This window comes from Eulemur rufifrons, chromosome 10 (assembly GCF_041146395.1).
Source record: "Eulemur rufifrons isolate Redbay chromosome 10, OSU_ERuf_1, whole genome shotgun sequence".
NCBI lineage: Eukaryota > Metazoa > Chordata > Mammalia > Primates > Lemuridae > Eulemur > Eulemur rufifrons.
Genome location: NC_090992.1, coordinates 2,500,962 through 2,645,140, shown reverse-complemented (window position 1 = coordinate 2,645,140; position 144,179 = coordinate 2,500,962). Strand labels below are relative to the sequence as shown.

The window sequence follows — 144,179 nt, the reverse complement described above, 5'->3', positions numbered from 1 at the left end:
GCCCGTCTGCAGGAAGCCCTCTCTGGTTGGGAAGTTCCTTTGCCACCTTCTCATTTCTGAGACTTTCACGGGCTGAGGCCCATTTAGTCTACAGCACAGTGCCCAGGTGGGCATCTCTCTCTCTCTCTCTCTCTCTCTCTCTATTTCTTTCTTTTTTGGTAACAGGTTGAAATTTTTATTTTATTTCAAAATAATGAATAAACCGAGGCATAGTCCTGGCCATGCACCACTTCTGCGGGGCTTGTGAAATGACAGAAACAGTTCCAGGAGGGCTCCAGTCAGACCCAGGATGACACCAACCACACTGGTGCCAGGTGGCCAAATTTTAACCTGTCCCCTTCCGCCTCGTCCCTGCCCCATGCCAAGCCCAGGGCCAGGGAGTGAGGGGCCGGACTCAGGCATTTCCGAATTCCCTCTGCACCGTCCTTGCCAGGCTTGTCCCCCATGCTTGGCTGTCGCCATGACAGGCGCTCAGAGGCAGAGCCAGCCAGCAGCAGCCCCGACAGCGAGAGGAGCTGTCTTGCTCTGGGCCACAGTGCATCTCTCAGGAGTCCCCTCCCGCCACTCTGAGCCCCGTGGAGCCCACCTGGCCCTGCCCGTGACTAGGGCTGCGCTGGAGCACGACCCAGGGACCGGCAAAGGACTCCCTGACCTGACATCTCTCTTACCCACCTGCCACATGCCAGAAATTCCACATTAGCAAGTCCAAGTCCGATATCCTCCCCAGATAAGGGCAAATGCCCCAAGGGAAGGCTCTCTGCCATGAGTAGTGGGCACAGACTTGCTTCTGAGAGCCTGGCAGCCTCGTGACGTCCCACTCAAGTCCAGGAGACTTGCGACCCAAGGACGGGCAGGGCTGAAGAAGACAGGGCTATTCCGCAGAGCTTTGTGCAGAGGCAGCAGGTGGGGGGGGGGATGGGAGGCGGCCCTGCTGGCCCAGCCCTGCCCCGGGGACAGGCACTCAGGCCCCAGAACGTGCCCTAAGCTCAGCCTCTCCCTCTCCCTCCCACCCCGCTCAGCCCAGCGGCTTCCCCGGCTGGAAAACCGGCCCCTCCGCACACTCCTGGCCGCTGGGCTGTTAGTGACCTTTGGACCAGGGAAGTTCTGGGGCCTCCTGGGCCCACACCCAGGCAGCACTCACAAGGGGGCAGGGCGAGGCCAGAGCTGTCACTCCCGGCCAGGAGCAGTCCCAGTGTCCCGACCAGCCAGTCCTGTTCTGCCCTCTCCTGTGGAGAGGAGCTGGGGACGGGGCCAGGGCCAGAGCTGGGGGCAGGGAGGAGGGCAGGGCCAGACCTGGCCGGAGGCTCTGCGCTGCCACTCGCCGGACCCCCCTGTGCCCACGGAGCTGTGCGCTGAGCGGCTCCTCCTTTCCTGCCAGAGAGCCCGGGGGTAGGATGGGGAGGTGTGCTCACCACAGACCCTGAGGGTCCCGAAAAGACTCGTTTAGGAGGCTGAGTCAGCCGCGTCTACTAAGGAACTATTTCAGGGCTGCAATAGTCAAATCTAGCTCGGGGCTGCCCCAGTAGCCAGATAATGGAGCCAAATGTCTACAAGTTCGACTTGGCTCCTCCATCTGCAGACCCGGGTGGGGGCAGGAGGCGGCCTCAGGCCCCACCTTCACCCCAAGGCACCGGTCCACGCCTACCCCTGGTGGGTCTTTGGGCCAATGAAGCCTCTGAAGCCCCCGCCCTCATCAGGTCCAGCTGGTGCCCACACAGCAGACAGGAATAAGATGCTTTTAAAGTTAAGAGCTTCCTGGAGAATTGCAGGTGCCCAGAGAGGGTAAAGAACGTCCAGGAGTTTGCCCAAGGCTGGCTTGGGACCTGCTGCTCCCATGACGGAAGGCACTTCTAGGCATGGCCTCAGCCTAGCTGGGGGTCCTGGCAGTGGCCTGGGTGGCTGGGCTGGCCTCTCCCCAGAACTGTCTGCCGGTTATGTGACCGAGGACAGCAAGTCGGGCAGTCCCCACCCCAGGAAACATAGCCTGTCAGTGGCCTTACCGGCCCCCCACAGGCTTGTCCTCTGCTGAGGGTATTCATACCCTGCCAAGCTCTTACTGTCCCCTCCCTCGAGGGGGAACAGGAGGCCATGCATGGTGCAGCATGGGGCTTGTGGTCCACACCCCAAACCCTGAGCATGGCACCCGTGCTGGGGTGGGGAGGGACACACAGAGACACCCAGGGGGCACCTTGGGGCAGGGCTGGCTGCCTTTGCTCAGCCCTGCTCTGCAGCAAAATCCCACTATCTGTCCAGTTTCCTCCTCAGGCCCTTGGAGGCCATCTGGAGAATGTGTTGAGCATGGCCCCTTGTCTGGGGACATGGTCCCCAAGCCCAGCAAACCCCAGACTTGGTAGTGGTCTCTGGGTGTCATTGTGCAGCACCAGGAAGGAAGGACACTTTCCTTACCCCCCACCCTGACTCCCATGGGAAGCTCCTCCCGCCGCTGCTACCTGGGGCTTCCTGAGCCCTCACCCTCAGAGCTACCGTCGGCAGGAGTTAATGCCAATTCTACCACTTGGTAGCTGTCTGACCCCGGGCAAAGTACTTAACCTCTCTAGGCCTCATTTGCCCGACTTATAAAACGGAATGAAGATAATCCTTATCTTAAAGAGTCAGTGGGAGGATCAGGTGAGATCACCCGGAGCAGGCACGCAGCGAGCGTTTAGTGAACAGCAGGTTGTGTGATTATCATCGTGGTCTGTGGGATCCCTCTTTAGCCTGGTCCTCCTCTTCTGCCCTCCATCCCCCTTCCATCCCCCTTCTCCTCCATCCCCCTAAATCCAGACTTGTCATTGTCCTAAAGCCTCTGCGGCCACAAGTGGGGTGGCTGGCCCGGTCCTGCTCCCAGGCAAGGGACAGGCGGGGACGTGTGTCTGAGCGTCCTGCATCCCCGGTAACCAAGCTGAGTCCTCTGGAACCCGGCTCCTCGCACTTTGGTCATCAGTCATTCTCTTAATCCAAGGGGATTTCAAGAGCCGGCATTTCTGTGGTAGAAACCAAAGCCAAGAAACAGCAGGGTGAGGGAGTCACTGCAGGCCACACAGCAAGTGCAGGTCACAGCTGGGTGAGGGCCGAGGTCAACCTGCCATCCAGCTCTCCCCCTCTCCTGACTCAACAGCCGCATGTTCTCAGAAGCCTCCCTGGAAGCCCTGCTCAGAGCCTGCCTGTTCAGAGAAAGCAGCAAACCCAGCGCGGAGCCGCCCCTGGGCCCAAGCCTGAGCTCCCTGGGCAGACCCACAGGATGACGAGACGTTACCGGAGCTGATGATTCAACTTCCTGCCTTTTGAGAGCGCCGAGACCACAGAGGTTTTCTTGCTTGGAGGAGGGGGCATCTCCCTGCGGAGGGCCAGCCCCAAGGGACAAGGCCCTGCTACAAGCCGCAGAGACAAGGTGGTGCAGGGGCAGGCCCTAAGGGTCCACAGAAGAAGCCCCGACCAGCTGTCCCTGAAGACTGTCCCTCTCTGGGTTAATGATTACTGCCCAGGTGACCAGCTACCCTGGTTTGCCTGGGACTGTCCTGGTTTTAGCACCAAAATTCCTAAATCCTAGAAAACCCTCAGTCCTGGGCAAACCGGGACAGTTGTTCACTATTGCCACACACATGGTAGGACATGACTTACAGCCTCAGTGACTCTGGGGAGTCTGGGCCCCAGCACGGCACATTCTAGAATAGAGAACTGGCCAACTCCGGCCTGAAGGCCAGCGCTGGCTCACTGCCCGTTTTTGTGCAGCCCATGAGCTAAGAATAGTTTTTACATTTTTAATGGTTGAAAACAAAATTACAGGAGAATAATGCTTCATGACATGGAAAAATTATATGAAATTCAAATTTTAGTGCCCGTAAGTAAAGGAACAGGACCATGCCCGTTCATTTACATATGGTCTCTGGCTACTTCCACGCGACAAGGCAGAGCTGAGAGGCTGCAGCAGAGATTCTGTGGACCTGCAGACGGCACAGCCAAAAAGATTGACTGTCTGACCCTCGGCAGAACCAGTCTGGTGATCCCTATTCTAGAGGCAGGCAATGGGTAGGGGGCTGCAAATGGACAGTGACGCTTTTGAGAAGAAATTTAGAACTGGAGAAGGAGAGAAAGATTAGAGGAGTAGGCACGATAGCACAGCCCTAATCCAAGATCCAGCAGGGCAAGGCACCCTTGTCGCCTAAGACTCAGTTTGCCCATCTGTGCAGTGGGGTGAAGGCAGAGCAGTAGGAAGGCATCTGCTTCCCTCTGGCTTCCACTGCCAGTCTGCCAAGCTGGCGCTGTCCTCCTCTCCTGTAACTCAGCCACACACCAGGGACTTCCATGTGACCAGGGCAGGTCCCGCCGCCTCCTAACCCTGAGGCTTCTCTGGCTTTAAGGCAGACCCAGGTCCTGCTCCCAGGAATGGGAACTTCATTCCATGCAGACTTTCAGCAAGTGTCAGGAAAGTCCTGCGTGCGAGGCCCTCTCGGCCGGCTAACGTTGCCATGGTCCAGCGAATTCCTCTCTTCCTTGCATCCAGACGTTCGGAGTGGGGAGCTCTGACCCCTGAGAGAAGGCACAGGTGAGCTATCGGCTCCAGCCTCCCCAGCCCCCTTAGGTGCTCATCACTGGAAACTTCTCAAGCGCCAAGCCACGCCCTCAGTGCTGCTGGGCTGAGCCATGGCGGGGGTGGTTTGACAAGCTTGGAGAGCTCGGACAATGCAGAAAGACTCCGGGAAAACTGGGACCCAACTCTGCGTCTCTGCCCACCACCCAGCCCCTGCCCTGGCCCTACGATAAGACGCGCTCTCCTTTTCATTCCGGAAGGCTAAGGAAGGGGCTTATCTGGGCAGCGTGAGGTTCTGGGAAGGCTCGTGAGGAGCCGGCCTCAGCTCGGCATGGACAGCGGCCTGTCTGGTCGGCGCAGGCCTCCTGTGCGCCTCGGACCCCCCCTGCTCCCTCCTGGGGACATTCGCCCACTGGGCTGCCTCCCGCTTTTCCTGTGTCACAGCAGCTCCTGATGCCAGGAAGGATCATAGCAGACCCAGGGTTGGTTCCTGCAGCTCTTCGTAGACAGCAAACGGGCTCGGCCGAATCTCCCCACCGGCCCCCGTCCCAGCCACGTGATCAGGTTGTTTCCAGGCTTCACGTCCCCAGACTGGCTCCTGTGGGCTTGTTCCTGAGACGTGGTGCGGCTGGGCAATGGTGCCACCGTCCTCTCATCCAGAGACCTGGCGTCTGGGTTGCTGCTGAGTAACACTGGCCGTGTATTCTCGTTTGTAAAATGGGACAAAGTGGGAGGCTTGCTCTACCATGGGGCGCTGAAGAGCTATGGTACCCGAGAGCAGGCCCTCTGCTGACGTCATCGTGGACACCCCTGGGGAGTTGGCTCCAGGCTGCTGCTTTGGCAGGGTGTGTGAGAGAGAATCCATTAGACCTTTTTTAGCTGCAAGTGATATAAAGCTCATCTAGACTGGCTTAAGCAAAAGAGATATGTTTGTTTGTTTGTTTTGTTTACATAATGGGAGAATTCAGAGGGTTCAGGCACAGCTTGATCCAGGGGCTCAAAAACGTCACTGGACTAGGTCATTCTCTGTTTCTGCTTCCGTCAGACGTGGCCCTGTTCTCAAGCTCTGTGGTGGCAAGACAGCGGCCAGCAGCTCCAGGCTGATACCCTCCCATCTCCAAGTCCAGGTGAAAGGAAAACGTCTTTTTCTGGCCACTCAAATACCTGGTATTAGCTCTGCTTGGACCTCATGGCGTGACTCGGGTCCCACGCCCACGCCTAAGCCAAGCACGCTGAAGTCTGCAGGTGCATAATGCACCGTGCCAGCCTTACTCGGCCAGGCCTGGTTCCAGGTGACTCTTACTCCGGGGAGTTAACTGCACCTGAAGTGCGCGAGCTGAAAATGACAAGAGGAGTAGTTTCCCAGGTGAAAATGGGGTGCTATTTCCAGCAGAGGGGGAATGATACTGAACCGGAAACGACAGCAGTTATCAACAGGGAACCGTCGAGCACGGGCAGGATTCCTGTGGCCTGGGCCTGCATGAGACACGGCTGCACTGACGCAGCCCCAGACACAGCGAGCGTGCGAGACACCACCCAACTGCAAGAACGTGCCGGCTTGTCTCAGAAGCCCCCAGATATTGCCCAGCCCTCTTGGACCTGGTGTTTCCTAGCTAATCACCATGTAATGTGGGTACCCTGAGTCCACAGGGGTCACCACCCCTTCCCTGGAACAGGGCTCCTCTGGCCCGGGCCTCCTTACTCCCTGATGTACTGTGCTGTCTTTGAGGGCAGGACAACCGTCTCCTCTCCAGATCTACAGACATTGTTATAGAATGAATAAGATAATCACTGGCGAGTGTGTAGAGCTGGATGTTTTCGAACCTCTTTATTATCTGTTTCTTATCTGAGTCTTTGTTTTTCCTCCTGGCTACCCGGGATCTGAGCCCTCTTCCTGATGGGAACCCACCCTCGCTGCGGGACAGAGCCCGCTTCCCACGACAGAGGCTGAAAGTGCCACGTGTGTACGTTTCCCAGCCTCCTGGGCAAGGGCACATGACCTAGGCTCTGACCGTCACGCACACAGGCGCCCAGCTGACCAGGAGCTAGGAGCCCAAGGAAGCAGAGACCACAGAGAGTTCTCCTCGGTGGTTGCCACGGGCGCAGTAGGCTGGCATCCTCAGGGGGGTGGAGCTGTTGGCACCTGCAGAGTCTGGTGCATGGTGGTGGCTGTGGCAGTGATGGCAGCAAGGTCCTGACTGAGCCAGCTCTGCAGTGTGCTCTGGGGCCTTCCTCGTGGCAGCGTAGGCTCTGGGTCTGCTTCTCTGCTCTGTCCAGAGAGTCTCTGAGTCGCTCAATATCCTTATTAGTTTTCTGCTTAAGTCAACTTTGTTAATACGCTGAAGAGTCATTTTGTGTTACTTGCAGCTAGAAATCCTTGAGGTAGGAGAACTGGATAATCCCCCTTTTCCCCAGAGAGATAAATTGAAGCTCAGGGCCCGGCCCAAGCCCGTGCAATGTGAGAGTTCCTGAGTTGAGACCAGACCCGTGGACTAGGTAGGACAGACCCGCAGCTGGCAGCTGGGAGCCCAGGCAAGGAAGAGCCCCCTCACAAGTAGAGCTGCCCCACCAGGCAGGAAGCCCCCTGTTACTGGAGGTGTGCAGGCAGATCCGGGAGATTTCAGGGGGAGGCCACGCAGGGTAACCCCAGTCCTCGTGGATGACACGTCATCATGTGCCCGGCCCAGGTTACTCTTGGTGAACACAGGGGTGTTAAGATGAAAACACAGCTCTGGTATTGCAACTTCGAGTTCCGACAATCTCTTTAACAGCTGGCCTGTCCCTGGCCTGTGACACAACTGCTGCCAGTCCTGTGTCCCAGAGCAAAGTCCTGGCATTTACTGGCCTCCGTCACTTTAATGAAAAAGCCCCTACACCAAACAAACACAAGCACAGACATTTGCAACTAATTATGGTATTGCTGATCAGTCAAATTTCATTGCAAATTGCATGTTGAAATTGATAGTGGGCTAGTCATGAATAAACCGGTTGTCTGGAAAAGTGACACGGGCACACAGGACTGGATTAATAATTCAATTTAGACTGAGCCAGACACTCTGAAGAAGAGGAAAAAGCAGATTAGCATTGCCTCCAGATTGCTTGTTTACCGGGGTCCCTCCTGCCAACGTGCCTGGCTTCGCAGGGAAGCCCAGCCTGCTTTGGGGCCCTCCCACTCCGGGAGACCGCAGGGCGCTGAGTGCTCCAGGCTTTCCTTCTCGGTTTGTGAAATTGCAGCTTTGAGCCCTGTGGGGAGGGGAGGGCCGCCCTCCGTCCCGTCCGCTGCTGAGAAGTCCACTGAGAATGCTTCCTGGCGGACAGACACCCCCTGCCGCGGCACACAGCACTCCCAGCCTCCTGTCTGTGGCTCCTGGGGTTGGGGGACGTAACCCAGCTTGAGAGCCCGGGTGGGCTCCCCGGGTCAAGTCTGGCTCCAGAAGAGCGAGCCCGGAGAAGGCGGGCGAGCAGCCAGAGTGGGCTTACAAAGTCCCCCACTTGGCCTTTTTCCCCAGTGGGGTCCCGGAGAGCTGCAAAGTCCAGAGGAGAGGCAATCCCAGCTTGCTGTGGAGGCCACAGGATGGCTGGACAATGTCCTCGGGATTGGGCCTTCAGTAACATCCTCTCGGATGTGTCACTGTGTCCCTTCACCTACAGAGGAAGGCAGGAAGGAGACACAGAGCAGGAACCTGTATACCTGTGAGGTGCGGAGATGCAGCCACAGTGACCACCCCTGGCCTGGCCAGGAGTGCTGCCCCGAGCCGGCTCCACCAGCCCACCACGTCCACTGGCCACTGCCCTCGCTCCACAGGCCTGTGCAGAGGCTAGGTCTTGACTTTTGTCCTCTAGATTGGGGGTCCAAACTCAAATGTCTGCAGGAGAAGCAGGCCAGCTCTGGACAGGGGAGAGTTGGCAAGCTGAGCCTGATTGGAAGGGGGCGGCCACCACTCGGCTTCAGGAGGCTGCCTAGAGACAATAGGAGCTGGCATGCAGACGGACGCTTAGGCCAGGGACATAAGGATATATAATAATATCTATTATTATACTAATAAACGTGGAAGTCATCGGCAACTAAATTGTGTTTAAAGCCAGGACCCTGGAGGAGATTATCGAGAGAGCAGGTGTAGACCAGAGGAGGTCCAAGCCTTGGAGCTGAGATACCAGCAAAGGAGACAGAAGGGAGGCAGCCAGACAGGTGGGCTCAACACCACGGACGGCCCCTGGCGAGGGCCGTTTGCTGTGGCGCTGGGGCTGAAGACTGATGGGGGCGGCGGGGACAGGAGGGGAGGAAAGGACACGAAGGCAGCAAAGAGTCAACTCCTTCCAGGAGCTGTGCTGTGAAGAGGAGCGGAGAAACAAGGTGAGAGTGTGAGGGGGACATCAGGTCAGGAGGAGCGATTTCTTTAAGAGAGAAAACTCGCAGCTTTTCTTGTGTGCTGGTGGAATAATCCTGGAGGGAGCAATGTTGGTGCTGCGGGTGAGAAGGGGGCTCGGTGTTGGCGTGAAGCCCTTGAGTGGGTGGGAGGGGGTGACATCTGGTGCACAGAAAGGGGTGCCCCGAAATAGGAGCGGCCGGCGGCCGTATTAGTGGGCTGGAAGGCGGAGGGGACGGGCACAGATGCGGGTGGGCGGGGAGCGGTGCTGGGGCCCCTGGAGCTTCCCTGCTGAGGGCTTCTATTTCCTGAGCACAGTCAGGAGAGGCTGTCAGCTGAGCGTGAGGTGGAAGAGGAGGTGTGAAGCAGCCGTCTGGGAGAGGGCGTGGAATCGGCTTGGGGACACAGCGTGATTGCTGGGCAGCTTTTAGGTCTCACTGGGGAGGGTTGTGGTCATTCATTTAAAGTGAGACGGGTCAGCGGGTTATGGGATTTTCTTCGGTCCTGGGCAGCCTGTGGGTGCACACGTGTAGGGGGTTGGGGCTGAATTTAACCAGGGTGGGTGGTGATACTATAGCTGGGGGCGGGTATAACGCTGGATCCCGAACTCCAGGCTGGGGAAGGAGGGAGCGGGCGTCTAGGGGAGTGGGGGGTAATGAATATCTGCTTGGGTCAGTGGGTTCCAGGAGGAATTGTCACATTGGGGGTACTGGGGGGAGCCAGACGGGGAGAAAGGCAGTGTCTGTGGGTGAGCGGGACGCAGGAGACTGAGACGATGGAGGGACCACACTGACGATGATGAGGAGCTGGGTTTGGCTACGGGAGCAGGAGGCTGAGCTGCTGGGAAGCCAAGATCGTGAAGGGGAGGCCGGGCCGGGAGGCCGGCTCATCCACATGGACGCTGTCATCCAACACTGCAGCAGGGGTGGTGTGCAGAGCGTCCTGGGGTCAGAAGCCAACATGGTCAAGGAATGAGGGCAGTGACCCGGGACTCTCTAGAGGACTGCACAAAGGAGGAGTCACGGGTGGTCTTGTGTGATGACGTGGCATCCAGACATGGGTGTTTCTGAAGACGGCAGACTGCCTCCAATGCCACTGAGGAGCAAATGACCTGCCCCTGGACCCAGGGACACAAGGACCACAAGAGGGAAGACAGCCGCCTCCTGAGAGGCTGCAGAGGAGGCGGAGCCCACGCAGGAGAGGCGGTTTCCATCAGAGCAAGAAAGGGAAGGGGACGTTCAGAAACGAGTTGGGAACATGGGGCCACAGCCTGTGCTCCAGAGTCCCGTGAAAGATTCTGGAAACGGGGTGGGTGGGAGACAAGTCAGAGGGGGAAATACGGCGTCTTGTGGAGCTTAGAGTCCGGGGTGAGGGACGCCTCCTGTGGGGACTGATCTGAACGGGGACAAAGGCCTGACGACAGCGGTCCTGAGGGCCAGGCTGGGCAGGTGCAGGAGACGGCTCCACCGCCCGGGGAGGGGCGGCCTGCCCAGAGCAGGAGGGGCTCCAGCTCCCTCTTTACACCCAGGTGGGATATTAATCAGAGCTCTCGTCACAGAACTGATACCACACCGCAGACACATCAGGGAAAGAGAACTGCCCAGAAATACACTCATATATGGCATAATAAATCTATATGTAATAAACTTGGCCCTCAAACCAGTAGGGAGAAGAAGGCTGATGTGTGGTTTTTTTTTTTGTTTTTTTTTTTTTTTTTTTGGAGGGGAAGGACGATTGGTTAACCAATTGGGACAAAATAATCCAGATCTTTACCTCAGATCTCATACTAAATAAATTCAGCTGCATTAAAAAGCTAGTGTATAAAATGTGGTATTGGTATAAAGACAGAACTAGACTCACACAGGCACAGTGAATTGATTTTCAACAAACGCTGCCAAGACAATCCAATGGGGAATGAACAACCTTTCCAGCAAATGGTGCCAGGACAACTAGGTAGCTGTGTGCAACGTAATGAACTTTGACTCTTCTACCACATACAAACATTAACTCAATATGGATCATAGACCTGTATGCAGGAGCTAAAACTATCAAACTTCTAGAAGAAAACATAGCAGAAAATTTTAGTGATCTTCGGTTTGGCAAAGACTTCTTAAATAGGATACAAAGAGCACAAATTATAGAAATTGATAAATTAGGCTTCATCACAATTAAAAACTGTTACACTGTTACGAAGGCAAGTCAGCTGGGTGCAGTGGGTCACGCCTGAAATCCCAGTGCTTTGGGAGGCTGAGCTGGGAGGATCGCTTGAGGCCAGGACTTTGAGACCAGCCTCAGCAACATAGCGAGATTCCCTTTTCTACAAAAAAATTAAAAATTAGCCGGGTGTGGTGGCACGTGCCTGTAGTCCCAGCTACTCGGAAGGCTGAGGCAGAAGGATTGCTTGGGTGTGAAGTCGTATTGAGCTATGATTGTGCCACTGCACTGCAGCCTGGGCAGCAGAATGAGACCCTGTCTCTAAAAAAAAGGAAAAAGAAAAAGAAAAGCAAGCCACAGATTGGGAAAAAATATTTGCAAAAGATATATCTTAAAACTCAACAATAAGATAAACAACCCAATTAAAAAACAGGAAAAGACTTGAATAGACACTTCACCAAAGAAATATATTTACATAGCAAATAAACACATAAGAAGATGCTCAACATAATTTGTCATTAGAGAAATACAAATTAAAACTGCAGGCCCACTAGAAGGACTAGAGTTTAAAACGACCGACCAAATCAAGTATTGGCAAGGATGGTGCAAAGTCGGGGGAGGATGCAACCGGAACTCCCTCCTGTACTGCTGATGGGAATGCAAAATGGAACAACCACTTTGGAAAACACTTTGATCATTTCTTGAAAAAGATAAACACATACCTATAATATGACCCAACCATTCCATTCTTAGATATTCACCAAAGAGAACTGAAAGTATATATCCACACAAAGACTTGTACACAATGTCCACAGTAGCTTTATTTATGATCGCCCAAAACTAGAATTAATCCAAATGTCCATCAACAGGCAAGTGGATAAATAAATTATGGAATGAACTGTTGTTATAAGCAACAACATAGATAAATCTCAAAATAATGAGTACATACTATATAATTCCATTTATATACAGTTTGAGGCGGGAGGATCGCTTGAGCTCAGGAGTTTGAGACCAGCCTGAGCAAGGGCAAGACCCTGTCTCTACTAAAAATAGAAAAACTTAGCCGGCCATGGTGGCGTATGCCTGTAGTCCCAGCTACTTGGGAGGCTGAGGCCGGAGGATCGATCGCTTGAGCCTAGGAGTCTGAGGTTGCTGTGAGCTAGGCTGACGCCTCCGCACTCTAGTCCAGGCAACAGAGCAAGACTCTGTCAAAAAAAAATTTTATACACACACACACACACACACACACAGAGAGTTCTAGAAAAAAGCAGACCAAGCAGATCAGTGGGCACAAGAAGACACTGGGGGATTATGAGTATGTTGTATGAACACAGCAGAGTTTAACCTTTTTTTAATTGATAGACATTTGGCCCTGGTGATAGACACAAAGATGTGTCACCCACATCCCTCTTCAGGAAAGGATTTGCTGTCCAGTTGCAGGGAGTGTGATCAGCAGAAACCTCCAGCTGACAGCTTCTTCAGGGTCGCCTGAAGGCAGGCTGCAGAGAGCTGCCTTAGCCAAAGGCATCCCCTTCCCAGAGCAGTTTGCACCCCGTGACTAAGCCAAGCAAGGGCGTGGAAGCTGGGCCGTTTTCATCCAACATGGGATAATTCAGATGCACAGTATTTGCGCCAGAGTTCCCTGCCAGGTTGGCTCAGGCTTCATCAGGCTGCATCGCTGTTTAACTTCTTCTGCTCAGTCCTGCGTCTTCTTTTTTCATCCATGTCGATCCCTAATAGCTATCTTGCACCCCAAACTCTATCTCAGCACATGTCTCGGGAACCTGACCCATGACAGGCTTGCTCCAATGCTCCCATGAACATTCTCGTCTGTATTTTCTGACGTATATGAACATTCTTTTCTGTAGGATAGTTATTTGCCTAAGGGTAGGATGGCTGGGTCATAGAGTAAGTTATTTTCAGCTTAATTGGAGAATGCTGAACCATTTTCCAAAGTGGTTGTACAAGTTTGTGTAAATTTATATGGATGAGTGTTTTTGCTAAGACTGGGCATTGTCAGACTTTTAAATTTTAGTCAATTTGGTAAATGTGTAGTGGTAGCACATTGTGGTTTTAATCTGCCTTTCCCTGATGACCAAAGAAGATCACTTTTTCATGCTACTGACTTTTGAGTTTCTTCTTTTGCAAAGTTCCTATGTTTTGCCCATTTTTCTAATGGATTGCCTGTCTTTTATCATTAATGCATATGAATTCTGTGTATATTCTTGATACAAACCCTTTGGCAGCTTTGTCCGCTGCGTTATCCTCTGCTACTCTGTAGCTGGCCTTTTCCCTCTTAATGTCATCTTTTGATTAACAGATATTCTTAATTTTATCCATCTTTCCTTTGTGATATTGCTTTTTGTACCTTATTTAAGAAAATTTTTCTTACTAAAGATTATGAAGATATTATTCTACATTATTATTTTAAACCTTTACTACAATTCTGTCCTTTATATACAGCGCCATATGCCACTGGAGTTGATTTTGAAGTACGGTGTATTTACTCTTGTCCCCTGTGGGTACCCAATGTCCCAACAAAGTGGATTGAGAGTCTGTCTTTTTGCCACTCCATCACACATCAGTGTCTGTATGTGTGCAGGTCTGTTTCTGTAATCGCATCTCTTCTCGAACTAATTGTCTATCCACGAATCAATGCTACCCTCTCTTAATTACAATAGCTTTATAGGAATTCTGTAGAGCAGTTCCTTTAACCTCATTCTTCCTCCAGAGTGACTTGGCTATTCTTGGCCTTTTGCATGTCCATATAAATTTAAAAATCATTTTGTCAAGTTCCACAAAAAATCCAGATGAGTTTTTATTAGAAATTGCATTGAATCTGTAGATCACTTTGGGAAGAACTGACAATCTTTGTAATATTGAATTTTCCAAACAATGACCATGTATTTCTCCATTTACTAAGACCTTCTTTAATTTCTGTCAATAACACTTTAAATTTTTCTGCATTGGAAACTTACTCAACTTTTATTAGATTTATTCCTAGTAATTTGGTATTTTTAAATATTATACATGATATCCTTTTAAAATATAATTTTCTCTATGTTGCTGTTAAATACATAGATTTTTGTATATTGATTTTTTGAAGCCCAGGAAACTTGATGAATTATGGATTAATTCCAATTATCTGTAGATTTTAAAAAATTTCCTCTGTATATAATCATAACATCTATATATAATGGCAGTTTTGTTTCTTCCTTTTACAATCTGTATTCTTTTTCTTTCTTCCCTATGCTGGCCAGAAATTCCAGTAAAATGTTGACTAAAAGTGGCAGTAACAGATATCTTTGTTTTGTTCCAATTTTCAAAGGGAAAACTTTCAATGTTTCACCACTAAGTATGATGCTTGCCTTAGTTATTTTTTAAAAACAGCCTTTATAAGATTAAGGAAGTTTCTTTCCATCTCTAGTTTGGCAAATTTTTTTTTTAAATTCATTCTAAGGCAGGGAGTGGTGGCTCAGCCACTGAATATAAAACTGGAGCTCAGGTGAGAAGTTGGGCTAAGGGTATCAACTGGGACTCATCAGCACATGGATGGGACTAGATCAGATCACTTAGAAGAGGAGAGACAGAGGCTGGGTGCAGCGGCTCATGCCTGTAATCCTAGCATTCTGGGAGGCTAGGTGAGAGGATTGCTTGAGGCCAGGAGTTCGAGACCAGCCTATGCAAGAGTGAGACCCTGTCTCTACAAAAAACAGAAGAATTAGCCAGGCTTGGCGGTATGTGCCTGTAGTCCCAGCTACTCAGGAGGCTGAGGCAGGAAAATCCCTTGAGCCCAGGAGTTGGAAGTTGCAATGAACTATGATGACACCACTGCACCCTAGCCCAGGTGACAGAGTGAGACTCTGTCTCAAAGAAAAACAATTATTCATTTCTTTTAATTAAATTGATGTTGAATTTTATCAAGTGTTTTTTCTGCATCCATTGAGATAACCGTATAATTTTTCTCCTTTAATCTGTTAATGTGATAAATGATATTAAGTGGTGTGTTAATGTTAAACCTTGCATGCCTAGGATTAAATATAACTTGGTGGTCATACGTACTATCCTTTTTTTATGTTGCTAAATTTTGTTTAACAATACATTGTTTAGGGTTTTTATCCCTATGTTCATAGTGAGATTGGCCTTTAATTTTCCCATACTGACCTTGTCAGATTTGGGGATCAGGTCATGTTAGCTCCATAAAGTAAGTTGAAGAGCATAACTTTGTTTCTTTAGGAGCAGAAACTTCTAAACTTCTAGAAGAGTTTGTGTATGATTAGAATTATTTTTTTCCTTGTGTGTTCAATATAATTCACAGGTAAAGCTATCTAAGTTTGGAGTTTTCTTTGTGGGAAGATTTCTCTCTCTCTCTTTTTAATAGACAGGGTCTAGGGTCTTGCTATGTCTGCCAGGCCGGAGTGCAGTGGTCTTGTCACTGCTCACTGCAGCCTCCAACTCCTGGCCTCAAGGGATCCTCCTGCCCCAGCCTCCAAGTAGCTTGGACTACAGGAACCAGTCACTGCTCCCGGATAATTTTTTTAAATTTTTTGTAGAGACGGGGTCTCGCTATGTTGCCTAATCCTGGCTGGTCTGGGACTCTGGGGCTCAAGCAGTTCTCCTGCCTTGGCCTCCCAAAATGCTGGGATTACAGGTGTGAGCCACTGCGCCCAGCCTGTTGGGAGATTTTTAATTACTGTTTCAATCTCTTTAATAGTTATGGGAATATTCAGGTTTTTCATTTCTTTATGAGTCACTTGGTAAATTACTATTTCTAGGAAGTTTTCCCTTTCATCTAAACTTTTTACATTTATTGGCATTAAATTGTTCATAATTTCTTCTTAGTGTATTTTATATGTATATAGGATCTCTTGTAACGTCCCCTCCTTCATTCCTAATATTAATTATTTATTCATGCTTTTTCTTTGTTAGTCTCACAAGAGTTTTACCAATTTAATTAGTCTTTTTGAAGAACAAAGTTTAGTATTTTGAAAAAAAATTCTTTCCATTATATGTTTGGTTTCTATTTCATTAATTTCTTCTCTTATATTTATTATTTCATTCTTCTACTTTCTTCTAGTATAACTTCCTGGAATGCATCCTTGGCTTATTAATTTTCAATAATTCTTCTTTTTAAGTGTATGCATTGAATGCTATAGATTCTAATCTAGATATTATCTGAGCTACACCTGCAAATTTTTATATGTAATACTTTCACTATTACAGTAGCTGCCCCCTTATCTGAGGTTTTGCTCTCCACGGTTTCAGTTACCTGCGGTCAATTGTGATCTGAAAGTATTAAATGAAAAATCCCAGAAATAACTCATAACTTTTAAATTGCATGCCATTCTGAGTAATGTGATAGCATCTCACGCTGTCCCACCCTGTCCCACCCGGGAGGTGAATCACCCCTTTGTCCAGTGTACCCACGCCGTGCAGCCTTTAGCAGCCACCTGGGTTATCAGAGCGACTGTCGCGGTAGGTAGCACGGTGCCTGGGTTCAAGCAACCTTAATTGACTTCATAACGGCCCAAGAGAACAAAACTTGTGATGCTGTCAGATTATCATCATTGTTCTATTTTATTATTAGTTACTGTTAATCTCTTACTGTGTCTAATTTATAAATTAAACTTTATCATAGGTGTGTATGTACAGGAAGAAAACAGTATAGAGTTCCGTACTAGCTGTTGTTTCAGGCATCTGCTGGGGGCCGTGGAACCCATCCCTTGTGGATGAGGGGGCCTGCTGTATTCAGTTCTTTGGCTTATGAATTCGTAGTTCTTTACATGTTCTGGATATAAGCCATTTACTAATTATATACTCTGAAAATATTTCCTCTTACTCTGTATCACTCTTGTAATGGTATTTTGATGAACAGAAAATGTCAATTTTAGTATAGTTCAATTTGTGCATATTTTTTGCATGTGTTTAGTTTAATAAACTTTTCTCTATCCTGAAATGAAGATATTCTCTTATAGTATCTTCTAGAAGCTTTATATTTTTGCCTTTTCCAGCAGAGACTTTTTTTTTGAGACAGAGTCTCACTCTGTTGCCCGGGCTAGAGTGGCATGGCATCAGCCTAGCTCACAGCAACCTCAAACTCCTGGGCTCAAGCGATCCTCCTGCCTCAGCCTCCCAAGTAGCTGGGACTACAGGCATGTGCCACCATGCCCAGCTAATTTTTTCTATATATATTTTTAGTTGTCCATATAATTTCTTTCTATTTTTAGTAGAGACGGAGTCTCGCTTTTGCTCAGGCTGGTCTCGAACTCCTGAATTCAAACAATCCTCCCACCTCGGCCTCCCAGAGTGCTAGGATTAGAGGCGTGAGCCACTGCGACCAGCTGACTTTTTTGAATTATAAGAATTCATCATGTTGCTGTGGAAAAGCTGGCAGTGTGCTTAGGAATCTTACAAACAACGACCCCTCCCTTTTAACCCGGGCACTCGCTTCTAGGAATCGGTCCTAAGGAAATGATTTTCAGGAAATAATTCAATTCAGTTCTAAGAAATAATCATAAGGATTTTCATTAAAGCACAACATATAATAATAAAATAATTTAGGTGAGTTAGATATACAATAAAGTAATGCATATCTCTAATGAATATTTTGCAGCTATTGAGAAATCATTATGGGATTCTGAGATTTGCACATAAACCTTAACTGTTATTTCACTTCATCACAAACATATACATATTGTATTATAATTTAAAAATCTAATAAGATATCTTAAAAATCACACTTCTAAAGAGCTTTAAATCACACATAGTAATGCTCACAAATGTAATTTTTTATTGATTTGAAATTCACATAAAAATAATTTGGTTTTCTAGTATTTTGTTGAGGATTTTTTTTTTTTTTTTTGAGACAGAGTCTCACTCTGTTGCCCAGGCTAGAGTGAGTGCCGTGGCGTTAGCCTAGCTCACAGCAACCTCAAACTCCTGAGCTGAAGCGATCCTCCTGTCTCAGCCTCCCGAGTAGCTGGGACTACAGGCATGCACCACCATGCCCGGCTAATTTTTTCTATGTATATTTTTAGCTGTCCATATAATTTCTTTCTATTTTTAGTAGAGATGGGGTCTCGCTCTTGCTCAGGCTGGTCTCGAACTCCTGAGCTCAAACGATCCGCCCACCTCGGCCTCCCAGAGTGCTAGGATTACAGGCGTGAGCCACCACGCCCGGCCTGTTGAGGATTTTTATATCTACATTGATAAGAGATCTTGGTCTGTAGTTTTCTTGTGATATCCTTGTCTGATGTTGATATCAGGGTAACACTGAGCTTTACATATAAACTTTAAAGTTAACAATTCAGTGGCCTTTGGTACATTCACAATACACCCACCACCTCTGTCTACTTCCAACACACTATCATCACAGCAAAAGGAAACCCTGTATCCACTAAGTAGCTGCTTTCCACTCCACCCTCCCATACCCACCTCCAGCCCCTGGCACCCGCTAACCTGCATTCTGTCCCTATGGATTTACCTATTATGAATATTTCATCTAAATGGGATAATATAATATATGACTATTTGTGTCTGGCTTTTTCACTTGGCAGGATGTTTTTGAGGTTCATTTATGTTGTAGAATATATCAGTACTTCATTCATTTTCTATGGATGAATAGAGTTCCATTGTAGCTCACAAATGTAATTTTAACGTTAAGAAAAAGCAAACAGCATACCAAACTCCTCATGGACCATGATGCCAATTTTGTACTTTAACATGTATATAAGCACAGAAAAACACTGGAATAAAATACATCCAAATATTAACAGTGGTTACCTCTACATAATGGGATTATGACTTTTTTTTTTTTTTTTTTCTTTGAGACAGAGTCTTGCTCTGTCACTCTGGATAGAGTGCAGTATCGTCATCATAGCTCACTGCAACCTCAAATTCCTGGGCTCAAACGATCCTCCTGCCTTACCCTCCAGATTAGCTGGGACTACAGGTGCACATCACTATGCCCAGATAATTTTTCTATTTTTAGTAGAGATGGAGTCTTCCTCTTGCTCAGGCTGGTCTCGAACTCCTGGCTTGAAGCAATCCTCCCACCTCGGCCTCCCAGAGTGCTAAGATTACAAAAATGAACCACTGCATCGGCCTAATTTCAATTTTAGTTATACTTTTCTAAATTTTCTTCTTTTTGAAATATGAAAAAATAAGTCATTTTAACAGATAAACAGGAGGGAACACTTCCCAACTCATTCTATAAGGTCAGTATTACCCTGGTATCAAAACCAGACAAGGATATCACAGGAAAAGGAAACTACAGACCAATATCTCTTATAAATACAGACATTAAAATCCCCAACAAAATACCAGAAAACCAAATCCAGCAACATATAAAATGCTTCATATGCTATGGAGCATATGCAAGTGGAGTTTGTTCCAAGAATACAAGATTGTTTGAACATAAAAAAAATCAATGTAATATACCATGTCAGTACAAGAGGACAAAAACCACATGATCATTCCAATAGCATTTGACAAAATTCAACATCCCTTCATGATAAAAACATTCAACAATCTAAGAATAGAAAGGAACCTCCTCAGCCTGATAAAGGGCAGCTACAAAACCCTAACATCCTATTTAATAATGAGAGACCAAATGTTTTCCTCCTAAGGTCAAGAACAAGACAAAAATGTCTGCCCGTACCACTTCCATTCAACATGGCAGTGGAAGTTCTGGTCAGGGCAATTAGGCAAGAAAAACAAATAAAAGACATGCAGACCAGAAAGGAAGAAGTAAAACTATCTCTATTCACAGATGGCATGATCTTCTACATAAAAAATCCTAAGGAACCCACTAAAAAAAACACACACACACACACAAAAAACCAGAACTGATAAACAAGTTCAGCAAGGTTGTAAGATATAAGATCAATACTCAAAAATCAATTGTATTTCTATATACTAGCAATATAATCCAAAAATGAATTATAAATATAATTCAAAAGACTAAGATACTTAGGAACAAATTTAACCAAGGAAGTGCAAAATGTATACACTGAAAACTACAAAGCATTTTTCAAAGAAATTAACTGCTAAGTAAATGGAAAGATATCCCATGTTCATGGATCAGAAGACTTAATGTTGCTGAGATGGCAATATTCCCTAAATCTACAGATTCAATGTAATCCTCATGGAACATGGTATTTCAACTGGCTTCTTTGCAGAAATTGACAAGCTGATCCTATAATTCATATGGAAATGCAACAGAGGCAGAATTGCCAAAACAATCTGGAAAAAAAAAAAACTTGAAAGACTCACATTTCCCACTTTCAAAACTTACAGCATATCTATAATAATCAAGACTGTGTGATACTGGCATAAGGATTAGACATATAGATCAATAAAACAGAATTGAAAATCTAGAAATAAACCCTTACATTTAAAGCAAACTGATTTTTGACAAGGGCGTTAAGACAATTCAATGGGGGAAAGAACAGTCTTCTTAAAGAATAGTACAGGGACAACTAGATATTCACATGCAAAAGAAATGAAATTTGACCCGTCTCAAACCATATGCAAAAATTTAACTCAAAATGAATCAAAGGCCTAAATGTAAGAGCTAAAACTCTAAATCTCTTAGAAGAAAACATAGTTGTATATCTTTGTTACTTGGATTAAGTGATAAGTTTCTTAGCTATGAAACCAAAAGTATAAGCAAACAAAGAAAAAATAGATAAATTGGATTTCATCAAAATTAAAAATTTTCTGCAGCAGAGGGCATCTGTAAGTAAGTGTAAGACAGGCCAGGAGCAGTGGCTCATGCCTGTAATCCTAGCACTCTGGGAGACTGAGGCAGGAGGATCCCTTGAGCTTAGGAGTTCAAGACCAGCCTGAGCAAGAGGGAGACCCCATCACTACTAAAAATAGAAAATTAATGGGGCATGATGGTGCGCGCCTGTAGTCCCAGCTACTCAGGAGGCTGAGGCAGGAGGATCACTTGAGCCCAGGAGTTTGAGGTCACAGTGAGCTATGATGATGTCACTACACTCTACCTGAGGTGACAGACTCTGTCTCCAAAAAAAAAAAAAAAAAAGAAAAGAAAAAAAGAAAGTGTAAGACAACCCAGAAAATATTCACAAATTTTATATGTGATAAGAGACTTTTATCTAGAATATGTAAAAAAAACTCTTATAACTCAACAATAAAAAGACATATAACTCAGTTAAAAGATGGGCAAATGATCTGAATAGACATTTCTCCAAGAAAGATATACAAATGGCTAAAAAGCACATGAAAAGATAGTAGACATCATTCGCTATCAGGGAAATGCAAATCAAACCATAAAGAGATAATCACTTCATACCACTATGATGGCTACATTCAAAAGGTCAGATAATAACAAGTGTTGATAAGGATATGGAGAAATTGGACCCCTCATACACTGTGGTAAGAATATAAAATCATTCAGCTGTTTTAGAAAACAATCTAATATTTCTCCAAAAGGTTAAGCATAGAGTTACTATATGACCCACCAATTCTACTCCTAGTTATACACCCAAGAGAAATTAAAACATATGTCCACACAAAAACTTATACATGAATGTTCATAGCAGCATTATTCATGATATCCAGAAAAGCAGAAACAACCCAAATGTCCATGAGCTGATGAATGGATAAATAAATGAGATATGCCATACAATGAAATATTACTCATCCATAAAAAGGAATAAAATTCTGATACATGCTACATCATGGATGAACCTTGAAAACATCACGTAAGTGAAAGACGGCACAAAGACCACATACTATATGATTCCATTTACATGAAATATTCAGAATAGGCAAATCCATAAAGACAAAAGGTAGACCAGTGGTTACCTAGGGGCTGGAGGTGGGGCACGAGAGGAAAAGTGGAGTAACTGCTGATGGGTCTAGTTTTCAAGGAGGGGGGTGATGAAATGCAACATTGATTATGGTGGTGGTTGCACAACTCTGAATATACTAAAAGCCATTGAATTGTACACTTTAAATAGGTGAATGATATCTCCATCAAGCTGTTATTTTAAAAATTCAATGGATCTGAAAGCCAGGAGGTCTTTGGTGGCCCCAGCCAAAGCCACTTTGGTGGATTTTGGGGTGGTGGAAAGCGGCAGGCTGGGCAGGGCAGTGGAGCCAGGAAGGAGGGTAACAGGAGATTCAGGAGGCTAAGCTGGCCATGAAGTCTGGACGGGAGGGCTTGGGGTGTGCATTCTGGTCGCCCCTGTAAGATACCATTACGTTCCCCAGCCTGAGATCCAGCGCCTCAAAGAAGCTGGTAAAGCTGACTCCTCGGGCCTCTGCTGCTTTCTCTCCTGAAGCTGGCCAGACCAGCCAGGCGAGTCCTCTCCTCTATGCCACTAAAACTTAGCCACCTGGAAAGGCTTACCACACCCTGCCTCATCTCGGAGCCCTTCCCTAGAGATGCCCGCTCCCACTTGACCTCTCTCTTCTCAGCCTGCTTTCACACTGCTTACAAGATGGCACCAGCACATTGTATTCTGCAGCTTCCACGTGCAACTTGCAAGTATGGGGAGGATGCAGGCATACGCACAGCTTCCCCACCCTGTGAGGACGAGGGAACCCAGGCATGGTTCCAGCCCACATACCCCCGACTCTTATTCCCACCTGCTCAAGCAGGGAGTCTACAGGCCCTTGCTTGGTGCCTCAAGGATCCCGGGCACCCTGGGGAATGCTGCAGGTGAGCTCTGGAACAAGTCCAAAAAGGTACCGTGTCTGTAGTCTCTTCACTCTGCTGTTCTTTTGGTCACCCTCTGCCTCCCAGTTGAGGTGCAGGTCCTGCTGGCATTGGTTACATCTTGTCAGAGGAGTCCCCAAGCAATGCAGCTTGGGTGCTACTGCCTTATCAAGTTGGTGGCGGAAAAGTCCATGTTTTGAGGCCAGCTTTGTTCCTGTGCTTTTTGTGGAGTCAGGCATGAGTCTAGATGGAGCTCAGCTCAGGATATGTTCCGGTGGAGGAACCATACTTAACGCAACCTCAAGCTGCAATCCCTGCCACGGTCTCCAACCTCTGATCAATATGTTCTCTGTACAGGCCCTGGGATTTCCCAGCCATGACCAGGAATCTTAGCTTCACTGATGCTGAGTTGAGGGCCTGATCTGGGGAGTAGGAGAATGCCTGGGGTCTGGGACCCACAACCCTGGGAAGTCTGCCAAACTCATCCACTGAGTATTTGCTTATGACCACTGCCCCTTGCCTGGGCTTGTGCAGGCTGGCCTCCCTTTGAGGAGATGGCCATTGAGTCTGGGTTTCTAGGAAAGCCGTGTTTTCTTTGGTGTCTACATGTGTCCACTCGTTTCATCTGTGCCAGAGCCAGCAAGTAAGAAGTACTTATTAATCCCTGGGCCCCAATGTTTTCAGAAGAGCATAAGTCCCATGAGGCTGGGGTTAAGGTGGGAGGAGACCTTCTGCATAAGCTGTCCCTCTGGTAATCAGCTCATTAATCAGCAAATGCAATAAAGGCTCTGATAAAGCCTGCAGTAAAGGTGTTTAGCTTTGTTGAATATTGTTTGCCAGACATATGTGTCCACAGGACCCTTTTTTTGTCCACCCCACCCACTATCCATCAGGAGCACATCTTGGGAAATGCTCACCCCCTCAATAAAGTCCAGAACCTGTGACTGGCACTCTGGTCTCCTGGGACAACCTCTCTCCTCTCCTGCCACAGAGACCCCTCTCCATAGCTTACAAGGCATAACCCACAGCTGCCTCCACCTGCTGGGGTGCCAACATCTCTGCACCACCTGCTCCTTTAAACACCCAGGGACCCCTCTCCCCACCTAACACCCACAGCCACTTGCCCCGACATCGACATCGGGTATTCCTGAGTGTCCCTTGATGCCTGTCCTCCCCACCCCTCTCTCCAGGGCCATTCCTTGCTGCTCTGAGTGGCCCTGTGAGGCCATGGGCACAGCGTCCCGCACTTGGCAACAAGCCGAGGGGGCAGAACCGGCCCTGCACTTGCGTCTTCCCTTTGCTGGTGGGGGGAGGGGAGGAGAACTAGCCCTCGTAGACTCTCAGAAACCGAGGCCTCGCTCTCAGCTTCCCGAACCCACTGGGAATCTGCCTCGGGCAGCAGAAGACGGAGGGGCAGGACTGGAGGTGGAGATGGGGGTGGGGCGACAACCCCGCACAGGCTGCTTCTGCGAGACGGGCGGGGACCAGAGGCTGCCCCCATCCCTGAGCCTGGCACTTGGTGAATGAACGATCCGTGGCGGTTCTTAGAGAGAAGCCCCCTCTCTCCACCCCCCGCAGTCCTGGGCACATTCCCCACGAGAGAATTGGCCACTTTCCAAAACTCAGACACATCCAGGCTAGAGCTGGCTGCGGGCCGGGCACCCCCGGGGCAGCCGGGCAGGGCGGGGTGTCCTGGAGAGCCGTGGATGGGCCTCACACCCAGGCTGGGCCAGGACACCCCGTCCTTGGCCGAGGCCCAAACCGGCTCTGTTTACAGAATCTGTCAGCTCTGCTCCCCTCCCCCACCCACCACTTCCCCTGGAGTCCTGGGGGCTGGGAGAGGTGCAGGCGGGGCCTGAGGGAGCCCGGGCGGCCACCCTCCCCTTCCTGACTGCTGGGACCTGTGCCCCCCGGTTCTCCGGTCCTCCGGTTTCCTCTCCAAGGCGCGGGGTGGCACTCCACCCGGGGACGCGCACTGTAAGAGAAACCTGCAGAAACAGTGCTGACCCCAAGCAAAACGCAGCTAATGGGGGAGAGACAGGCACGGTGCCGGCGGCACTGGGGGGAGGTCTCCAGGCCGGGGGCTTCTGGAACCCTCCAGACGGCTGGGAAGGAGCCCCCTCCTGCCTCGGGTCCCCAACCTCTGGGCCCCGGGGAGTATTTCCAGAACTGCTGGAGGGACTTGGCGCAAATTAGACGTAGCCCGGCGGGCAGGCCGAGAGCATTCGGGACCAGCGACGTCCTGAGATAAAGCCAACCGCCGGCCCCGCCGCGGTGACTCAGCTCCGCCGGCCGCAGGGAAGCTCCGCAGGCCCCGGAGGAGCCGGGTTGGGGGGGCGGGGCTGGGCGGGGGCGGGGCCTAGGGCGCCCCGCCCCCCGGCTCCGGGAATGACGACCCACCACCCCCAGCTTCCCAGAGGCGCCCGGATTTCCCATGGGTTTCCCCGGCTGCTTTAAATAGCCTTTGTTAAAAGGCTGGCACTTTCTGAGCGCTCACTTTGTGCTAGGTGCTTCACAGGTGTCACGTTTGTTACCCCCAGCAAGCCTCTGAAGTGGGTGCCACTATTCCATTTAGAGACAAGGAAACCGAGACTCAGAGAGGCCCAGTGACTTGCTCAAGGTCACACAAGCTACTGAGTGGTAGGGGCTGCAGCTTCCACGCGCCCAGACCTCTCCTGCCCCTTCCCAGCCCCCAGGTTCCTCCCTGCCAGGTGCCAATGGGTCCCCTAGTGGGGCCTTTCTGGGCAAAACCAGGAACCTGGACATCTCCTGACCTAGGGACTAACTCAGTACAAATATTTATCATTTCGAGGCAAGTGCAGTGGTGTTGATTAAGTGTCTGCTGAAGTCCCAGCCTGGTTTCAGGGGGCGGCAAAGTCCCCAGCTCTGTTTCCCTTGACCTTCACCCTGAGGGAAACTCCTGGGCTCAGGGCTGGGCCCCCTGGGAATACTGCCCACACCGGCACCCAGCCTGCCTTCTGCAGAGACGCAGTCTCCAGAAAACCCCCGGCTTGCTCACGAGTCACTACAGCTCCTGAAACCTGGGGCCCTGACAAGTGAGAAGCAGCAGGGCCATGCCACCCCACCGACACTGGCTGCCCCCTGCCCATGGGTCAGGGCAAGGACAGTGCCACAGAAAGCCAGCCTGAGCCCCAGAAGGGGTCAAGGAGCAAAGAGCAACCTGCAGCCTGGAGCTGCCCTGTGAGCGGTAAGCTCCTTGTCACCCGGGGTGGGGAGCACCTGTGGAAGAAATGATTCAAAGAGAGGGTGGGACGAGATGGCCTTTCTACCCCCAAACTCCTCTATTCTGTGAGTCAGGCAGTGTCCAAGTGAATGGCTTGTTCTGACAGCTGCTCAGATGGAAACTTTCCCAGACTCTCCCACTTCCTTCCCCTTTGACCTCTTTCTGCTGGGCCCTGTGATCTTCCTCCTGGGGACCTGGAGAGTATTGGGAAGAAGGGCACTCCCACATGCCCCTGCCTCAGTTTGCCACTCTGTCTCAGGGACCAGTGTGTGGGCTCTGGGGAAGTCTGACTCATGGGAAGGAAGGAAGGGAGGGAGGGAGGGCGGGCGGGCGGACAGAATCTTGAGATGAGACACTGCTCTGTGGTTGAGCTGGTCTGACCTGGGCCCCGTCCCAGCTCCAACCTCTTTCCCCAAATGTGTGACCTTAGGCGGTGTCACTTCACTGCCCAGGGCCTCTGTAAAATGAGAGAACTCAAATATCAACCCCCCTCCCTGTGAGGGTTGTTTGCAGCAAAAACAAGTGACCACCGTGGGCAAGGTCTTCCCAAGCGATGCGGCGCGGTGCCCAGCAGGCAGCCGGTTCTACGGTTGACATCATCCTTCATGGTTTTCTCCGGAGGTGGCAAGTCCCCAAGGACAGGCAAGTTTGGGTGGGGGACGAGGGAGAGAGAAAGGGATCTAAGCAGGGGCTGCAGAAGATGGGTTTCCTGCAGTGGGAATGTCTGTGGTCTGGGGGCAGGGCATTTTGTAAGGGTTGCAGTGAGCTGTGAGCTAGGCTGACGCCACTGCACTCTAGCCTGGGCAATAGAGCGAGACCCTGTCTCAAAAAAAAAAATGCCCCTCATTGCAATGCCCCTGGCCACTGTGGAACATTTCAGTTCACTGGCACTAAGCCCCCAACAGGGCCCCTCCCCCTTTAGTTAGGAGAGCCCCTCCCTAGAGCATGAGATGCTACAGCTGAAAATAAAAAAAGAAAAAGAAAAAGAAACGCCCCTCCCTACCCTCTCACCTCCACTCCCCCAGTCCACTCTTCATCTTTCCTTGGAAACAAATCGCTCCCAACTTCAAAGCATCATAACTCCCCCCAAAGAGCAATCTCGAGAATGTCAAGGGGAAATTATTGAATTATCCTGGTTGGCAGAAAAATCTAATTTATAGCAAAGTATTTCTCCTGAAGTTTTAATAGATTTTTTTTCCTCCAATGGATTTTAATGCGCAATTGTTTCCAGGGCTTGGAAATTTAGTTTGAAGCACTGACATCGCTTTTCAGTTCTTGATTTATTGCCAGCTCCCTGCTTTTGAGCCCAATAGGAAACCCAACATCCTACTTTCCCTTAAACACGAGAGGACTGCGCGCTCTGCTCAGCCTGCCGGACCAGACATCCGACGGCACTGCTGTCTCATTAAGGTTGTGAGGGGACCTGGGGACTGGCTGAAGCCCCCCATCCTCCTTGCCCAGTTTCCCGGGCAAGTCTCCTCCTTGAGGATTTTGCTGCAGTGGAACCTCAAGGCCATGTCTGTAAGGATGCTGCTGGCTTGTGGGGACCCTGGGGAGCAGTGACATGAGTAACCTGCCTACTCCCTGCCTCGCAGCCTATCACACTGCCTGGTGCACAGTAGGGGCTTACTGAACAGGTGTCAGATGAAATAGAAGATGGCATGTCTGGGTGTCCCTGCTTGGGTCGCTGACAGCTCAGGCTCTTATTAGCAAAGGACCATTTCTGTGGACATTTTTGCCAGGGCTCCACACCCAGGGATTGGAATCATCTGGGCACAACACAGCGGGCGGCAGGCAAGGGTGCTGCCTGGGGTGGGGGGCTCAATTTATGGGGCAGAGTCAGCTCTGGAGAAAGGGTCTAGAGGGCACTGTGGCATCAGATAAGTGTGTCCCCTGCTGAAAGACAAGAAGCTCATTGTTTCCCAGCTGCTTTTCAAGAGTATCTGCCTAGGACAATGCTTGACCAAAATTTGGCAAGGAGAGGGTAAGCTTTGGGAATGGATAACAGGCAGAAAACGGAGATATTTGGGCATAAAATGGACTTCATCTGAACCCTTAGAATGATGATACCCATTTTACAGGTGTAGAAACCAAGGCTCAGAGAGGGGCAGAAGCTTATGAAGCTTTGGCAAGTGGCCAAAGTGACACAGAGATCCAGGTGTTCAACTTCCTGGAGGCTCTTCTAACTTGAGGGGCTGTGCCAGGCCCTTGCTAGCCTGACCCTGGAGGGACCAGCAGACATCAGGCTCCTGTTGGAGAATGGGGGTCCTTCAGGCCCCAAAGGAGGCTGCCCCCCATCCAGTTTTAGAGCAGACGGAAAGGTCCATGGGAGCTCCTTCCTAACGGTCGCAGCTGTTCCCTGGGGACTTCTTCTAGCCATTCTCCCATCCCTGACCCCCTCTGCCTGACCCCTCAGTCCTCAGGGAACTGGGTTTCCTGTGCTAGCACAGTGCCAGGGACAAGGAGACAAGTGGCCAGACCCCTGGGAGCCCTGCGTGGCTCCCTGGGAGCAGAGGGCTGGACTTGGAGGTGGGGGAGCAGTATGCCCCCAGGAGAGCCACCGGACACAATCTGTGGGCAGGAGGGGCCCGTGTGTGGCTCGCTTTGTTTACCTTGGAGTGGGGTGGCAAGTGGGGACTTGGGACAGAAGGATGGCAGGAAGGGAGGGGACAGTTCTGGCTTTGCTGGCTCACCCTCAAGAGTCTACTGCTCTTGGCAATGGCTGAGAATGGAAATAAAGGTGTGATTTGGGGGAGCCCGTTGGAGCCATGTTGGAGATGTCCCTGGGAAACCCACTGTGCCCTATCTCATCCAGATAGCCTGCCTACCTGGCCGCCATCAGCCTCCCGCTTAGAGCTCTCGCTGGTCCTGGGCACTTTGCAAGGCCCCTGCCGCAGCTCTCTGAGCAGATCCTGAGCTCAGCCAGGCGGGTGGCTGAGGGGAGCCCACAGGGCTGTGGGGTGGGGGACGACGGGGACAGGTATTTCTGTGTGACTCCAGGGGCAGAACCAGGCCTGGGGCCAAGGATCTCGGAGACCTTGCTCTTATAAGGAAGGCGTCCTCACCACTCAGGTGGCAGAAGCGCAGGACGGGAGGTGTCAAGGAGAAGGAGCTGCCTGTCGCAGGGCTGTCCCTCCAGAGGCCTGCCTTCCAAGGCTGCACAGACAGACGCCTGCTCGGGAGGGAGCAGGAGCGACCACCCTCATCAATCCACCCTGCCCATCCAGGTTTCAGGAGTCCCAAACATGCCACCTCTGCTGGGACAACTGCCCAGCCTCCCTCTCCCCGAGAGGTTCCGTCCCAGCCAGCTGGAACCCATGTCACCTGATTCCCTTTCCAGAGCTCTTCCCTTTGCCCTCTGGCAAGCATGTGACTATACCACAGGGGCTGTGAGCCAAGCCCAGGAAAGTTAAGCAGGGTGGGGGACAGGGGCTTCTGTCTTTTTGAAGTAAGTGGAGAAGGAAACCCGAGCAGGCTGGTCATTCAATCCTAGCTCCTGGGCATGAGACGCCAAGGCTGGGACACTGTCCTGAGGGGCGCTGGGGAGGAGGCTCCCAGGATGGGCCATTGCAGCACCAGTCAACACTTTCCAGAAGGGCAACAGCAGGAGCAGGGGCAGGAAGCGGCTGATGGGACCCCAGGTACATGGCAAGCCAGTCTGGGGTAGGTTTGAGGGCTTCGAGGGTCTCCGGGTGGTCAGCTAGAGGGGCAGTTCCAAGTGTGGGCCCTCAGTCCCCACCTGCGGTTGGGTGACAGGAGGCGCAGGGCAGCCAGCCCTGGAAGGCGCTGTGCCTGGGCAGGGCCCTACCCCCAGCCCTGGAAGCCCCCCAGTGCCACAGCCCCTGCTGACCAGCCATTCTGAGCAGACCGTGGGTCCAGGCCCCTTGCCTGGCTCTCTGAAGCTTTGCCCTCTGGTGAATAATTTCCTGGGGTTTGCTCTGGCATCCAGATCAGAGGTTTTGCTCTCCACCTCCCACCTCAGAAGGAATCACGAGCAAGAGCCCATTTGGGGGCCCTGGGGGATGCCTCTGATCTGGGAGAGGGCTCCAGAGGCAGGACGGGGGGACATGTGTGGACCTGAAGTGCTCTGGGCAGGCGGCTCCTGTACTCGGTCCTCAGCCCACGCGCCCTGGCACAAGCCCGCGGGGTCTGAGTCTGACAGGCACCAGAGCTTGGCTGGCTTGAGCGTGGTCATGCAAGAGGCATGCCTGCCACCCAGGCCTTGGCCCCCTGCCACCCCTCACTCCCGTGGCCTCTCGGCACCGAGCAGACTGAACAAGGGCAGTGAGGTCACGTTGCAGCTGGGAGGGAAGGGTTAGACTCAAAGAGTTTTCAGAACACAAGGGTTGCGAATGGGTAAGCGGGAAGGGTGGGAGGGGGAGAGATGATCGCTCAGCTCTCACTAGTGAGGTCCCAGTCTCGTCCTTTCAACCTGTTCTTCTTCCACTGGTCAGATCTCAGGAAATGGTGTTACTACCACCCACCCAGCTAAGCCCCCCGGGAAGTGAGTCCCTCAGCTCCACAGCCAATCCAGTGGTAGACCTTGGCGTCTCTTCCTCCGGAACACCTCCAGAATCTTCCATGCCCCCAGCCTCCACTGCCACCACCTAGGCCACCACCACCGCCCCTGGACTCCTGCTGCAGCCTCCTCACTGTCTGCCTGCTGCGACCCATGGCCCCTGCTGTCCATTCTCCAAGCCAGCAGCCAGGGCGAGCACCTCACAATGCACGTCAAATGGCCTCTCCCCTGCTGAAATCCCCCAGCGTGGCTACGGGCCTCCTTCAGTGAAGGTCCTGCCGCATCCGGCTCTGGTCTCATCTCCTGCGACCTTGACCACTGCACTCAGCCACCGTGACCTCATTCTGTGTGCCCCGAGCTTCTTCACTGTGATGTGCCCATTGCCGTGGCCTCTTGACTGCCTCTCACCTTTAACGAAGAGGAAGACTGTCCTAATCTACCAACACCACCCACCCCTGCCCACGCTCCGAGGATCCCTGCTGAACCTGAGTTCATTGTCCCCGCACCTGTCACCTCTTACTGACCTAATTCTTCATGCTTGAGTCTCCCCACTGGGCTGACGGTCACAATCAAGACAATACACAGAACGGACGAGAAATGACCACAGCCTGTCATCATCGTCGTCATAGTCACCACAGTCGTCACAGTCGTCCTTCATCCATCATCATCCTCGCTGCTCTCTCCCAGGGCCCTGGGCAAGCTCCCTCTGAGGAACATTTATGGATTTGACCTCCTCACTCCTATGTGACTTTTGTGTGTTTTAAAATATACATAACTTAAAATTTACCATTCTAACCATTTTTAAGTTTCGTGGCATCAAGCATATTCATGTTGTGTAACCGTCACCACCGTCCATCCCCAGTTTCTCGTCATCCCACACTGAAACTCTGCCCGTTACCCAGTAAGTCCTCATCGCCCTCCTCCCGGTGTCCCTGGTGTTCGCCCTTCTCCTTTCCGTCTCCATGAATGTGACTGCTCTAAGTGCCGTATACGTGGAATGGCACGATATTTTTCCTTTTGTGACGGGCTGATTTCACTCAGCATAATGTCCATAAGTTTTGTTCATATTGTGCGTGTGTCAGAGTTTCATTCCTTTTTAGGGCTCAGTGATACTCCACTGTATGCATATGTTTATCCACTCATCCACTGAGGAACATTGGGGTCCTTTTCACCTTTGGGCCATTGTAAGTATCTGTTTGAGTCACTGCTTCCAGTTCTTTTGGATATATCCCCAGAAGTGGAATTGCTGGGTCCCTCTATGTTTTATTTTCATTTTTTTCTTAGAGATAGAGTCTTGCTCTGTCGCCCAGGCTGGAGTGCAGTGGCATGTTCATAGCTCACTGTAGCCTTGAACTTCTGGGCTCAAGGGGTCCTCCCACCTCAACCTCCTGAGTAGCTGGGACTATGGGCATGCACCCCATGCGTGGCTAATTTTTTTTTCATTTTTGTGGAGATGGGGGTCTCACTATGTTGCTTAGGCTGTTCTTGAACTCCTGGCCTCAAGTGATCCTCCCGCCTCAGCCTCCCAAAGTGCTAGGATCACAGGCCTGAGCCACCGTGCCCAGCCAAATTTTTTTGAGGAACCACCATCCTGTTTTCCGTAGTGGCTGTACCATTCTGTGTTCCTGCTAGCAATGCACAAGGGTTCTAATTTCTCCACACCCTTGCCAACATTTATTTCCTTTTCTCTCTCTTTCTTTTTTATGATAGCCATTTTACTGAGTATGAAGTGGCATCTCATTGTGGTTCTGATTTGCATTTCTCTAATGACGAGCAATGTGGAGTGTCTTTTCCTTTGTTTATTGGCCATCTGTATATCTTCTTTGGGGAAATGTGTATTCAATGCCTAGGCCATTTTTAAATCCAGCTGTTTGGTTTTTTTGTTGTTGAGTTATAAGAGTTCTTTATATATTCTGGGTATGAATCCTTTATCAGATTTGCAAATATTTTCTCCCATTCCATAGTTGTCTTTTTACTGTATTGGTAGTGTCCTTTGATGCACACACATTTTTAATTTCGATGAAGCCAAATTTATCTATTTTTTCCTTTATTGCCTCTGCTTTTGGTGTTATATCCAATAAATCCTTGCCAAATTGGAAGTCATGAAGCTTTTCTCTTTTGTTTTCTTCTAAGGATTTTATAGTTTTAGTTCTTATGTTTGGTTGTTTAATTTTGAGTTAATTTTTGTATATGGTATAAGGTAAGGGTCCAATTTCATTCTTTTGCATGTGGATATCCAGTTTTCCCAACACCAGTTTTTGGAAAGACTGTCTTTTCCTCATTAAATGATCTTGGCACCCTTGTCAAAAATCACTCGACCATGTACGTGAGGCTTTGTTTCTGAGCTCTCGAATCCATTCCATTGGTCTAGATGTTTGTAGGCCAGCACCAATTGTTTTGATTACTATGGTAAGCTTTATAGTAAGTTTTGAAATCAGGAAGTATGAGATTTCCAACTTTGTTTTTTTTTTTCAAGATTGTTTTGGCTATTTGAGGTCTCTTGAGATGCTGTATAAATTTTAGGATGGAGTTTTCTATTTCTGAAAAAAATGTTTTTGAGATTTTGATAGTAATTTGATAGTGATAATGTTGCCCATGTGACTTTAAGGAGGGCCTGCGCCAGTTCCATGGTGACCAGGAGCCAGCAGCGCAATGAGGATGAACGGTGGTCAGAGCAGAAGGGCAAACCACTGACTGGGCACATCAGAGGGTCCAGGTACGGGGCAATCCTTCTGCAGAAGACCGAGGTCCTTGGCTCTTCCCAGGCTTCCTCCACCAGAGGGAGGTCCCCGTGGGCAGAAGTTTACCCATCTGTATAATGGGCATTGTATTCTTAAGCCACCAAAAGTGCTCCTCCTTTCTCTCATTCAGATTTTTCAGCTCTTTCATGCGCCTTGTTAAGTTGTTAGGATAATAGCTCCCTGTCCTGGCTCTTAGGAACATTGGCACTATTTTGGATGTGGCTGGGCACTCTGTCTCACTCCAGCCCCTCAACAGGTCACCCTCTAGACAGCCAGCTGTCCCCTGCAGGAGGATCATGTTTCCTAAGACTAGGGAAATTAGGAATGGGAGATCCCGAGCCCTCAGGGAGGGGATGGCTGGGCAGGATCACTTGGCAAAGATAGCGGAGAGGATCTCATCCTGGTGCGTCTCATATGCAGACCCGGAGGTAAGCAGGTGAGGTCCGTCTGCAGCAGCAAGAGCAAAGGTGGCCACAGGCAGTCTTTTGGCACAGCCTGGACTCTTGGAAGATGACTCACTGGGTCGTAAGTCAGACCGCTGGCTCTGCCTCAGAAAAATGCTTCACTACGTCCATCACTGAAGACAGACAGACAGGCTCTCTGGGCCCCTCAAAGGGTACAGTTCCTGGTTCTGAGCTGTGATACCCACCCACACTCCCTGCCTGGCCACAGGGACACAGAAGGGCCTTTAGCCCCCTAACTTTAGGAGATACAGCCAGGGCTTCTGGAAACTCCTTCTTCCCTGTTGGGCGTCTGGGATTTCTGGCACAGCCTGCATTTCTATCCCAAGGTTCATATATACGTGACCAGTGCCAGAAAATAAAGTCCTTGAGCCAAGCAGGAGTCTTTATCTGAGTTGTTTTAAAAACATCCCAGAGTTTATCAGGCTGGCTAGAGCCATCTTAGGTACAGAAGTAAAGCAGCAAGGAGCAACGTTCTTCTTATTTCAGAGATGAAGCAACAGAGGACTAGAAAACTGTGTCAGGGCTGGAAGGATGTCATCCAACTGAGCCTTTTGTTTCACCAAGTGGAATCTATCCATCCATCCGTCTGTTCATTCATTCATTCGGTGCCTACCCCCCGCGACAGCCCCCTCGCCAGGAGCTGGGAATACAGCAGAGACTAAGACAGCCAGGGTCCCTCCCTCCTAGAAGGCACAGTCTGCCGGAGGAGGCAGATGGTAGCAAACAAACAAATAAACAAACGCCAAGAACCCTAATGAAGTGATGGAACATGGTCTGTGGGAATATTTAACTATAGAATTTGACCTGGACCCAGAAATCAATGGGGTCTTCCCTGAAAAAACAGAGATGTGAAGGATGGGTGGGAGCCAGGTAGGCAAAGAAGAGAGAGAAGAGTTTTCCAGGCAGAGGGAACAGCATGTGCAAAGGCCTGGAGGTTGGGGGAGGGAGAGGCCTAAAGAGGGAAAGCCCACCCAGGGAGCCGTAAACCAGCCAAGGCTTTGGAATTGCCATGTCTATTCTTCCACCAGACGCACTACTCAATCCCCCCATCTTCATGGCCTTAGAGAGCCCCCACCCCTGCTGGGCCATCCACTGCACTCTAGGAACCTGGGAGAGCTCAAGGACAAACCACAGAGTGCAGGATACCAGAATTGTCCAAAGGACATACATGGCGTGTCCTACTTTATTGAAGCCCCTTCAGGCCCCTGGTGGCTGGTGGGCGCCTCTGACTTGTGTTAAGATTAAAGACCCTGGATTTGTGTGCGCTGAAAAAAAAAATAAATAAAGACCAAAGTTCGAGTGCTGAGGCTGGGCGTGTTGACTCACGCCTGTAATCCCAGGGCTTTGGGAGGCCAAGGCAGGAGGACCCTTTGAGGTCAAGAGTTAGAGACCAGGGCCGGGCGCGGTGGCTCACGCCTGTAATCCTAGCACTCTGGGAGGCCGAGGCGGGTGGATCGCTCGAGGTCAGGAGTTCGAGACCAGCCTGAGCAAGAGTGAGACCCCGTCTCTACTAAAAATAGAAAGAAATTATATGGACAACTAAAATATATATATACAAAAAATTAGCCGGGCATGGTGGCGCATGCCTGTAGTCCCAGCTACTCGGGAGGCTGAGGCAGTAGGATCGCTTAAGCCCAGGAGTTTGAGGTTGCTGTGAGCTAGACTGACGCCACGGCACTCACTCTAGCCCGGGCAACAGAGTGAGACTCTGTCTCAAAAAAAAAAAAAAAAAAAAAAAGAGTTAGAGACCAGCCATTTGCTAAATGAGGATCCCATCTCTACAAAAAATTTAAAAATTAGCCAGGCGGGGTGGCACATGCCTATAGTCCCAGCTACTCAGGAGGCTGAGGCAGGATTGCCGTGTTTGTGCCACTGCACTCCTATCTGGGTGACAAAGTGAGACGCTGTCTCTAAAAAAAAAGATTGAATGCTGAGTAAAAAAGTTTCACTGCCAAACAAGGAAACTATTCCATCATAGAATCTAGGCTCAGAGATTGTGAGGGGTGAGGAAGAGAGGGAGAAATGGGATTAGGCATGAACTATTTCTGCTCTATATTCGAAAAACAAACTTCCTGCGGACCCCTGCTCGACCGGGGACGTGGGGCTTGCGGGTGAGTTGCGCTGGGCTGGCTGGAGGTGGTCGGCTGTGTGCCTGGGCATCGCTCCAGGGTCACTGCGTCTGGCAGCGGCCCAAGTGTGGCACGCCCAAACCAAGACGCGGGCACCCAGTCAGGTCTTCACGGCCAGGTCGGGCTTATCACTTGCTATGGTCTTTAATTCTTCACCCATGAAAAGATGTGGGGGCTCCAGCTCCCACTCCCTGAGCCCAGTCCGGTTAACAGCCGTTTGCTGAAGGCAGCCGTCAGTCTGGGATCTACACCCTCAACAACCGAGCCAGGGCCCCCTTCCTCGCCTCCCCTCCCCCCTGCTACATTGAATTCTACTTCTCTATATTCCACCATGTCTGCCCTGGTCCTGCCACCACTGGTGCTCGCCCAAAGGCATTCACTTCCTCTAAACGTACCACCTCCAGTTCATGGTCTATGTAGCAACCAGAGCCATCTGTCTAAAACGTCACCCCTCTGCTTGACCCTTCTTTGACTCCCCTTGGCTACTGGCACAAGGCCCCGGCCCTGCGGCCCAGCCGAGAAGGGTTTGCACATCCCGGCAGGTGACCTCTCAGCCACTTCCCCCTTCCCCCTCGCGTGCTGGGCCTGGCCACTGTGACCTTTCAGTTTCTGCAAAGTCATGCTGCCTCTCACCGTCAGGCCTTCGCCCAAGGTGTTCCTTCCGCAAGGAATGCTATTCTCACCTTTGCCTGGCCACTCCTGCTTATCTTCCAAGTGTCATTTTAGATAGGGACACTTTGGGAGAGCCTCCCCTGCCATCCCCAAGCTGGGCTAGGTGTTCCCAACTTGAGGTGCTGTGGTCTTTTTGCCTCACTTACATGCTTATTTGGATTGGGGTGTGGAGGAGAGACGTGTTCCCTCAGGTTAGTTGGGAAGACATCTGTCGCCTGCCACTCAAACTCCCTAGAAACATGGGCCAGAGTCCCTGGAGCAGGAGGTGCCAGCACAGCTCTGGTTCTTCACTCAGATCCTATTCTAAGCACGGCAGGCCCATTCATTCCTGAGAGCGGACTCTTCTCTCGGACCACGCTGGACGGGGAATCACAGGATCCCTCAGGTTTGGTGGTGGAGGGGCTCCAGGCCCACCAGCCGTAACACGGGGCCCACGGGGGGCAGGCAAAGGCCCGGGTTGGAGAAGGCAAGGCCTGGGCTCAAGGCCCAGCTCTCTCCATCTGACCGAGTGACCACCGCTCAGGCTGCCAGACTTCAGCACCCAGCCTGGGCTTGTCGTGGTGGGTTGTGCTGGGCCAGAGGGATTCTCCGCAGACCCGGGTGCCTTTTGAACCGGAGCTTCTGGCTCTTGGGAGAATAGAATGAATATTCCCACATCAACTAGGAATGCCTCCCTGGGGCTCTGTTCTTTGAGCCGACTTGTAAAAGAAATCAAGGGGTCCCACAGACTGACCTTGAGGATTTTCTTTCAAAGTCAACCCAGGTCACAACTCTCCGAGTCTGTTCATTCCCACCGCTACCCTGCAAGTGGTTATAGAAAGTCCCCAAGGTCCCTCCCATGCGGGGGGGGGGGGGGGAATGGGCATCCCTGTCTGTTCACTGGAATGAGTCCTGGGGAGGGGAGGGCTGGGATGACACACACTCATTCTACTACGTAGCTTCTGTAATGTGGGAATGTTTTTACAAGCGTGTATCACTCCTATAATTAAAGATGCAAATCTAGTAGAAAGCTCCATCCCTTAGGCCATAGGTTCAGAGGGCAGAGGATGACAAGGAAGACCTGATAGGTGAGAAGCTGGGCCTGGTCAGGCTGGTCAGGTGTCTGCACCAGCCACAGGGGGGCATTTGGACAAGGTAAAGGCAAGACCGAGGGCCCGAAGATGGGAGGGCTTTGCAGGTAGAGTATAAAAAGGATGGGCACATACTTGGCTGGAGGAGGACCCTGTGGAAGGACTGTGAGAGGTGAATTGATACTGTAGTGGGCAAGGCCTTGAATGCCAGACCAAGGAATTTGTAATTACAGGGTTTCTGAGCTAAGCCCTCGGGACTAGAGCTGGCAGAGGTGAGAGAGAGACGGGGCTGCCAAGAGGCTATTCGGACATCCCAGTGAGAAGAGCAACAAGCAGGAGAAAGGGATTCCTGAGCGGATGAGCTGGGTTGTCCAGGGCCTAGATACCACGGGCAGGATGGCCCGCTTTCCACCTGCACTGCAAAGCCTCTCACAGCCTCTCTGGGCACTGGCAGCTCTACACTTGAGGTGTCTGGTCTACCTGTAGCTGGAGACAAGGTGCCACCCCAGCATGGCTATGGTTCGGTCCCACCTGCCCACCTTGACCCAGAGAGGAGTTGGTTCCTGCTAGAACTTTCGGGGCCTGTGATTCCTCTGCCTTCGTGGAACAACTCCAGAGCTGCTGTTTGGTTTTGCTTTGCCTTCTGATTTATTTGCATCTCACGTTTTCCTGGGGTCTGGGGGAAAAGCAAGCTTGCACACCACAGAAAGTGTGACTACGGTGCTGGGCAGGGGGACAGAGCGCCCCGCTCAGTGCACCTCCAAGCCCTGCTCCTGCCCCGTCAGAGGCTGCTGGAGACAGTCAGACCTCTGGGTCCACCCAGGGTCACTCGGGAACCTGTATGGAGAAGTGATGGGGTTTAGGTAGGTTCTGCAAGACCAGAGAAATCCCAGCCCTTTCTTAACTTATGGCACCGTCACCATCACGGTCAGGGACCAAAGACTCAGAAATGAAAGGAAATCCAAGGAACCCAGCAGAGGGAGCATCTTCTCCCCTCTCTGACTCCTGAGTTGTTTAGTAGACTCAAACGCCTGGCCTCGACCCATCCTCCTGCCTCAGCCTGGCACGTTTAGTGAAGAGATCAAGGCCACACTCCGCCCTGAAGGAGCCAGAAACTTCAGTGCACAGTGAACAATCAGGCAAGGAAACGCCCGACTTCTGCCCCGGACAGTTCCACAGCTCTGAGCTCTGGGGCCGGCTCTCCCCTCCGCCCGGGATGCCCATCCTCCTCCTGTTCCTTCTTGCAGATGTCGCCTCCTCTGTGAAGCTTCCCTTCATTCCTCTGTTAGCAAACTCCCCTCCCACATCATTTCTGGACCTTGTCCTTGACCCATCACTGCATACTGCACCCTCTGCTGTTCCACTTTATTTATGTGTCTGGGGTGATGTCATGAGTCTTCCTTTGCTCTGAGTCACCAGGGTGGAGCCTAGTGTCTTCCCCATTGAGCGGGTCTTCTACAAGCATTGGTGCGAGAGAGCCACGAAGCACAGTCCCAGGTTGCCTAAATCAACTGCAGGCCGCTTTTCCCTTCTCACTCACCCCCCAGGTCCCCTCCGTCCAAGGTTGGCGCCTGGCCTCAGCCATGCCTGGAGGTGTCTCTCCTGAAAGGGCCCTCAACCTAGGAGTCTGCCGAGATGCTCCAAGGCCCTGTTGGTGAACTTGGCACTCAGGCCAAGACACCACAGTGAAGGCTGGGAGCTTCGGTGCGCCCCTCACTGCTCTGAAAACAGACCCTCGTACAGGAGCGATGCAGCGATGATTGACAGCTTGCGTGTAATAAGGAGCTTGGGCTGTGGCCTGGGTGAGCGAGTGAGCACATTGGCTGCCCAGGGTGTCCTGAAAACGCCATCTGGAGACAGCTAGGTGGGGACACAGGACCCAGGACTTCATCCAACTTGGGCCAAGACCCCCAACCATGGGCAAGGAGTCTGGGACCAGCCGGACAGGTAGGAGCTCCCCAGCCCCGGGGCCAGTGCCGGAGTCCTCAGCCCACCCTGTTCCAATCTCAACTGGAGATGCGGTTCCATTGTCTAGGCAGGACGTGGCAGAAAGGAGAAAGCCAGCCCCTGCCAGAAGGGCTTGGCAGTACCCGCTGTCCTTTGGGTGCCCCAGCCCCAGGCTTCTTGCTCCAGACTTCGCATTCCTCTGGGATCACAGTACCCCTGTCACTGGCCACCTGGCCAAGCCAGAGTCTTGTCTTCCTTTCTTCCTGTGGACGTCTCTAACTTTAGGATTCTCTGGCTGGCTGATGGCTCATCTGCTCAGCCCGGCCTCTGCGGCCCGACCCCCCCCTCCTGACCCCCACCCCCAGCTTGAGTCAGCACTCAGCTGGCTGCCGGAGCCCTGGCGCTGGGCTCCTAGAGGTCTCTGGGCAAATCTGCAGCTCAGCTCTGAACACTTCTGCATTTGGTCTCTTCGGTTCATTGATCAGGAATCATATGATCTTTTAAAAACACAGCTGGTAGAGTTGCCCATCTGTGCTTCTGCATTTGGATCAGCAAATCAAGCTGCCTGGAATTTATTTAAACCTGCGGGTCTGGGTGTAGAATGAGGCTGCCCTCACTATGCCTCCTGTGAGGATCTTTCATTTTCTGGATCTTCTTAATTTTTAAGACCACCCTTGGCTGGGCTGCTAGGATTGGGTCTGTTGTTTATGCTTATTTGTCTCCTGAGCTCCTCTAAGGACTATTTTCTGTTTACACTGAGATTCACTAATTACAGGGTTGGTCTGCATTCCTTCCCCATCCCTGTAACACACACACACACACACACACACACACGCACACACAAGATGATTTCCCAGACAAAATGGGCCGTAAGTCCTTGGCCAGGCCAGTAACCCAAGGTAGTGATGTTCTCTATGCTACCTCCCCCATACCCCTTCCTGGGCAATAAACAGGAGAATTTTGCTGATGTGACAGAGACTGCCAATTGTCCCCCAGTATCTTGTCTAACTGAGCACACGGCCACCCAGAATAAATACTAAATGTCCTAGCCTCCTTTGCAGTCATGTGACTAAGTTCTGAGATAGAAGTAGAATGGTATATACAACTTCTGGAAATCATCCTTAAAGGGAAAAATCATGCCCTGCTTCCTTTCTTCCTCCTTCTAACAGTTTTGGAGGCTTGAAGTCTGAGATCGGAGCACCAACTTGCGTGGGTTCTGGTGAGGACTCTCTCCTGGATTGTAGACTGCCCACTTCTTGGACTCCCAGATGGCAGACGGAGAACAAGACCAGTCTCTGGCCTCTTCTTATAGGGGTACCAACCTCAAGACCCAATGACCTCCCAAAGGCCCCACCTCCAGACGCCATCACAATGGGGATGAGATTTCAACATGAGAATTTTGGGAGGACACAAACATTCAGTCTATAAAAAGGGGGCAGTAAACTAAGAAGGGGAGAGGAAGGGTGGAGAAGACACATCTGCTTCTTGACTGCCTTGGGCTACAAGTGACACCTGTCATCCCTGATGGACATTCCACTAGCAAGAGTGAGAACGAGTCACTTGACTCCTCTCAGGTGTGGCGGGCGTGTAGGGAACGTGGTCTCTGCGGAAGCCCCTCCCAGCCTCAGCTCCCTTCTACAGGAAGGTGGGGGACAGCAGTTTTTAGTGACAGTCAGCTGCCTCTGCTATGTACCCTTCACTTCTTTCTGCCACAATCTCCCTCCTACCAAGACACCAGCCCTGGCACAACAGGCCCATCTGTCCCCTGGCTACGTCCCGGAAAGAACCCTGAGGTGGACAGTTAGTGCTCACGCAGGTCCACGACCTCCACGGCCAGTAGGGCCCCATATTGCTGGGCCTGGGCCAGCTTCTTTCCTATTTCCAATAGCCATTGTTCCAAACGTTCCCTTCTTGTCCCCGCCCCTCGCTCTCAGCAAGTCAGAATTTTAGGACCAAAAGCTGTGATGCTCCTGCACTTCTCTCCCACCTCCTCCTCCCCTGCCACACCTATATAAGCTTGTCCATGCCATGTTCACGCCAGCCTCATGGTACAAACCGCTCCCTACGTTTCAGACCTGTGTGTCCACCTGCCTGCTAGATGCTCCCATCTGGATGCACAGAGCTCTTTTTTTTTTTTTTTTTAATTTTTTTTAGAGGCAGGGTCTTGCTCTGTTGTCCAGGCTAGAGTGCCATGGCGTCAGCCTAGCTCACAGCAACCTCAAACTCCTGGGCTTAAGTGATCCTCCTGCCTCAGCCTCCCGAGTAGCTGGGACTACAGGCATGTGCCACCATGCCCGGCTAATTTTTTTCTATATATATTTTTAGGTGTCCAGATCATTTCTTTCTATTTTTAGTAGATGAGGTCTCGCTCTTGCTCAGGCTGGTCTCGAACTCCTGACCTCAAGCGATCCACCCGCCTCCACCTCCCAGAGTGCTAGGATTACAGGCGTGAGCCACCACGCCCGGCCTAAATTAAATCTTTGACATGTGTTAATTTCATAACATGGGAGAGTCATGATTGCATCCTCTTTTAAAATTTATCAGTATACAGTGGCATTAGATTTGGCAAAAAAAAAAAAAATTATCAGTAAATACAGACATAGCCTATATGATCACATACTATTTTAGAAACATTACTGCTGCAGAGAAAAAAATTAGAAGGATACACGAAGAAAGTATTAGTGACTATTTGTGGGGAAAACGAGAGGGAAGAGTCACTTAGTTTTTATTTTATATCTTTTTGTGCCATTTTAATTTTTTAACTATGTTAAAAGAATTTCAGTGGAAGTTGCCAGGCAGGGGCCAGGTGCAGTAGCTCAGGTATGGTTGCCCAGGTGTGGTTGTTTGGACTTTTCTGACTATATGTTATATTTTATAATTAAAAAAACCCCAATACATGTTATCATTAAATCTTGTAAATTTTAAGGTAAAAGCAAACCAAATAAGCCAAATCCTGGCATACTGCTCCAAACCAGTCATGCACAGCCAGAGACGGTCATGCCGTGCTGCTTGCCTTCAGGGAAGAGGGTTAAGGTTCATGCTCCACCCACAGGCAATGGGGTCCAGGCACCCACGACGACACCCATCTCATAACAGGAGCTGCTCAGGTAACAGGACTTCCTCAGTACCTGCCCCTGGCAGTCCAGCTCAGGGAACACTCGAGGGAAGATCCTGCCAGACTGGGAACCTGGGTTCTACCTGCCCCGCCCACCCTGGCAGGATGAGAGGCACTCTGCCCGAGACGGCTTGTAGCTGAAAGGGGACAATCTCTGCCAAACCACTTCTTGCACAACAATGCATTTCTGAGGAGGGCACACAAATTTTTTTCAACTGAATCGTGTCTTCCTCCTGACTTACATGATGGTCCAGATATGCTCTGGCTTCCACGCTCAGGGGTGGGTCATCCGTCCACTGGTGAAGGCTCCAACGTCCGTGTACCTCTGTCTGTACCAGCCAACCTATAAACCAGTATTTATTTAAGTACCTGTGGATGGAACCCTCGGTCTAGGAATTCTTCCATCAGGCAAGCGTGGATGTTTGCCTCTGCTGTTTTCTTAGCGGGGTGGCGAGGGAGGCCACACCCACAGACAGTGGGACCACCTCAGCCCAGGAGCCTCCCCCATCTTTGGCCTGAATGTGTGCAGTCCCCTATGCTTAGCACAGCGGCACACAGAAGCTTCATTAATGAACTCCTGGCTGAGGAGGACCAAAGAAGGCGGAATGCACGAGCCCAGCCCTCCCCTGGCTCACCACACGCTTTCCGCTGGCCTGACCAGGACTGGCCCTTCCCGCACTCACCCACTAAGCACAGAGCCTCGGTCACCTCCTAAATCTCGGGGCTGGTGCTCCAGAGGGGCAAGGACACCTTCCCAAGCAAAAAGCCACTGCCTACCGACTGCTGTGGGAGGGACAGCCTTACCTGTAGTGCCACTCCTCAGGGATGTCTGAGCCCAGACCCCCAATGTCATCTGACCACATCACCCTCTCAGTCCAGGGTCAAGTCCAAGTTACATGGCCTGGCCTTCAAGTCCTTTGCTTCTCATTCTGGTCCCAGCTGTATCTCTGGCCCCATCTCCCTACACCACGTACCCCACCGTCTTAGCACTCATTCACCCCACCGCGCGGGAATCCAACTTGTGCATGAGCCTAAAGGCTGTTTTCCAAGTCCTCACAGCTGCCAAAAACACCTCGTTTCAATGGCAGCCTCTCTCCTATTAATTGATGTCACCGGAATTGCATTACTGTAGATGCACACGCAGGCAACGCCAATGCCGCTTCTAACGTGGGGCCTCACCCTGCTGCGAACACGGCCGGGACTGCACCTGGGCGAGCTCTACGTAGGTCACGTTCCGGAACAGAGCAGCTGCAGATCCATCCCTCCCCCCTCCCAGAGCTCACTGCCCTGGACCAGAGGACACATCACAGCATCTCGCTGCCAAAGTGACAGCTACAATTATGTTTTGGCTGACAGCTGGAGACGCCAGCGTGCAGATAGCCAAGCCCCTGAGCGTGAGTCAGCAGTTTGTGCTGCACGGTCAGCTGGTGGGCGGGGCCTCCCTCGGTGGGCTTCCTGATGGCTACAGGCCTCAAGTTAGCACCTGAGACCCTCAGGTAAAGCCCTCCACGGGATGGTGATAGCGAGTGTCCCCAGGGTCACCCCAGGAGCCCGAGAAGCAGGAGAGTCAGGGTGGGCAGCCCCAGGCAAGGCCCAGCCCTGAGGGACAGGAACTGAGCTCCCCGGGGTGAGGGCGTTCCGCCTGATGCAGGGCACTGGCGCTGGGCAGAGGGTCTCTATCGAGACCCCAGGGCACCAGCCCCCTGAGGAGCTCAGGCCATAGGCTGTGTGCAAAGGACAGGTGTCAGTACAGGGACCAAAACCCAGTGGAAGTGACTGCAGCAGCAGCCTCTGTCCCCGAGCCCGCCACGTGCCGGTGCTTTACCTACCTTGCCTCTGTCATCTCCCCACAACCGGTGTGCTTGGTTGTTACTATCCTCGTTTACGCACGTCACGTGAGGCAGCGGAGCCTCAGAGAGCAATCCGACTGCAGCCCCGTGGCTGGTAAGTGTGGAGGTAGAATTTGAGCCCAGATAATCTGGCTTCAGAGCTTGGCTGACCTCATTATCCTGGTTTGGCCCTTTAAATCCAGCCTGGGTTGCAGGAAACTAAGAGACCTCCAGTGCCTTCCTCACCCAGGGTGAGCTGAGTTGGGCCTCTGAGCAGACTTTGGCCTGGAAGCCAAGACGTTACTAAGGAAAATAAACAACAGCTATTTCAGGTGACAGGTACTGGGCTGTGAAATTGGAGGAAATTTTTTAAAAGCCTCAAGGATTTCCTCATTGTGAATTTTTGCATGTTCAGCAGAATGAGCACTGTCCGGAAGCTGCTCTGTGGCCAGCATCACCCCTGGAGACAGGCGGGAGTAGGGACTGTCCTCTCTCTCTGACTTGCAGGCACTCGGGCCTTGCCTCCCACTCACCCCTGCCCTGGGTTCTAGCCCAGGGCCCTAGGAGGGTGGGCTGAGGTTCTCAGAGCTCGCCCAGGAGTGCCGCTGCCCTTCGCAGACGCCTTGCTGGGGCAGAGCCTGCCTGCCTGTACATCCCGCCCCAACGCATGCAGCCCAGGATGCAGCAAGCCAGCAGCTCTGCTCAACGTGCTTCCAAACGGGTGTATAAAGGCCGGTGGGGCCAGGGACACAGAGCGTTTGTGTTTCAAGTGGCTGCTGCCCATGAATCACCAATTTCATTTTGTGCTCTCAGCTCTGCGGAGGCATCGTTTCCACCCCGCCTCACATGGAGCTGGCGGCCAGAGCCTCTTAGTGGGGCTATAAATAGCAGATCATCAACTCACCTCTTCTGAGCTCATCACAGCCTTCTCGGTTTACTGTGCGTCTTCCAGCTGCCTGCACGTCACTGTCACCCAGATTTCCCAGGTGAAGCCTGGCTGAGAGACCCAGGGCATGCTCTGGGGGCTGCAGGGTTTTGGTTCCCAGAGCCATTCAGGGTGACAGCGAGGGCAATGGCAGACTTTTGAAGAGCTTGACATTTAAGACGTCATAATTATAATCTCAGGTCTCTGTGCTCCTCTCCAATTAAAGGCAGCAGCAAGGGACTGTCATTTCTCTAGGAGTCCTAGAAATCAAAGGCAAAGGATTCACCAAACACACAGCCAGAGAAAGCCACGAGGAATGGGTAGCAACCAATGAAAGGTTTCATGCCTTCCCGTGGACTTGTCTCCTGACACCCTGAATGAAATACTTTATGGCTCTCTGGCTTCAGAAGTGCAATTGCATTTTTTTGCATTGCTCTTCTAGCTCCCGTACAGAGTGTCCCTGAGAGCCAGGCACTGCGCCTGGCCTTCGCAAACAGCCTCTCGTCAAGCCATTGCAACAGCCGTATCCAGTTAACTGCTGGTGTCATTTGCTTTCTACAGGTGAGGAGGCTGTGGCTCACAGAGGACAGGTGACTCCTCCAGAGTCACACAGACAAGATTCCAGTCCAGGACTGCTGGATTGCACAGCACAATTCCTAAACCACCGCCCTTCCCACCTCCTGCAGAAGAGGCCTGTGTGTGTCCACGCATGTGCCCACGTGTGTGGGACCTGAGCTGTGGGCTCCTTTCTCAAGCTCGACACCCACCCTTTACCCCAATCAGTAAAGGGGTGCAAGGCAAAAACGGGGGTAAGGGCCTCAGAACTCTGTAAAGGAATAGGCCTAGCTAATAATAATGATAATTAGTCACTGTCCATAATTGCCACTCTGGAGTCCCATTGCTGGTGGTCATAAAGATTCTTAACTCTGGCCAGGCGCGGTGGCTCACGCCTGTAATCCCAGCACTCTGGGAGGCCGAGGTGGGAGGATCATTTGAGCTCAGGAGTTCGAGACCCTGTCTCTACTAAAAATACAAAGAAATTAGCTGGACAACTAAAAATACATAGAAAAAATTAGCTGGGCATTGTGGCCCATGCCTGTAGTCCCAGCTACTCGGGAGGCTGAGGCAGAAGGATCACTTAAGCCCAGGAGTTCGAGGTTGCTGTGAGCTGGGCTGACGCCATGGCACTCTAGCCCAGGCAACAGAGCAAGACTCCAAAAAAAAAAAAAAAAAAAAAGATTCTTAACTCCCTCCGTAGATAACATCACCCTTTCGGAACCTAGGGTAGCTTCTGAGCTGTCTTCCGGGTCCCACATTCCGGTGGATTGGCTGACCCACCCAGACCGGTGACCCATACCAAGAAACTGACTCAACTGGAATTGTAACCCCAGGAGCTGAAACAACACAAAAAGATTTCTATGCCCCTATAATTTTGTCCCCAAACTAGCCAATTAGTAAACCTAATTGCCTAATCCTTGGCCCACCAAACTATCCTTAAAAACCCCATCTCCCAAATTCTCGGGAAGGCGGATTTGGGAAATTCCTCCTCTCTCGCCGCTTAGCGGAATCAAACCCTTTCTCTGCTGTAACCCCTGCTGTCTCCGTGTGTCAACTTCATCTCGGACAGCCGGCAGTGACCCTGCTTGGCAGTAACAGCTCCCTGCAAGCCATGACGATAAGGGCGAGCCAGATGTCACAGATCCATCATCCCCCAGGTCCCAGGCCCCTTTGGCACCTGAATATCTCATGTCATTGTCTTCTTCCAAATCTGAATTTCTTCCAGGTTCTCCTGCAGGGAGGGCGCCAGTCTCTGGACAGCTGTCCTGGCCCAGCTCAGTGGTCCTCCTCACGCTCACGCCTGCCCGCTAAGCAGGCAGAGGTCAGGTGGGACTCTCCTCAGGGCAGCCTTCCCTTCTGCCTCCCCAGAGTCACAGACCCCAGGTCTGGTCCCCTCTAGTGGCCTGTTCCAATGGCCTCCCTGCTCAGGCCTCTGCACCTGCAGAATGTTTTGAGAACACAGATTCCTACTTCCCTCCCTAAACCACCTGAAACACAATCTCAGAGGGCAGAGGCTAGGGTCTGGGTTTTTACAAAGCCCCCCCAGTGATCTGTCTGGCCAGGGCTAAGAACCTTCGTCTAACTGGCCCACTGGACTCCAGCCTCTCTTTCCCCGAACCCTCTGACCCACAGCTCTCAGCTTAATATTCTTAAAACACGGTTTGCCTCATGTCATTCTCCTGCTCAGAATCCTTGGGTGTCTCCCCACTGGCTGCAGGAAAGGCCAAAGTCCTTGGTGTGGCATTCAAGGCCCTATCTCCCTGGTCCACTCACTGTCCTGCTAACCTTTCCCTGTAACTGGCTGCTGGCCCTGCCGTCCCTCTTTAGCTTGTCTGGATTGTCAATGTCAGCTGGGCACAGCAGAGCTCACTGACATGGCAGTGGCCCTTCCCGAGACTTCGAGCCCTTCAGTGAGAGGAGTGAGGAGTTGGTGCTAACATGCTCCTCACACTTCGAGAGCCACGTGTGCAGCTTCACATGTGGGGGTGGGGGGTGGGGGGGTCGTGCAGCCTGCAGAGGAAAGGAGGTCGGTCCCCCCCAGCTGCCACACAATAGCAGTACCCTGGATGCAGGAGAGGTGGGGCTCCTGGTGGATTCAAATGATACAATGTTTCCTCATTCTCCTTGCTTCATTCATGCACAGAAGCCAGGGCAGCATCTAAGCACAGGGCAGGGCCACCCGCCGCGGGCCTCTCTCGTGCTCTCCCACCCCCACTCCCGGACAACAGCACAGAGGCACTTTGGGTCTTGTTTCTGTTGTTCAAAGGGTCAGGAGTGTTTTACTAAAACCATTACACAATGTGTGTGTCTGCACATTGCATTTCCCACAGAGAAACATCTACCCCAAAATAAAATAAAAAATAACTGTGTTGACTGAAAGCAAGATTTATTTCAGAATGGGGCCAGGAAATTGTCACCTGAAAGCGCTTCAGACGGAAAACTGACACCAAAGAACTGGTTAAACACGGCAGAGTCTCCTGTGAATCTGTCTGCTCCCTCCCAAACCCTACTAGAAACAACTACACAAGAGTAAAAAGAATAAAAAAGGTAAAAAAAAAAAAAAAAAAAACCCACAAAAACCCAGCAAAGTCTCTGCAGAGAAGCAATAGCAGCAGACGGAGGATGTCCCTGCGTTTTGGGAAGCGGGGGGGGGGGGGGGGGGGGGGGGGGGAGGAGGGTCCCCGCGAGTCGCGGCCGGCTGCTGGCAGCGGGGACAGCAGAGCTGAGGACGGCAGGGCCAGCGGAGCCCACCTGGGAGCCCAGCGGGAGTCCCAGGTGGGTGGGGGAGGGCTGGCCACACCTGAGGGTTGCTCCCTGGGGGGTTGGGGTCAGCACGTCAAGCCCTGGGCAGGGGGAGTCTGAGGGACAGAAATGGGACCGCGGAGCAAATGGGGCTCTAGGTACTGAAAGGTAAACCCTCGGCCCCTTTTCCTCAGGCTGCTTCTAGCAGCCACGAGCCCCTTCCCGTGGACACCGAGCAGGCTGCGGGGAGAGACCCGCAGATGCCACCCTCGGGGGCTCCCCGTGGAGGAGCCAGCCCGGACCACCCGCCTGCACAGGGCCGTCCTCGGCAGGTGGCCCTGCCCACGCAGGTGGTCCTTCAGCCGGGTCAGGGAGCCAAGACCCCAGACGTGAGAAACTTTGAGGAGCCGGGGAGGAACAATCTATAAAATCCTCGGGGAGCGAAAATAAGACTTACATCTCAGGGTGCGTTATCATGAAATGTCAGAACACCGGGGAGAAAGAGAGACCCCAGAAGGATCCAGAAAGGAAAAGCTCAAGCCAAGGGTCAGGACCCAGACGCACCAGACTTCTCAGCCGCAGGAGGTGGAGCGAGGCCTGCTGGGTTCTGAGTGAAAATTATTTACAACCGGAAATCTAAACCCAAACCGTTAATCAAGAGGAACAGAAGAAAGAAATGTTTTCAGACGACGGAGATCACAAATAATTTACCTGTCGTGCTCCCCTTCTCAGAAAGCCTCTACCCAAACAAGAGAATGATCCAAGAATGAGGAAGCTGTACCCAGGAGAAGGCCAAGAGATCCCAGGACAGTGGAGAAGGAGACTCCAACAACAGCTGGGCAGTCGCAGATGTCAGGAAAAATATGGGCCGGGGGATCACTGGACAGGTGTGAGTAGGTGGGAGAGATGTGGAGAGTCTGTTGAAGGGTTTTGAGAATTACAGTTGCTTCTCGATTTATGATGGGCTATGTCCCAATATACCCCTTGTAAGTTGAAAATATCATAAATCAAAAATGCTTTTAATACACCCAAGCTACCAAACATCATAGCTTAGCCTGGCCTGTCTTCAACGTGCTCAGAACGTTTACATTAGCCTACAGTTGGGCAAAATCATCTAGTACAAAACCTATTTCATAATAAAGTGTTGAGGTCAGGTGTGGTGGCCCACGCCTGACCAGCCTGGGCAACATAGCAAGATCCCATCTCTACAAAAAGTTTTAAAAATTAGCCAGGCATGGTGGTGCATACCTGTAGTCCAGCTACTTGGAAGGCTGAGGCAGGAGGATCGCTTGAGCCCAGGAGTACGAGGCTGCAGTGAGCTATGATTGTGCCAGTGCACTCCAGCCTGGGCAATAGAGCAAGACCCTGTCTCTAAAAAGAAAACATATACATATGTGTATATGTATATGTATTTATATATACCATATACATATATATAAAGTGTTGAATATCTCATTTAATTTATTGACTGTACTGAAGGTGAAAAATAGAATGGTTATGATAAGGAAAACCCCCATCTATTACTTGGCACATCAGCCACCTGAGCCCCCCACTCCGCAGGCAGGAAGACCCACATCAGCATAATACTAACCTGCTACCTGGAGCATCAGCATAACACTAAACCTATCACCTGGCGTATCAACTAACCTATCACCTGGAGCATCAGCATAACACTAAACCTATTACCTGGAGCATCAACTAACCTATTACCTGGAGCATCAGCATAACACTAAACCTATTACCTGGTGCATCAACTAACCTATGACCTGGAGCATCAGCATAACACTAAACCTATTACCTGGCGCAGCAACTAACCTATTACCTGGCGGGCATTAGCCACCTGAGACCCCAACCCTTGAACCACCCCAACTTAATAAAAGTGGGAAAAATCGGGTAGATGGGGCTCAGAATTTGGTGGTGAGACCCCTCTGAGCCCGCCGGCGAATAAACTTTGATTCTCCCACTCTCCGTGTGCCGCTTGGTTTGTCCTCGGAAACACCCGCTGTGACACTTGCCGTAACAGTTACATGGATACTCAAAGTACGGTTTCTACCGAATGCGTATCACTTGTGCACCATCATAAAATCAAAAAATCCTAAACTGAACCATCGTAAATTGGGGACCACTATAGTAATAGGTTTACCAAAACCTTAGAAAATATAAAAGAGGCAATAATTACCTACAAAAACCACACACACATAAACAGTAAAAGAAAATAAATGCAACAGCAAAAAATTTACATAGCCATGATAAGGGAAACGTAGAATATTGATTTAACCAAAGACTGTAATAAACAATGCTGGGAGTACAGGGGAGGGAAAGGAGGACGCAGGTGGCTGAGGGTAAAGGAAACAAATCATCTCCTGCAATTGAAAGAAAATGGGTCATGTCTAAAACTGACAAATTGACAAAATAGCCGTGAGAGCATATTATTTAGAAATATGGGAGAGGGGTTAAAACTGGGAGAAGCAGCTGAAAGAGCTGAACTGGGTACCTTTGGAGGTTGGAGTGGGAGTGGCATTGGGTGGGACAGGGCCCTGCTTTTTTTCATTGTATCTTTTTAGTATGATTTGATGATTTTTTTTTTTTTTTTTTGAGATGAGGTCTTGCTCTGTTGCCCAGGCTGGAGTGGAGCAGCTCAGTGCAGCCTTGACAACTGGGCTCAAGCGATCCTCCTGCCTCAGCCTCCTGAGTAGCTGGGACGAAAGGTGTGCGCCTCCACATCTGGGTAATTTTTTAAATTTTTTGCAGAGATGGGGTCTCGCTATATTGCCCAGGCTGATCTTGAACTCCTGGCCTCAAGGGATCCTCCTGCCTTGGCCTCCCAAAGTACTGATCTTTCTCTCTCTCTCTCTTTCTATTTTCTTTTCTTCAAACACTTAAATATTGACAGGAAAATATGGTAAAGGTTTGCCAAATAAAATACATTTGGGATATACTGACCCTAAAAAAATTATTGGTTGTTTATCTGAAATCCAAATTTAACTGGGCATCCTGTATTTTCATTTGCTAAATCTGGGACCCTAAAATGTGGGCTCTCCTTTCAGTCTAGGACTGTGGCCAAAGAGCTAATGAAACCAGAAAAGTTTTTCTTCCATTAATATTCACAAGGTGAGAAAGTTGTATACAAACTGACTGAGCTTCCGGGTCGGATGTTGGGTGATGATTTGATATCTAGTGTATCTAGTGTGCGTGGTGTGGTGCCAGGCAGTCCCGGCCAGTCTCCTTGAGCCTGGGAGCATATTTAAGGGAGTGCAGGTGTTGCCTGCAGCAGGGGGTGGTCCCCAGCCCCATCCCCAGTCCTCCTCTCTCCCTGTGTCCCTCAGGGCTCCTGCAGGCCCTGCCGTCCCTGGGCTGCATTCTTTCTCCGAGCGGGGCAGGGTAGGAGGAGAAGTGACCTCCATTTAGCTACATTCAGGAGTGGGACCATACCCACGTCACTGCCTCTTGCTTTTTATGGAAAAACAATCTGTTTGAGCAATTTTTTTACAAAGTTGCCTCAGCTTGTCTACAATGTGCTTTACATAAAAGAATTTTACCCTCAGAGGAGGATTTTGATCCTGAATTGCGGAGAGATCTCTACCACCCCTGACTAAAGATCAGGATCATCTACTCTCCTTTGTGCATAGGAAATTGTTCTTGCTGCTAATAGAATTAAGACTAAGACTAAGGAGATAGATGAGTCTTACTGAAAGCTGAAATCATCTCTGGAGCATATACATATATAATTGGGAAATACAAAAACATAAATCTACATGGTAAGAGAGAAACAGCTAAAGTCTGGATATTTTAAAATATGTAAGAACACAAATATAAAGCATTTTTATTGTTTTGACACTAATTATTCCTTTTTTTGAGAGGTTGGGGCACAGACAAAACAATACCCCAAAATATGACGCTTCGGAAGGCTGAGTGCTTTGAAAACGGAAAGGCTCTCTGATCCCGTCTCTGCCAAAGCACAGGATGAAGCTGTTCTCTGAAGTCCCCTTATCTACCTGGAAACTGGACCTCCAAAGAGGAACACAATTGCCTTTCATCCCTTCCCTGAAATGTCATTAACCGGAGACAATTGAAACTTGTATCACAGAGGAAGACCCTGCACATTAAACACCACACCTAGAACCCACACAAACTTTGTCCCAAGCTATTGTTTGTTCTCCAGCCCCATTCAATTTCCAAAGAGAATCATTCACAGGATAATGTTTGCCTCCCCCTAAAACTCACTCACTCCTACACCCCCATCTCCCCTTCCCCTACGAAGTAGGGTGTTTAGGCTTCTGGACCCCCCTAGGTTATTGGGTAACCACTCTCATGCAATTCCCATGCATATTAAATGAATTTGTCCACCCTTTTCTCCTATTGATCTGCCTTTTTAAAGTTCATTTTCATCAAACCTTCAGAGGGGGAGGGGGGAAACTTTCTCTCTTTGCCCTGTAGGTTTCACAAACCTATGTGGGAATAAAATGATTAGCCACGAGGTCCTACTCTACAGAACTAGTGGTCGGAATTACAAAAGAGTACCCTTAAACATTTTCAAGTCTTTCTAAAATCAAAGGACAGTGGATATATATTTTTTTAATTGAAAAATATTTAATTATGTACCTAGTACAATCATGAGTTTACTGTAGACCCATGAGATGACCATTCATTTGAATCCTCCCAACGATGGGGTGTTCAGTTCAACCCAAAGAAGTCTTTCATATTTTTCAGATAGCTCTACTTGTCTAAAATTCTTCCTTTTAAAAAGTTGAAATCTGACTTCATATAGCTCTCTCTTTGGCCCTATGCTTGCCTTGAAAAACAAGAAAGAATGAGATGTCTTCTCTAAAACAGCCCTTCAAAGACCTGAAGATGTTACAAGGCCTCTAGAACTGTAGAACTGTATCCTCTGCTTGGCAGGTAACCTGGTCTCCGGTTCTCCTTCTCCCTCCCCTTCCTTCTGTACACTTTAGTTCATCCAGCTGGGCTTAAAATAAGGCACTTACACTGAAGTTCCTCTAGTATCGCCTAAGGCTAGCAAAATAGCAAAGAACTTTCTGCAATCTGAACGCTGAACATCCATTCAGTAAAGTAAAAGCAGCCACTAGAGTACTGTTATTAGAATACCAATTTTATTTTATTTTATCTTATTATTTTTGGAGACAGCCTCACTCTGTTGCCCGGGCTAGAGTGCTGTGGATCAGCCTAGCTTGCAGCAACCTCAAACTCCTGGGCTCAAGCGATCCGGTAGCTGGAACTACAGGCACGCGCCACCATGACCGGCTAATTTTTTCTATATTTAGTAGAGACAGGGTCTCATTCTTGCTCAGGCTGGTCTCAAACTCCTGAGCTCAAGTGATCCTCCCACCTCAGCCTCCCAGAGTGCTAGGATTACAGGTGTGAGCCACCACGCCTGGCCAAGAATACCAATTTTAAGGTTTCTGGCAGAGAGAAGACTTGTCTAATTCAATAGAAGAAAACTGTTTACATTTACAACAGGTTAAAACATTCGTGCATTTTGGTACAGAAATGCCATCTCATATGAATATAAATAAAGGACAAACTTTGTAAGGCAGAAGCTAACCTGGTTTTATTCTATCTGCATGTGTGTCTGGGAGAGGTTGGGGGCAACATAAAATGGTGCATCAAGACCCCCCAACTTGATTTTAATCCTTACTACCCTTGGGGTAAGGACCTGGGTAACTTCATGCAGTAAGAAGCCTTAGGGGAATGTAAGTTCCACTGCCTTGTGATGTTAATTTGAGGCAATTATCATAAACAGACTAAAAAAAGTTTTGCATATTATTTGTCCTTATGAAAGCCCTATGCAGTGGGAGAGTCAGGATCCCAGAGGAGCCCCAGGAGAGGAATATTCGGAATGTAGATACTTCTTTAAGACCCACGGATGCCACAGTTTGTAGCCTTCTATTTCATGGTTCCCAGCCTTCCTCTCAGAAGCCGGGAAGCCCGCTCCAAGCGCTCTCTCCACTTCATGTTTTTACTGCACCTTCATTTTCACCCTTTCAGACGCAGGATGGGCAAGAATAAAACCATTTCTCCAGTGCATTTGGCTACATTGATAACGAAGACCCTCATCAGCCTAATGCTAACCTATTACCTGGCTTCTGCAATTGCATCAGCCACCTGAGACCCCACCCCTCGGACCACCCCAACCTAATATAAGTGGAAAAAACCCGGTAGATGGGGCTCAGAATTGGGTGGCAAGACCCCTCTGAGCCCACCAGCGAATAAATCTTGATTCTCCGACTCTTTGTGTGCAGCTCAGTTTGTCCTTGGAACCACCTGCTGTAACAATATTAGAACAGTTTTGTTGGTATGGAGAAAAAAATAGGCACTCTTTCTGCTCGACACTTCCGGGACCACTGTGAATTTCAGTTATTTGCCGAGCTTGTTTGTGGTGGGAAGAAAAAGGAAACCCTGGGGTCCTTGAGCCATTTCTGGGGGTGGGGTTCACCTGCTGGATCTGCCTCCTACCTTTGCTTGGTTCAGAATCTCAAGAGCTGAAAGTACCGAGGGTGAATAAGGACCAGCCGGTTCCCAGCCCCGAGTTCCAGTGTCAGGTCCTCTGAGTCTGGTGCTTTCACAGAGCTTCGGCCACCGTCGGGGGCTGCGCAAACGGAAGAAAGGCTGCTCCAGAGAGTCGGAAAATTCCAGAATGCCAGAGTCGTGAGTGTGGTAACTGTTCACCAGCTTTGAAGAGGAAGCCTGTGGCTGGTAGGTATGGAAATTGAGGTATAAACTTTCTGGAGAACAATTTGGCAAAACATAGTATTATAAATAAAAGCTTTTAAATGTACATGCTCTTTTGAATCAGGAATTTCACTCCTAGAAATTTATCAGAAGAAAAAAGCCTGGATGTTCACAGAAGTTTAGTTTGTAGGGTCTAAGAAAAACTTACCCCTTCACCTCTAAAGGGGCAAAAGGTACATTAAGGCCTGGCCCAGTGGCTCACGCCTAGAGGCCTAGGGTAGGCGGGAGGAACACTTGAGCTCAGGAGTTTGAGACCAACCTGAGCAAGAGGGAGACCCCCGATAGAAAAATTAGCAGGACGTTGTGGCGTGCAGCTGTAGTCCCAGCAGCTCGGGAGGCTGAGGCAGGAGGATCGCTTGAGCCAAGAAGTTGGAGGTTGCAATGAGCTATGATGATGCCACTGAACCCTACCCTGGTGACAGAGAGAAATTCTTGTCTCAAAAAAAAAAAGTAATAGGAGAAAAAGGCATACAAATTTATTAATGTACACTGGAGAGGGGAGAAAGATCATAGTTATTACCCAAATAACCCAGTGGGGCCCAGATGCTTATATAACTTTCTTCACAGGGGAGGGGGGAGATGGGGAATGTACATAATTCTTTTGAGGGGTAAACGATTATTAGGGAGCATCTCTTACTGCCAGGAGTCCAGCCTGGACAACATAGTGAGACCCAGTCTCCAGAAAACAAACAAACCAATAAGAAATCAGGGAATATCATTCTCATAAACACTTTCTGAGGAACCTACTAGAACCATGAACCAGCAGTATCAGCACCAGTAAACAACCTTGAGGAAATCAGGGTAAAAGGACTCTCCCTGAACACTGAATGTATTCAACTATATAAATAATGTTACCGACCTCAAGGTCCCCAACTCAATAGAAATTGGCATGAGACCGGAAAAGGAATTTATGCAACCAAGGCTTTATTGGGGGTGGGGGTGGAGGGCTTTTGCTTGAACAACAGGGACACAGTGCTGGTTAAGGAACAACTAGACTGGCTCTCGGAACAAAGGGCTTTTAAAGGGTAGAGCAAGTTTGACTCTAGCATTGAAATCGCAGCATGTAGAGGCAGAGTTCTGTTGGCAGCTGCCTATCTGGTGATCATGCTTCTTCACACATCCTATGTCTCATTAACACGTTAAATCTCCACCCTTGGGCATTATTTTTAGCATTAAAATGAGGCAAAAGGTCTATGAGCGATCAACTTTGGGCTGCATCTTGATAATAACCAGTCTGTGCCGGCTTTGATGGGGGCCTACAGACCCCTGCTCCAGTGGTTGCTACATTCTGTTAAAGAAAGCAGAACCACCTTCTGTTGAAGCCGGGTGTTAAACATTTTCCAAGCTTTTGTTTAGGGTCCTAAGCAGACTTAAACTCTGGCTGAGGGCTCAGTCAGGTAGCCAAAGTCTACCTCCTACACTATCTCAATAAGAATAAAACAAATGTAGAGATTAGGCTGACAGACTAGAATGCAGATGTTCTAGGCCTTCATATGGCAGAAATTTTCATTACTAATAAAAAATTGAAGAAGGAAGAGAGAATAAGAGTGAGGTCATTGAGCGCCTCAAATTAATTGACTCAAAGGATAGTAGATAACATTTCCAAATCACGTAGAAGCCTAAGCATATTTAACAGAAACTGTAACATTTATGATTCTATTGACTGATGGAGGAGGGGGAAGAGGAAGAGGATGAGTTTACAAGATAATTTTATTAATTGTAGGGAATCAAAAGATACTGTTTCAACAGTATTAAGGGTGTTTATAAAGGTAACTTCTAAAACAAAAATGTAAACTTTCCTAAATATTGAAACTACATTTTAAAAAAAGGAGGAGGGCGCAAATACAAAACTACATTATGAAAACATTACATAAATTAATATGACATAATTATTAAATATCAAATAATATTACATAAATTAATATTTTCTATATGAAAAATATAGAAGACTTTGATTCATCTTCCCCAATCAAAAACAGAACAAGTGGTCAAAGTTAAATGAAGATCTAGAAATTCAAACAACATAATTAGAAATGTAGATGTTATTGACATGCACCAAACATTCCCTTGAAACAGGGAATATGCTTTCTTTTCAAGTGCTCTGGAATATCTGTACACACACACATACACACACAAGCATATACTCACAAAAGATTATATATTGGGCCACAAACCAAACTTCATTAAATTTTGAAAATAAAAAATAATTCAGGTAGCATTCTATAACAACACAATAAACATCGAAATTTATATCATATCACAAAAAGTGTCCTTCTACCAATGTGTATGTGGAATCTATATTAAATAACTCTATGATCAAAGGGAAAATACAAACTGAAATAGCAGACTTTCTGGAAAACAATAGTAATGAACCCACCATATAGAAGGATCTATGAGTACAGCTAAAGCAGTACTAAAATGAAAATTCATAGTCTTAAAATAATTATATCAATATAAATGAAAAAAGAATAAGTCAAACAGCTGTCTCAACAACCTACAAAAAGCCGAGGGGGGTGGGAATAAAAAATAAATTTAAAAAACCTACAAAAAGTATTTTAAAATAAACCAAAGGGAAGCAAAAGGAAAAATTAATACAGATAAATACATCAATTAATCAGTTAATAAAACTAAATTATGAAACTGTCTTTTATAAACTGATAAAGGGCCACAAGGAGGGAGCTGAGGTAGGGGAAATAGATACATAACCAGCTACTGTTCCCTAGCTTGCTTTCCTATAATTGCTCACTACTAAGGAGTCACACAGCTGATGGTCATGAAGATTCTTAGCTTGCTTTGTTGCTCCCATAGATAACCTCACCCTTGTGAAACCTAAGGCTAATTTTTGAGATATCTTCCAGGCCCTGCATTCCAGTGCAAGGGCTGACCCCTCCCCCAGACCAGTGGCCCATAGGGAGGAACTGACTCAATTGGTATTGCAACCCCCACCCAACAACCGACTCAGTGCTCCTATGGTTCTGCCCTGAACCCCGCCAATTAGCAGGCCCAATTGCCTAGCCCTTCGCCCACCAAACTATCTTTAAAAATCCTTTTTCTCAAATTCTTGAGAAGATGGATTTAAGAACTTCCTCCCATCTGCTCGCATGGTACCTGTGATATTAAAATCTTTCTCTGCTATAACCTCTGTTGTCTTAATGTATTGGCTTTCTCTTGAGCAGTGAGCAATGAACCTGGTAAGGCTGTAACAGAAGAACCTATAAATAAATAAGCTTATTTTTTGAAAACAATTTAATAAACTAAGCTGGGCATGGTGGCTCACACTCATAATCCCAATGTTCTGGGAGGCTGAGGGAGGTGGATCACTTGAGAACAGGAGTTCGAGACCAGCCTGGGCAACATAGCAAGACCGCATTTCTACTAAAAAAAAAAATTAGCTGGATGTGGTGACACATGCTTGTAGTCCTAGCACTTTAGGAGGCTGAGGTGGAAGGAACCCTACAGCCCAGGAGTTCAAGGTTACAGTGTGCTATGACGGGGAGACTGCATAGTCAGCAAGACCCTATCTCCAAAAATAAATTAATTCATAAAAATTTAAAAACTAAGAAATTAAATGTATAAGTACCTACATAAGGTAAGCTATAAGCTAAGTTAACCACATACACAAAAAAAGAGGAAATGCACATATAGCCAAAAGAAGAAATTACAAGGGGAAAATAATCACACAAACATTAGGAAGTGTGGGGGTGGGGGGAAAACTTCCCCTTTCCCCTGAAAGTTCACTGAAAGATCAACTCACTATTAAGGCAGATTGATAAGAGGGAGAGGTTTATTTATTGCGCATGGGGAGAATCACAGAGTGATTACCCAATATCCCAGTGGGATGCAGATATTTTTATACCCTCCTTTTAGAGGGGAGGGGAAGATGAGGAATATAGGTAGTTCTGTTTAGGGGCAATAAATGGTTGCTAGGGAGGATGAATGGATGGGGGAAACGGATTGACCTGTAAATGATTCTCTTTGCAAATTAAATTAAGCTTGAGAGACAGGTACTATATTTAAAATGATTTGGGCCAGGTAAAGTTGTATTCTTGATTTTCTTCCTTGAAATACAGTGAGATAACAGGGAAGGGAAAGGAAGTCTTTTGTTCTTTTGATGGGTCCGTGTGGTTATGCAGATAGAGGGAAAGCCCCTTCCCAAAGCCTGTTGATCTGTAAAGGCCTTTATTTTAAAATACTCTTTATACCAAGGAATCATATTTTGGGGTGAAATTTCCTGAGCTCCTTCAGAAGTAAAAAACAAGACTAACCAAAACAAAAAAATCTCTAAGAGAACGCTTTACACAATTTTATTCAAATACATTTGAAAAATTATATGAAATGTACAATATTTCTCAGAAAACCAGACAGAAAAACCAAAACAGACCAATTTGCATAAAAGAAATAGATAAAATTTGTCAAATATTCCCCCAATGAAAAATAAGAAAAACCAAGCCCGTGCTTTCACAGGGGAATTCTACAGTTCTACTACCCTTTAAAGAACAGATAGATGATTCTAAAGATTTTAAAATGCTTCTCATAGCCAGGCGTGGCGGCTCATGCCTGTGATGCTAGCACTTTGGGAGCCTGGGCAGGAGGATCCCTTGAGCCCAGGAGTTTGAGACTAGCCTGGCAACATAGAGAGACCGCATCTCTATAAAATATAAGAAAAAAAATTAGCCAGGCGTGGTGGCCTGCACTTGTAGTCCTAGCTACTCAGGAGGCTGTGTTACAGCAAGTGTTACAGCCAGTGGTTCCAAGGACAAACCCAGAGGCACACAGAGAGTCAAAGTTTATGCCCCGGCGGGCTTAGAGGGGTCTCACCACCAAATCCTGAGCCCCGTCTACCTGATTTTTCCCACTTTTGTTAAGTTGGGATGGTCCGAGGGGTGGGGTCTCAGGTGGCTGATGCCCACCAGGTAATAGGTTAGTTGATGTGTCAGGTAATAGGTTAGTATTATGTTGATGCACCAGGTAATAGGGCAGTTGATGCACCAGGTAATAGGTTTAGTGTTATGCTGATGCGCCAGGTAATAGATTAGTTGATGGGCCAGGTGATAGGTTAGTACTATGCTGATGCGGGTCTGCCATGAGGGGTGGGGGTCTCAGGTCTCAAGTAACAGATGGGGGTTTTCCTTATCAGCTGAGGTGGGAGGATCTCTTAAGCCCAGATGTTGGAGGTTGCAGTGAGCTATGATCCAGCCACTGCACTCCAGTGTGGGCGACAAAGTGAGAGTCTGTCTCCAGAAAAATAAAAATAAATAAGTAAAATGCTTCTAGTCTAGAGAAAGAAGAAAAACATGCAAATTTTTTTCACAAGGCAAATATAAGTACATTGAAACTGTATGGGAGGAAAAGATTTTTTTCCCCCTCATCCATTGCAAAGTTCATGTATTTAATATGAGGCCCCTATAACAAAAGACAGATTAACAAGAGAAAAGTATACAGATTTATTTAATATAAGTGTTATTATACATGACACAGGGGTCTTCAGAAATGAAGATTAAAGAAACAGGTAAACATGCATTTTTTTTTTTTTTTTTTTGAGACATTGTCTCGCTCTTTTGCCCGGGCTAGAGTGCCGTGGCGTCAGCCTAGCTCACAGCAATCTCAAACTCCTGGGCTCAAGTGATCCTCCTGCCTCAGCCTCCCGAGTAGCTGGGACTACAGGCGTGCACCACCATACCCGGCTAATTTTTCTTCTATATATTTTTAGTTGTCCAGATAATTTCTTTCTATTTTTTAGTAGAGACGGGGTCTCGCTCTTGCTCAGGCTGGTCTCGAACTCCTGACCTCGAGTGATCCTCCCACCTCGGCCTCCCAGCGTGCTAGGGTTACAGGCGTGAGCCACCGCGCAGGGCCTAAACATGTATTTTTATGCTTAGGTTTGATGAAGAGCGGATAGCTGTGGAGAAATACGACTGGAGGACAAAGGGGTATGATCTATAATGGTCATAAACTGGGTGAAACTTAGGAAGGTCTTTTTGTTTAGAGTCTTCTGTGTGTCCTCTGGGTAGAGGAAGGGCACCTCTCAAATGAGGGTTTTATGACCTGCTTCAGGGGATTAGGATGGGGAGGAAGGTGACAGTGACCAACTGCTTCTGCTTTCTCAAATGCTAAGGTGCCATACTTTGGGGTAGAGGTGTCAGATTTCAGTCTGAAATGTCGGTTCTTGGCGCGCCCATGGGCACAGAATGACCAAAGTAAGGCAAGTATGACGTGAAGTTTGCAGAAGGGGAGCAGGACAGGATTCCAGAGCAAGAGCAAGACACAGGTTTACAGAAGAAGATACATACCGCACGGATGGCGAGCGCACCCCTCGCTGCGGCAGGAAACGAGAGCCTGGCTAAGCTCCGGGTCTTGCTTTATGGCGCCCGGATACAGACCTCCCCGTGGTTCAAAGGTCACCATGGAAGCACTTTGATTGGACAGTTGGGAGCTGCATGACCTGAGTCTTACTGCGCATGTGGATTCTATGTCACGTTCCTGACTTTATGGCACCTATGCCGCTTGGCAGGTGGTCTAGAGAGTCCTTTGCATCCTTTTGCAGCTGGGGTGCTGAGTTCTGATTGGCAGATTCGCAGGGTGTCCCCGCCTCCCCAGGTATGGGAGTAGCTCAGGGTAGGATGAACGTGGGGCAGGACCATGGATGGCCTGGGGCCCACCCTTGTCCTTCTGCCCAGGTGGGGGATACACCAAGGCAACAGCACCCATTTGTCCCCGGGAGACCCGGAATCCCTCGCTACCTACTTAACAGAGGGTCCTGACCCCATCAGTACTGAAGTATAATAAGGACTACAAAAATAAAGAAAAAAAAAAACAATAGGCCAATCTAATTCATAAATATCAATGCTAAAACAAAATTTTAGCAAACAAAATCCAAAACCATGCTTAAAAAATAATATATTGTGTCCAACTGAAGTTTAATCTAGGAATGGAAATAAGGTTCAATATTACAGAATCTACGAATAGCTGGACATGGTGGCATGCCTCTGTAGTCTCAGCTACTGAGGAGGCTGAAGCAGGAGGATTGCTTGAGCCCAGAAGTTCTGGGCTATAGTGCACTGTGCAGATTGGGTGTCCACATTAAGTTTGACATCAATATGGTGACCTCCCAGGAGGAGGGGACCACCAGGTTGCCTAAGGAGGCTAAAACAGTGCAGCTCAGAAATGGAGGACCTCAACACTCCCGTTCTGATCAGTGGTGGGATTGCAACTATGAATAGCCACTGTACCTTAGCCTGGGCAGCACAGCAGGCCATTACCTCTTAGGCTGGGCGTGGTGGCTCACACCTGTAATCCTAGCACTCTGGGAGGCCAAGGCGGGAGGATGGCTTGAGTTCAACACCACCCTGAGCAAGAGCTAGACACCATCTCTACTAAAAATAGAAAGAAATTAGCTAGACAACTAAAAATAGAAAGAAATTAGCTAGACAACTAAATATAGAAAAAAAAATTAGCCAGGTGTGGTGGCACATGCCTGTAGTCCCAGCTACTGGGGCGGGGAGGGGGTGGGGAGCGCTGAGGCAGGAGGATCACTTGAGCCCAGGTGTTTGAGGTTGCTGTGAGCTAAGCTGATACCAGGGCACTCTACCCCGGGCAGGGCAACAGAGTGAAAAAACAAAAAACAACACATTACCTCTTTTTAAAAAAAAAAAAGAAAATCAACTAATGTGAGTCATTGTATTATTAGTTCTAAATAGAAAATCACATGATCATCTTTAATACTGAAAATACATTTGATAAAATTAAACACTTATTCTTGTTAAAAGCAAAACACTCAGTAAAACAATGGATACTTCTCCAACGTGGATGGGGTTTTTTTTAGCAGAAAATAATAATTAATGGGGAAATACTGGAGACATGAATATTTATGATGTGTTAGACTTATTAACCAATGCAATATAGATATGAGAAATAAATTAGTAATAAAAGTATTGAAGGTAAACATTCTAGATTATCTTATAGAATGTCTTTATAGAAGTAGCTTATGGTTTCCATGTCCATAATCAAAAAAATTGATAAGGAATATTCTAGAAGATAACTTTAGAAGGAGTAGGAAGAGGGAAAAGGGAGGAGGAGGAGGAAGAGGAGGAAGAAGAAGAGGAAGAAGAAGAAGAAGAGGAAGAAGAAGAAGAAGAGGAAGAAGAAGAAGAAAAGAACATTCACAAATTTTTTGATATTCTGTTGAAAAGGTAAAGTATAATTCCCCTCCCCTTGCATGTGTTCTGGACTTAGTGACTCACTTCTAACGAATAGAGTAAGTCAAAAGTGACGGTATGTGACCTATGAGTCCAAGTCATAATAGATATTGTGGCTTTGCCTTGTTCTTTCTTGGTTGACTTACTCAAGGAAGACTCCCCGCCATTTGAGGACACTCTGGCAGTCCTGTGAAGAGGTCCGTGTAGGGAGGAGCTGAGGCCTGCTGGGAACAGCATGTGAGTCAGCCATCTCAGAGGGGGATCCTCCAGCCCTAGGCAACAAATTGAACATTCATCAGAGACCCTGAAACAGAACCACCCAGCCACACCACTCCTGAATTCCTGATTCACATAAACTGAGAGATAGTAAATGTTTATTGTTTTAAGTCACAAAATTTTGGAGTAATTTCTTATGTAGCCATATAGCTAATACAGAAGGCAGAATAGAGACATTTTCAGGCAGACAAAAAGTGAGAGAGTCTGGCACCAGCAGACCTGTACTAATGGAGATTCTAATGTAAATTTTTCAGGTAGAAGGAAAATGAAACCAGATGGAAGTTAAGAGACAGATAAGGAATAAAATACAAACAAAGTAGTACATAGGTGTATAAATCTAATGTTTCACTGGATTTTAAAATATACCACAACCAGCCGAGTGTGGTGGTGTGCACCTGTAGTCCCAATTACTTGGGAGGCTGAGGCAGGAGGAGCCCTTGAGCCTAGGAGGTCAAGGACAACTTGGGTGACATATTACAATGAGACCCTATCTCTGACAAAAAAAAAAAAGGCACCAAAAAACAAACAAACAAAAAACCCCAACAACAACACAACAATAAGAAATCCTAAATAAATGGAGAGCTATACCATGTTCATAGTTTGGAAGATTTGATATTAAGATGCTAATTCTCTGCAAGTTGATCTATAGATTCAGTATGATCCCTATTAAAATTTTGGAGAAATTTAGACTGTTTTACCAAAAATTGACAAACTGATGCAAATATTTATATCAAAAAGCAATAGACTGGCTGGTCCAAGTGAAATGGTATTTACAACTGATTGATCAGAACCAGTTACAGATTCCTTTGTTCCTTTTCTATTCCCACTGCTTCTCTTGACTCGCAAAAAAAGAAACAAACAAATAAAAAACCAAACTAAACCAAACAAACAAATAAAGAGCAAGCAATAGACTAAAATAGCCAAAACAGTTTTGTAAAAGAATACAATTAGAGGACTCATACAACTTGATTTTAAGAATTAGAATAAATTTAAAGCATGGTTGGCAAACTATGATCCATAGGCCAAAGCTAGCATGTAGCCTGTTCTTGTAGGGCTCACGAGCTAAAAATGCTTTTTACATTTTTAAATTGCTGAAAAAGGAAACAAAAAAAAGTAGACAGCAGGAATTGTATGTAGCCTATCCTTTGTTTACATTTGCTAACTCATGAGCTACAGTAATCAAGACACTACGGTATTGGCAAAAGGATGGACACGTAGATCAATGGAACAGCACAGAGGGTTCAGAAATAGACTCACACATACATGGATAATTGATTTTTTGGCAAAGTTACTGAAGCAATGGAATATAAAACGGATAGTCTTCTCAACAAATTGTACTGAACCAATAAGACACCCACATACAAAAAAATTTTAGAACAAGCATCTTAACCTATGCTGAGAGACAATTCTCCATGGGTCTCTCATGTATTTGCATATGTTGAGCTGGACACTAACTGCCCTTTTGTTCCAGATTATCTTCTCAAGGACAAATATCCTCAAAACAGCCTAGAGATAGTCTTTATCTCCAGAGCAAAGGGGAGAGATGTTTACCGTCAGATAAAAAGAATGTATTGCCCTGGAGAAAAAGTTGGGCAGATTTGCTTGCAGTCCTTTATAAATTATTGCTGTTCCTTTAATTGTGAGTTCTTCAGCTGTGATAAAACCCACTATATGTACCTCATCTCTAAACATAAAATTTTGTTTGTTTTTTTTTTGAGACAGAGTCTTACTCTGTCACCTCAGGTAGAGTGCAGTGGCCTCATCATAGCTCCCTGCAACCTCAAATTCCTGGGCTCAAGCCTCCGAGTAGCTGAGACTACAGGCACGTGCTACTCTGCCTGGCTAATGTGTTCTATTTTGGGTAGAGACCGGGTCTAGCTCTTGCTCAGGCTGGTCTCCAACTCCTGAACTCAAGGGATCCTCCTGCCCCGGCCTCCCAGAGTGCCAGGATTACCGGCGTGAGCCACTGTGCCGGGCCCTGTTCCACTGTCTTGCAATTCTCTTACCAGGCCAGGTTCTCTCTCGGCACGGCCCACTCCCCTTTACCTAAGTCTCTTTCATTCTTCAGCTCCCCACCATCACTTCCCTGAGCCCAGCACTAGATCAGGTCCCTTGCTTATTCATGCTTGTGGCACTCTAGGTTTCTCTTTATTAATTCTTGTCAACGTTGAAATTTTCCATGTACTTCAGCAATTATTTCACTAACGTCTGCCTCCTCCACTAGATGGTAAAGTTCATCAGAGCACGATTTGAGTTTGCTCTCATTGCCTCTTCAGTACCTAGCAAAATGCTCGGTGGGTCGTCACTGGATGGGTGACGCGCTCCAGTAAGGCGGGCCCAAGCTCAGTGGGGTGTCGGGACTCCTGGGGATGGATCAGAGGTAGACCTCGGGCAGCTGCACGGAGAAGTCCCCAGAAGGGAGGGCATCCATGTTCAGCCTGGGTCCCCTGATGCTGCTCAGCATGAGGCGGTGCCTGGGGAATCCCAGGGCAAGAAGGACACAGCATAATTCTGGCTGGCATCCAGCTGCCGACTGGGCGGTGGGCGCCCCGACTCCATGCCTGGGGCCCTCAGTTTCCCCACTGGTTCCCCGGGCAGTCGCCCGCGAACCGCCCTCGCTGCCCAGGTAGACTCACGCCAGGCGCCGCGGGCCGCGGAGGTCTGCGGGGCCCGGAGTGGCGGGCGGAGCCGCCGCAGGCCGCCTGGCCGGGCGAGGGCGCTCCAGGCAGGTCCTCCGGAGCCGGCGCGCTGCCGGGGCCCCTCTAGCCGGCAGGCGGTGGCGCGGTGAGTGTCGGGAAGGCGGCGGGCGGGCCGGCCTTTCGCGGCGGCAGGCACCATGGTGGGTGGCGAGGCGGCTGCCGCGGTTGAGGAGCTGGTCTCGGGGGTGCGGCAGGCGGCCGACTTCGCGGAGCAGTTCCGCTCCTACTCGGAGAGCGAGAAGCAATGGAAGGCCCGCATGGAGTTCATCCTGCGCCACCTGCCCGACTACCGCGACCCGCCAGACGGCGGCGGCCGCCTGGACCAGCTGCTGTCCCTCTCCATGGTCTGGGCCAACCACCTCTTCCTAGGCTGCAGGTGCGGACCCCTGCCGGCCGGCTGACCCTGTTCCCTGCCACCTGACCCGCAGCCCTCTCCCAGGGCTCAGCCCTGACCCGAACCCCCGACCTAGACAGTGCCCCCAACCTCCAGGCGCATTGGCTGGTCCAGTGTCGATTCCCACCTTCGCAACCCCCTTGCAAAGATATTTATCTTCTTTGAGCCTCAGTTTCCTCTTTTGGTAAATGGGTGGTTGTGATGACTACAGTAATTAAAGGGTGAAGAGCTAAATACATGGTGGCTCCAAAGTTGCTATTGTTATTTGTATTATTACTATTATTAGCTGAAACCGTCACCTTTGCAGAGTGCCTTTTAAGCCCGTTAGCTCCTTTCACCTACATGGCAACCGTGCAGAGACAAAAACTGAGGTACTTTAACAGATGAAAAAGCTGAGGGAAGGGGAGTGATGTATCTGGGACCCTGCAGCTTTTGGCAGGATTGGTGGATTTTACCACATGCAGCAAGACGTAATCTGTGTCCTGTGGCTTTTTCTCCTCATCCCCCATCCTCCTTGCTCCTGAGAGCTTCGTCTCTCTGCCTTCCCTCCTGTGAAAACAACAGATGCCTTTTTGTCAACGTCCGAAAGCCCACTGCACCAAGAGGGCAAGGGGCTGCTTTTGAAGTGCCTAATAAGGCACCCTCTTTGCCCCACCACGAAGAAGGTGGCAAATCTTGAGACTCCCTATTGGCTCCATTCCCCTCACATTGTGTTAGGAAAATAGGATGACTGGGTTTGCTTCTGATTTCTTTACCCATTATGGCTGCCTGGCTCGGATCACATGGCTCCTCCAGGCCTAAGCCACCTGGTTTTGCTTCAGATGTCGGGGTTTAGGATGTAGGGAGGCAGCGCCAGATGCACCCATCCCTTTTCCCTGCCTTCTAGGTGCTCCTGGGAAATCCTGATTAAACAGGATCCATGGTTAGGCAAATGTCAGAGAATTGGGCAAATGAACAAATGATGTTATTTTCATTAGACCAACATTCTACATGTTTAAAAAATAACCAGAAATATTTTTGGCCCTTATCCCTTATCTGAGAATATGTACTGCCTCTGTTTTTGTAAATCTTGAAACATCTGCTCTGTTGGCATTCCTAAAGCCCACTTTTGTATCCACAAGGAGGAAAAACTGTTTCCTAACCTTGTGCTGAACATATATAGGTTTCCCTTGCATTATCAGATCAGTCCTCTGAGAGTTTGCAGTCCAGCAACCTGCAATTTGGTAATAATCCACAGTGACAATTCTTCCAAGGTTTTTACCTTGCTGCTTTTTATTGTGCAGTTACAATAAAGACCTTTTAGACAAGGTGATGGAAATGGCTGATGGGATTGAAGTGGAAGACCTGCCACAGTTTACTACCAGAAGTGAATTAATGAAAAAGGTAAACAGGATATCCAAGTGCATGTGATGAAATGGTATAGAGTTAATGGTCCCCGCTTTGATGACACTATATTAGAGTATATTGTTTTTTGAATGCTCTTTTTTATCCCAAAGATCTAAGCCCTTTCGTTTTTATTTCCCCATAATTGGTACAAACCATTTCATAACTACAAAACTCAGTATAATAAGTTATGCGTTGTTGGTGGACAACACATAAACTTGACCTCTTCAAGTTGTCTAGGAACATTGTTTTGAGTTTTTTGCTTGATTATTAAGAAAATACTGGCTAGAGTGCTAAAGTTTCCCACTTGTTAAAAACTCTTGTTTGTAACAGAGTAACTCTTCCTTACCTTAGCAGGTGAGGACCAGACTTATTTGACCTCTCTTGACTTTCTGATAGTAATTTGGCTGGAGTAATGTCCAGATATCTTAGCTGTTCTCTGTTCTTCAGGGCTTAGTCTAGTCTCAGGCTACGGACTTTTTACACAGTGAGTTCTTGCTTTGGGTCTTGAATCTGGACCCTGGAGGTGGGGCTATGGAGAGTGTGGCAGAAAGAACCTCAGAGGGTGGGGCTGGGCATCCCAGCTACTTTTCAGAATCACCCCCGAGACATGCTTTTTTCACATTTGTCCGCATCTCTTCAGGCAGAATTAATTGCTCCCTTATCGCCCAAAGTTCCTTTCACACTTTACTCCAGCTGCTTTTAGAGCAGTTGTGACCTTAAGGGAAGAGATGGTGCCTAAAGTTTTAGTCCTTATGACTCCATAACCTAGTATGGTCATAGAGAAGGTACTCAGAAGATACTTAAAAATGGATTCAAGCAATAAGATATAAAGCTGGGGACCACTTTTTAGTTCTACCCTCAGAAACATAGGCAAGCCCTTGTTTCACCTCAGTTGGGTCTTGTTTTGGGAGGCAGGGCACATAAGGAGGTCCCCTTCTGTATGTGTATCAAGGAACTAATCAAATCCTCAGCTGCTCAGAAAATATTTCAGTCCCGAAGAGCACATCCCACTTGATTTCAGATGGTTTTTCTTAAAAAAGTATTTTAGTTTTTAATGTGAACCTGCAGTCAAAACCTTCAGGTTGGTGTTCCAGACGCTATTTTGTTTTTTAAATAAGCTGTTAACAGGGAACTATTTTTAGCCAGGTAGCAAAGTGAATTGGGAGTTTGTGGCTTTTTGGATCCTCCTATTGTAATACTTTTAAAAATCCCTGGGCAGGCCAGGCACAGTGGCTCACGCCTATAATCCTAGCACTCTGGGAGGCCAAGGCGGGAGGATTGCTCCAGGTCAGGAGTTTGAGACCAGCCTGAGCAAGAGCGAGACCCCGTCTCTACTAAAAAAATAGAAAGAAATTAGCTGGACAACTAAAAATATATAGAAAAAGTTAGTCAGGCATGGTGGCTCATGCCTGTAGTCCCGGCTACTCGGGAGACTGAGGCAGTAGTATCGCTTGAGCCCAGGAGTTGGAGGCTGCAGTGAGCTAGGCTGACGCCACGGCACTCTAGCCCGGGCAACAGAGTGAGAGTCTGTCTCAAAAAAAACAAAACAAAACAAAACAAAAAACCCTGGGCAGTCCTTGGGTGTCCCAGAGTGGTGAGGTTCCTGGGGCCCAGCCAGGAAGGGGCTAGATAGTTGTTGGCTGCCAGAGTGTACCCCATGGGGCAGGGGCAGGCAGGAAATGGGACGAACCTTCATTTCCTAACTGCTTGTGGCATATTCTTTCTTTCTTTTTGTTCCTCAGTAGTTATCTGCCCTTCCTCAGATCTTGCCAGGCTGTTAGAGATCGGAACACTTCATGACATATGGGCTATAAACCCCAGGAGGAGACTAAGGAGGTTCGATATATCCCAAACGTTATCCACAGACCAGTGTGAAGAAGTGTGTGTGTGTTGGTAAGGGTCTGTATAAACTGCTACATATAGTAAGGGGTCTCATACTTCAAAAATACAGGGGCCCTGCCCTGGAAAGTTCATTCTTGACACTGTCATTGCATAGTATGAGCCTCCAGGGAAGAGTCCTCACGCATGAAATTAGCGTCCTTGAAACCAGTGCTAATCATAAGTAGTTAGCTACGCTAAGAAGCCTGTACAGAGGCCATAATTCTATAGCATTTTTAGATTATGTGTGTTGCAGCTTCCTTCAAATACAACTTACGTTTTCTTAGTAACCAAATTTAGTTTTAGACTGTTGATACCACTGAAAATGAAATTCAACTGATCCTGAAAAATGAGATACTTAGACGGTGCATAGTTTTGCCAGACTTTTCTAGATAAGCCCATCCTGAGATCGAGTCATCTGATCTCAGTGCCGCGACAGACTGTGTGGTATTGAAGGCCACCCTGAGAAACCGCTGTTAAGTGAGCTATGGGGACTTTGTACCAGTAGTTTTGTCCCTTGCCTGCATTTTTTGCATGCGATAGAGGAGGCTGGCAAACATTAGGCAACACTGCCAGCCCAGAGACAAAAAACCCTGATGTCAAACCATGCATCTGAAGATGTCTCTTGTTATTCTGCCCAGAATTGATCCTTAGCTCTAAAATTAGTTTGGTTGGATTTTAAACCTGCTACCAAGTGGAAATGAATCGCCTGGCATTGTTGGTATCTCAAGACCAGACAGTGATGAAGACCTGGAGACAGACATAAGCTCTTTAAAGTAGGATTTTTAAAATACTTTATGGCTATTCTGCAGCTTTGAAGCAAGCGTGTCTGTGTCTGTCCTTTTTTTTTTTTTTTAGTCTGCAAAAGAAATGAGCATTGGTCTCTGACAGGTGGGATTGGTTACATAGTTGCAGTGTATGATTTTTTTCTTTTGAAAGAAGGGGATTCAAACAGAAACGTATTGAGCAAACAATCTTGATTATCTAACCGCCATCCTAGGCACCTGCTAGCAGCCTTTGTGGTTGCCCAGCTTAACCTTTAATGAGTGGTAATTAACAAACAGCAGCAGCTGACTCAGGAAGGGTGTCATTGCTATGACTGTCAGAGTTAATATTTCCAAGGTAACGTCTTAATCAAGGAGAAAGAGGAGTGATTGACCAGGAAGCTATTATTATTGACTCAAAGCAAGAAGCTGTCAACCTAATTACTTGGTCCATTTTTCCTGAGAACATTTTTATCCCAAGAGGGAAAAATGTCAGTATGAAAAGTGACTATGAAATGTGAAAGAAAAGTTAGAAAAACAAGTGTGCCTGCACTTCATTCTTTTTGTGCATGATGTTCAGTCTTGGCAAGCTCTGAGGTAATGGGGCTGCCGCTTGTTTGGTGGAAGACGCTGCGATTCTAAGGTGGCAAGTGTTGGTGAGTATGTAAAAAAGATTCAGCTTGTCAGATTAGTGAAATCAGAAGAGGTCTTGCATCCCAAGATGAGTGCTCAGTGGAGCTACGTGTCTTTTACTCGTTATCCACTCTGAAACAGAAGCCGGGAAAGCTGTGTCTGACCCCATAGACCCGTTTCGTCTGGTGCTCAGAACGCGTGGACGGGATCACCCATCAGCACCTTGTGGAAAAGACCACTCGTAGCAGCCGTGTGCCGCTGCAGCCTGGGCCTGCCCTGTCAGAACCTCGACAGACGGTTTAGAGGGTTTTTTTCTCTTTGGACATAAGATGGTTTCTTTAGGTGGTGATACTGCATTCTCCTAAATGGAGAAAGACTTCTTACTTTTTGCTGAGGAATTTTGTTTTTTCATCTCAAAAAGACCAACTGGCTTTAATGGGAAATAGGTCATACCTTGAAATCTCTAATTACTAAAAAGACTCTCAGGTTGATTCACTCACACTGCTAAATGTTAAGGAAATTCATTCAAATACAAGGTGACAGCCAAAGTGATTTCTTCACACCCTGCTTAAAAGTTGTCTAAAGCCAAGTTTAAATTTACCAAAGGTGCCAGAGAGTACCCAGAAAGAATGTATCTGCTTCATTTTGCCACTATTTGAAGACATGCTTTTACAGTTTCTAATAGTGTGAAATCCAGAAATATATAACCTTCACATCTAAATATCCTGACTCAATGTGAAATGTTGTGAATTACTACCTGAATCTGACTGGTTTTAATTTAGAACAATAAGTGTTTGTGTGATTCTGCTTTTAGAACTGTTCACTGCAGAGCATGCCAGGAAAAGTTGTATTTTAAGTATTTCCATTATCACTTTAAATTGTGAACATTTATAGATTGCAAGTGACAAGACAAGAAGATTAGGTTCTGGCTTCCAAATGGATGATGTGGTCAGTGTTTGCTGAATTTTTTGTATGTAGTAAAATATTAATAATTTCTGAGTATGCTTACCGTTGGGATAGTACATGAATATTACATCACTGCTATATTTTAATTTATGAAGATGAACTTGATTCACTGGATTACCTGGTTATATAACCTTTTCTTTTTTTTCCCCAGCATCAAAGCTAAGGCAGAAGATTTATCACATTTTCATCATCAACTGCAGGCTTAGAAAGGAGGCTGGGATGAATGTGACACAGACCACAGTAGCTCTCTTGAGACTCCTGGTATCACCAACAGCAAGAGGCAGGTAGAACGGGAGGAATCTGTCTAGACAGGCTTTTTAAAAGTTATCATTCTTCCAGTAGCTATCACTGTAAAAGTATGCATGGATATTTATGTTTTTATAAATCATGCTAAGACGAGTTCATCAACATTGTAAAAGCCCTCTTTCTTATTTTCAGTTGTTAAATGTCAAACTTTTTGTTTAAAATGACCTTTTTTTGTTGATGTAGTAATGGCAGGTAATGAATTTTATAGTTTGGATTTTTCAACAATTTACCTTTAAGTGTGATTCTGTTTTATGGCCTTTCCCCCCCCTACCAAGGCAAACTAGATCCTTATTTCCTTATTTCCACCTGAAATTTACACCATACCTATATCCCACTGCCACACATACTCATCTTTTTTTAAGAAATGAGAATCAAATCATAGACCTGAGGTACCCACCAGCACATGGGAGGAGGCAGAGGCAGCCTACAAAAAAGCTTTATTTTAAAATTCATTGATAACAGATTCCAAGGCTTTGTCCAGCCAGCCAGCTGATTTATAGATTTAGAAGGCTCCTATGCTGGCTTTTTCTGGAAGGAGCCTGCGGCTTGGGTCTTCTGGACTTGAGGAACTGCTTTGCACATGGCCTCTTAAAAAATACTGCTTTGCTCTAAACTTTTGGTATTAATGTTCCCTTGTAACTAAATGTGTCTGTTCTGTACCCCCTCTCTCTGTTCCTCTTTCTTACTCAGTCCCCACCATTAAGTACATAGTTCTAGGCATAAATGCTGGGAAAGGGGCTTCATTTGGGGGCAGCAGTTTAATGGGCTATCACAGCAGGATCACTCACCAGTGGGAGGCACTGTGCTTGGTACTGGCAATAGTGGCAATTAAGACAGTGGACCCTGCCTTAATCTGCCGGTGAACAGAGGCAACTGAACCACCAGACATGCTGAAAAGCAGAGCTGGGGGAGCATGGTGTCTGGGAGCAGAGAAGTGGGACAAGACTCTTGCCTGTGGCTAGAGACGAAGGCCAGGCAGCACACCTTGGATGGGTCACATCGCTGTAGGGCTTCCAGCTCCAGTGTCCCTAGTGATCTCTAGGATGGACTGAGTGAAGAAGTCAGGATCTATGATCTGTAACCTTGGACAAGCCACTTCTTTCCCCTGATCCGTTACTTGGAAAATGGAGATCATAGAAATACACAGAGAGCTGGGGGCAAGGATTAAGACAGCGAATGTTATGCCCAGTGAGCCTTAGCTGCTTCTATTCCTCAAATGTAACCTAGTTTTTTCCCCTTCTGACAAATTTGTAAGGCTTAAAAAATGAAATTACAGAATGGGAAACAGTCAGTGTGATTATTCACTTTTAAATGCATCTTCCTGGCTGGGCACAGTGGTTCATGCCTGTAACCCTAGCACTTTGGAGGCCCAGGCAGGAGGATCACTTGAGGCCAGCAGTTTCAGACCAGCCGGAGCAACATAGGGAGACCCTGTCTCTGTAAAACATAAAAAAAAAAACAGCCAGGCATGGTAATGTACTTAAGTCTCATCTACCCAGGAAGCTGAGGCAGGAGGATCACTTGAGCCCAGAAGTTTGAGGTTGCAGTGAGCTATGATGATGCCACTGCACTCTAGTCTGGGTGGCAGAGTGAGACTGTCTCAAAACAAAACACCAAAAACAAAAAAACAGTAAAGAGGTCAACCGTGAGCTGTGTGGGCCCGATGACTAGAGCTCTTGCTTTGCTGTGAAAGTGGGCACCAACTCATCTCCTCTCGGTGGCATTTTCCTTTTCCTTGGACATGTCCTCATAGTAAGAATGTTAAATTATCCCTAATAAGTATGAGCTAGTAGATATTTCCTTCTTGAGTTACTTTATCTCAGTGTAGGCATCTGCAAAGTGAGGATGTTTCCTTCTTCCATTTTTATCGGAGGATTCAGTGGAAAAGCTAATGTGTGAGGGTCCCTGGTGCTTCACTGGGTTCTCACTGCTTCATTCTGGCCCCGAGTCTCCCTTCGAGGTCTAGCTGGGAAGACACGAAAACTTTTCAACTCACTCAGATTTACACAAAATAAAAATGAGTGCCTGCAATCACCCTACTCAACCAGGCTCCATCCCAGGGCTGCAGAAGAGTAAACCTTTTTCTGTTTAAGTTGTGCAGGGCCTAACATGCAACCTGGCACCCAGTAGGTCCCAAGTACTTGTGGCTGACTGGTGAATGGGGGCAGGCACTGACCAACGCGGCAACCAAGCGGCAGGCTGCTCTGCAGAGGGGAAAGCAACACCTCCAGGAGAAAATGGCTGCCACCTGGCAAACCCCGGCCAGAGCTCACATGGCCACTGCAGCCCTGTCTTCGACACTAGGTGCCCTCAAACCCCTGTACTGGATACGGGAGGTGCGGGCCTTGCGCAGCCTGAGGCCATGTTCTTTTCACCGCAGCGCTGGCTACGCAGCAGGAGGCTTGTCTCAGGGTTTGGTCCCGTGGCTGTGAATTTCAGGTCCCAGCTCACCACAGGACCCATTTCCCTTTTAGCCAGCTGTTTTCATTATCTCAGGTTGTCAAACTATGGCTCAAGTTTCCTTCTGCCTTTAGGTACTCACCAAATTATCACTTATGACTATTTTCTCCTTTTATAACAAAAAAAACAGAACTGATAGTTAAAACGTATCCCCAAAGGAGTCAGAGCTTGGACCCCAGAGGTCCTGTTACTCTACAGGCCTCCTGCCAGGCCTGTGCGTGCATCTGGCTGTCTGGAAAGCAGTTCCCAATCTTTGGATTTAACTTCCACTGTTTGGTACTTAAATTGTTGCTCTTACAGCCTGGTTCCTGATTTGGTTTTGAGAGCAAGTCATGGTGATTGTGGCTTGTTCTCAAACTGCCCTGTGCAAAAGACGACCCAGCCCGGTCAAAGAACCGATCTAGCCAGGTGCAGTGGCAGTGTATGATTATAGTCCCAGCTACCTGAGAGGCTGAACGGGGGGATCTCTTGATCCCAAGGGTTTGAGTCCAGCCTAGGCAAGATAGCAAGACCCCATCATAAATAATAAATAAATATATAAATAAATAAATAAACAAGAAAACGAGCTCATGTGTAGGCACTAACAAAAACCAGGGAGAGGAACTTTCTCCCAAACTCACCACTGCTGGGCCCCAACAGTAGTATTGCTGGCTGTCAGAAGACCCCTTGTACTCTCCCCTTTAGAGTGATTGTCCTCACTCTAAAAGCAACCTTCCAGCTGATGTTCCCGGTGTCTCCACCTGAAACCACAGCCTTATGTGCCCATGCAGGGATAGCCCAGTGCCACACAGCGAGGTTACTAATTTAGCTTTTCTTTGGAGGTGCTATTTCAAGCCTGTAGCCAAAGTTTGTGACTACAGGCTGAAGTCTCTGGATTCCTCCCCATTCTCTGCCCAGTAAGGTCATCAGGCAAAGCAAAAGCATCTTTTTCTGTAAGGAGGAGACAATATCTCTCAGATTTGGAAGGAGGTACTAGCTAAGCAGTTTCCCGTTCCTTCTCTTTGTTCTAGCACCAGTGCAAAAACAAAATTTCCAACTCAGTTCCATAAAATGACATTATATAATATGGGGCCAGCCAAAAAGCTGCAAGCTTCTGTCTTTGACACGCATGTGTTCAGGAGTGCTGCTAGTCCAATTCAGCTGGTGGGCTGTGATACTCTTGGCAAAAGATCTTGTTTGTAAAGGGGGAAGGAAAGAAAGCAGCTGTATCGTTTGGGCTTCAGAAAGCAAGCAGCACACCAACCTTTCGCTCTAAAGAGGTCCACCTTCAGTGCTCTCGGGTGTGCACTCTGGCAGCCTTAAGGACAGCAGCGAACCCCTCCTGCACTCCAGGAATAGTCACTAAATGGTTCAGGTTGATGGTGCCTGGGGGATCTTCTCAGAGACAGGCTCTGATTCCCTTTGCACAAACTCCCAGCCCAGTGGCACTTACTGAATCTCAGTCGTCCATGTAAGACTTCAGACCAGCTGATCTCCCCCTAAAGACTACAGAAACGTCACACTTGTCACCAGGACCAGCACCAACCATAAAAAGACTTTCTCTAATTGGATAAAAGGTTATTTGCTTTCCCTCAGCAGACCATAGTCTATATATTAGAAACTTCCTAAACACATTAATCCAGAAGTCACCGATAGACGAAAGCATCATGTGGCCAAGCTTTGGCACTCAGTAAATGGCTGAGTTGCTGAAAGTCATGCCATATACAAGTTCCTCATCCAAGTCTGAATATTCCATATGCCAAAGAGGAAGCCTGGAGCCCAAGTCCTCCTGAGGTTGTTGATTTTAACCATCAAGGAGCTAACGTTGAACTGTGGGGCAGTCACATACTCAACAAGGTTGGAATGGGCACAGCTCATTCATCGTTTTGATCCAACTCAAAAAATCCCTAGCCCATCCTAAGAATGCAGGAAACATTAAAACCTTAGGACATTCCTGACAAGATTGTTTTAAAAAGCTGTAGTGATGGTGGGAAAAGCTTATTGAAGAATGGCACAAACATTTGGCAGCTTTGTTCAAACAATAGAGAAAAAGTCAATCCTTTCAACAATAAAATGTAGTTTCTGATATCTTTGCTCTGTCATATACTAGAATAACTGAAGATAATTAATCTTTCCTCCTATCTGATAATAGCTCATTTTCTAACTAGATGGGAACTGAAGTAATAGAGCTATTATCTTGGCACAAGGCCCGTCCTATGGACAATTTCATTAAAAAAAAATTTTTTTTTTTGAGACAGACTCTTACTCTCTCGCCCTGGGGAGTGCATTGGTGTCATCGTAGCTCACTGCAACCTCAAACTCCTGGGCTCAAGTGATCCTCCTGCCTTCAGCCTCCCCAGTACAGGCGGGTGCCACCACACCTAGCTCATTTTTCTCTTCTTTGTAGAGATGGGGTCTAGCTCTTGCTCAGGCTAGTTTCAAACTTCCAGCCTCAAGCACTGCCCCCTCCCCACCCCCTTTGGCTTCTCAAAGAGCTAGGATTACAGGTGTGAGCCACTGTGCCCAGCCTCATTTACCTTTAATAATAATAAAGAGCTTTTCAACTATTGACTTTTCTGTTTATATACACAATCCCCACATAATTGAGATTCCACTGGGATTTTCTATTGCTCAATGCAATAGAAAATTATTACCATGAACACTATCAAGACCCCAAAATTTGATCCCTACCTCCAAAAACTTGGGATGACTGAAACATGAAACACTTTAGACATTAAGTCTGAAGTACACTGTGAGCCCCAAGGTTACCTCTTAACACTAAATGAATAAACAGAGCAGGGCAGGTACTTTGTTTACTAAGGAAAACGCAGACTGTTAGTAAATGCAGCACTTTTAATAGCTTTCTTCTCTACTACCTTCCGCCTACATAAGAATTTAAATCAATTTCAGAAGTTATTCATATTAATGAAACTTTTTTTGGAGGGGGCAGTGGGGGGTATCCTACAGACTCAAGGATATTTCCAGGGAGGGGAAAAATTATGGTTTACTGATAAGCCATAATCCTTTCTATCACAGACCAGAAAGTGTTCCTATATTCAGACTTACTTGTTTACATTAAAAAGAGGTGAAAATTGGTGTCAAGAAAACCTTTTCATTGGAGTAGTTACAAGTCTGTATGTAACTAAAGCAACTGAAGTATTTCCACAAATTGGGATGAATATTTAAGTTCAGTAGAATTCCTAACACTAATCTCAATCTCTTAATATTTCCTAAGGGACAGTACAGTTGCTGATTAAAAGACCAGACTGGGTTCCAGGCCCAGCCCTGCCACTTACTGGCTGGCTGACCTTCAGCAAGTCACTTCGTCTCTCTGTACCTAGTTTCCTCATCTGTAATATAACAATACTTCCCCTCATAGGGTCACTGTGAATTTGAAATGAAATTATACGTTAAAGTGCTTAGTGCCTTGCCTGGATTGTTCTATGCTAGAGGTATTGTTACAGAGGAACTGTATCACAAATGTATTTAAATTTTAACATGAATCCAGCAATATAACTTTGTACCAACATAAGTAGTATTTTAGTTCTAGATTCTTGTCATACCATACATTTGCAAAATTGACCTAGAGTTTAAAAGTAAACATTTTTCGTATGACATAACCTTGTAAACTGAAGGTTTATATTTGGTACTCAACCAAAGAAATAGGAATCTGTTCCAAGGCTGAAGGAAAAAAAAAACAAAAAACAGTAAGGAATTACTTAGAGATGGAACCTTCTTAAGGATTTTCTCCAAAACGAATGTGGACTAGGGACAAGCTTTATGCATATGTTGAATTTAGGAATTAGAACTCACTGAATTTCCTTCAAATTAAGATGTAACTCACTTATAATTATCTATCAATACTTGAAATGTTCCCATTTTAAATCACAAAAGAAAAAAACAGGTTAAGGATAAAAATGGATGTTAAAGCAGTAACCAAATGGCATTTAATGAAATAAGAGGGGAGACCCTCATGGCTATTGCATATTTAATCTAGGAGTTACTGGAGTAAATGTCTGTAATTTGTTTTAGAGCTAAACTATAAAAGCACCGCACACTTAACATGACCATAAAGTACTTTTAAATCAAGCATCTTTTTTGGGCTGTGATTCCAGTGAGTGAATTCCCATTTGTATCAAAGTTCCCTAAAATCATACACTTAACCAGGAATTTGCCAAGTAATAACTTTTAAAGGGAAAGATCAGCACTTATCCATTCAGTGTTAAACTTTGCTTAATGAATAGAAGCTGCAGATACTGCCGTCCTGTAACCCAGTCTTCTAATAAGGCAGCAGCGTATTCCCAGGAGGCCAGTGTGGTTGTGACAAGAAACCCTTGGGGTTACTGAAATAGCTGTTTTAACTACTAGAGAGACTACACAGGTGGTTCAACAGAATTTACTTGTATATTTTCAATTTTCTAGACTATTTGAAGGCATAGGATAGCTTTATGTCAGCTTTCTACAATACTGTGTTTTAAATTTATCCAACAAACTAAGATGCAGTACAACTTTTATACAACTTAGGAGATTAAAAAAATCTCCACAAGAGAAAGCAACTCAGCAGACCCCGGTGTTAAAACATTTCCCCAGAATAAACAGATATGCAATTGCATTAAAAGGTAGTCTTCAAATATTTAAATTACACCAAGATTCCTTCCAAATGTGTGCCTTACCCAAACCAATGCAACCAATTCATTGTTTATAGTGGGCCTGGATTTTTGGCAAATGTTTATGGTTTTACTTTCATTTAAAGTGCTACCAAGCAGCAACATCAGTTGCATCAATTCTCTGCCCGTGGCAGAGGGGCCAACTGGGAAATCGCAAAAGGTACAGTTTAACAGTAAGTAATGCAGGAACTGTAACAAGTGGCCGAAATACAGGCTGGGACATAATCAAACCAGTTATGTCTAGAACTACTCAACTGAAGCTAATATAGGTACATTCAAAGTAAAGTTGGAGATTATAATTGGTATTTGGAATCAAATTTGAAGACTGTCTTGATAAAATATAATTATGTTCTTTTGAAATTGGAAATGAAACTATTAACTAACTGATGGAGAGCTAGAGACTTATTAACCCCTTCTACAGATTAAGGAAATAAGTGACAAAGTCTCTTGCACTGAAGTTATGTATTTTAACAGCTTTACATGTAATATTCATATATAAAAAACTTTAAGTGCTTTTCTCCAATTTAAAAATCTAAAGAATTCAAAAATAAGGCATTCAATATTTGAAAAAAGTACAGATTTACAAAATGTGTATATTCTGTCATGAAAACTCCACACCAACATTATACACTTGGAAAAAAATACAAACAGGATATATTACAAATTTATGCAGCAATAACTTAGTTCACACCATGCAATAAAAAGTACATTAATCAAGATACACAAGCTTTTGTAGGTTCTAAACCGAAGGACTTTTTTCTTTTTTCTGCAGAATCCTTAAAACCTGTGGCACTTAAAATTTGTTAGCCTTTCTACTGAGAGGTAAATTATACACAACAATGATGAAAAAGATTAACAGACCAGTTGTCTATTATGAATCATTCCAGCTTTGTTCAACAATGGCCGAAACTCTTTTCTCATATTCTCGTTTGTTTTCCTGATAAAGCTGTGCTGCCTGGCTGTTGGCTGGACTGTTTGGATTCGGTTCATCCAGCAGAGACTAGAAGGAAAGAGAGAAGAAGAGACAGGTTTGCAGAGTTATTCTTTATGTTAACAAGGGTCAGATATGGAGTAAAGTTATACAAAACAACAAGTTATTTAAGGAATTAGTATACCATATATTTTCAGGTTTACATTCTTTCAGAAATGGCTTGGTAAATACTACAATAATAAGAGGTTTCCTGCTGCTGAAGAGCTTAAGCTTCTAAACAAATAGTTATCAATTGCCTTGAGACCTCTAATTTCAAAGAAATTAGAAAAGAATATTCTTCAGTATACTGAGATTTGCTCATTAACCAAGGAGATAAACAGCTTAATTTGCTTAAGATACTATACCTATAAATACCTTTGTAACCAACATTTTCCAAGGCTAAACTCTATTACTGTGGTTACTTTGCAAATGCTGGACAGTAAATGGGGGGGGGGGGGGGGCGGCGGCGTAAATCTTATTCCCTTTAATCAACAAAACATATACATTTACCAGTAAGGGAATGAAATAGGAAGGTTGAAAACAATGTTTATAAGACAACCAGAATTAAAGGAGTGTGATAGAAAAAAGTTTAAAAAGTTGGTCACAAACCAAAATGTTATTTCTGCTCTTCTCAAATCCACATAACTAAAACATCCCCCAATTCCACCCCTCCAAAACCGTCATTTAAGGTTTATTCTGAAATATTCTGCGAGATAGCTTTGGCAAATAGTTACACTACTTTTTATTTTCTTTTTTAAAATAGAATTTTTTTTTGAGGCAGAGTCTCACTCTGTTGCCCAGGCTAAAGTGCCATGGCATCAGCCTAGTTCACAGCAACCTCCAACACCTGGGCTCAAGTGATCCTCCTGCCTCAGCCTCCCAAGTAGCTGGGACTACAGGCATGCGCCACCATGCCCGGCTAATGTTTTCTATATATATTTTTAGTTGTCCATACAATTGCTATTTTTTAGTAGAGACGGGGTCTCGCTCTTGCTCAGCTGGTCAAAATAGAATTTCTTAGATGAGGCAACATACTCAATGCTTCTCTGCACTTAGCAATAATATTTTCCCCCAAGATTTCCTTTTCCACAACCTCTAGTTATGCTTCATGGGTACAAATAAAGTTTAACCTGTGAGAACACACAACTTACACAGCAAAGGGACTGTGGACAAGATTCCATGCAGTCACACTAATGAAAAAGCACAGCAGTTAGCTGAAAATCATGGGTTCTTGTCTGATGTCTGCTATTAGTTACCTGGGTCCTAGGGAAGTTAATATGTTCATGTGGTCTTTAGATTGCTCTTAAAGGAGCTGATTGTATCCTATAGCATCCTGAAAAATTACGATACATCCTAGCACACACTTACCTGAATTGATGTTAAGATAGAAGATACATCGTATGTTGGACTCCATCGATTCTGAAGGATATCTAAACATATGCTACCATCAGCATACACTGCAAAGACAACACTAATTGTTATTATACAAGTAACACTGTCATAGCTAACAGGAGAAATCTTCACCACAAACAATGCTAGGCTTGGTTAGATGTTTTAAACATCAGATCATAACCCTTCTGTATCATAGGAAAACCTGTGTTAAAACTAAGGTCTCTTATTTTGCACCTGCTATGGTTTGAATGTCCTCTCCAAAACTCATGTTGAAATTTAATTGCCATTTTATTAGGTCATTAAATATGAAATGTCCAATTTCTAATCAAAAGTTTAGTTTATTGTATCTCAAATAAGAAGCAGTATGTGCCTAAATTATCAACACAGTTTTGCCATCTTAACAGTAGCTTGTTTAAGCCTGGGGAGTGAGTGGCGATGAAATCACAAAAGGCATTTTCCACAGCTTGTTGAGGATTGAATATTGTTCCTTGCAAGAAGTGGTCCAAAGCCTGGGGGAAGTGGTAGTCAGTTGGTGCAAGGCCTGGTGAATATGGTGGATGACAGAGAGTTTCCAGCTCCAGCTTCTGTAGTTTGAGCAGCAGTGTTTGTGCGACATGTGGTCAACTGTTATCTTGCAAGAGGATTGGCCTGTCTCTACTGACCAATCTCAGCTGCTTAATCACAAGCATCCTCATCATTTCGTCCAATTGGCTGCAGTAGACACCCGCTGTAATCGACTGACCAAGTTGCATGAAGCTGTAGGGGATAATACCAGCACTGGACCATCAAACAGACACCATTAGGTTTTTCTGAGGAATATTCAGTTTTGGACTGTGTTTTGGCACTTTGTCTTTATCCAACCATTGTGCCAAATGCTTGGGATTGTCAAAAAGAATCCATTTTCCATCACATGTAACAACACAGTGTAGAAATGGTTGGCCTTAATGTCATGACAGCAAAGAAAGGCAAGCTCCGAGAGGATTTCTCTTCTGATGCTCATTTAATTCATGTAGTACTCATCTATCCAGCTTCTTTACCTTGCTGATTTGTTTCAAATGGTCCAGTATTGTTGGAATAGTAACATCAAACCTTGCTACTAACTCATGGGTAGGTTGACATGGATTTGCTTCCAGTACTGCTTTCAGCTCATCATTATCCAACGGTCTCACGTCACCCATGTGGCTCATTTTCAAGATTAAAGTCACCAGAATAGAACTTCTCAAACTATTGACGTACTGTACGTTCATTAGCCACATCTTTCCCAAACACTTCGTTGCTATTTTAACCTATCTGTGCAGCACTGGTTCTGTGACGGAACTCATATTTGAAAATAACATGAATTTTTGATGTATCCACGGTTTTACCAAAATTGCTCTTAAAAAAAAATTGAAAGACAATCACAAGCCAAACCATGCGTTTCAAAGAATGAGAATGTAGCTTCACAGTAAAAAAACCAAAAAAACCCAGAAGTGTCAAAGTGAAACGTCAAAGAAACCAACTGTCAAACTTAGTACTTAAGGAAATGGGACATTTCATACTTAATAACCTAACACCAGTATTGAGAGGTGGGACCTTTAAGAGGTGATGGTCACGAGGGCTCTCTGCCCTCACGAATGGATTAATGCCATCATGCCAGGAGTGAGCTCCTGATAAGAACATGAGTTTGGCGTGATTTCCTCTCTGTCACGTGTGCTTGCTTGCCTGCCCCCCCACCATGGGGTGACACCACATGGAGGCCCTCACCAAATGACGGTGCCATGCTCTTGGACTTTTCAGTCTCCAGAACCATGAGCCAAATAAACGTCTATTGTTTATAAATTATTACCCAGTCTCTGGGTTTCATGAGAGCAGAAAACAGACTAAGACAGGCCTTACCATCAGGGGGCTCAGAGTTAAATTTTTTCAACACATACCACATAGCCATTTGTTTACATTCCATATTTCAAAATATTCTTAAAGCACTTGAAAAATTGCTTATTTATTGACATAGAAATTCCACTCCTAGAAATTATTCTAAGGAAATAATTATGGACATGCACAAACATTTATTTACAGGATTTTTGCTATAATACTATTAATAGGATTGAAAAACTGGAAACTACCTTGTGGTCCCTGAACAGGGTACTGGCTACATAAGTAATGGTGCATTCATATAACCAATAAAAACAGCCACCAGAAATAATATATATCTGCTGTTTATTTTTATGCAGAAAGACACCCACAGCATATTGCCCTAAAAAAAAGTTTTTAATTATTTATATTGGATAATTCCATATTTTGGCAAAAGAATTATATATAAATATTTTCATTTGAAGTATATGTAGTCACAAAAACATTTATTGTAAAACTAAATGCAAAAATCTGTGGATATCTGTAGAGAGCAGGATTATCAATGATATTTCTTTACCCTTCCTTGTATTTATGATTTATTTTTGCAATGAGTATATATTCCTTTCATAATAATAATTTAAAAAACATGAGTGATCAACATGTATTAAAAGTCTTAACTGGGAGGTTTTCCCTCCTTAGACCAGTTACATGAAAACATAAGCAATGAACATAAATTTTTACCCACTTGTGAGACTATCTTCAGGATAAATTTCTAGAAGTAGAAACATAGAATTGCTATGTTGACAAAGGGTAAATGCATTTAAATGTTATAGATATTGCCAATTGCGCTTCATGGAGCAATCTAGAACGCTCTGTATAAAAATAGGGATAAGTGAGTTTTTTTAGGGGAGAGGGGGAGCAAATCACACTCAAATATTGCCATTCCTTATGGCTCTTTCTTATGTCCTCTTCCTTCTTACCCTTTATACACCCTCTGGGAAATCCTATTGACTGCCATGGCCTCAGTTTCTATTCATGTGCTCAGCACTCCCAATCGTTAGCCTCAGCCCAGATCTATCTCTCAGCTTCAAGGCAGCATAGCCAACTGCTTATTGTCCTGTAACGTGGGAACATCAAACTTAGCATGCCCAAGGCAAAAATCAGCACCTCTGTAAAAACCCATAAAAATATAAAACAATCGTAAAGTTTTGTTTTTTGTTTTTTTTTTTTGAGACAGAGTGTCACTCTGTTGCCCAGGCTAGAGTGCCGTGGCGTCAGCCTAGCTCACAGCAACCTCAAACTCCTGGGCTCAAGTGATCCTCCTGCCTCAGCCTCCCGAGTAGCTGGGACTACAGGCATGCGCCACCATGCCTGGCTAATTTTTTCTATATATATTTTTAGTTGTCCAGATAATTTCTTTCTATTTTTAGTAGAGACGGGGTCTCACTCTTGCTCAGGCTGGTCTCGAACTCCTGACCTCAAGCGATCCACACGCCTCGGCCTCCCAGAGTGCTAGAATTACAGGCCTGAGCCACCGCGCCCCGCCAATTGTAAAGTTTTGAACTAGAAACTATTTTTGAGAATCCAGAAGTAACTAGACCCCAAATGTCTGTGAAATGATGATAAACAAAATGCAGCACTTCCATACAATGGAGTATTATTCAGCAGTAAAAAATGAAGTAAAGATACATGTTACAGCATAGATGAACCTGGAAAACTTTATGCTAGGTGAAAGAAGTCAAGTCACAGAGGACTACCTAGCATAAGATTCCATTTATATGAAATGTCCAGAATATTCAAATCGAGACAGAGAAAATAGATTCGTGGTTACCTAGGGCTTGGGGTGGGTGGAGAAATGAGGAGTGAGTCCTTATGGTTAGGAGGTTTTCTGCTGTTCTAACCACTGAATTGTGGGTGAATAGCATGGTGTGTAAATTACATTTCAATAAATGTTTTTAAAAAAGTAAACCAGAAGGTTAAATAAAAACAGGTACTCATAGCAGAAAACAGGGAAACAATGCTATCAATATGAAGGGATGAGAAAACCAGATACATTTTATGTTTGCTTAAGTAGATAACCCTATCTCTCTATACACGTATAGCCCCTGTTCATTCCACAGTCTTTCTCATCTTGATTTAAAGGACCGCTTACTATGACTTGTTTGGTTTGATTCAATACCAAGCCAGATACAGTTACAGTGGAATAAATGGTAAGTGATTTGGGAATTTCTCCAAAACAGAAACAGAAAACAAAATCAAACCCATCTTGTCCACAAACAAAAAAGCAGCTAGAAGGAAAAAGCAACTTCACAGTAATGAAGCATCAAAGGCTAGATCTATTATTGAAAAGTCACCTTGATTTCAGACATAGACAAACATATCTCCGCTCTGGGTAGGAAACTCTTTGGGTAGTCTGCAGTATTAGAGACACAATTAAGAGGACCTCTGAAAATGTTCTTCCTGAAAGTAAGTTAGCTGACGGGGAAGACGCCATTTAAATGAACAAAGGTTATAAGAAGGAAAAGGACCTTCAAGATTTTGGAGAAGTAGTCTTTCACATGGTGATTTACAATTCAGGAATATAAATGTAATAGATATAACAAGTCAAGGAAGACCAAATTTATTACAAAAGTGTTATTCAGTCATTTAATAAAGAATAACAAATTATCTTGTTGAAGCAAAAAATGGAAAACTGTGTTAAAAGCCTTAAAAACATAACAGCCTTTGATCCAGTAATCCCACTTGTAATTGATATCTGAAAAGTCTTTTTTTCAAGAATGTTCATAAAGTGCTATTTAAAATTATAAACAATTGAAAACTACCAACAATGGAACACTGGTTAAATGGATTAAGGTAAATCTGTTAATACTTAAGATAATACTTTGGAGCCATTAAAAATGATGTGATAGAATATCTGATAAGAGAAAATGTTCATAACATGTAAAAATTACTCTATACATATGATCTCAATTTTGCAGAAATGAAATTGTGTGTGTGTGTGTGTGTATATATATATATATATATATATATATTTTTTTTTTTTTTTTGGACATAGAGTCTTGCTCTCTTCCCCCAGCTAGAGTGCAGTGGCATCATGATAGCTCACTGTAGCCTCAAACTCCTGGGCTCAAGCAATCCTCCTGCCTTAGCCTCCTGAGTAGCTGGGACTACACAGACGTGCCCCACCATGCCTAGCTATTTTTTTGTATTTTTAGTAGAGATGGGGTCTTGCTCTTGCTCAGGCTGGTCTTGAACTCCTGACCTCAAGTGATCCTCCCGCCTCAGCCTCTTGGAGTGCTAGGATTATAGGAGTGAGCTGCTGCACCTGGCCAAAATTATATTTTTTAAAAGCTAAATTTAGGCAATAAATTCTTTTTGGTATCTTTCACATTTCTACAAACAGATACACATTACTTGTATTTATTTATCTTTTTTATTAGAGACAGGGTCTTGCTATATTGTCCAAGAGGGCCTCCAACTCCGGGGCTCAAGTGATCGTCCCACCTCAGCTTCCTGTAGTCTGGGACTACTGGTGCACGCCCCTGTGCCTGGCTTACATATTACTTACAATTCAGAAGTTATTAAAAAACAACTTTGGATTTTATGTAAAAAAAGAAAAAAATTCTTCCGTGGTTTGGGATTTTTATGGAAAAAATAAAAACAAAAACAACTTTACCTCAAATTTGGAACTTTGATTAGATTCTAGCTACAAAAAGGTGGCTACTATGAGCACAGAAGCAACAGCTACCTACGAGTGGGCCCTAACCGTGAAGAGTGAGGGGCAGACCTAAAAGGCGGGAAACAAGTCTTCCCCCCCAGTCATCTGCAAAGTCTCACGTAAAGTGCTACTTACCATTTGGATGAAACATTTTGGATAAAAACCTAACAGTTGGCGGTTTATTTGGATATTCTTCGGAAAATTCTATTACTAGTTTAAAAGTACCTAGATAGAAAACAAATCAAAATTATAGTAAAGACAAGCACAACTCTTACTCTTTTCATCAATCAATCCTCAACCCCATGCTGGTTTTCACACAAATACACAACAGTTAATACGTCACCTTTGGTTTAGCACACAACATGTACTGCATATACCTCTGTCTCTGTTAGACTGATAACATGCAGCACTGGCAAGCAGTTGGGGAACAAGAACATTCATAAGGCTGTTGGTGGGAATGCTAACTGTCGTATTTTTGGAAGGCAACTGGGACCTAGCTACCAAGATTTAAAATGCACCTCTGAGGAAGTACAAATAGTTTATCACAGCTTAGAAGAGGGGTGGCCAAGGGATTTTGAGAGGGACTGACTAGCACACAGTAAAGGAACCCGAACCCTAACCCTAACCCTAACCGGGTGAGTACTTAATGTGGAAGGTTGGTTCTATTCCGGCACCAATCCCTTCATTTGAACATACCAAGAATCATTAAGCTTTAGTATAACTGCCTACTTTGGGTTATAGTCCAACATGGTACAACACTGTGATCAGTCTAAATCTGTATTTAACTGCGATTAATGGTTTTGTGTTTGTCTACATAGACTGCTTCTGGGCTTAACTACCCAGAGCGCTTTTACTTGGAGGAAGTCCACCTGAAGGCTGGAGAGTCCTCCAATTGCAACCCTGAGGATGTACGCAGTCAAGTTGGGACTTACTCCTAATGAAGTAAATCTTTAAACCATTCCAGATGTCTCTATACAAGGTTCTTTCCTTATTTCATTAATGCAGTTAAAAACAAAACAAAACACTCTTTCACAGTGTCAATTCTAAGCTCCTGGCTTCAGTCTACCAAGATTAACACATTAACTGCCATGTGAGTTTTTTAACTCAAGCTAGTTTTGAGCCCAGGGCCTCGTGAAGCGTATGTAACACACACATTTCTTCACCTTGGGAGCCACATAAACTATTTCAAGTTGCATATAACCCACGCACAGAAAACAATACAAAATAACAAATTTTTCATTAAATTAGAAACGAACGTTTTGTTTTCGAAGTTTTTATTCTATTTTTGTAATAAAACACCATGGCCCCAGGGAAAAGAAATTTTTTCCCCTAGTGTGTTAAAGGCTCACATTTAGTAAAATATTTTATATTGTCATTGATCATATATTTGATATACAACTGTCACCTCTCTACTTTTTTTTGTTGTTTGGAAATTTGGGACTGGGGAAGCCAAACCAAAGGCAAAGTCTATTTCACGTTATGGCGTGTATTAATGTAACAGAGGTGCTCTGAAGCATAATGAAGTTAGTCTTATCCCTAATTATGTATTTTTAAAGCTTGCATTTTAATTTTCTTTAATTACAAAAATAATAGCCGTCAAATGTAAAATTTTAGGCAAAAGCAAACCGGAAGCCAGCTATCCTTAAGCTTTTTGGTCTCAAGACTCCTAAACATGAACCTGGTAACATACCATAGAGATACAAAGAGAGTAGTAACAACCTCCTCAAGAGCACCAAAAATAGTACAATATGGCAAAATAACTAGAAAGTGATGAGGTTTGAGTATTTGTCACTTTTTAATTTCTAAACATGTTTTTATATTCAACATAATGGCTCTTTAATAACTAGCTTGCAAAAATTCCTGAAATTTTAACAACTGGCTCTCATGACTCAGTATAGGCTGCCTCTTGGCACACCACTGGTTAAACCTACTGACATTTGTTGTATTAGAAATTGTAACAGAAAATCTTGAAGTATTTATTAATTCATTAAAAATAACTACAAACCTATTACACATTAACCTAAGTACCATAGTTAATGAAAAATAGTCCCCCCCCCCCAAAAGTTAGTGAGAAGTGTAAACACTGTTTTACCATTTTTTGCAGCTCTTTAACAACTGGCTAAACAGAAAACAGCTGGGTTCTCTTATCTGTTTCTGCACTGAATTCTGCTACAATATACTGTTTGGCTGAAGTATCTGAAGGAAATCTGGCCTCACACAAATATGCAAGTGAAAAATGGAGTATTTTCATAGCCTTTTCAGATAACTATAGGTATTCTTTTTTGATATTACACCAAAACTAAAGGTAGTTTGTTGCAATGTAGAATCTGAAACCGTTTTTTACTCAGTTATTTAATACATTAAAATCTGTTGTCCTCTGCATAAATCTTTTACCTATCCATGATTTTGTAATATTATGTGTTGGTCATTTGTAAAATATTGGGTTCACTCAAGTTATGCAGATCTTCCAGATGTTGCCATATTCCACTATATACTATCCAAAAAAAAATTCACAGTAGGTAATACACCTGTTAATCTCATTGGAAAAGTCTAAGTATTGGGAAGCTGTCATTTTATCATTAGCAACAAATATATTCATTCCTTTTCCTTAACCTGACAACACACTTAGGTCATTTTTGAGAATATGTCTGCCATATATTCAAACCTAAGTAAGCACAGCTTGTCTGTCAGTCATTCTTTCAAGTAAAAAAGGTTCCATGAAAGAAGCAGTAGTTCAAGCTGCAACTCAGACAGATGCAGAAGCATTATGACAACCATAATACTCTGGTGTCAGCAGAAGTGCTTTATTCATGCTTCCCATTCCATCACACAGAATATTAAAAAGATGTATATTCAAGGGTCAGAGCTTAATACCAATAATTTCTACTGTTTCAAGGCATTTTTAAGTAAAACTGGCTTCTTTTAAAATGCAAAGAATACAGTGACTATTAGTACAGTTTGGTGCCACTGTCTTGATTTATTCTAAGATGATAAACTGCTTAGGTGCAGTTTTAGCCACCATTGCTCTTGTAACATCAGTACAAATGTCAACACGGTCTTACTGAAACGGTCTCAGAGACCCCGAGGGGTTTAGGGACCACATGAGAACCCCCGGTATAGAAAAAAAGCTTAAGTCCTTAATTACCTCCTTCAGTTCCTTACTCCCACCTAGAAATAATCACTGATAACACCACAGTGTGTAACATCTTAACACACACACATATATTTAGTAAAAATGTGATGCTATAATAAACATTCTGCAACTCTTTTGTCTACTAAGACATATGTTCAATCTAGTTTCCTCTTTAATAGGTACATGATATTCCAGAGTCTAGATACATCATAATTTGCTTAACCACTTCTCCCACTAAGCATTCAAGTTATCTCCTTATAAATAGTGCTACATTCTTGTGCAAATATTCTTGATGGATTAATTCTGAAGTCATTTTGCTAATTATAACAAAGCTGCTCAACAATTTCTTAAAAATCCATGCTATAATTAGGAAAAATCTAAGTACATGGTTAAAAATCAATTTGATAAGCTCAATTATAAATACATGTTAGAACTAGTTTCCCATTTTCCTTGCTCCTGGTGGAAATAACCAACTTGAGATGCAAAAGATTATGCAAAATGCGAACTACCTATGGGTGTTAAATGCTAGTAGTACTGAAAGCTACTGGTAGCTTTGTATATTAAAGAAAAATCTCAGCTCAACACCCTGTCAATATAAATTAACAAAGTATAAAAAAGCATGATTACTTTCCTGGTGTTGACCTCAGGGATCTCTTTATCATGCTACAAGGCCACCGAAATACAAACTATTCTCAGCAACACAGAACCTGCCATCTAGGCTCACAGTTCTACAGGCAAATATGAAAGTAACAGAGGGAACTGGAATGGAGGTGACCAAGCTGATGTGGGATGGAAAGTACCTTATAAATTAAAAATTCTCAGTAGCTTTATTTAGTTTTATTAACTTGGCCTATTGACAATAGATAATGGCTTCAAGTGGATATGCTGGTGTTACAATTCCCTACTAAAAAGCACCCTCATAATACTTTAGAAAACATAGTATGACTTACCATCTTCAAAGGGTGTCCCTTCTGGTCTGAAAACAAGAAGATTTCTGATTAAAAGAAGTTTTTCATTCTGCTTTTTCCTGATTTTCAAGAATGGAAAGGATAAACGCCAATAGATAGAGGGGCTCATTCTGATAATTTGTGGAGTTTTTAAGAGATTGTAATTTAATACCATCTTAGTCCTGGATTTTCATAGATGCAGGCAGAAAGAATAACTTTCATTTTTTAAGTTTTCCTTTTAGGATGGTTTTAAGAAACAACAAAAAACTTGTCCATAATTTTAGCACAAAAGAAATTCAGTTCATAAATACTGAGCAGTCATTTTGTAAATATGTATATTCTTAAAAGTCACCTTTTCATTTTACAGTAATAAGATGGAAATCAATTCCCATTAGTTTAAGATAATTATGACACTAAAAGTGTCCTAAACCAAAGTAACTCTTGTCCAAACTAGCTAAGCATAGCTGATGTCACCAAGAAAGCCAGATTCTTTTGCTCAGATCTTTTCTTTGCCTCCATATCCCAATTTCTTCTTTCCTAAGCAGCAGCATGAAGTTTAATTATTATTTGCAAGGCATATTCAGGATCTCAAAGCAGCAGGATAACAGCCTGAGTGTAATAGAATCAGTTTACTCTAGAAGGATGAACTTCACTCATTTCCCACTAGCCTTTAACTATAGGCCCTCATAACTAATTCTGTGGAAATCAGAATTGTTTATGAAAGTATTCATTCCTTTTACTTTTTAATGCACAACTCTAGTTTAAAAAGAATTGGCAGGGGGAGAATAAAAGAAAAATAGATCAAGTCCAGAAAAAGCAATAAAAAAATAAGAAAATTTTAAATTAAAAAGCATATATACAATATGTAAAATGTAAGACTGTTTCTCAGATGGCTCCATTCAGTTATTTCACATTGGGCTGTGAAACATTTTAATCTAAATTCTTGCTACAGTGGAAATTCTCATTATTTTCTGTTCCAAGCCTTTTTACGGCTTCAATGGAATGAGACCATAAACATTTGCATGATTATGTTTTTTTTTTTTTTTGAGACATAGTCTGGCTCTGTTGCCTGGGCTACAGTGCCGTGGCGTCAGCCTACCTCACAGCAACCTCAAACTCCTGGACTCAAGCAATCCTTCTGCCTCAGCCTCCTGAGTAGCTGGGACTACAGGCATGAGCCACCATGCCCGGCTAATTTTTTCTGTATGTGTATTTTTAGTTGTCCCGCTAATTTCTTTCTATTTTTAGTACAGACGGGGTCTCACTGTTGCTCAGGCTGGTCTCGAACTCCTGACCTTGAGCGATCCTCCCGCCTCGGCCTCCCAGAGTGCTAGGATTACAGGTGTGAGCCACTGTGCCTGGCCTGCATGGTTATGTTTTGTACAAAATAATTTTTCTCCTTTATCATTCCATACCATTTAATATCAAACAGCATTTTTTAAGTAAATAGTATTTTTTATTATAAACCCATATGTAATTACCCCAAAGAGCCAATAAATTTTATGTAACTGCCAAAAGGGATTTTTTTTTTTTTTTGAGAGATAGGATCTCACTCTGTTGCCGAGGTTGGAGCGAGGTAGTGTGATCACAGCTCACTGCAAGCTTGAACTCCTGGGCTCAAGAGATCCTTCTGCACCAGCCTTCCAAGTAGCTAGGACTATAGGTGTCTGACACCAAGCCCAGCCCATTAAAAAAAAAAAAACACAACTTTTTTTTAGAGATGGGGTCTTGTTATGTTATCCTGGTTGATCTTGAACTGCTGGCCTCAAGTGACCCTCCAGCCTTGGCCTCGCAAAGTGCTGGGATTACAGGTGTGAGCCACAGTGCCCGGCCCTAAAACTCTTATTGAAAAATTTTTAAAAATCTATCTTGTTTCAATCCTTAAGGAACCTTCATTCTACCTCAGTCTCGTTTCCTAGGTAGTTGTAATATATTCACTTTTCTTAAAGAATCAACACACACTTATTATTTGTTAAATCTTTCAACTCACCCAAATATAACTGCATTCCACTGCATGATGTTGTTTTCAGACGGTGCACCACTGACACCCACAGGTGGGTCCTCTTGCAATCTAGAAATCCAGAGTGGTAATTTTAAAAGTTGAACATTAAGGTCACTAAGGAGGCCAGAACACCTACGGACACTATACCATTTTGGGACAAAAACTAAATTTATTTCCTTGTTATTGTGCTGAACTAAATATATAGACCAGGCACATACACTTATTAAATACCTCTCCAAATTATCTAAAAGTCCAAAGGGCTTGGGAATAATCCCTCTTCAAATATCATCAAAATTAAAATATAATACCTCTTTATGAACTAATGCACACACACTGCCCTCTTCAACCAAAAAAAGTTTAAAACCTCAACAGCAAAAATTATTTTTACAGAATTGATTTTGCTGCTCTAACCATACAAAGGCTATGTAAATCTTAACACAGCTACTTGTGCAACAGGGCTACAAGAAAAAAAAGGTAAACCTCAATGTAAACACCTATGTTCAATGTAATTAGGAAGCTAGCTTTAGGCAGGATATTTAAAAGTAATCAGAAGCTTCAGTTAGGTTTTCCACCAGTCCCTATTTTAAAGGCTCTGCACTAACACCACGTCTACCTTTCAGACCAGAAGACTCAGTACAAAGCTTCCAACATTCGTCATAGTCAAATTCTTGTAACCTGAAGACCTTTGGAAAACTACCAAAGGTGCCATGTGTTCAACTCAGAATGAAGCAGAGAAATACAGTAAGGAACCAGGGGGACAACGGACAGGAACTGAAAGTTTTATTATTTGAATTTTTCATGAGAGCTAATCAAATCTACTGATTTCAAGCTTTAGAAAGAGGATTTCTGCACAAAATAGAGCAGCCCCCTTTAAAGACCGTCACCTCAATTAAAAAACGCTACATTGTACACACACACAAATATATATGTAGTCATTTCCATGTGGTATAATACTTTGCAATTAGTCTACATAAAAATGGCTCTTTTTAGTCAATCTCAAGCAAATCAGGCCACCATGAACAGAAGCCTTACAGGAACTATACTGCTTGACGCCTGCCTTTAAATGGCTACAAGAAACTAGGAATGAATTTAAAAAGCTGGCCAAAGCCCAAAACAATGGCTTCTAAATGCTTCACATAAAGCTTAATGGCGAAGTTGAGAGGTTAACTTCCTGAGCGGCAAATCTAAGTTTTTCTACTAAATATTTTGTCTCCATCAGGGCAGGTCTCCCCAAAAAGAAACTTAAGAAAAATTTGCAGAGTATCGCAATGGTAAGTTTCTCACTCATTTTCTTACGTACCTGTAAATATTCAACAGAAGATAAACAACTGGGAAAAAGTCATTTTCTTCTCCTAACCCCAATGCCTCATAACAAACTCTACAAAGGGAGGCCCAGGGAGTATCGGATTAGCGCCAGTCTAAGGGAAGGCATTTTTCCAGACTTGAGAGGCTATAGATAGGGCTTTATTCACCAGCCAGAGCTGAGTTCCAGAACGTCCTGGCAGCCAGAGTGGCCAGCTCCAAGGTCCCAGATCTCCAAGTCAGTGCTCAAGGTCCTTTCAGGCGGGCGGGGGCAGGGTCAGGTTTCGGGGGATGGGTTAACCACCTCCCGACCTCGCGCAGTAGACCCCACCCTCGCTGCAGAAAAGGAAGGGGGGCCTTTTCGCCCCAACCCCGATCCTCCGAGGAGACCGCGAGGCTGTGGAACAAAGCTGCCTGGTGCCGCAGGCGAGGGACAACCTCCTGCAAGAGCTCACTTTTAGGGGACAGGAAGGGGGCGCCGCAGGGGGCAGGGGCAGGGGCTTGATGTTCGATCGCTTGGGTGAGCCATCGGGCAGATGGCCGAAATGGACAGCAGAGAACCCCAAGCTAGCCGATCGCCACCTTTTTACTTTCTAGGCGGGGAAGGGGGAGGAGGAGTATCGAAATCTCTGAGGCTGCCAGAGTGGGCAGCAAGGATGAGGGAGTGGGAGCCGAGGCTAGGACCGGGCTTCCGTCGGTCCAGCTGGGCCCACGGCCGGCCTCTTAGGGTCATCAGGGGAAGGTGTCCGCGATCCCCGCCCTACAGCCCCGTAGTTTCGGGGAGCAGTCGTCATCCAGGCGAAGGTGAAGGCCCTTACCGCTTGAAATCCCGCATGAGCCTCCTCCGGGCCGGGGTCGACATGCTCCCCAGCTGCCCCGCGGTCAGTCTGAAAGAAAAGAGTCCCGCGCAGCCCCCCCACCCCCCGGCGCGGCGGCCGAATCACTGTGGGTCACCGCCGCCGCCGAGACTGCACAAACAACCCTGCAATGACGTCTCCCTCCGCCGCCTCCAGATCCCTCCGCCCTTCAGCCGGTACCACGGAGCCAGGGGTGTGGGGGAGAAGGGGCGGGACGTAGGAGCGCTGGTTCCGGGAGCTTTTCGACGGAGACCGTTTCCATTTTGCCTTGCGGAAGTAATCGACAAATTAGTGTTCTCGTTGCTAAGACCAGAGAATGTGTACTAAGAGACACCGAAACCGAAACATCATCCTGTTTCCCTCCCTATCGCTAGTTTAGGCTCGGCGGGGGGAGGGGGGGAAGAAGGACATATCCGGGGCCAGAGATTTCAGGGGAAGGAGGTGGGATGACGTAAGGTCACGTGACTGCTGGCGGCGTTGTCAACAATCCACCCCTGAGGGGGAGGGGGGCGAAGTATCTAGAATCACGTGTCCTTATGACGCGATTAGAACGGGTCACGTGAGAGCGTCGCCAGGATCTGAGTTTCAGTCGGGTCTATGAAGCCGGTGGTTAAGATTACCGGTTTGAGGGCGTGATATTCCTTTATTAGTTGTTCCCCGGTTGTCCCCCGTGTAGAGACGTTACCGAAGAGATCGTGGCAGAGCAACAGCTTCTTTTGCATCTGTTCTCTTTAAAACGGAACACCAAATAATTTGGACTTTACTGCCCTGTGGTTAGTTTCATGGCTTACCAACTCTGGTATGTGGGGCAGGGAGGCTGAGTGGAAAGTTCGCGATCATTTAATGCAGCATTGAATGCTGAGGTCCACATAAAGTTAAATCTGAAATGCTTCGTTGGGGCCATCAAATAGCTTTTCTGCTTTGCAGTGGGGTTTCCAGGATTGGAAATTCTGGGCAAAGATAAAAGAATAGAGAGTGCCCAAGATTTGTTGAATTCCCCACGGAATTAATGAATTTATTTTCCGTTTTCGGGTCTGCTTTCGTCTGAAAAGATGTCAGTCCGTGGATTTGCCTAGGGGGTGGGTACCACTGTATTTGTCCAGAAATGGGTTGCGATCTTGAGAGCATACCAAGAAACCTACAAATACGATTCAGATGGTGGGGGGAGAGATCGTGCAGACAAGAGTCGGGGTTATAAATCTAGCCTGAGATAACTCAGGTTTTCTACACTAGCAAGTAAGGTATAAATGGGCCCTCCCACCAGGGGGCTCAGCTCAGAGGTGTTGACAACCTCCACCCCCAACTTTTCCACTAGTCACTGGATTCCTTCATTCTATAGCCTCCAGTTGCTGCCTTCAGGACTTTGTTGGTCGGGAGGCCATTTGGGGAATTCTTCAGCTCAACAGGAAAAGAGAGGGTGGAATGAGGACCTTATTATTGCCCCAAGCTTGTCCTTGGTTCCATAGAAGCAGAAAGGTTTAACCTTTTCTGCTTTCCTTGTACCTCCGTTTCTTCAAATCCTGACTTCCATAGCTTGCATTTATATGACTGCCTTGGTGATCAAGTTAGCCAGGCCTAACCCTTGATAGGTCCTGCTGTGCATTCACAAGGTGATTGTCTAAGTCAAAAGCTGAATATTCTTTTTTTTGCCTTGCTGCCGGAGCAATCCTCGTCCTCCCCATAGGAAGACATATGTGTAGGGTTACATGCAGTGAAATGCTAAACAGGAACTATAGATTTTTAAAAATCCCTGTGTCATTTATCTAGCAATTTATAATTGTTGTGGAAACTGACGGTTTATGATTTTCCAAAATGAGATACTTTTGACTAATTCAGTGAATGTACCTCCTAAAGTCTTCAAGCAGTTAGTATTAGCAAGAATCAGTGGCTCTCCTGGTCACCAAGCCTGCCATAACCTATTTGTAGAAAGAATAATTTTAAAGGTCTTTAATTGCATTTTGTACCTCTGGATTGTGAGCTCACTGAGGGCAGGGACTCTGGTTTATGCATTGTCTCTTACAAGTATTTAACTTAAAACAAATATTTAATAAATACACTTACAGCCAGTCTGGGTCCACTGTAAGATTTACTATGACATTCTTATTTATAGATAGTACTTTATAGTGTGGTTGAATAACTTTTCAAAAGGAAAGACAACTCTGAATATTTTGGCTGATAAACCAAAATCATGACCACCTCTCCTTCCTCTCATGCTACCCTATCAATATAACCCCTAGCAACATAGTAGACACACTCGGGAAGCTCTTAAAATACCAATTTCTTTACCCTTTCCCAATTAAACAGGATCTCTGGGGGATGGGGGCCTTTAAAAGCTCCCCAGGTGTGATTTTAATATGCATGCTGGGGTGGGATCCACTGGACTAGAATTTATTGGATAATTATTCCCTTCCTCTTATTTGGGGGAAGCATTGCAAGATTTAGTCTTTTACGTTTAACTCACATTACAGAAAAATAAAAAATAAATTACGCTTCAATAAAAACGGCACTCCGTGGGCACCTGCTTTAGTGATAGCCACGTTATTCATTGGAGGCTGTCACTCCAGTCGAATCCTGTATCTGCTTATGCAATTAGACATCAGCCTCTCTTTACTTCTTTTCACTTGTACATCACTCCCAATGTGGAGGAATCCTTTGAATTATGTGCTTTCCTAAGGAGAGAGATTTAGAGTTTTGACATGTAGTGAGGATCTTTTAAAAAAAAGATTACTGGGAGTTGGAAAATTTTTAAGGGCATATAGCAGCAGGTGTTTATGAAAAGTTCTTGAGAACCATCTCATCCCCATTTTAAGGACGAATGTCGACTGCTAGGTCGAACTCATCTCTAAGGGTTATTAATGTAGGTAGGTACTTTAGAAAATTGTAGTCGCACGAGACTTCCTTGGAAGTCTCGCTTTACAAATTGTCTCCGTTTAATGACACCTGCCATCCTTTAAGGACTCAGTACAAGTGGCTGGTGTTCTCCAACGTGGGAACATCGGCGACGCAGACAGAACAGGCTTCCGCCTCGGTTTTCCTTCCCCAGCGGATTTGCTGTCACTCGGGCCGCAGCCAAAATATGGATGCCCCCATGGCCATTCAGAATGTGAGGCGGCTCAGAGTGCGACAGCAACCTGTACCCACCTCCCCATCCCCATGCACTCTCACTCAGCACCCACCTAGAGCTTGTTCACGCGTCTTCTCACTTTCCCTTCCGGGTCGGGACGCTGCGGAAGTTCCGGTCTTGCACACTAGGGCCTGAGCGCGCGCGCCTCCTCCCCCGTTTCCATGGTAGCGGGCGGCCCGGAGCGAGCTGGCGAAGTAGCGTCGGCGTCGCGTTGCCTGACCGGGACTGCGCGGGAACCAGGCCAGCGGGGCTGCACAATGGGCTGAGGCGTCGACAGCTGGGCGAGGGGCGCGGCGCCGGTCCGGGGTCCCAGGACGTCCGGTTCGAGGAGCGGGCGGGACCGAGGCTTTGCCGGGACCCGGGGCCTGTTAAGTGGGCCGGTGCGGGGAGCGCGACGGGCCGTGTGGGGACACCGCGCTTAATGGATGGGAATCTCAGTGTTAATGGGAGTGACCGACGGCGGGAGTGTCCCTGAGTTCTGTTGAGGGTTGGCGCCTCCCAAGAACACCTTGCTGCCAAGCCGGCATTTTCCAAAGATAAAAAGGCTCTGTGGAAAAGATTCCCGTTATTTCTGTTTTCTAATATTTGAAAGTATGGGTTTATTGAGGATATGCATTATCCAGCTTGAATAAATGAAAGTGTAAATGTTTAACAATTTTCATTTTCTTTCCTTATTTCTATGAAGAAGTGGAAACCCAGTTTGAAAAATGGAGATGTATGAAACCCTTGGAAAAGTGGGAGAGGGAAGTTACGGAACAGTCATGAAATGTAAACATAAGGAGACTGGGCAGATAGTGGCCATTAAGATACTTTATGAGAAGCCGGAAAAATCTGTCAACAAAATTGCAGCAAGAGAAATAAAGTTTCTAAAGGTTTGCTTCTTTTGCCTTAATTGCTCTGTAAGTCAAAAGAAAAACTTTTATGGAATAAAAAATTGTGTAAAATTATATTTCAGCTAACACACATACTGAGACAACGTAGTAGAAAAACAAATGTACACTGTGGCATTGTCTACATTTTGTACTTTTATAGTGATACAAGATGTATATGTTTTTGTATAATGTAACAAAAGCTAAGCCACTATTATGAAATAATTATTCAGAAATATTCAAGTATAAAAATAAAAACGTCTGCTTTGTACAAGGCATTGTGCTAGATGCTGAGACTATGAGGAGGTACAAGGCAGTTCTTGCTCTTTAGAACTTCAATTTAATCATAAAAACAGGATGGTATATAAAAATAATGCTGAATAAAAGTGGCTCATAACAAATCCTAAGTGATCAACACAAAGTCCTATTGGGCAGGGAAGATTTCTTGGAGGAAATGGGATGTGAATTTGGCTTTAAAGGATGTGTAAGATTTAGATAGAGGGAGAGACTCTTGTATTCCAGATTAGGGGAACTGCGTAGGCTCAGAGAGCCTGAAGCAGGACAAGGGACAAAGAGCAGAGTGGAAAGGACAGAGCAGAGACATTTTTGCCTATAGAGTTTTCTGTGCAGACTTAGAAAGAGGTGAGATTGAAACAGTAAATTGGAGGTAGATTTTAAAGTCTTGTCCTTTAGGCTAAGAAGTCGAAACTTGGTTTTGTAAGAGGTGGAAAGTCAATGAAGGTTTTGAATTCAGTGTAAAGAAACTCTGTAAATATTAATCTAGCACTATTATGTAAAATAGATTGGAGAACTAAAAGTAAAAATAGGTCCACTTTGAGTTTGATTCAGGAATCTTGGTAAATGTCATGGGGTCCCTTGCTAGAATGTGGCAATATGAATGGAAAGTAAACTTACAACATTATATTGCAGAAGAAGACGTGAAAGAGTATAGAAGGATAGGGCAAGGCAGGAGTCAAAGGTTCAGTGATTTCTACAATTGATGGAAATATGAAAGACTTGAGGTTGGTCCCAGTGCAGTGTGGTCACGACTAATTGGTCACAACCAGTTACAGATTCCTTTGTTCCTTCTCCACTCCCACTGTTTCACTTGACCAGAAAAAAAGAAAAATAATAAAATAAAATAAAATGAAAGACTTGAAAGAGATGTGGTTTGGATACTAGTTCAATTTTAGAGATGTTGAATTTGAGGTGACAGGAAGACATTAAAGTAAAGATGACCAGTAGGCTTTTAGGGATGGGGAACACTATCAGGAGACATTAGAGCAGAAGGTAGAATCATGTGTAGGTGTGACAGGTCATGTGAAAGAACTGAGGAGTGTGGAGCAAGGAGCATTTACGTTCCTTGGAGATTGGGTACAAAACTAGTGATTTTAAAAATATTTGTTGATGTATTCTGTTTATTGGACTCTAGGTGCTTTAAGGTTTATGATCTTAATTAGATGTTTTATATGTGATGAAGTAAACAGATGCTTTTGTTCATCTTTATTGGATACAAAAGTAATATTTTCTTTCTAAATCTATATTAGATATGATGGATCCGTTTGTTTTCTAAATAGAATATGTTAGGCATCTGTGGATTATTGGAACTGCTCTATTTCTAAACAATGAAAAGTTAAAGTCAGTAAAGATGTTAAGATTTTGTGAAAAATACCAGTTCCTGTCCTGATGACCTAAAACATAATAATACTGTAAGGCAACTGTTGTGCACCATAAGTGAAAATCTGCTTAGAAGGAGACTTTTTCCCAGACAATTATCTCCTGCTCTTTCTTCAACTGTTGCACTTAAACTGATTTTTTTCTACTTAATCAGTTTGTAAAACTAAGCAATATGTGGCGAGAACACAGAGATGAACTTGAAAATATATTTTACTATTACAACTATTATCCAGATTATTTTGAGATACCTTAACTATTCTCATTGGCTTTTCATAAAATTTTTAATTTGATATAATCCAGTTCCACTAGACAGATTTCTTGGATTAGTTAACATTCTTGGTCTAAAAAGATTGTCGAAATGACTTAATTTGAACTAAATTTTTATCTGTTAGAATTTCATTAAAAATAAGTTATAGTTAGAGTAATTAGTGGGAATATCTGTAGAAACATTGTCTAGTAATGGAGAAAAAAAATTAAACATCTTGAAGAGGGGTAATGGAGCATTTCTAGGGATTTCATTTCATGGTTTATCAGAGAAAGTAGTATACCTGATTCCTCATTCTTCGGTAAATCTTCCCTAATGCTTATTGACTCGCATTAACCCTTTATTGCTTTCACTGCTTTTGCCTTTAAAGTGAACACTGGCCAGCAAACTAGTAATTTTCCTTAGGTGAAGCATTAATATTGTTGTGTCCAAAAACAGTCAGTTCTTTTCACTGCTGCCAGTATGCTTTTGCTGCAGCACTCTGGCATCTTGCCAACCAGGGAAATTGGGAGCAAAAAAGAAAAGGAATCTGGTATCATGTTTTGGTATGTTTTTCTGCCGGTCATGTTTTAAGGACTTTGGTCTCCGTATTAATTACAGAGAAGTAGACAAATTGACATTGTGCCATTAGAATAAAGACAAATATTTTTTCATAATAGTTTTCTAATGAACCCAACATTGAAAATATACTTCTTAATTTTTAGCCAATTGGACAAATATTTTTGGTAATTTGAAAAAAGCGGCTAAATGTTTTAGAATTGATTGTAATTAAGTCAATGCATTGAAAAACAGAATAAGCAGCATAAAATACTAAATCTCATTTGTTTTCTAAGCTGATATATGGCCATTTTTGACATTTTTAAATTATTTTAACAATGACTGTTACCAGTCTAAAAAGGTGTTTAGTTTAATAAAATAGTACAATAAATGAAAATTTACCCACAAATAATTATGTATTTTGTAAAGTTCCTGTGATTATAAATTGATATTTCACCGATATGACAGCTTTCTAGATATTATAATGCTTTTCTGTTACAATCTGATGAATTTATAGTGTCTCCCTAGAACTTATGGTTTACTTTCTAGAGTTTAGGATCAAAGTTAGAGAATAATTATAATAATTTGTATAAATTCAGATCCCATACTTAACGGTGTTGAAATCCATACTCATTGGAAAACATAAGGATCTTTTAAATTTGAGATGTTAAATTTAACCACAAAGTTAAAACATAGCAGGATATCTCCTAACAGCATACCAACTTTCATTACGGTATATTATAACTCTAAATTTTTTTAATAAGCAATCAGATGCCAACTCTAGGTAAAGTAATACATTTCACTTTGTTCCATAAATATTGATTTATGAAATGGATTAAAATTTTCTTAACATAGCAATATGAGTAAATCAGTTGAAAAACTTCAGTTGAAATGCATGGAAGAGAACCCCAGAATATTTCTGTTTCTTTTCAAAAGTATATAGGTGTTATATGTACAAATTATTATGCTTGAAATAATTTATTAAAAATTTGTTTCTTTTGTCAATAGCAATTTCGTCATGAAAACCTGGTCAGTCTGATTGAAGTTTTTAGACAGAAAAAGAAAATTCATTTGGTATTTGAATTTATTGACCACACGATATTAGATGAGTTACAGCATTATTGTCATGGACTAGAGAGTAAACGACTTAGAAAATATCTCTTCCAGATCCTTCGAGCAATTGAATATCTTCATAATAATAATGTAAGTGCTTCATAGTAAGCCAAATTGTAGGATGAATATGAATTTTAAGTGCCCTTTAAATGTTGTTTTATTTTTAGGAGGTTTGCTAAAATTCTTTTTCTATGTGATATTAATAGACATCCTGAAAACGGGAGATGGGAAGCACTACCTTATAATTCAGTTGTAGAATTAAAAAACATTTATTGAGCACACAATATTGTGATTATAGGGCAGAATGAGTATGGGATGCTAAAGGCAGTATCAGTGATTATGTTTAGAGGGTTAGGTGTGGTGACTCAAACCTGTAATCCTGGCACTTGGGAAGGCCAAGGTGGAAGGATTGCTTGAAGCCAGGAATTTGAGACCAGCCTGGGCAACATTGCAATATCCCATCTCTATAAAAAATAAAAAAAATTAGCCAGGTGTGGTGGCATGCACCTGTAGTCCCATCTAGTAAGGAGACTGAAGCAGGAGGATCAGTTGAGCCTAGGAGTTTGAGGTTGCAGTGAGCAACGATGATGCCACTGCACTCTAGCCTGGGCAACAGATTGAGATACTGTCTCAAAAAAATAATAACAATAATTATATTTAAAGGAATCAGCAGTCAACTGGCTAACTTTTATTAGAGAAAGTACATTTAAACATTGAAAATCAGAGCTGTGGCTTAATGGAGACTTTCTCAAATGAAGGAATGTTTGGAGTTAGGACTGGAAATAGGCCAGGGGAATAGCAAGTCAATGTAGGTGCCTTTAGGGGAAGAAAGGAGAAATAAAGTGGCTGGAAGGTGTAGTGCCTTGTCATTTAACCTATGAAAAATCAAGAAAAAAGATCAGCTATTCTGATTTTTAATGTTGACTTTAGCATTGCTTCATAAGTGTTTTGCTGAGCAGGTTTTTATGGAGCTTTTTTTGTTCTCAACATGGCTCTACTTTCTGAAAAATTAGATACATATTCAGGAAATAACAGTAAAAGCCTCAAAAATAGATTTATTAACTAGGTGATACAGGCACAACAACTATATATACCAGGCTTTTTCAGATCAGATATCTTAGTTTCTAATTGTCTGACTTGCTAATGGTGCATCTCATTTTGTGCTTTGAAAAATATGGGTGTGGCCGGGTGCGGTGGCTCACACCTGTAATTCTAGCACTCTGGGAGGCCGAGGCAGGTGGATTGTTTGAGTTCATGAGTTCAAGAACAGCCTGAGCAAGAGCAAGACCCGTCTCTACTAAAAATAGAAAGAAATTATCTGGACAACTAAAAATATATAGAAAAAAAATTAGCCGGGCATGGTGGCACGTGCCTGTAGTCCTAGCTACTCGGGAGGCTGAGGTAGGATTGCTTGAGCCCAGGAGTTTGAGGTTGCTGTGAGCTAGGCTGACGCCACGGCACTCTAGCCCAGACAACAGAGTGAGACTCTGTCTCAAATAAATAAATAAATATAAATAAAAAGTACACTTTCATATATAACCTCAGAATCACTATTACATTTGCACAAATAATTCCTTAGTATCATGTAATACCTAATTTGTATTAAAATTTACCTAATTGTCCTTAAAATACGTTTTACAGCTGGCTTATTAAAATCAGGATCCAATCAAGGACTGTGCTTTTTGCCTATTTTGTTTTTAGGGCAAATAGGAAATTCCCAGTCTTGCAGTTTACCTCACACATCATTATTCAGCCTATTTCTGGAAGCTACTGGCTTATTTTTTCATACACACACACACACACACACACACACACACACGAACATTTAATTGCATAACATCAGATTGAAAATTTTGTTAAATAGAAGCTCTGGGTGATTTAGAACCCAGTCTCTCTGAGGTTCTTGGAGGTTGTGGAGGTTTGAACTCTCTTCTTTCTTGGTGGATATTTAAATTCAAGCACATAGGGCTATATAGAGCAGAGGTATTATAAATCAGATTATATTATGGAGTGTTATGTAGTCCTGGAAAGCATTCGGCTACAAAGTAAAAGACAATCTCACTGTTTGAATTCCAAGTCCAATAGTTCACACTATATACAAAAATTAACTAAAAATGGATCAAAGACCTAAATGTAAGAACTATAACTGTAAAACTCTTGGAAGAAAACATAGGTGAATATCTGTCACCATGCATCAGGCAATGGGTCATCAGATATGACACCAAAAGCAAAAGCAATCAAAGGAAAAATAGACAAGTTGGACTTAATCAAAATATAAAATTTTGGTGCATCAAAGGGGACACCATTAGAAAGTGAAAATACAACCCACAGAATGGGAGAAAATATTTCCAAATCTTTTATCTGACAAGTAATTAATATTTAGAATATATATAGAACTCTTTTTTTTTTTTTTTTTTTTTGAGACAGAGTCTCACTGTGTTGCCCAGGCTAGAGTGAGTGCCATGGCGTCAGCCTAGCTCACAGCAACCTCAAACTCCTGAGCTCAAGTGATCCTCCTGCCTCAGCCTCCCGAGTAGTTGGGACTACAGGCATGCACCACCATGCCCGGCTAATTTTTTCTATATATATTTTTAGCTGTCCATATAATTTCTATTTTTAGTAGAGATGGGGTCTCGCTCTTGCTCAGGCTGGTCTCGAACTCCTGAGCTCAAACGATCCGCCCACCTCGGCCTCCCAGAGTGCTAGGATTACAGGCGTGAGCCACCGCGCCCGGCCTATATAGAACTCTTAAAACTCAACAATAGAAAGACAAACCAATTTTAAAATGCACAAAGAACTTGAATAAAATTTCTCTAAAGAAGATATACAAATGGCTAATAGCACATGAAATGATGCTCAACATGATTAGTCATTACAGAAATGCAAATCAAAAATCACAGTGAGATAACACCTCACACCCACTAGTGTATAGATGTGATTTTAAAAACAGGCAATAACAAATGTTGGCAAGGAAGTAGAGAAATTGGAACCCTCATACGATGCTGGTGTTAATGTAAAATGGTGTAGCTGCTGTGGAAAACAGTTTATTTCCTCATAAAGTTAAACATAAGTGGACACAGTGGCTCACACCTGTAATCCCAGATACTTGGGAGGCTGAGGCAGGAGGATCACTTAAGCCCAGGAGTTTGAGGTTGCTCTAGCCAGGGGAACAAAGTGAGACAGTGTCAAAAAACAAAAAAATGTAGATGATAAAGTGCCACGTTTTTTGGCAAAAACAATGTGGTAGTACAGCACCGGATGGGCAAGAAAGTCATTAGGATAGTTTCTGACTAAATACCAGTGATAATGATATTCCCAAGGATGGCCTGCCATTGTCCTCATCCACATGGAGCTAGGTGCTTTTGATGTAATATGAAACTAACCATTTGATTGTGAAATGAGAGAGTTTTTTTTTTTACAGTAACCCAATAAACAAGGAAACAAATTCACAGGTTAATAAATAAATTTCCCAATGCCGTACAGTTAATGAGTGATGGGTGTGGGGACTAGAAGCCTTCCACCATCCCTGCTCTTTCCTTTCTACCATGCTGCCTCTCCATAGCAGATTAGTATAACTCAAAGCCTGTGGTTAGGAAATACTACAGAAGGAGAAAAATGTCAGTATATTTGGGAAGCAGCCAGATAACTATCTGTGTGCATATTCACGGGTATGTGTACAAATGTATATGCGTGCATATATTTGTTCATTGAAATGGAATTGGGGGATCAGAAGAGGAAAATGACAGAGAAGAGAAAGATTTCCAAAACTTCAACTGGTGTTTGTAAAAGAGAGAGAAATGTAAATAAATGAGTTCATCTGAAATCATCTCAGAATTCCAAAGTGACTTTTCCATATATATTAATACCTTACTTACCATGCTCCCTTCTATCATAAGACATTTGCACATATTATTCCCTCTTCCTGGAATTCTCTTTCCTGTACTCTGCCCCTGGTTTACCTCTGCTCAACCCTCAGATCTTAGTGCAGGTGGCAATTCCCTCAGGGATGTCTTCCCTAATCTGTCAGTGGGGCATATCTCCATTTACATTATCATGGTACCATGTAATTTTCCTTTATAGCACCTGTAACAGTTGTATTTTTATATTTGTGTTACCATATGAGTAAAAGTGTGTTTCTTCCACTTGACTGCGATTTGTGAAGGCAAAGAACCATATCTGTTTTTCTTTAACAGCTTTATTTAGGTATAAGTTAAATACCATAAAATTCACCTGTTTTAACTGTGCAATTCATTGATTTTTAAAGTTAATTTACAAAGTTCTGCAATTATCATCACAATCCAGTTACAGAACATTTTCTTCACTCCAAAAAAATTCCTGTTGCTTATTTTCACTCAATCCCAGTTTCTACCCTCAGTTCCAGGCAACCAATAATCTGCTTTCTATCTTTAAAGATATATATTTTGTAGACATTTCATATAAATAGAACTATACAATATGCAGCCTTTTGTATCTGGTTTCGTTCACTTACCATAATGTTTTTCAGTTTCTCTAACATTGTAACATGTAGCAGTACTTCATTCCTTTTTATTGCAGAATAACATTCCATTGTATGGCTATACTACATTTTGTTTATCCTTTCACCAGTTGATGGACATTTGGATTGTTTCCAGTTTTTGGCTTTTATGAGTAATACTGCTATGAACATTCATGTACAGTCTTTGTGTGGACAAATGTTTGCAGTTCTCTTGGGTAGATGCCTAGGAGTGGAATTGCTAGATCACATGGTTAGTTTATCTTTTTTTTTAAAGAAACTGCCAGACTTTTCTAAATGGCTGTATAGTTTTATATTCCTACCAGCAATGAGTTCATTTTTTTTCATGTCCTCCTCAATATTTGTTATTACCTTTTTTATTGTAGTTATTCTAGTGGGTATAAAGTCATAACTCTTTTTTTTGAAAAGTAAACTGCCTTTATTCACAGATGACCTGATCATCTATATAGAAAATACTATGGAATATACAACAAAGACAACAGAACTAAGAAGTTTGTCAAGGTTGTGGGATATAAAATAAATATACCAAAATTAATTGTATTTCTATGCATTTGCAGCAAGTAGATATTGAAATTTTAAAATACTGTTTGTAATAGCATCAAAAATGTAAAATAATTGGGGAAAATCTGACAAAAGATGTACAAGACCTGTACAGTGAAATCTACTAAACATTGATGAGAAATTTTAAAGAAGACTTACACAAATGGAGAAAGATATTTTTTTTTATGGAGGTCTCAAAATGATGATGGAAGACCAAGGAGGATGTTACCAAAACATAGAATTTAAAAGTTGGGATTCAGAGAGTGCTTTATTTTCAAGGATAACAAAATTCTGGACGCAGTCATGGTGTTAGTTGTTGAAAAGAGTGAGAATGTCAGGGTATCAAGTGGGTGGATCTTCCTGCGCCATGTTTAGAACACTGAGGAGGAGGCTGAATGGATGTGTGGTTGGTGGGCAGAATGTGCAAAGTGGGATCTTAATGTGCTCTTTCATATCTATTTTTGCTCACATTGTATACTTAGATCTTGGTACAGTGCTTGGCATATAGTAGGCACTCAATAAAAATTGTGGAAGTAAAAAAGGATTAATATAGTTTGACAGATGGCAACTTTAAAGTGGCTCAACGAGAAAGGCTTACCCTAAGTTAATTAATTGGCTATTTAAGGACAGAGACTGAGGTAGAACAACAGCCAGTCTCAAGGACTTATGGCAATAAGTTGCATAAACAAGGAGGCTGAGGCAGAAAGATTGCTTCAGCCCAGGAGTTTGAGGTTACTGTGAGCTAGGCTGATGCCACAGCACTCTAGCCTGGGCAACAGCGTAAGACTCTGTCTCAAAAAAAAATAAATAAATAAAAATAAAAAGAGAAAGGGCAGCAACTGGAGTGGGATGTGGGGTTAAAGAAAAGTTACATTTCTTTCACTAAGTTCTTTTGATTTTCCTTATAGGAATATGATTTGCCTTTTTAGCATTATGTCTATTTTCTTGCCTTCATTTCATTTTGAGGTGATGGATGGAGCAAAAATTGAAAACATATTTGTGTTGTGTAGGTAACCCTTTGCATGTGGTAAGGAAGTAGCTTCACTATCTTAATTAGCAAGATTTTCTCTGTATAATTTTTGAGAGATTCTCTAGATAATAAAATCTCATTTTAATATATTTCATATTCTATTTGTTTTTTAGATCATTCATCGAGACATAAAACCTGAGAATATTTTAGTATCCCAGTCAGGAATTACAAAGCTCTGTGATTTTGGTTTTGCACGAACACTAGCAGCTCCGGGAGACATTTATACAGACTATGTGGCCACACGCTGGTATAGAGCTCCAGAATTAGTATTAAAAGATACTTCTTATGGAAAGTATGTATATTTTGGGATCTTGCTTGGCCTTTCCTGGGCATCTCTCTTTTCCCTTGGTATGTCTGTCATCCCTACTCCTGACATTCTCTGTCCTTCTGCATCTGAGTTGGGGCTAAAAAGAGGGGCACCTCTAAAGGTAACAACAGAAAGAGACCATATAGGCACCCACATTGCTGGCTACTGCTGTGGCTGTGCCCATTCAGTCCTCATGAATTGACTGGCATAAGCCCCAGGAAACCTACGCAGATGTCCCGCAGGGTATATCCACGCTTGTTTTAAGTTGTGCCACAGCCTTGGCAGAGCAGCCTCCTCTGCTTATCTTTAGCCTCTACATGCTGCAAAGATATTAAAATCATTTACCTTACTCTGCCAGTGTTGCAATAGGAACTGCCAAGTTTCCTATTAATATTACCTGGAAGAACGGCACCCCCTTTGCAAAGCCTGGCAAATAATTTTTAAATTGTACTGTTGTAGGTGCCTCAAAAGTAGCATGGTCTCAGTCTAATGTGAAACAACAACCTAAAATACAAATAATCAATCTTGAAGAACTTAAAGGGACATGGTGGGACTGCAAACTAGCACAACCTCTGTGGAAAGTAACATGGAAATACCTCAAAGAGCTACAAGTAGAACTATCATTTCATCCAGCAATCCCACTACTGGGCATCTACCCAAAAGAACAAAAGATATTCTATAAAAAAGACATCTGCACTCGAATGTTTATAGCAGCACAATTCACAATTGCAAAGATGTGGAAACAACCCAAGTACCCATCAATACATGAGCGGATTAATAAAATGTGGTATATGTATACCATGGAGTTATACTCAACCAGAAAAAACAGTGGTGATCTAGCACCTCTTGTATTATCCTGAATAGAGCTAGAGCCCATTCTACTAAGTGAAGTATCACAAGAATGGAAAAACAAGCACCACGTGTCCTCACCATCAAATTGGTATCAGCTGACCAACACTTACGTGCACATACAGTAATAACATTCATCGGGTGTCGGGCAAATGGGAGAGGGAGGAGAGGACGGGTATATATGCACAACTAATGGGTGCAGTGTGCACCGTCTGGGGGATGGACCCGCTTGAAGCTCTGACTTGGTTGGGGCAAAGGCAATATATGTAACCTAAACATTTGTACCTCCGTAACATGCTGAAATAAGAAAAATGTTTTTTTTTTTTTTTTTTTTTTGAGACAGAGTCTCACTCTGTTGCCCAGGCTAGAGTGAGTGCCGTGGCGTCAGCCTAGCTCACAGCAACCTCAAACTCCTGGGCTCAAGCGATCCTCCTGTCTCAGCCTCCCGAGTAGCTGGGACTACAGGCATGCACCACCATGCCCGGCTAATTTTTTTTTCTATATATATTTTTAGCTGTCCATATAATTTCTTTCTATTTTTAGTAGAGATGGGGTCTCGCTCTTGCTCAGGCTGGTCTCGAACTCCTGAGCTCAAACGATCCGCCCACCTCGGCCTCCCAGAGAGCTAGGATTACAGGCGTGAGCCACCGCGCCCGGCCTGAAAAATGTTTTTTAATTAAAAAAAATAAAGGCCCTATCTCCAAATACAAAAATAAATAAATAAATAAAATAGAATATTTGAACTGGCAAAAAAAATAAAGGGACAAAGATGTGAAATTTAATATATTATTTAATAGAAATGGGGTGAGGGGATAATTCTCATGTGCTTTTCCTAGAAACTATTATTGTTTTTGTATTAATATCTAATATCAGTATTTACTTTCTGCTGGAAACCATTCTAAATGCTTTACATGCATTAAATCATTTAATCTTCCCAGCAACGTCTACTTCTTTAATCACGCTTTCCTTTAGTTCTGTGAAGGTATTTATAATCTTTTTCTGCTAAATCCAACATTTGGTTACTCTTTCAGGCACTTTGGGCCGCCTGATTTTTTTTCTAGTGTATGTGTCATATCTCATAAATTTCTTTACATGACTTGAGACTTTTTGTTGGACTCTGGACATTTTAGATAATATATTATGGCAGCTCTGGGCAAAGGACTACCCCCTCTAGATCTTGTTATTGTTATTTGCTTATTTGTATTTTAGTGACTGGCTGAATTATTTTAGCGGAGCCAGTTTTCTCCCACATAGTATTAAACCTCTGTAGTTGCTCCTCGGAAGACACAGCTTTGAGTAGGCCCACAGTCACTCTGGGATGACAGTAGTATTAGAAAGGTTATCCTTCTCTCTTTCCCTGGCTCCTCCTAGCTGTTAACTCCACTAATCAATGGCAGATTGCTCTATTGTTTTCAACACAGCCCTGTGGCTTAAATTGCTCTACAAACTAGTCCAATCAAATTGTGGCTCCTTTGAAGCAGTAGTTTCTGTGGTCAATATTTAGTATTTTGTTCTGATCCCAAGAAAGCTGCTGCCAACTGTCTTATTCCATGGTTCTTTCCCACAAACTAGCCAGCCTGTAGGGTAGACTGCATCTTCATTAAATCAATGAATTTCTACCTAATTGCCTGTTACCACATCCTCTATTGTTCTCGAGAGATTGCTTAGGCTGAAACTTCTCTACACTCTGTTGCAAACGATGTCTATTCCTTTGAAGGAGATTAGGAGCCATCTAATTCATGGCCTACGTCTTCTCCCAGGCAAAATCTCTGAGCCAAGGTTCTGGAGCTGGGTTAGGTTAATGGAAATCCTCTCTCTAAGTAGGAGCTGCTTAGAAGAGCTGCTCCTAGCTGCTCTAGGAGCTGAGTACTTATTGGGGTCGGGGGGCAATAGCCTGTGGTCCCCTCAGCTTGCTTCTCCTGGCATGAAACTACTGCCTCATGAGCTGGGCCAAGGGCAATTTGGGCCCTAGTATTCTCTGTGTACCACACCCAAGGAAGAGCCATCCTTCTATGAGTGGAGACTCTACAATCTATGTGTCAATATCTATAAAATAATTTCCTAGGATTTCAAAAAATTGACAGATAAAATTGTATGTATATATCATATACAACATGAAGTTTTGAAGTATATATACATTGTGGAATGACTAAATCTAGCTAATTAACATATGCATTACTTTGCATAATTATTTTTTAATTTACTGGGATTTTAATTGGGATTGTATTGAATCTTTATATAAAGTTTGGAAGAACTGATATCTTGATAATATTGAGGTTTCCCAGCCATGAACATAGAGTATCTCTCCATTTATTTAGATCTTCTTTGATTTCTTTCATGAATCTTGCTTTTTTCAGTTGAAAATTTAGCTTAGATATCATTCTATTTCAGCACATAAAGATAGACTTATTATTTTAAACAAATGGAAAAAAAGTAAAAAAATAAAATAAACAAATGAATAATATATCACTGTGTGGTTGTACAAAAATTTACTTAGCTATTCCCTTATAGATGGATGTTTAGGTTGTTTCCAATCTTTTTCTACCACAAACAGTACTGTAGTGAAATTCTCATATAATTTATCTTTGTGTATATATGTGAGTATATCTTAGGATAAATTCCTAGGAATAAAGTTTGTACAGTCAAAAGTATGTACAATTTAAATTTTGGTAGCTTTTGCCAATTTTCCCTCTAAAGAAGTTATACAAATTTACACTCCTAGAATAGTACATGGGAGTATTTGTTTCTCATAACCTCACCAATATAGCAGTTATCAGTTCTTACAATCTTTATCATTTGAATCAGTGAAAAACAGATGTCATAGTGTTTATTTATATTTCTTCTAAATGTGAGGTTTGGTATCTTTTTGTGTATTTAAAAGTCTCAATGGTAGAAACTATTTTTTTTCTTTTTATAGGGTCTTGCTCTGTCACCCAGGTTGGAGTGCAGTGGTGTGATCATAGCTCACTGCAGCCTCGAATTCCTGGGCTCAAACAATCCCCCTACTTCAACCTCCCAAGTAGCTGGGACTATAGGAATGTGCCACCAACCAGCTACTTTTTTAATTTGTTGTAGAGACGGGATCTTGCCATGTTGCCCAGACTGGCTCAAACTCCTGGCCTTAAGTGATTCTCCTGGAGCCTCAGCCTCCCAAAGTGCTGAGATTATAGGTTCAAGCCACCACACCTGGCCAGAAACTATTTTTTAAAAAATAAATTATGTAGAAAAAAATTTGATTGATGGGTTAAGATAAATACATGAAATATAAGTGGTAAATTATTTGAGATTAAAGTTTTTTACTTCTTAAGTATGAGATTTTATAATAGTATTCAATATTCTAATTCGTAAGCCATTTATGATAATGGCCATATAAACGTATCTGAAAACAATTTTAGAATTAATTTTATCTTGACTGCTACATGACTTCTCATGCAACTTAAATATAAGTTATTTAATGTTATTTATGAAGTGTGATGATATTTAATATATATCTTAAAGTTGGTATATGATGCTACAGTGAAAATTTATAAATGATACCACTTAAAAATTCTTCTTTGTCCTTGATGTTATTTAAACATGTTTTTAAGAATGGATATTTTATGGCTGGGTGCAATGGCTTATGCCTCTAATCCGAGCACTCTGGGAGGCCAAGGCAAGAGGATTGCTTGAGATCAGTTCGAGACCAGCCTGAGCAAGAGTGAGACCCCCTTCTCTACAAAAACTAGAAAAAATTAGCTGGGTATAGTGGGGTGCACCTGTAGTCCCAGCTACTCGGGAGGCTGAGGCTGAGGATTAGGATTTCTTCAGCTCAGAAGTTTGAGATGTAAGTGAGCTACAATGACACCACTGCATTCTACACAGGGGCGACAGAGTGAAACTCTGTCTAAAAAAAAAGTATAAATATTTTACATATTTATGCCTAACTAAGTGATTTATTCTGATCTATTTCAGACCTGTGGATATTTGGGCTTTGGGCTGCATGATCATTGAGATGGCCACTGGAAATCCCTATCTTCCTAGCAGCTCTGATTTGGATTTACTCCACAAAATTGTTTTAAAAGTAGGTAGGTATTATTGAAATATTCTGTTACATGTCTAAAATAAATATAGCCAGATCAATTTTGTTTGATTTTCAAATTTAGCTTTTCTGCATAAGAACAAGAAAGCATATTGTTTTGATAGATAGTAGCAGATGGATGCCTGGGGCTGATAAAGAAGGCACGAAATTCTCTGCTTTTGCAAATAATATTTTCTTTCCTAGGATGCAAATAACTGAGCCATATGTTGATGGTTATTGCTAAGAAAAATAGTACAATAGAAATGTACTTCAATTTGTCTAAAAGTTGTTTTTAAATTTTAGCTTCTAGAGGCCAGGCATGGTGGCTCATGCCTGTAATCCTAGCACTCTGGGAGACCAAGACAGGAGAATTACTTAAGCTCAGGAGTTCGAGACCAGCCTGAGCAAGAACAAGACCCGTCTCTACTAAAAATATCATAGAAAATTTAGCCAGGCATTGTGGCACATGCCTGTAGTCCCAGCTACTTGGGAGGCTGAGGCAGGAGGATCGCTTGAGCCCAGAAGTTTGAGGTTGCAGTAAGCACTGCACTGTGCCCAGGGTGACAGAGTGAGACTCTGTCTCAAAAAAAAAAAAAAAAAATTGGTTTCTACAAATATTTGCACCTGTAAGCAAGCATTTTTAAATATCAATAATAGAGTTGAGTCAGATTTTTTTTAAAGCACTTGGAGGTAGACAATTAATTATTTACTAAAAAATAACTCTTCTTTTTAAAAAGTGTAATTGATAGCCAGATAGCTAAATAACTTATTCAAGAATGTATCTGATGAAAGTTTAATTATTTAATGATCTTCTTTAACCACGCAAACATTTTGATGATTAGCCTTGCACATAATATTTCAATGATTTGTTGGATTTGTTTGTTTGTTTGTTTTGTTTTTCCCTGAGACAGAATCTTGCTCTGTTGCCCTAGCTAGAGTGCAGTGGTGTCATCATAGGTCACTGCAACTGTAAACTCCTGGGCTCAATTGATCCTCCTGCCTCAGCCTCCCTAGTAGCTGGGACTACAGGCGTGCAACACCATGCCCAGCTAATTTTTCTATTTTTTGTAGAGACTCTTGCTCAGGCTGGTAGCTTGGACTGTAGGTGCATGCCTGACTAATTTTTCTATTTTTTGTACAGAAGAGGGTCTCACTTTGTTGTTCAGGCTGGTCTCAAACTCCTGGCCTCAAGTGATCCTTGGCCTCCCAAAGTGCTAGGATTACAGGCGTAATCCACTAAGCCTGGCCTGATTTGTTTTTTAATATTTCTGAATGAGGAGTTTGAGGAGCCCTTTGTGTGGTCAGGAAGCTCAACATAAACACGTAATTATAGGATTATGGGGAATGTACTGTGAACAATTATAAGAACAGTGAAATCTGCATAAATATTAAGATCCAGTTCAGAGCCTTAAAAACATCACACTTTATTCGTGTCTTCTTTAAAGTTCTGGTTATAAGATTAATGTTAGAGAACACCTTAGAGATGATGGGATTAATCCTGTCATTTTACAGATGAGAAAACCAAGGCACAAAAAGGGAAAAGATTTACCCAAGGTAACAGCACTAGTTATAGCAAAACTATATTTATAGTTCTTTCCATTCTTCTACTACTGGCCTTGTTTCTTTTTGGCAATATTTTGATTTCTTTTTTTTTATTATTTATTTATTTATTTATTTTTTGAGGCAGAGTCCTGCTCTGTCACCCTGGCTAGAGTGCCATGGCATCAGCCTAGCTCACAGAAACCTCAAACTCCTGGGCTCAAGCAATCCTTCTGCTTCAGCCTCCCAAGTAGCTGGGACTACAGGCATGTGCCACCATGCCCGGCTAATTTTTTCTATATATTTTTAGTTGTCCAGCTAATTTCTTTTTATTTTGTAGTAGAGACGGGGTCTTGCTCTTGCTCAGGCTGGTTTTGAACTCCTGAGCTCAAACGATCCGCCCGCCTCGGCCTCCCAGAGTACTAGGATTACAGGCGTGAGCCACTGCGCCTGGCCTGATTTCTAAATAATTTTAATATTTTAGCTGTTTTGAGTAAGGTTTCAACCTACTTTGCTGGTGAACATTTAATAGTTAAACCATTTAGATACTCATATGGTAATGTGTAAAATTTGATTGTGCTTTTTCTGATGGAGTTACATATTATGTCTTATAGTTTGGGAAAAGAAAATGAACCTGGTGATTTTATATTCTTTGCTGCCTATGTGCTATCAACAGATTACTGCGGAAACTTCAATTTTTTACATTACATATTCAGATAGTTTCTTGATTAACTTTACAAAATTAAAAGACATAATTGTTATTCTTCCTTATCTTGGTTTTTAGTAATTTAATGGAGATCACATAGCAATTTGATTATTTTGATTATAGACTAATTTCTCTGTTTTCTTATATACGTATTTCTTTTCTTTTCAGGCAATTTGACACCTCACTTGCAGAATATTTTTTCTACGAGTCCCATTTTTGCTGGGGTGGTCCTTCCTCAAGTTCAACATCCCAAAAATGCAAGAAAAAAATACCCAAAGCTTAATGGATTGTTGGCAGATATAGTTCATGTATGTTAAGAGATTAAGAAGTTATATCTGAGAAATTTGCATTAATTATAATATAGTTTTAAATGATTATTTTAGTGGAATTCCAAAAGGATTCCTAAAGTAATGTTATCTGTAGAAAGTTATGTCTTTAATACAGGGGAATTAAAATTCATAGACTGTCAGAACTAACGGCCCCCTAAGATAATCATACCCACTATTTTTAGTTTATCCCAATCTTAATGATAATTAGAGATAAATTGGAAAAATTCTAAGGACTTACCATGTTTATCACTACTTTTTACATTTAGTCTAGCCAGGTTAGGGATCTAGTCTTTGTACTGTGGTATCCTGCTAGTTTGGATATTTGACCCTCCAAGCCTCATGTTGAAATTTGATCCCCCGTGTTGGAGGTGGGGCCTAACAGGGGGTGTTTGGGTCCTGGAGGTAGATCCCTCATGAATGGCTTGGTGCAGTCCTCACGGTAATGAGTGAGTTCTCACTCTGTTAGTTCCCCTGAGAGTTCCTGCCCCACCCAGAGCAGAGAGTGAGTGGCACAGTCCCACTCTCTCTTTTGCTTTTGCCGTCACCATGTGATCCCTATACACTGGCTCCCCTTTGCTTTCTGTGATGACTACAAGCAGCCTATGGCCCTCACTGCAAGCAAATGCCAGTGCTGTGCTTCTTGTACAGTCTGCAGAACCATGAGTCAAATAAACCACTTTTCTTTATAAATTACCCAGCCTCAGGTATTCCTTTATAGCAACACAAACGGACTAAGATCCTAAGATATCTAAAAGACGTTGGTAGCTGTAATTTTGATGTTGTTTGAAGTTACACCAAGGCCAAAATCAATCTTGAATTGGATAAAACAAAAACATTATATATCTCCTTTTTATTGTTTTAAAATTTAATTTTTTTTAGATGGAGTCTCACTCTGTCTCCCATGCTGGAGTGCAATGGCCTGATCATAGCTCACTGTAACCTTGAACTACTGGGCTCAAGCAATCTTCCTGCCTCAGCCTCTCAAGTAGCTGGGGCTACAGGTGCACACCACCATGCCTGGCTAATTTTTATTTTTTGTAGGGACAGGGTCATGTTATATTGTCCAGGCTGGTTTTGAACTCCTGGCCTCAAATGATCTTCCTGCCTCAGCCTCCCGAGTAGCTGAGACTACAGGCGCACGCCACCATGCCTGGCTATTTTTTTCTATTTTTTGTAGAGATGGCATCTTGCTTTTGCTCAAGCTGGTCTTGAACTCATGGCCTCAAGCAATCCTCCCGCCTCAGCCTCTCAAAGTGCTAGAATTACAGGTGTGAGCCGCCCTGCCATTCTCGGCCTCTTAGTAGCTGGGACTACATGTGTGTGCCACTGTACCTGGCTTGGATATTATAATTTTAAAAATCTTTGCCAATTTAATAAGCTACAAATGGTATGTTTTTAAAAATTGCATTTATGTTATTATAGAAGAGTTTGAGCATTTGTCAAATAAATTTAATTTTTACCATATGGAGCCCTGTTAAGAACTCTCTTATCATTAAAATCTTTTTCCTTTTCTAGGCTTGTTTACAAATTGATCCTGCTGAGAGGGTATCATCTACTGATCTTTTACATCATGAGTATTTTACCAGGGATGGATTTATTGAAAAGTAAGCATTTTGAGTGTGTGTGTGTTTTTTTACCACTTTGTATTAGGAAATTTTATCAGCGGGAGAATTGCCACATAGATTAATATTGTATAACTGAAATATTCAGCTTAAAAATTTACTGAGTTGGCTGGGCGCAGTGTCTCACGCCTGTAATCCTAGCACTCTGGGAGGCCGAGGCAGGGGGATTGTTTGAGCTCAGGAGTTCAAGACCAGCCTGAGCAAGAGCAAGACCCCGTCTCTACTAAAAAATAGAAAGAAATTATATGGACAACTAAAAATATATATGGAAAAAATTAGCCAGGCATGGTGGCGCGTGCCTGTAGTCCCAGCTACTTGGGAGGATGAGGCAGAAGGATCGCTTGAGCCCAGGAGTTTGAAGTTGCTGTGAGCTAGGCTGACGCCACGGCACTCTAGCCAGGGCAACAGAGTGAGACTCTGTCTCAAAAAAAAAAAAAAAGAAAAAGAAAAAAAAATGTACTGAGTTACTCTATCAGGTATCAATTAGGTAAATGGTAGACTTACAAGTGTCATGGATAAAAAGTTTAGTAATAAAATAATTGCAGCTAACTCTCATTACACAGTTACAATGTCCTAAGTGTGCTAAGTTCTTTATATACTACAATTTCAGTGTCATCATAGACCAACGAATATTAAATATACACTTGTTACTTTTTAGCTTTACTCCCCTTTGGATCCCTGACTCAGAGAGTAGTCTGGGTTTTCCTCTTCTGATAGCATCTCTGATCTATTTATTATAATTAGTGTTTACTTCCCAACTGATTTTTTCTCTACTTATCCTCTGTTGTAGTGCCTGTTGTTATTCAACCCACTTAGTTAGAAGTTCCCTGAGGACAGGGACCATGCTTCCCACAGCCCTTCTGTGTCCCAGGTTGCCTGTGATGTGCTCAGCATGTAGTATATATCGACAATTTAGATTCATTATTCAGCCATATTTCTGAGAAACACCACCTTCTATCTGGGCTTTGGAAGAAACAGGAAAAGTTTCTCATTAATTGTAAAATCATTCAGATGGCTTTTGGATGTGAAATCAGAAAGATGCACATCAATTAAAAATGTCATGGAGTTAAGGTCAGGTATAAAAAAGTTTAGGAAATGCCATTGACGATAGACTAAATAGAAAAGGCAAAGAAAAGAGAATCCTTAAGAGTAACTAGAACTTCAAGCATTTCAGGAATTCTAGTCTAAAACAAAAAATAAGGTGATTTATTTAAAGTGCCATTGATGAAATGTGCCTGTTACTGAATTAAAAAGCTGCTTCATATCATATTCTACATAGACAAAGTTGACTTATCTTAGCATTTATTTACTTATTTATTTGAGACAGAGTCTCACTCTATTGCCCAGTCTAGAGTGCTATACCATCAGCCTAGCTCACAGCAACCTCAAACTCCTGGGCTCAAGCAATCCTCCTGCCTCAACCTCTCGAGTAACTGGGACTACAGGCATGCGCCACCATGCTGGCTAATTTTTTCTCTATTTTTAGTTGTCCGGCTAATTTCTTTCTATATTTAGTAGAGACAGGGTCTCACTCCTTCTGAGGCTGATCTCGAACTCCTGACCTCAAGTGATCCTCTCACCTTGGCCTTCCAGAATGCTCGGATTACAGGCATGAGCACTGAGCCCGACCTGTAAAAGTCTTACATAGTAGATTCCCATAGCAAAATTTTTGAAAGATGTATCTTTACCAGAAAGCAATTTTTATGAGGTAAATATTGTACCAGCTTTTGGGATGCATTATAATTATACAGCATTATTTATGCTGTACCTGAAATGTAAATTAATTGACCAAATGGTTCATTAAAGATAAAATACTCTATCTACATAAATAAAAAGATTATCTTTTGATATTGCTTGTTTTGTCAGATTCATACCAGAACTGAGAGCTAAATTACTACAAGAAGCAAAAGTCAATTCGTTCATAAAGCCAAAAGAGAATTCTAAAGAAAATGAACTCATGAAAGATGAAAGAAAAACAATTTATATCAATACACTGCTAAATAGCTCAGTTTTGGGAAAGGTAAGAACTTCATTTTTTGTTTCAGTCAGTATGACTGTATTATAGTTACAAGCTAATGAAAAAATAACTGTTCTCATGACTCAAATTTGGGATGTATTATTCCAGGAAATAGAAAAAGAGAAAAAGCCCAAGGAGAGCAAAGTCAGAGTTATTAAAGTGAAAGGAGGAAAAGGAGATATCTCAGAACTGAAAAAGATAGAGTATGAAGGCGGACATTGTCAGCAAGATGCAATCAAAAACGCTCACGCTCTGTCTCCAGATATGAAGCTTGTAGTCATTGAACCACCAAACCCTGTTAATCCCAGCACTAACGCTAACGGCATGAAAGAAGGTCTACATTCTGGAAGTTGTACGACAATGCCACCCATCAATCTAACCAGCAGTAATTTGGTGGCTGCAAATCTCAATTCAAATCTCTCTCAGCCCAGTTCAAGGTGAGCTGTGACAGACAAGAGACGTAAGTAATACAATGTTCCTGTCTGATGGTATTTCAAAGAATCACACTCATGGTGTCTATATGAAAACTGAACTCGAGGAAGGTATATTGAAATTATAATTGTATAATGGGCCATTTACTGGGTGAGTCTTATGAATGCTGTAGAAGAAGTTAACTTTGCTTGGCCATATAGATGTTTAATTTTTCACTAATGTCTTTTGGGAAAACCTCATTAAAAAAAAAGACTCTTGGAAAAGTATCTTCCCTTTTGAAGAGAAAAAAGGTGATGTGATCTAAGTTCTAGTATAGAGGTGCCTTGGTATCACAAAGTAAGCTTTATTTTTATGTCATAGCAAATTCTCTAAAGTGTAGAAAGGATAGCCAAAAATAATTGTTCACAGTCAAATAGCCTTTCAAAAGCAAATATTTTAGGAGAAAAACAGCATATTGGGCCAGTTTTAGATTTAGCCTCTGATACAGATTGAGAGAATGGTTCCATGGGTCTGGTTAATCACGGGCAGTGTGATAGATGGTGAGGGTCTGCCTAGCAGGGCATTAGGGCCACTTCTAAATTTAGGGAGACTACTATGATTCTAGGTGAGGAAGGAGATTAGGTTCATTAGCCCAAGAACATTCTAGCAGACTGGTTTGAGTTTAGGTTGTGAAGCCTAGTGGTCTGCAGAGGTGGGCAAGTGGCCATGTCTGTGTCAGTCCAAAGGTACAACAGGCTACAGACTGCAAGAGCCCAGTCGTTCTTGAGGTGACCCCAAAACCGTGGTGCCAGTAAGCATGGTTGTGAGCCAGTCAGTCTTGGATAGCAAGCTCATAAATTGAAAAACCCAATAGTTAGGAGATCCAAGTTCAGAACAGATAAAAGGGAGCAACTAGACCAGCAGGAGTAACCCTACATCATGGTATCACCACTGATGTTAGCCATGCATTATTTTTTTTTTCCTGCCCTGTTATTAATACCTCTCTCCTTAGAGCAGTTGGTACTTAAGGACTGACAATTTCATTTTGGCATTCAATGTTTGAACAGTAGACGTCTATGGTATAATTTGTTCATTCTTGAAGCTAAAGCAAAGGCATTTCTGGGAAGTTCTAATGACTTCTCATTTGTTTTTAAATAATAGGTTAACTGAAAGAGCCAAAAAGAGACGGACTTCACAATCCATCGGACAAGTTATGTATAATAGCAGGCAAGAGGATACAGGTCCCACTCAAGTAAGGCAAGAAGCTGGTCATTAAAATGTGGCCTCTTATATATAACATTACCTCCCTTTCCCTTTTCTCCCTCTTTGGGGCTCTAACGCTTTAGAAGTGTGCTTTTAGTTTCTTTTGGTTCTTCCTAAGATGAAAGTAGGCCATCATTTTCTTAGTGCTTTCACAATTTTAATCAATTTTCCATATCTTAATTGGTGTATTTAATATATGAATTGGGCAGAGTAAGTTAAGATTTTCACCTTAAAAAGTCACAGGAATTTCTGGTTTTTCATTTCCAAAAACTGTTTTAATATCTTACTTTATGGATTAAAAATAATTATCAAATAAACACAACTTACTTTCATTGGAAAAAATAATCAGTGTAGATCATCCCCCCAATTTTTACAATTTTATTTATAATAATAAAATTGAAAATGACACAAACCTATCCAAAAATAGATTATGGATTAAGTTTACATTCATACAGTGGGATACTACACATTACATTGTGGAAGAGTGTTCATTAACCAAGAAAGGTTTTTATGATCCATTGTCAAATGAACAAAAATAGGTAGCACAAAAGGTTTTCCAAATGCTGGATGTGCAAGTAATTTTTTTCCTTTTGGTTTTCCCAGTGTCCATAAAGCATATAATTTTGTAAATAGATAAATAAATTATTAAGAAAATGAACTGAAGCGATTTGTTCAGAGTAGTGATTAGTATTATTAATAAAAATTAAAAGTGTGGTTCTCATGATCAAGACTATTGTTCTAAGAAAGCTAAATATGCTAAAAAAAAAATTTGCTTTCTGAAACTTTTATTAGAATTTGATCTGCTGGTTTGTTTAATGGTATTCTATTCTACCTCGTAAGTATTGAATAGCTGTCATGCCTATCTTATGCCATCCAAATGGCTGGCAATTCCAGGTTTGTCTTTCTACAAATAGTTACACACATTTCTTCAAATAAACTCTTATTTGTTTGTTTAGAGCCAAATGGAGAGGGGTATATTTAATGAGCGAACGGGTCAAAGTGACCAAATGGCAAGTGGGAACAAAAGGAAGCTGAATTTTTCCAGATCTGACAAGAAGGAATTCCATTTTCCAGAATTGCCTTTCCCAGTGCAATCAAAGGATCTGAAAGGAACGGAAGGTATACATTTGTTGCGTAGCTTTACGAATCTCCGGGTTATATCATTTATAAGACTTCTTTATAATATAACTTACATTTTATAGTGTGACTTAGGTATAAAACAGTAAATTGGTAAGAAAAATATTTTCAGCTGATGAGATATTTTTTCCCCATCATCAAATAAGGGGTAAGACTTAAAGGAGATAATTTTAAAGAGGGGTTAAGACAGCTTCAAAGGGTAGATTTTTCGTTAGCTCAATATTATTGACATGTTAGAACAATATTTGAGGAAGATAGTTTTGGTTTAGTATATGACCTTGAATAAATCACATTCTTATTTCTCTCCATGATTATTTGCTCATATAGTAGCAGGAATTTTATATATGCTTTGGCCATTCAAGGATTTAGTAGATAAGATTTATAAACTTAAGATTTATCTTAGTCTTGAGTTTAAGATTTATTTAAAAACAAAACTCATTTTTGTCTTGAATAAATGTTCTTATGTTTCTTTGAAGAACAGTGACATCTTGTGGAAAGTTAATATAATAGCAAGAATATAATGCACAGCTCAAGAGAAATTATCTGATTCACTTAACAGTTATACTGAGAATAATAAAATAAAATAAAATAATTGTCTTCTTTTAACTTGGTAGACTACTTGTAAAGTTATAAAAATACAATTTACTGTATTTTACCATTACAACTCATGGTTTATTCAGTTCCTTTGTAATAAATTGAGAAACTGATGTTAGTAGACATCAGAATTTCCAGTTGAAGTTCTTAAAAAGGAAAGTAAAATTTCAAGGTAGGAATAACAAATTTTCATTGTTGTGTATAATTTTGTAAAAGTTAAACAGACAAAAGTGCTGAAGAGGGACTCAAAGAAAACAGATTCATCTAAAATACCAACTTTACTTAATGTGGATCAAAATCAAGAGAAACAAGAGGTAAAACTTTTTTAGTGTATAGCTTTTGGTAAAGAATGTTGTTTAGAACCCTGACTCAGTGTGTAAATTTAACTATTACTATTGGAAAGCTATATAAAAATTAAAAATTCTATAATCTTTAAACTCTAGAAACATCTATATTTTCTTAGATAACCAACTACTAAAAGTTTCTAGCAATCATTTCATTGAGAGTGGTAAATACCATCCCTCATTTGAATGTTGAATGATTAAAATGCATGGAACCCAGGGAAAATAGAATCTGTGTTATATGTATTGTCAAACACCGGGCAGGTAAGCCATGCAGTGAAAATGAATAATGGTATAAACATGTGGTCTATGGCCTTGAGTATATATGTATTTGTCTTTAGCCTCTTCCTTCCTTCTTGTTTTACCTCCAATTTGTTTCCTTGTCTATCTCTGCTGTCTGTCTACTGTCCTATTTTCACAAATATTTACTCTCAGCTATCTATTAGGTAATCTTGTTGAAATGTCCCCAGCCCCTACCTACCAGAGAGATTCTTGAATTTTATTTGGAAATCATGAAGCCTTTAACTTCCAAATGAATACTCTCAAAGGTACTCCTTTAGGGGAAAGAGATTGTGCTGAGCACACACTGAATTAAACCATATAGATGGCCTCCTGTTCTGCACTTGCGAGGTCACCTCTGCAAGTGATTTATCAACTTCATTCTCTCTGATTTTCAAAAAATAAAATTGATTATAGTTTAATTCAGGATAAAAGTCAGCATATACTTATTAAGGAAATTTGATGAATTAAAAATATAGAGAAGCTGGTCTGAAACTATGTAGAAGGCATTTTTAACAAAGCTCCTCAATCTCTGCAACATTCAGATAAGAGGGTGATCAGACACTATTAGATGTATTATCACTGTGACATTTAGGGCTGTGCCTTAGTCTTGGCCTAGAACTTCAGAACTCTGCAATCCACTTTGCAGAAAAGAGATATTGTAGAACAAGAAAACCATTAATGGCCATCTTTTAGTTCATTATAAAAAGCAATAAGGTAGCTTTAAACTTCTGAATTGGAGAGACTCACTCATGTGACAGCATGTTGCACAGCACACCCTTTGCACATTTTCTGAATGATTGGGTGAATTAGGGTTAGGTCTCCTGAGCTGGGCCGTCTAGAAATGTGCCGCATGTGTTTAGCCCATTGTCCCATGAAAGCCCCCAGGAACTAACATTCCATTCCAATGCAGGGAAAAAGGAACTCTTAAGACAGTTCTGTCATTTCTAGGATAAGTAAATAAGAAGGAAAAGGCCGGGCGCGGTGGCTCACACCTGTAATCCTAGCACTCTGGGAGGCCGAGGCGGGTGGATCGCTCGAGGTCATGAGTTCAAGACCAGCCTGAGCAAGAGTGAGACCCCGTCTCTACTAAAAATAGAAAGAAATTATATGGACAACTAAAATATATATATACAAAAAATTAGCCGGGCATGGTGGCGCATGCCTGTAGTCCCAGCTACTCGGGAGGCTGAGGCAGTAGGATAGCTTAAGCCCAGGAGTTTGAGGTTGCTGTGAGCTAGGCTGACGCCACGGCACTCACTCTAGCCCGGGCAACAGAGTGAGACTCTGTCTCAAAAAAAAAAAAAAAAAAAAAAAAAAGAAGGAAAAACCTCTTCTTGCTCATGTGATGAACTCCTGACAAGATGACCTTTTTATAAGAGTGACCTTGAAACAAGTTGTAGTTATTAGAAATAACCAGAAGTTGACAGTGTTGGTTATAGCTTATTTGTACTGCTCATTCAAATGCAGTTCTGACCAGTGACTGAAATTGCATATGAGGCTAGTCTAAACGCTTTTAATAAATTAATGTCAGAATTAAGAAAATTTCTTAAATTTTGAGTCTGTAGTTTGTTTTAGAGCATGAGAGAATATGATATGTTTTAAAAAATGTAAGAGAGGGAATAGGCACTTATTTGTTCTATTGCTGGCTCTGGCATTCACTTGTTTTTTGAATTATCTAATCAGATCCAAGCACTTCCCAGTTTTACATTAAACTCTTTCAGGCATCTTAAAAGTATATTGAGATAATGCACACATGCATTGACTAGGCTCTACGACCAGAGAGAAACCCTAAATCACTGTCAGTGAGTGATTTAGGCAAAAGAGGAGTCCCCATAAAGGCCACCTTTAGTTCTGTTTGATGATGATAAAGAGGAATACTCTGGTAAATAGTCTCCCTGTACCTTATAAAAGAACCCCCAGGGGCAAAGTACAGGTATTTATCTCTGGCTGTATTTCCTTAGCCAAAGACTCACCATTTCCTCAATTAAGGTCATGTTTCTATTTACTTTTTAGAATACAGGAAATGCACAAACTGAAAGGAAGAAGAACCTGCCAGATGTAGAGTAGAAAATGCAGCAGCTGAAAATTCAGGGAATCCCAGAATCACTGTATGGCTAAAAAAAAAAAATCCTTTTTATTAATGTTACATATACAAGAATGCTGACTAGAGAATTCTACAGATATATCAAATTCTATGTAGTTATGTGTACATTCACCTAAATTTGTTTTAAAATTTATTAATCTTTAAATTATTCATGTTTTCTTAATTTGAACATTAATTTATAAAAACTGCTTGGCTGGTACATCCTAATAAAACTACAGCTTACATTTTATCATATAATTTGATTTGATCATCTATTATTTCAATCATGTTTGATTAGTGGTCATTCTTAGCTTTGGTTCAAAGCTTTCTAATTACAAAAGGAAAAGTTCCTAAATGTGTAATAAAGTCTGGGAGCACCAAACATTTCTGAGCAAGCAAGTATACTTGATAAGCATGAAACATGGGTTTGGTTCCACACTGAACATTCTGGAGCAGCATTTAAACATACCATGAAGATTGTTTAAAACAGCGGTCCCCGGCCGGGCACGGTGGCTCACGCCTGTAATCCTAGCACTCTGGGAGGCCGAGGTGGGCGGATCGTTTGAGCTCAGGAGTTCGAGACCAGCCTGAGCAAGAGTGAGACCCCATCTCTACTAAAAATAGAAAGAAATTATATGGACAGCTAAAAATATATATAGAAAAAATTAGCCGGGCATGGTGGTGCATGCCTGTAGTCCCAGCTACTCGGGAGGCTGAGACAGGAGGATCGCTTGAGCTCAGGAGTTTGAGGTTGCTGTGAGCTAGGCTGATGCCACGGCACTCACTCTAGCCTGGGCAACAGAGTGAGACTCTGTCTCAAAACAAAACAAACAAACAAACAAAAAACAGCGGTCCCCAACCTTTTTGGCACCAGGGACTGGTTTCATGGAAGACAATTTTCAAACGGACCAGGGGGTGGGAGTGGGGGATGGTTTCAGGATGATTCAAGTGCATTACATTTATTGTGTACTTCATTTCTATTATTACATTGTAATATATAATGAAATAATTATGCAACTCACCATAGGTTGGGGACCCCTGGTTTAAAAGTACAAACAAACTTGAGCAAGACAGTTGAAGCAAATCTTCTGGCTTAACTAGCATGTTTATCATTTAGTAGTTTACATATAATTAATTTAGCGCTAATACAGTCAAGGTTTTGGCATTCTTATCCCTGGTTCTTATTAGCTTGGTTTCTAATTTTAGGGTGGAGATGGCCATTATGAGGGGAAGAATTTGAAGAGGAACAGATTTTTTTTCTGGTAGTGTCTTTTCTTTTAAATAATCTTAAGAATACAAACTGACAACTCTTCCCTTCTTATTTTATAGACAATAGAAATGTTATGTGAGCTGTTAAGACAGCCTGTGGTCTCCCATTAGCATCATCCAACTTTTCTTTTTTTGGTACCAAAACATTTACTGTTTCCTTCTTTTTTCCTTCTAAAACTCTGTGATGTGATGGTTTGATTTGAAATTATAAAGAGTAGGTAACACATCCTGTCACAGGACACACACTGTACTTGCACCGATTTCTTCCTTCTGATAGTCATATAACCTCAAGTCAATTGTCTCCTAGAACGCTCAGCCTTCCTGAAGTGAGTTCTTATTGATATATCTGACCCATTGTTTTAAAAGCCATTCCTTACCATTACATGATTAAAAATATGTTGTGCTGGTCAGCAATAAAAGTGTTTATAAGATTTGTAAAATATCTAAAAATGATATGATAAACAAATGTTAATTAAATTATTTTATCCTTTTAAACAGTTGCCAGCACTCTTTTGTTTCCTAGTGCCATCTGATAGTGCCTTTTATGTAGTACAGTCTTTTTCTATTTCATAAAATAAATAATGTGCAGCAGAAGAGGTATACTACCAAAATTCTGGATTTTCCTATTCTTTAAAAAATAATAGAATGGGAACACCTGGTATTTTACCAGGATTCTACCTGATTTTTGTATTTACTAAAGAAATATGAAAAACAAAGGAAAATAATTTCTTTAATACGATATAATGATCTCTTTTAGTCTCAGAAAAAGGTTGAATAGACTTAATAGCTGAGATTATTACACATAATATATCCTTCTTACAGACTCCCTGTTGGCTTTAGCAACTAATCTCCTCCAGGAAAATTAAATTCCCTGTGGTAAATTCAACAGATACAGGTCTGCCTATTGTCTGTTGCATTTCTATATTTGTTAATCATTGCACCAGTATCAAAGATTGTCATTTTTGGGGTCAATTTCTATAAAAATGCCTACTGGAATTTTGGGATTGTGTTGAATCTATACATCAATTTGAAGAGAATGGATATATTAATATCAAGTCTTCCAATCCACGAGCATGATGTAAGCTCTTTATTTACTTAGGTATTCTTTAATTTCTCTCAGCAATATTTTGTAGTTTTCAATGTAGCAGTCTTATACATCATTTGTTAAATTTATTTTTATGTTTTGTTTTTTGATGCTACTTCAAATGGTATTGCTTTTTAGTTTCATTTTCCAGTTTGTTGCTGGTATACAGAGGTAAAATTTGTTTTTCTACGTTGATCTTGTATCCTGAGACCTTGCTAAATTCACTTATTAGTTCCAGTAGGTTTCTTTCTTTCCTTCCTCCTTTCCTGCCTGCTTGCCTGCCTGTCTGCCTTCCTTTCTTGCTTCTTTTCTCCTTCTCCTTCCCCTTCTCCTGCTCCTTTCCCTTCTTCTTCCTTTTTTTATATTCCTTAGGATTTCCTCTATAGGCAATCATGACATCTGCAGATAAAAATAATTTTACTTCTTCCTTTCCAGTGTTTATGTCTGTTATTACTTTTTTTTGCCTGATTGCACTGGCTAGGATACGTGATACAATGTTGAGTAGAAGTAGTGGACATTCTTGCTTTTTTTCTTATAGCAGAAGGAAAGCGTTCAATTCTCTCCCACTAAGTAAGATGTTAGTTATATGTTTTATGTAGATGACTTTCATTAGATTAAGGAAGGTTTCTTCTATTCCTGTTTGCTGAGAGGTCTTACCATGAATGGGTGTTGAATTTTGTCAAATGCTTTTTTTGCATCTACTGAGATATTCTTATGATTTTCCTCCTTTATTCTGTTAATGTGAATTACATTAATTGATGTTTGAATGTTAAACCAACTCTACATTCCTAAGATTAAAATTCCACTGGATTCTTTTTTATGTATTGTTGGATTCGATTGGTTAATATTTTATTAGGGATTTTGGCATCTATGTTAATGAAAGATTTTAGTCCATTTGTTTTTTATATTGTCCTTGTCTAGTTTTATTCTCACTGTTATCTTGCTACATAGAATGAGTTGGGAAGTATTTCCCTCTCCTCTGTTTCCTGAAAGAATTTGTATAAGATTGATTTTATTTCTCTTTGAGTGTTGGTTAGAAATCAACAGTGAGGCCAACAGGGCCTGGAGTTTTCATTGTGGAAAGATTTTAATATACAAATTCAGTTTCCTCAAATTTATTCAATAAATATAGAGATATTCAGATTTGCTCTTTCTCCTTGTATCAGTTTTGGTAATTTACCTCTTTAAAGGAATTCATTCATTTCATCTAAGTTGCTGATTTTATTAGCATAAAATTGTTTAACGTATGTCCTTATTATCATTTTAAAGCTGGTGGGATCTATGCTGATGTTTCCTTTATCATTCCTGGCATTGGTAATTTGTGTTTTCTCTCTTTTTTTTCCTTGGTAAGTCTAGATAGGGGTTTATCAATTTTGCTAATCTTTACATAGAACCAGCATTTGGTTTTATTGATTATTTCTATTGTTTGTTTCTACTTTACTGAGATATGCTCTTATCTTTATTATTTCTTCCTTCTATTTATTTTGGGTTTAATTTGCTCTTCTTTTTCTAGCTTCTGAAGGTGGAGGGGCTAAGGTGATTAATTTGATACCTTTCTTCTTTTCTAATATGAGATTTTATTTTTATTTTTACTTTTTGAGACAGAGTCTTGCTCTGTGACCCTGGGTAGAGTACAGTGGCATTATTGTAGTTCATTGCAACCTCGTTTGAGGAGGACGATTAAGTGATCCTCCTCCCCCAGCCTCCTGAGTAGCTGGGACTACAGGCATGTACATGATGCCTGGATAATTTTTCCATTTTTAGTAAAAACTAATTTTTCTGTTTTTAGTAGAGATGGGGTCTCACTGTTTCTCAGGCTGGTCTCCAATTCCTGAGCTCAAGCAATCCTCCCACCTCAGCCTCCCAGAACATTAGAATTATAGCCATGGTGCTCGCTTCGGCAGCACATATACTAAAAAATTGAAATGATACAGAGAAGATTAGCATGGCCCCTGCGCAAGGATGACACGATTTAAAAATAAAAAAAAATAAAAGAATTATAGCCATGAGCCACCATACCTGGCCCTAATATGAGCATTTAAAGCTTTAAATTTCCCTCTTGGCTGCTTCCTATAAATTTAAATGTTAGTATCAAATCACTCAGTTAAAATGTTTCTCCAATTTCCCTTTTGATTTCTTTTTTGATCCATTTATTTAGAAATGTATTGTTTAATTACCAACTATCTGGGACTGTTCCAAATATCTTTCTGGTATTGGTTTTAATTTAATTACCATGTGGTTAGAGACTATACTCTCTGTTATTTCAATCCTTCTAGATCCATTGAAACTTGTTTTATATCCTAGTATATGGTCTATGTTTGTGAATATTTACACTTGAAATGAATGTATATGCTGCTGAAGGTTGGGTGTCCTGTTCTGTAGGTGGCAATTAGGTCAAGTTGGTTGACAGAGCATTTAAGTCTCATATCTTTACTGATTTTCAGTCTACTTGTTTTATCAATTACTGAATTACTAATTGTGGATTTGTCTGATTCTCCTTTCGTTTCTATCAGTAGTTGCTTTATGTATTTTGAAGCTCTGTTATTGGAACGTATATATTTAGCCCTATTAGATTTCTGGTGAAATTCACCCTTACCTGTTTCAAGTTCCTGAAAATTATTGTTTTACATATTTGTCCAGTTTTGTCATTTTTTTTTTTTTTTTTTTTTTTTTTGTTGAGACAGAGTCTCACTTTGTTGCCCAGGCTAGAGTGAGTGCCGTGGCGTCAGCTTAGCTCACAGCAACCTCAAACTCCTGGGCTTAAGCGATCCTACTGCCTCAGCCTCCCGAGTAGCTGGGACTACAGGCATGCGCCACTATGCCCGGCTAATTTTTTCTATATAGATTTTTAGGTGTCCATATAATGTCTTTCTATTTTTAGTAGAGACGGGGTCTCGCTCAGGCTGGTCTCGAACTCCTGACCTTGAGCAATCCACCCGCCTCGGCCTCCCAGAGTGCTAGGATTACAGGCGTGAGCCACCGCGCCCGGCCCAGTTTTGTCATTTTTTAAGGTAAGACAATACCTATCATGGCTGGAACTAGAAATTCAGTTAGAGTTCTTGAAGGAGATCTAGTCACTATTATGAATTATGGTGTCTGTTGAATAATATGCTGACATTTATCTTAAGAATTTTAAAGAGCTTTTAGAGTAATTACCAAAAGTTATAGCTGGTCCCCTTATTCTATATGTAGGGGCTTACCTATACTTTTTTGTCCTTATTTTGATTATTGTAATGATCATTTATAACATGATCACTGATTACACGTGAACCTTTTGCTAATAGTATAATGAAACTTCAGCAATGAATGTAGTTAATAGGATGGATATTTTATTGGCTGATAATACTTGTCAAAAGTTACTAGTCAGGCAAGCATATTTGAGTTATGTTTCTGATCTATTTTTATTTTCCACACGACTCTGTCTTGTAAATATTTGTTACAAAGCACTTTTATTTTTTTCAACAGATGATTGAAGTAATGAGTTGCTTACATCAAAAATGAAAATGTGGCCAGGAGTGGTGGCTCACGCCTATAATCCTAGCACTCTGGGAGGCCGAGGCAGGTAGATTGTTTGAGCTCAGGAGTTCGAGACCAGCCTGAGCAAGAGCAAGACCCCATCTCCACTAAAAATAGAAAGACAACTAAAAAATATATAGAAAAAATTAGCTGGGCATGTGGCGCATGCCTGTAATCCCAGCTACTCAGGAGGCTGAGGCAGGAGGATTGCTTGAGCCCCAGAGTTTGAGGTTGCTGTGGGCCAGGCTGATGCCATGGCACTCTAGCCTGGGCAACAGAGTGAGACTCTGTATAAAAAAAAAAAAAGAAAGAAAATGTGAAGATTTAAGCCCAGGATTGCTTGAGCCCTGGGCAACAGAGTGAGACCTCATATCCTAAAAAAAAATAGAAAATGACCCATGGTGGCTAGAACATGACATTCGGATAGGTCCCAGAGTCTTTGAAAGAAGACATGGTCTTGATTTCTGTGTTTATTATTTCTGCTCCATCCTCGCTGTCTTTCCATCAACTCTGCCCAAGGAGTTGGGTTTCCAGGGTCTGAGTAACGATAATTTACTGTGTAGTTTCAGTGTGTACTAAGGCCACAATTGTGGCAGACTGCTGCAGGGTCAGCATTTGCCTCAAAGTCAAGGCTGAGAAAGTCATACCTTTCAAAACACATTGTTATATGTACATAGGAGCAAACTATACCAGTACATAGGAATGCCAAGAAGAAAAAAAGTTGGCTAACTTTGGAAATTAAAGGGCTCTAAATGGAAATAGGGCCAGGTTACCAAAACAACTAGCAGAATTGCACAGGGACATGATCAAGAAATCTTGGGTGACGTGGGAGCTGTAAATTATAAGACGATTTACAAGATGATCAAGGATGGCAAGAAAGCATTCTTAATTTTAATAAAAGGCAAAAGTACAGAAACAAATAAAATGTGCTACTATCCTCCTAACTGCCTACTTTCTCCTCCTGCATGGGTAGGGGAAGTTGGTAACTGATGAGTGTGTAAGGGCAAAGGCGTATAATGATTTTTGTTCTTTTCTTAAAAAGTCATCCTGAGGTCAGAGTACCAGAAGAATGCCTTTATAGTGGATGAGATGAAAGCCAAACTAAAGAAGATAAGACTAGTTAGAGTTCTTCAAGCTGTGTTCTATTCAAACTGTCCAATATAGTGTCATTCATCCTAGGATTGGTAAGCAATAGTTGATTAGTTTTGAATTCTTATTTGGAAACTTCTCAGAAGGCAGATAAACATAGCACCCTTCTTAAAAATGTCTTAGGCAAAAGAAGAATAGATCTGTTCATTTTAATTTTGAAACCTGGAGACCTAGAAAGACTCTTCAGGTAGTTGATTTATTTTTTTTTATTTTTTATTTTTTTGTTTTGTTTTTGAGACAGAGTCTCACTCTGTTGCCCAGGCTAGAGTGAGTGCCGTGGCGTCAGCCTAGCTCACAGCAACCTCAAACTCCTGAGCTTAAGCGATCCTCCTGTCTCAGCCTCCCGAGTAGCTGGGACTACAGGCATGCACCACCATGCCCGGCTAATTTTTTCTATATATATTTTTAGCTGTCCATATAATTTCTTTCTATTCTTAGTAGAGATGGGGTCTCGCTCTTGCTCAGGCTGGTCTCGAACTCCTGAGCTCAAACGATCCGCCCACCTCGGCCTCCCAGAGTGCTAGGATTACAGGCATGAGCCACCACGCCCGGCCCAGGTAGTTGATTTATAGTCATCTGGAGGAATAGTAGATAATAATCACTATGAATTTGTTATTTTATCTGGTTAGTTTCTCTTAATAATAGTTTAATAAATCCTATAAACAACAATAAAGCAAGACATATGATGTTTTTGTAGTTCAAGTAATAACAGCATGTGGGCTCAGTTCTTAGACCTCTTCTCTTTCCTGTCTACCCTCCCTTGGTGATCTCACCCAGACTCAAGTCCTTAAACACCATTTTTATGTGGATGACTCTTAAATCTCTTTCTCCAGCCTGGACTTGACCCCCAAATTCCAGACTCAGATTTCCAATTTCCCATTCAACAGCTTCATTAAAACATATAATAGGTATCTCAAACTTAACATGTCCCAAATTAAGGTCCTGATCTCTTCCCCGTTCCCACCTGATCCCCTCGGTGTTTTCCACGTCTTAATCAAAGGCAACTGCATTCTTCTAGTTGCTCAGGAGAACATTCTTGGAGTAGTCCTCACCGCCTCCCTTTCTCTCATACCCTATGTCCTTTCAGCTCCATCTTCAAAGTACGTCCGGGATCTGACCGCTTTTCATCCCTCCCCTGCTGGTCACAACATCTCTTGCCCGGAGTTTGTAGAAGTCTCCTAACTGATCTCCCTGCTTTCACCCTTGTTCAACCTTCGGTTTCTTACCCTTGAACTGCCTGGGTGTTCTTAATAAAACTTAAATCCAGTGATGTCATTGCTCTGCCCCCAGCCCCACTGGCTTTCCACTTCACTCAGAGTAAAAGCCACAGAGATTGCAGTAACCTACATGGCTGCACAGTGAGCCTCTGCTCTGCTTTGCACCCCACGTGCTCCTTCTCTCCCCATAGCTCGTAGGTTCCAGGCCCAGGTGCCCCTTTGCAGTTCCTAGACCGGCAGCAGCTGTCGCATTTAGGCTCCTGCCTCGGAGCCTTTGCTGTTGTTGTTTCCTCTACCTACAACTCTCTTTCCTTGTGTCTGCACGATTTCTTTCTTCACCTCTTTCCCGTTCAAGACAACCTCTTTCCTAGTCTTTACTTTATATATAAGTATCCCCTGCCACCCTATGTAAAATTATACATGTCTCCATTTCTATTCTCCTTTTCTATTTTTTCTTATAGCATTTTCCTATCTGACAAGGTATATATGTTACTTATTTATCTTGTTTATAAACGGTCTCCATTTGCTAAAATATGACTCTCTGAAGGCAGGGATTTAGTGTTTTGTTCACTGCTGTATTTTCCATGCTTAGAACAGTGCCTAGCATATATTGACATTCAATAACGTTTGCTTTGTGAATGAATGAATGAATCGATTGAGCACCCAACATTGTAAGTCACTTGAGGAAAAAACAAAAGAAGAATGAAATATGGAACGATTTTACAGGTGGAGTAGAATATGGTCTCTGTAGCTTGCTAGTATTAATTTCATCTTCTGGATAACTTCTTTTATATAGATTGGTTGGTGTCCAACATGATCTACACACCCCTCTTGACCAAGAGAGTAAAAATGATCCTTAAGTTCTCTCCGAAGTCAGATAGTTCTAGTGTCCTCCAGAGGGAGCCCAAGGTCCATCATTTTCAGGACCTGGAGCCAGGCTCTGTCCTGGTCTAACAGAGGACAAGCCATTTATAGGGTCCCCTGTTGGACTGAACTAGTGTATGAAGATGAGGTGCTAATATGGCTTTTTTTTTTTTTTTTTTTTTTTGCTGTAAATCCCCTAGGTGAGAGCTGCAATAAAAATGCAAGCTAGGAATTTGATTTCCTCAGAAGAATGACTCCATAGTCTTAGGGACATTTCAAACTAAGCCCTAGAACATTTATACACATTTCAGGCAGCATTTATTGGGTATCTCCTTTGAGTAGTTTCTTCCCATGCTTAGAACAGTGCCTAGCATATATTGGCGTTGAACGGTATTATTATAATGTTAAAAGCATCTGATGCCTCATGAAAAACTTTAAGAACAAGATGTGTTATGTATTAATAATAATTCTGCCATTAATAGTTCTTTGGATTGTTGTTGAATTTGGAAAACTGATTCCTTTAATTTTTCACTGTCCTCCCCCAAACCAGAATATTTGGTGGTATCAGAATATTTATTTAAACTATATACCTGTAAACTCCTGGGAATTTTCTTTTTAACATACATTTATCGAGTGAACATTCCATTCTTATTAAAAGCCATGTAATATAACACTCAGAGTCCAGATTAGCATCAGGTGGCCTGAGTTACAAGGTGGGTGTCACAATGGTTAGTGCCTTGCCCACTGCTTTTTCACTGGGCAGAGTGGGTGTGGTGCTTTGTTTTCTCAGTTTTCCCAGCTGGATAATGGAGACAAGAATATCTTACAGATATTTAAGGACTCAATTCTTGGAATATTGTTGGAATAGTAATGTCAAACCTTGCTGCTAATTCATGCATAGATTGAGACAGATTTGCTTCCACTACAGCTTTCAGCTCATCATTATCCACCTTGGTTACCCATGTGGCTCATTTTCAAGATTATAGTCACCAGAATGGAACTTCTCAAACCATCAACGTCCTGTGCATTCATTAGCCACATCCTTCCTTCCCAAATACTTCATTGATATTTCGAATTGTCTGCACTGCATTGGTTCTACAAAGGAACTCACATTTGAAAATAACATGAATTTTTGACTTATCCATGGTTTCACAAAGATTGCTCTAAAAAAAATGAAAGATAATCACAAGCTAAAACATGCATTTGAAAGAATGAGGATGTACCTTCACAATAAAAAAAAAAAAAACAAAGAACAAGAAGTGTCAAAGTGAAATGTCAGAGATAACAACTGTCAAACTTATAATAGTACTTAAGGAAATTGGACATTCAATACTTAGTAACCTAAGGCTGGGTGTGGTGGCTCACACCTGTAATCCTAGCATTCTGGGAGGCCGAGGTGGGAGGGTCACTCGAGGTCAGGAGTTTGAGTCCAGCCTGAGCAAGAGTGAGACCCCCCCCATCTCTTTAAAAAAAAAAAAAAAAAGTAACCTAGTAGTTTTGGCGTTTTGGCTAGTTTGAATAATTTCAGTATGCTAAGGGGTGGAGGGGCTGTCTTTAGTTGTCTCATATCTGGCCCTGGAATGACTGGGGCTACAAAATAATGGCTTGGAGTGTAAAAGCCTGATAAAGGAGGTGATTGGAGGTATGGGCTTTGGATTGGTTGGCTTGAGGTAGATGAGTCTTTTACTATCTCTAGAAATTGGCTGGCCCCAGAAGAGGCAGTCCCTCCAGAGTCAGCAAGGCCCCAAAATATCAAAGCATCAAAAGTGTAGAAAATAAAAAAGTATGATTAATACACAGGGATATGGAGAAAATTTAGCAGCCGGGAAACAACTGACAGAATGGGAGAAAATATTTGCAAATCATGTATCCGATAAGGGACCAGTGTTCAGAATACATAAAGAGCTCTTACAACTCAATTATAAAAAGAAAACTCAATTTTAGAAATGGGCAAAAGACCTGCTATGGACTGAATTGTATTCCCTCACCCCACCAAATTCATATGTTGAAGCTCTAACCCCCAGTGTGGCTGTAATTGGAGACAGGGCTTTTACTGAAATAATTCTGGTTAAATGGAATCATATGGGTAGAGCCCTGATCTGAGAGGGTTATTGTCCTTATAAAAAGAGACACCAGGCCAGGAGGGGTGGCTCACGCCTGTAATTCTAGCACTCTGGGTGGCAGGAGGATTGCTTGAGGCCAGGAGTTTGAGACCAGCCTGAGCAAGAGCAAGACCCCATTTCTACAAAAGAATAGAAAAAAGTAGCTGGGCGTAGTGGCACACACCTGTAGTCCCAGCTATTGGAGAGGCTGAGGCAGGAGGATCCCTTGAGCCCAGGAGTTTTGAGTCCAGCCTGAGCAACACAGGGAGACCCTGTCTCTAAGAAGAAAAAATTTGACTGTGGTGATAGTTGCGCATACATGGGAACATACTAAAAACCATTGAAGTTTATGCTTTAAATGGGTAAATTGTATGGTGTGTGAGTTAGATCTCAATAAAGCAGTTTTAAAAATGCCAAAAGTTTACAGGCTTATGTTGGAGGAAAAAGGAAGGGAAAAAGACTCATTCCATAAAGAGCAACAAAGGAAACTTTAGCAGCCTTCTTGTCAGAAACAATTCAAGCCAGAAAATAATAGAACTACATGTTTAAAATTTTGAAAGAAAAATAACTGTTGGCCGGACGCGGTGGCTCACGCCTGTAATCCTAGCACTCTGGGAGGCCGAGGTGAGCGGATCGTTTGAGCTCAGGAGTTCGAGACCAGCCTGAGCAAGAGCGAGACCCCATCTCTACTAAAAATAGAAAGAAATTATATAGACAGCTAAATATATATATAGAAAAAATTAGCTGGGCATGGTGGCGCATGCCTGTAGTCCCAGCTACTCGGGAGGCTGAGGCAGGAGGATTGCTTGAGCCCAGGAGTTTGAGGTTGCTGTGAGCTAGGCTGACGCCAGGGCACTCAGGCTAGCCTGGGCAACAGAGTGAGACTCTGTCTCAAAAAAAAAAAAAAAAGAAAAAAGAAAAGAAAAATAACTGTTAATTCAGAATTCTATATCTAGGCGAAAATCTCTCTTAAAAATAAAAATGAAATAAATACATTTTCAAACAAAATCGAAAGTGGAAGAAATTTATTATTTCTCTTTTATTTCAGGCATTCTAGGGAGTGTGTAGTGGTATTTCATTATGGTTTTAATTCGCACTTCCTGGGTAAATAATGAATGAGCACCTTCTCATATAGTTTATTGGCCACTTGTATACCTTCTTTGGTTGCCTGTTGATTTAAGTCTTCTGTTTACTTTTAATGGGTTGTCTTTTTGTTTATTTGTAGGGGTTCTTTATATGTTCTGAATACAAGTCCTTTGTTGATGTATGTCTTGAGAATATGTTTCCAGCCTGTGGCCTGCCTGTTCATTTTCTTAAATGTGTCTTTTGATGAGCAGAAATTTTTAATTTTGGTGAAATCAAATTTATCTATGTTTTCTTTTATGGCTAGGGCTTTCTGTGAGCTAAGAAATTTTTGCCTACCCCAAGGTAGGCATACATACATATTCTCCTATGTATTTTTCTGGAAGTTTTATGGTAGTAATGTTTAATTGATTTCGATTTAATTTTAAAATAATTTTTACAGATAGAGTAGAATGGAGGTTGAGGTTCATGTCTTCTCCCAATCCTGTTATTCTATCACCCTTCATTGAAAAGAATTTTCTCTACTCCACTGAATTGATTTGACACCAGGTTGTTTGTATCTGTGTGTGTTGGGGGGTGTTTGTATGTGTGTGGGGCGGGAGGGGGGGTGCAGATGAGCCCCCAACTTGAATACAAACGTAACAGATGAGCCTAATTATATTATAAATGAATAAAACAACCACACTGAAGAGGGTAGGGAAGCAAAGAACTAACCTAAATAACTTTAAAAATGAGTTTTTGTCTATATGCTTTAAGGCTAAAACCAAAAGTACACAAATATTGTACTCTAATAAATTTGTGTTTCACAGGAGCGTGTGTTAGTAATCTGAAACTTTATGTATTTTACGTGTGTTCTAGGACTGAGCAAGCAAATCAATTGTAGGATGAACTCACGGTTTTTATGAGATATGGATGAATGTAAGTGAACCTTTGCACGTTTATATGCTTCCTATTCTATCTGCCGAGCTGCTCCAGTGCAGTGAGTGCGCCTGGTTCCCAGATCTTGACTCCCAAAGACTGTGCTTCCAATAAAAGGTAACAGAGCTCCTTGGAGAAATGGCTGATTGCAAGGCTGGGGCAGCGAAAGTAAAAGATGAGCCTGAATGTCTTTTTGTGCCAGAAAGTAAGAAAGTCCTTAAAAAATGACGTAGGCATCTCAAAAGGACGCAGGAGCCAACTTGAAGAAGCTCCCAATTGCCAAATCTGAGGCAACAGTAACAATAAAACAAACAATGATAGTAACGGAATATAATCCACAAATAAACATGAGTAGTTCATGCGCATATAAATGAATAATTGAAAAAATTAGTAAATGGAGGAGAATACACAGCTCTTCCTTATAGTAGAATTCCATCTAATAATGTAGAAGGAATGATAGAAAAAGAAAATTATTATTTGCCAAACACAACACTATGATTGATACAGACATGATGGATGCTAAAACTAATCAGGATATTTACATAGTGTCAAAAGTATCTCCCCATATTAGGTTGTTAAGCATGAAATGTCCGATTTCCTTAAGTACTAAGTTTGACAGTTGATATCTCTAACATTTCACTTTGAAATGTTTTATTTTTATTGTGAAGGTACATCCTCATTTTTTGAAACACATGGTTTGGCTTGTGATTATCTGTCAATTTTTTTTAGAGCAATGTTTGTGAAACCATGGGTATGTCAAAAATTCGTGTTATTTTCGAATATGAGTTCCATCTTGGAACCAATGCAGCACAGACAGCTCAAAATATCAACAAAGTGTTTGGGAAGGATGTGGCCAATGAACACACAGTACGTCAATGGTTTGAGAAGTTCCATTCTGGTGATTTTAATCTTGAAAATGAGCCACGTGGGTGACCTGAGACCAAGGTGGATCATGATGAGCTGAAAGCTGTAGTGAAAGCGAATCCATCTCTACCTACACCTGAATTAGCAGCCAGGTTTGACGTTTGCATTTGAACAATATTGGACCATTTGAAACAAATCAACAAGGTAAAGAAGCTGAATAGATGGGTTCCACATGAATTAAATGGGCTCCAGAAGAGAAATCCTCTCGAAGCTTGCCTTTCTTTGCTGTCATGACATAAAGGTGAACCATTTCTACACTGTATTGTTACATGTGATGAAAAATGGATTCTTTTCGACAAGCTCAAGCATTCGGCACAATGGTTGGATAAAGATGAAGTGCCGAAACACAGTCCAAAACTGAATATTCATTTTAAAAAAAAGTGTCTGCTTGATAGTCCAGCACTGGTATTATCCACTACAGCTTCATGAATCTGGTCAGTAGATTACAGTCGGTGTCTACTGCAGCCAATTGAGCAAAATGATGAGGATCCTTGTGATTAAGCAGCCGAGATTGGTCAATAGAGACAGGCCAATCCTCTTGCAAGACGATGCTCAACCATGTGTCACACAAACAACGCTGCTCAGACTACAGAGGCTGGACCTGGAAACTCTGTCATCCACCATGTTCACCAGACCTTGCACCAACTGACTCCCACATCTTCCAGGATTTGGACCACTTCCTGCAAGGAAAAATATTCAATTCTCAACAAGCTGTGGAAAATGCCTTTCGCAATTTCATTGCCATTCCAGGCTTCTTTGCTGCTGGCATAAACAAGCTACCATTAAGATGGCAAACCTGTGTTGATAGTTTAGGCGCACACTTTGATTAATTGTACTGCTTCTTGTTTGAGATATAATAAACTAAACTTTTGATTTGAAATTGGATGTTTCATATTTAATGACCTAATACTTATTAATTACAAAGGGAAAAGAGTAACCTTATAGAGGAGAAACCTGTTAGAAACCATCTTAATAAGTTTATCAAAGTGAACGTCCTCAGCAATGGGACAAATTGAAATTATTTACCACCTGACAGGATGCGATGAGAAGAACAGCGTTATTTCCCTGATATTCCTGCAAAACAAAATAAACAAAACCCCCCAATAAAACAAAAAAAAGTTTTGTATCTAAACATGAAGAAATATCAGAAAAACTAAAATTGAAGGCACTATACAAAATAACTGGCCTGTAATATTCAAAGGAGTCGAGGCCATGAAAGTCAGGGAAAGACTGAAGAACTAGTTCACATTAAAAGAGAAAGAGAGACATGATAACTAAGTAACACAGGATACTGGCCTAGAGTGCTTTGTGATGAAAGACATTAATGGGACAGTTGGAAGAACTGAGTAGGGATCTGGGGCTTAAACAGTAGTGATATATTAATGTAAATTTCCTGAATTTGATTATTATATTGTGTTTAAGTAAGAAAATACCATTGTTTGTAGGAATTATGTACTAAATTCTAAGTTATTTGGGGCATCATTCAGCAATATATACTCTCAAATGTTTCAGGAAAAAGATGTTCTTTGTACTATTCCCGGAGTTTTCCAGTAAATTTGAAATTATTTCAAAATAAAAGGAAAGTAATGGTCACATCAACATTATCTGATAGTCCCAAACTAAAAGCCATGCAAATGTTCATCAACAGTAGAATGGATAAATGAATTCTGGTATAGTCATATAATGAAATACAGCAATAAAAACGAACAAACCGCAGCCACATGGAAGAACTTAGATATATCTCACAAATTTAATATTAAACAAATGAAACCAGCCACAAAAGGATGCATACTTTGTTATTCTGTTTTCATAAAGTTCAAAAACAGGCAAAACTAATTTGTGGTGATAAAGGTCATGATAGTGAAACAGGAGGAAATGATTGTGAAAGGTTTGAGGGACTTCAGGTGCTAGTGAGGTTTGGTTTTGTGACCTGCATGGGAGTTATACATGTTCTCTTTGCTTTGTAATAATTCATTAAGCTCCTAAGATTTGTGAATCCTTGTGAGTTATAATTTTTAAAAAGTTTTAAAAAGACTTTTCATACTTAGAAGAAAAGATGTAACTTCAAAGCTTTTGTCAGAAGAGAAAGAATGTCCTAAAATTAATGAACTAAGCACCCATCTGAAGAAATTTTAAAAAGAACAAAATAAACCCAAATTAGAAGGATGGAGATAATAACTATAGGAACAGAAATTATGAAATGAGAAATTGAGATTATAGAGAATATAATATGAGAACAAAGCCACAAGTTGATTTTTTTTTTTTTTTTTTTTTTTTTGAGACAGAGTCTCACTCTGTCACCCTGGGTAGAATGAGAGGCATCATCATAGCTCACAGCAACCTCAAACTCCTGGGCTCAAGCGATCCTCCTGCCTCAGCCTGCCAAGTAGCTGGGACCACAGGCACGCCATGATGCCCAGCTAATTTTTCTATTTTTAGTGGAGACGGGGTCTTGCTCTTTCTCAGGCTGGTCTTGAACCCTTGAGCTCAAGTGATCGTCCCGCCTCAGCCTCCCAGAGTGCTAGGATTACAGGCATGAGCCACTGTGCGGCCACACAAGTTAATTTTTGGTAAGACTAGCCTGGGAGTTAAGTCCAATCTCTATCCCCCACTGCAAGACCCCATTGAAGTGGTCCCTGTGTCTCTCA

General features: G+C 43.5%; 3 protein-coding genes and 1 pseudogene across 7 annotated transcripts; 3 read left to right on the top strand and 1 right to left on the bottom strand.

The window, feature by feature from the left end:
* Positions 1-66,735: 66,735 nt before the first annotated feature.
* Positions 66,736-73,218, top strand: CDKN2AIPNL (CDKN2A interacting protein N-terminal like). Its single transcript, XM_069484057.1, has 3 exons — positions 66,736-66,992; positions 68,294-68,393; positions 72,789-73,218. Exons 1-3 carry the CDS (start codon positions 66,754-66,756, stop codon positions 72,798-72,800), a joined length of 351 nt encoding a protein of 116 aa, XP_069340158.1. The 5' UTR covers positions 66,736-66,753; the 3' UTR covers positions 72,801-73,218.
* Positions 73,219-79,552: 6,334 nt separating this feature from the next.
* UBE2B (ubiquitin conjugating enzyme E2 B) lies at positions 79,553-96,290 on the bottom strand. Of its 2 annotated transcripts, XM_069483623.1 has the most exons (6): positions 96,162-96,290; positions 94,030-94,110; positions 92,043-92,068; positions 88,095-88,184; positions 82,388-82,476; positions 79,553-81,049 (listed from the first exon to the last, which is right to left on the bottom strand). In XM_069483623.1, the coding sequence occupies exons 1-6, from the start codon at positions 96,203-96,205 to the stop codon at positions 80,921-80,923; spliced, it is 459 nt and encodes a 152-aa protein (XP_069339724.1). In that variant the 5' UTR covers positions 96,206-96,290; the 3' UTR covers positions 79,553-80,920. The 2 variants fall into 2 exon arrangements, with proteins under 2 accessions (XP_069339724.1, XP_069339725.1); XM_069483624.1 differs by lacking the exon at positions 88,095-88,184.
* A 457-nt stretch (positions 96,291-96,747) lies between these two features.
* CDKL3 (cyclin dependent kinase like 3) lies at positions 96,748-128,887 on the top strand. 4 transcript variants are annotated; one of them, XM_069484055.1, is made up of 13 exons: positions 96,748-96,793; positions 103,681-103,875; positions 109,982-110,160; positions 114,976-115,088; positions 117,495-117,634; positions 119,171-119,259; positions 121,144-121,297; positions 121,403-121,731; positions 122,867-122,957; positions 123,925-124,087; positions 124,916-125,013; positions 127,336-127,430; positions 128,612-128,887. In XM_069484055.1, the coding sequence occupies exons 4-12, from the start codon at positions 115,004-115,006 to the stop codon at positions 127,387-127,389; spliced, it is 1,203 nt and encodes a 400-aa protein (XP_069340156.1). In that variant the 5' UTR covers positions 96,748-96,793; positions 103,681-103,875; positions 109,982-110,160; positions 114,976-115,003; the 3' UTR covers positions 127,390-127,430; positions 128,612-128,887. The 4 variants fall into 4 exon arrangements, with proteins under 4 accessions (XP_069340156.1, XP_069340153.1, XP_069340154.1 ...); XM_069484052.1 differs by lacking the exons at positions 96,748-96,793; positions 127,336-127,430 and adding an exon at positions 100,011-100,196; XM_069484053.1 differs by lacking the exons at positions 96,748-96,793; positions 128,612-128,887 and adding an exon at positions 100,020-100,196 and having other exon boundaries at positions 127,336-127,389.
* Positions 128,888-131,646: 2,759 nt separating this feature from the next.
* Positions 131,647-131,759, top strand: LOC138393343 (U6 spliceosomal RNA; annotated as a pseudogene).
* Positions 131,760-144,179: the final 12,420 nt, after the last annotated feature.

Bases quoted from the DNA above. Each gene is read 5' to 3' on its own strand.
- UBE2B (XM_069483623.1), bottom strand. From the start codon at position 96,205: ATGTCGACCCCGGCCCGGAGGAGGCTCATGCGGGATTTCAAGCG. The intron at 88,185-92,042 runs GTAAGTCATACT...TTTTCTATCTAG, and splicing joins AGGGACACCCTTTGAAGATG to GTACTTTTAAACTAGTAATA. The intron at 81,050-82,387 runs GTAAGTGTGTGC...CTTTCCTTCTAG, and splicing joins CTATCTTAACATCAATTCAG to TCTCTGCTGGATGAACCGAA.
- CDKN2AIPNL (XM_069484057.1), top strand. From the start codon at position 66,754: ATGGTGGGTGGCGAGGCGGCTGCCGCGGTTGAGGAGCTGGTCTCGGGG. The intron at 66,993-68,293 runs GTGCGGACCCCT...TTTATTGTGCAG, and splicing joins CACCTCTTCCTAGGCTGCAG to TTACAATAAAGACCTTTTAG.
- CDKL3 (XM_069484052.1), top strand. From the start codon at position 100,032: ATGGAGATGTATGAAACCCTTGGAAAAGTGGGAGAGGGAAGTTACGGA. The intron at 121,298-121,402 runs GTAAGAACTTCA...GTATTATTCCAG, and splicing joins ATAGCTCAGTTTTGGGAAAG to GAAATAGAAAAAGAGAAAAA. The intron at 125,014-128,611 runs GTAAAACTTTTT...TTCTAATTTTAG, and splicing joins AAAATCAAGAGAAACAAGAG to GGTGGAGATGGCCATTATGA.